The 141,528-nt window shown below is 32.8% G+C and overlaps 18 protein-coding genes, 1 long non-coding RNA gene and 1 pseudogene across 32 annotated transcripts in view; 7 read left to right on the top strand and 13 right to left on the bottom strand.

The window, feature by feature from the left end:
- Positions 1–3,715: 3,715 nt before the first annotated feature.
- LOC101267236 (late blight resistance protein R1-A-like) lies at positions 3,716–5,874 on the bottom strand. Its single transcript, XM_004239358.2, has one exon. The coding sequence runs from the start codon at positions 5,872–5,874 to the stop codon at positions 4,174–4,176; it is 1,701 nt and encodes a 566-aa protein (XP_004239406.1). The 3' UTR covers positions 3,716–4,173.
- Positions 5,875–6,850: 976 nt separating this feature from the next.
- Positions 6,851–8,107, bottom strand: LOC101266635 (24-methylenesterol C-methyltransferase 2-like). Its single transcript, XM_004238835.5, has one exon. It carries the CDS (start codon positions 8,065–8,067, stop codon positions 6,976–6,978), a length of 1,092 nt encoding a protein of 363 aa, XP_004238883.1. The 5' UTR covers positions 8,068–8,107; the 3' UTR covers positions 6,851–6,975.
- A 5,338-nt stretch (positions 8,108–13,445) lies between these two features.
- LOC101266331 (zinc finger CCCH domain-containing protein 15-like) lies at positions 13,446–16,307 on the top strand. The gene is made up of 3 exons (XM_004238834.5): positions 13,446–13,568; positions 14,190–14,937; positions 15,597–16,307. Exons 2-3 carry the CDS (start codon positions 14,245–14,247, stop codon positions 15,918–15,920), a joined length of 1,017 nt encoding a protein of 338 aa, XP_004238882.1. The 5' UTR covers positions 13,446–13,568; positions 14,190–14,244; the 3' UTR covers positions 15,921–16,307.
- A 7,384-nt stretch (positions 16,308–23,691) lies between these two features.
- Positions 23,692–24,207, bottom strand: LOC101266940 (E3 ubiquitin-protein ligase RHA2A). Its single transcript, XM_004239357.4, has one exon. The coding sequence runs from the start codon at positions 24,205–24,207 to the stop codon at positions 23,692–23,694; it is 516 nt and encodes a 171-aa protein (XP_004239405.1).
- A 7,172-nt stretch (positions 24,208–31,379) lies between these two features.
- LOC101266027 (nuclear poly(A) polymerase 1) lies at positions 31,380–40,456 on the bottom strand. Its single transcript, XM_004238833.5, has 13 exons — positions 40,296–40,456; positions 39,595–40,180; positions 38,489–38,566; positions 38,303–38,410; positions 37,127–37,189; positions 36,878–37,036; positions 35,650–35,763; positions 35,509–35,571; positions 35,058–35,387; positions 33,611–33,775; positions 32,747–33,511; positions 31,934–32,004; positions 31,380–31,849 (listed from the first exon to the last, which is right to left on the bottom strand). The coding sequence occupies exons 2-13, from the start codon at positions 39,682–39,684 to the stop codon at positions 31,807–31,809; spliced, it is 2,049 nt and encodes a 682-aa protein (XP_004238881.1). The 5' UTR covers positions 39,685–40,180; positions 40,296–40,456; the 3' UTR covers positions 31,380–31,806.
- A 2,177-nt stretch (positions 40,457–42,633) lies between these two features.
- On the top strand, positions 42,634–46,335 carry LOC101265731 (DNA replication complex GINS protein PSF3-like). The gene is made up of 7 exons (XM_004238832.4): positions 42,634–42,816; positions 43,015–43,107; positions 43,214–43,285; positions 43,370–43,470; positions 43,905–44,003; positions 45,403–45,542; positions 46,015–46,335. Exons 1-7 carry the CDS (start codon positions 42,649–42,651, stop codon positions 46,122–46,124), a joined length of 783 nt encoding a protein of 260 aa, XP_004238880.2. The 5' UTR covers positions 42,634–42,648; the 3' UTR covers positions 46,125–46,335.
- A 499-nt stretch (positions 46,336–46,834) lies between these two features.
- Positions 46,835–52,673, bottom strand: LOC101265129 (2-oxoglutarate and iron-dependent oxygenase domain-containing protein CP2). Its single transcript, XM_004238830.5, has 9 exons — positions 52,084–52,673; positions 50,016–50,063; positions 49,652–49,828; positions 49,407–49,557; positions 49,211–49,297; positions 48,976–49,100; positions 47,869–47,987; positions 47,249–47,360; positions 46,835–47,133 (listed from the first exon to the last, which is right to left on the bottom strand). Exons 1-9 carry the CDS (start codon positions 52,408–52,410, stop codon positions 47,101–47,103), a joined length of 1,179 nt encoding a protein of 392 aa, XP_004238878.1. The 5' UTR covers positions 52,411–52,673; the 3' UTR covers positions 46,835–47,100.
- A 1,112-nt stretch (positions 52,674–53,785) lies between these two features.
- LOC101264821 (fructose-bisphosphate aldolase 3, chloroplastic) lies at positions 53,786–57,163 on the top strand. Its single transcript, XM_004238829.5, has 6 exons — positions 53,786–54,205; positions 55,220–55,489; positions 55,631–55,740; positions 55,879–55,969; positions 56,188–56,457; positions 56,651–57,163. The coding sequence occupies exons 1-6, from the start codon at positions 54,038–54,040 to the stop codon at positions 56,927–56,929; spliced, it is 1,188 nt and encodes a 395-aa protein (XP_004238877.1). The 5' UTR covers positions 53,786–54,037; the 3' UTR covers positions 56,930–57,163.
- A 249-nt stretch (positions 57,164–57,412) lies between these two features.
- LOC101265436 (uncharacterized) lies at positions 57,413–61,560 on the bottom strand. Of its 2 annotated transcripts, none has more exons than XM_004238831.5 (2): positions 60,389–61,560; positions 57,413–57,702 (listed from the first exon to the last, which is right to left on the bottom strand). In XM_004238831.5, the coding sequence occupies exon 1, from the start codon at positions 61,301–61,303 to the stop codon at positions 60,404–60,406; it is 900 nt and encodes a 299-aa protein (XP_004238879.1). In that variant the 5' UTR covers positions 61,304–61,560; the 3' UTR covers positions 57,413–57,702; positions 60,389–60,403. The 2 variants fall into 2 exon arrangements, with proteins under 2 accessions (XP_004238879.1, XP_069153862.1); XM_069297761.1 differs by having other exon boundaries at positions 57,413–58,021; positions 60,389–61,419.
- A 12,515-nt stretch (positions 61,561–74,075) lies between these two features.
- On the top strand, positions 74,076–81,162 carry LOC101264518 (CDP-diacylglycerol--serine O-phosphatidyltransferase 1-like). 3 transcript variants are annotated; one of them, XM_004238828.5, is made up of 13 exons: positions 74,076–74,852; positions 76,354–76,557; positions 77,117–77,182; positions 77,560–77,619; positions 78,086–78,176; positions 78,338–78,392; positions 78,511–78,590; positions 78,713–78,829; positions 78,935–79,019; positions 79,761–79,852; positions 80,048–80,301; positions 80,412–80,500; positions 80,700–81,162. In XM_004238828.5, the coding sequence occupies exons 2-13, from the start codon at positions 76,394–76,396 to the stop codon at positions 80,825–80,827; spliced, it is 1,281 nt and encodes a 426-aa protein (XP_004238876.1). In that variant the 5' UTR covers positions 74,076–74,852; positions 76,354–76,393; the 3' UTR covers positions 80,828–81,162. The 3 variants fall into 3 exon arrangements, with proteins under 3 accessions (XP_004238876.1, XP_069153861.1, XP_069153860.1); XM_069297760.1 differs by lacking the exon at positions 74,076–74,852 and adding an exon at positions 74,952–75,047; XM_069297759.1 differs by lacking the exon at positions 74,076–74,852 and having other exon boundaries at positions 76,257–76,557.
- A 1,155-nt stretch (positions 81,163–82,317) lies between these two features.
- Positions 82,318–85,480, bottom strand: LOC101266636 (palmitoyl-acyl carrier protein thioesterase, chloroplastic-like). The gene is made up of 6 exons (XM_026031001.1): positions 85,235–85,480; positions 83,844–83,977; positions 83,274–83,420; positions 82,894–83,062; positions 82,757–82,825; positions 82,318–82,662 (listed from the first exon to the last, which is right to left on the bottom strand). The coding sequence occupies exons 1-6, from the start codon at positions 85,478–85,480 to the stop codon at positions 82,318–82,320; spliced, it is 1,110 nt and encodes a 369-aa protein (XP_025886786.1).
- A 2,683-nt stretch (positions 85,481–88,163) lies between these two features.
- On the bottom strand, positions 88,164–95,966 carry LOC101266332 (pentatricopeptide repeat-containing protein At1g22960, mitochondrial). 9 transcript variants are annotated; one of them, XM_019214074.3, is made up of 6 exons: positions 91,687–95,966; positions 91,533–91,593; positions 91,173–91,394; positions 90,825–90,932; positions 90,464–90,584; positions 88,164–88,696 (listed from the first exon to the last, which is right to left on the bottom strand). In XM_019214074.3, exon 1 carries the CDS (start codon positions 94,051–94,053, stop codon positions 91,789–91,791), a length of 2,265 nt encoding a protein of 754 aa, XP_019069619.1. In that variant the 5' UTR covers positions 94,054–95,966; the 3' UTR covers positions 88,164–88,696; positions 90,464–90,584; positions 90,825–90,932; positions 91,173–91,394; positions 91,533–91,593; positions 91,687–91,788. The 9 variants fall into 9 exon arrangements, with proteins under 9 accessions (XP_019069619.1, XP_069153858.1, XP_069153856.1 ...); XM_069297757.1 differs by having other exon boundaries at positions 90,762–90,902; XM_069297755.1 differs by having other exon boundaries at positions 90,825–90,902.
- Positions 95,967–101,218: 5,252 nt separating this feature from the next.
- On the top strand, positions 101,219–101,895 carry LOC138348487 (uncharacterized). Its single transcript, XR_011221070.1, has 2 exons — positions 101,219–101,314; positions 101,395–101,895. It is a non-coding gene; the product is annotated as an uncharacterized lncRNA (long non-coding RNA).
- A 263-nt stretch (positions 101,896–102,158) lies between these two features.
- LOC101264215 (origin of replication complex subunit 4) lies at positions 102,159–108,882 on the bottom strand. The gene is made up of 16 exons (XM_004238827.5): positions 108,695–108,882; positions 107,486–107,576; positions 107,331–107,387; positions 107,190–107,237; positions 105,973–106,023; positions 105,846–105,889; positions 105,649–105,712; positions 105,496–105,582; positions 105,234–105,325; positions 105,077–105,158; positions 104,414–104,499; positions 104,194–104,303; positions 103,499–103,591; positions 103,357–103,421; positions 103,123–103,266; positions 102,159–102,343 (listed from the first exon to the last, which is right to left on the bottom strand). The coding sequence occupies exons 1-16, from the start codon at positions 108,802–108,804 to the stop codon at positions 102,308–102,310; spliced, it is 1,260 nt and encodes a 419-aa protein (XP_004238875.1). The 5' UTR covers positions 108,805–108,882; the 3' UTR covers positions 102,159–102,307.
- A 1,482-nt stretch (positions 108,883–110,364) lies between these two features.
- On the top strand, positions 110,365–115,677 carry LOC101263905 (sec-independent protein translocase protein TATC, chloroplastic). The gene is made up of 4 exons (XM_004238826.5): positions 110,365–111,118; positions 112,786–113,093; positions 114,329–114,619; positions 115,213–115,677. The coding sequence occupies exons 1-4, from the start codon at positions 110,872–110,874 to the stop codon at positions 115,420–115,422; spliced, it is 1,056 nt and encodes a 351-aa protein (XP_004238874.1). The 5' UTR covers positions 110,365–110,871; the 3' UTR covers positions 115,423–115,677.
- A 310-nt stretch (positions 115,678–115,987) lies between these two features.
- On the bottom strand, positions 115,988–119,619 carry LOC101263608 (uncharacterized). The gene is made up of 4 exons (XM_004238825.4): positions 119,286–119,619; positions 119,077–119,170; positions 117,658–117,867; positions 115,988–116,854 (listed from the first exon to the last, which is right to left on the bottom strand). Exons 1-4 carry the CDS (start codon positions 119,358–119,360, stop codon positions 116,151–116,153), a joined length of 1,083 nt encoding a protein of 360 aa, XP_004238873.1. The 5' UTR covers positions 119,361–119,619; the 3' UTR covers positions 115,988–116,150.
- Positions 119,620–120,341: 722 nt separating this feature from the next.
- LOC101263312 (protein DETOXIFICATION 12) lies at positions 120,342–126,640 on the bottom strand. 3 transcript variants are annotated; one of them, XM_019214118.3, is made up of 7 exons: positions 124,234–126,640; positions 123,422–123,495; positions 122,455–122,999; positions 122,270–122,356; positions 121,987–122,043; positions 121,660–121,898; positions 120,342–121,008 (listed from the first exon to the last, which is right to left on the bottom strand). In XM_019214118.3, the coding sequence occupies exons 3-7, from the start codon at positions 122,991–122,993 to the stop codon at positions 120,737–120,739; spliced, it is 1,194 nt and encodes a 397-aa protein (XP_019069663.1). In that variant the 5' UTR covers positions 122,994–122,999; positions 123,422–123,495; positions 124,234–126,640; the 3' UTR covers positions 120,342–120,736. The 3 variants fall into 3 exon arrangements, with proteins under 3 accessions (XP_019069663.1, XP_019069662.1, XP_004238872.1); XM_019214117.3 differs by lacking the exon at positions 123,422–123,495 and having other exon boundaries at positions 122,455–122,833; positions 122,930–122,999; XM_004238824.5 differs by lacking the exon at positions 123,422–123,495.
- Positions 126,641–126,924: 284 nt separating this feature from the next.
- LOC101266028 (protein DETOXIFICATION 12-like) lies at positions 126,925–131,644 on the bottom strand (annotated as a pseudogene).
- A 4,992-nt stretch (positions 131,645–136,636) lies between these two features.
- Positions 136,637–137,448, bottom strand: LOC109120248 (uncharacterized). The gene is made up of 2 exons (XM_019213895.1): positions 137,341–137,448; positions 136,637–137,275 (listed from the first exon to the last, which is right to left on the bottom strand). Exons 1-2 carry the CDS (start codon positions 137,446–137,448, stop codon positions 136,637–136,639), a joined length of 747 nt encoding a protein of 248 aa, XP_019069440.1.
- Positions 137,449–139,380: 1,932 nt separating this feature from the next.
- LOC138348486 (uncharacterized) overlaps positions 139,381–141,528 on the top strand; it is a 3,694-nt gene continuing 1,546 nt past the window's right edge. Inside the window, exons 1-3 of the mRNA XM_069297754.1 lie at positions 139,381–139,518; positions 140,321–140,398; positions 140,489–141,528. The exon at positions 140,489–141,528 is cut by the window's right edge and continues 1,546 nt beyond it. Coding sequence (XP_069153855.1) covers positions 139,417–139,518; positions 140,321–140,398; positions 140,489–141,528 — 1,220 coding nt within the window. The 5' untranslated portion in view covers positions 139,381–139,416. The remainder of the gene's footprint in view (positions 139,519–140,320; positions 140,399–140,488) is intronic.

The raw sequence follows: 141,528 nt of genomic DNA, 5'->3' as shown, positions 1-141,528 counted from the left end.
TCGCTTGAACTTTAAAATGCATTATTTTTCCCACGGGACGAACTGGTTGCATTTCTAAGGTATTAATAGACGTCTATAAAAACATTTGGCCATTTTATTTTGGATTTCTATATCAAAAAAAATTCATGAGCTATTGCACACAAAAATCGAGATAATATGACTTTGCCTACTTTAAGGCTTGTTTGAGCTTGAAAATGCACAATTTTTCCTCACGGGAAGAACTAGTTCCATTTCTAAGGTCTGACCCGACGCCCATGAAAATTTTTGACCATTTTGTTTTGGAATTTTTGAATCAAAAAAATCATGGGCTAGCACACGAAAATTGAGAAAGTCTACCTTTGCTTGGTTTGGGCTTGCATAAACTTGAAAATGCATCATTTTCTTCGCGGGACGAACAAGTTCCATTTCTAATGTCTTAAGGGATGTCCATGAAATTTTTTGGCCATTTTGTTTTGGTATTTCCAGGTAAAAAAAACCATGATCTATAGCACAAGAAAATTGGTTAAATATGCCCAATTTGCATGCTTTGGGGCTTGTTTAAACTTGAAAATGCATCATTTTTTCCCGCAAGATGAACTTGTTCCATTTCTAAGGTCTTAACGGGTGTTAATGAAAAATTTTGACAATTTTTCATTCGAAATTTTCAGATATAAAAAAGTTCATTGGTTATAGCAAACGAAAATCCATAAAATCTGCTTGTGCTTGCTTTGGGTTCGTTTGAAGTTTAAAATGTACTAGTTTACTTCGCAGGATGAACTTGTTCTATATTTAAGATCTTAGTGGACGTCCATGAAAAATTTTAGTCATTTTATTTCGAAATTTACATATAAAAAAATCAATGGGCTATAACACACAGAAATCGATAAAATCTATCGTTGTCTGCTTTGGAGCTCGTTTGAACTTGAAAATTCACAATTTTAAACCGCGGTATGAACTGGTTCCATTTCTAAGATCTTAAAAGACGTTCATGAAAAATTTTGGTCATCTTTTTTCAGATTTCCAGATTAAAAAAATTCATGAGCTAGCACACGAAAATCGGCAAAATCTTTCTTTGCCTGCTCTAGGGCTTGTTTAAATTTGAAAATGCAGCAATTTTCCCCGCGAGGTGACTAGTTCCATTTCTAAGATCTTAAAGAACGTCCATGAAATATTTTGGCAATTTTATTTTGGGATTTTCGGAGCAAAAATAATTCATGGACTATAGCACAAAAATCGGTAAAATTTGCTTTTGCCTGTTTTAGGGCTCATTTGGACTTGAAAAAATATCATTTTCCCCGCGGAACGAATTCGTTCCATTTCTAAGGTATTAGTGGACATCTCTGAAAAATTTTGGTGATATTATTTCGAGTTTCCTGATTAAAAAAAACTCATGGGCTATAGCAAATGAAATTAATAAAATTTGTCTTTGCCTTCTTTGGAAATCGTTTGAACTTAAAAATGCACCATTTCCCCCCGCGGAACGAACTGATTTCATTTCTAAGGTCTTAACGAACATCCATGAAAAATTTTACTTATTTTTTTTTTGGATTTGTGAATACAAAAATCTATGGGCTATAGCACAGAAAAATCAATAAATCTGTCTTACAAATGCTTTGCAGCTCGTTTGAACTTGAATTTGGACCATTTTTTCCTACAAAAAGAACTGTTTCCATTTCTAAGGTCTTAACAGATGTAGATAAAAAAATTGTGCCATTTTATTTTAGGATTTTTGGATTTAAAAACATCATGTGCTATAACACACGAAAATCGATAAATTTGTCTTTGCCTGCTTTAGGACTCGTTTGAACTTTAAAATGCACCACTTTTCTCGCGGGACGAACCAGTTCCATTTCTAAGGTCTTAATGGACGTTGATAAATATTTCAGTCATTTCGCTTCAGGATTTTCGGATTAAAAAAATTATAGGCTATAGCACACAAAAATCAGTAAAATATGTCTTTGTCTGCTTTGTGAATCGTTTGAACTTGAAAATGCACCATTTTTCTCCACGGGATGAATTAGTTTTATTCCTAAGGTCTTAAAGGATGTCCGTGAAAAATTTTGGCCATTTTATTTTGGGATTTCTGAAATTAAAAATTCTATGGGCTATAGCACAGAAAATCAATAAATCTTCATTTTGGTCATTTTGTTTTGGAATTTACGGATCAAAAAAATTCATGGGTTATAGCATGTGAAAATCGGTATAATCTGCCTTTACTTGCTTTGGGGCTAGTTTGAACTTGAAAATGCACAATTTTTCCCCGCAAGACAACTGGTTCCATTTCTAAGGTCTTAACGGATATCAATGAAAAATTTCAACCATTTTTTTGGGATATTCAGATTAAAAAAATTCATGAGTTATTGGCACACGAAAATTGGTAAAATATGTCTTTGCCTGCTTTGAGGCCCGTTTAAACTTTAAAATACACCATTTTCCCCCGCAGAATGAACTGGTTCTATTTCTAAGATTCTAACGGACTTCGATCAAAACATTCGAGCATTTTGTTTCAGGATTTTTGGATTAAAAAAATTCATGGGCTATATAGCACATGAAATCGATAAAATCTGTCATTGCCTGCTTTAGGGCTCGTTTGAACTTGAAAATGCACCATTTTTTCTCGCGGAATGAACTGTTTCTATTTCTAAGGTCCTAACGGACGTTAATGAAAATTTTTGGCCATTTTATTTTGAGATTTTCGGATCAAAAAAATTCATGGGTTATAGCACACAAAAATTGATAAAATCTGGCTTTGCCTTCTTTGGGGCTCGTTTGAACTTGAAAATGCACAATTTTCCCCACAGGACGAACTTGCTCCATTTTAAGGTCTTAATGGACTTCCATGAAAAATTTCAACCATTTGTTTTTGAATTTTTGAATTAAAAAAAAAATTCATAGGCTATAACACACAAAAATCGGTAAAATATGTCTTTGTCTGCTTTGAGGCTCGTTTGAACTTCAAAATGCACAATTTTTTCCCGCTGGACGAACTGATTCCATTTCTAAGATCTTAACGTACGTCTATGATAAATTTCTGTCATTTTGCCCTAAATTTCTTACCATAAATAGGTTTTCCTTTTAGGAAATGGTTTTAGATTGACTAATCCTTTTTCTGGTAGGAAAAGGTTTAGGACTCTATAAATAGAGACATGTTCCTTCTAACTTAATTAGCATTCACAATGTAGTCTTAAGGGCTTTGAGAGTTTTGGTTATGGGGAGAATTTATGGGTCACAAGCTTGATATGATATCACTTGTGTGAACTTCCCATGTATTCTGAGTGAATTGGTTGAGGTTGTTTTCCTCTGTTATTTTGTACTCTCATATTTATAGTGGATTGCTCATCTCCTTTGTGGACGTAGGTCGATTGACCGAACCACATTAAATCTTTGTGTCTTTTGGTATATTTCTTGTTGTCTTCTTACTCGTTGTCTTTTGAGGTTTGCGTTGCTAGCTTCCGCGTTTACACCTGCTTATATCCGATCCTAACACAGAGTAACATCTGCATATAGCTCTTCAAGCAATAGAGTTATTACTTGGTCATGAGATTAATAACTTCTTCTCACATTGGTTTTAACTGTGGTTCACTTTTGCTTATAGAAGATTAGTGAAACAGTTGAAAATCATGTGCAACAGGTCGTGGTTTTACTCCCTTGAGCAAGGAGGTTTCCACGTAAATTTTTTTGTGTTGTGTTATTATTGCTAATTTCTTTTCGTTGTCTTTCTGGTTTAGTCAAGGGACTGGTCCGTTGACTGATAGTGGATGCACACATCTATCATCATGTCTCCTAAAACGGAGGTATCCTTTCCGGTGGCAGCTGTCTTGGTTCGTCTCCACTATCTCTTGCCTGAACGACAACCTAGCCTATTCTGGCTCCATCAACTCACACTTGATCATACCCAACCTGAATGTTGTTTTAGTACTAATTATTGATGCCACCAGTGATTAAGAGACAAACGGTGGAAGAATTGAGGGTACAAGAGGCATATCATTATCATGAAGACAATAGCAGCAAAGAAATTCAAGAATATGTGACAATGCAGACATGTTACTAATTCAACCTTTAGTAGAAAATTTCAAACTCTTGCAGGTTGCTTACTAAACTCGATATTTACAAGTGATTCAGGGAGTGCAACTTTGGCCAGTGCTATACAGCTCCATTTGCAGATCATCTCACAGTCCGGTTGCCCTTTGGTGTTTAGTGACCAGCTGTTCTTTCTTCTCCATGGATGATTGCATCATAAAGGGACAACTCTTCAAGATTGGGCAGTCTCGCTATTGTTGATAGTGAATCGGATGTCAGAGGAAAGTCATACAACAACAGTTGTTTCAAATTTGAAGGGAAGTGAAAATCCCACGGCCGATTTGTCGCTACAGAGGACCCAATGTGGTTTGTGTTTGAACTTTTAAAACTTGCACGGAGTTTTTCTAGTTCAGTTAGGCAATCCAATTTCGGGAACCAATGTTGCTCTGTTGAATAATCCCATGACTCCTTGAGTACAAACTGAAGCATCTGAAGATTGGGAAACCTTTTGAAAATATTCTTTGTATCTTTCGAATAGAAAATCAACAGTTCCCCTAATATTCTCAAGTTCTCTAACTTTGTGTCCTTTGCTATCAATATTGATTCATCTGCATCCATATCAAAGAAAGAACAATCATCCACGAACAGCACTCGCAGCTTTACAAGATCCCAAATTCTCGGTAATAGTATCAAGGTTGATTCTTTGTTATTTACCGACAAGAATTCTAGATTCCAGAGGTTTGAGAAAGACAAAGGCAGATATTTAACTTGTGTCCCAATGAATAAGTACCTCAAATGATTCAACATGCATATTTCATTCAGCAAAGAATCATTCACCATGATAAAAGAGGTATCCAGGTCCAACACTCTAAGAAGCCTCAAGTGTCTTAGATGAAATGTATAAACTCTGTCATCCAGCTCGTCTCCATTTATTTTCAAAGAATAGAGGTGTTTACCAGAATGCCTTTTCTTATTTGAATCGAACATGACAAAATTAAGCCCAAAGTGCTCCTCATCATCATCATAATCAATGATAAGTTGACGAGGCAACACATCTGATGGAGCACTTGATCTTATCCGATCAAACAAATTTTCCTTTCTTGCTTTTATCAAACAAAAGTCATGCACAAGATCATGAATTTGGAAACTCAGTGCATCGCCTATCTCATTGAAACAAATTACCAAGTTACTGGAAATTAAATCATCCATATAAATCTTCACCACTTCTTCCATAATCTTCATCTCCGTCTTCCCCACAAATCCTTTAGCACCCAAAAAAAAATTCAACTCATAGATACTCATTATAGTGTCCTTCGGCCAACTTGCAAAATACAGCAAGCATGGCTTGAGGTGATGTGGTAAATGGTCATAACTTAATTCTATAACTTTCATCACTTTCACTTCACTGTTTAAAATAAAAGAACTCGAACTACTTTGAACTTCAAGCCACACACTCCTTTTCTTTTCCCTCCCAGCAATGACTCCAACAATCAGATCAGCCACCAAAGGAAGCCCTTTACAATTTTTGGCTATTTCTTTATCGACATCTAATAGTTCATCAGGGAAACTCTCGTTCCCAAATGCCCTTTTCTCTAATAGTTCCCAACTTTCATCTGGTCTTAGCAATCGAAGGTCAAGAGGATCAGTGTTCAGCTTTCCATGCAAAGCCACTTCCTTTCCTCGAGTTGTCAAAATAATTCTACTTCCTTTCTTAGCTTCAGGAAAAGGTCTTGTCAACTCATCCCATGTAGTAGTCTCCCACGCGTCATCTAAGACAATAAGATACCTCTTTCCATACAGTTGTTTCCGTAGCTTATCAGGAACATCAATATTCTCACTCAAAAAGTGCGAGGAGCAACTTCCTCTTATAGACATTCAAAAAGTGGGAGAAGCCCAGTCGATGGAGTTGAATACAAATCCAAGTCGATCCATCCTGCAATTCCATAATGTCAAATAATATCTAGAGTGATGTCTTTGATGTTTAGTGACCAGCTGAAGAAATGAGACGCGCAATTCCTTGATCCCCAATGAGTACTCAATGGAATGTAACGAGGAACGATGTTTGATAATATTTCATTCATCTATTGTTATTTTTTTTTTGTGTGTGTGTTCTCTTTACTCAGAAGACATGAATCTCCTTCTTGGATCTATTTTCATTACGTTCCCATCATGCCTTCTTTTGCAAATGAAGAGTAACAATATCCCCACTTCAACGGTGTTCTAGTTTCTACGCGTCTTTCTACATGTGAATGTCTCAAAAGCTTGAATGCAGATTGCAATGGAACAACAATTTATCATCAAATGTTATACTATGAGTTAATTCGTGCTACGCTAATAAGTTTAGATATGTATAGAACAAACACAATAACAACCAATCGATCACTAATATAGCTACTCGAAAGATTAACAAAAACTCGAGAATGCAGTGAAACAATAAAGAAATAAGAAGAAACAGAGGATTTAATTTCCTTAGAAAAATATGCACATATATTTGTATTTGGCATAACATATATATTGAACCCTAAACTTGACTTCAAATTTTAACTTTGACCTCCAACATTCATAATGCACAAACTTACATGGCACAATAGACGTAAGACACCACGCAGGACAAAAAAATGTCATGTAGGATGACATGTAAGACATATGTGTTACAAGTTTAAGTGTCTACTTGTGCACATCCAAAGTTGAAGTGTATAAATGTGATTTAAAATCAAGTTAAAGAGCATATTTATATATTATGCCTTTGTATTTCATTGGACAAATCTTTATTAATCTCGTTATTTTTTTGTAATATCAATGAACGAAGTGGTTATAAAGAGGTTAGAAAGGGGAAAATTCTCCATTTTAAGGCCAAAAAACCATATGTAGATAGATATGTAGGTACTAATAATGCCACTACAAAAAAAAAATTAAAATGATATTAACTAATTAATATTCATTCATTGCGATTTATGGTTATAATCGTACAATTACTTATTCTGGCTTCCTGCATAGAATCATATGCATAGGAGTGAAAATGCCAATTTCACCTCCTTTAGTCAAATAATCAGCTGTCACTAACAACATGTCGTGGACATCAACGACGCCCTTAGGGGCGATCCCGAGCCAAGAAAGCATGGTTACCATGACATGGTTCCTCCAGTAAGCGATCCTCCCCATCTTGAGCCGTGTCCACCATGGCTCTGCGGGTGGTTTAGCTAAATCGCTCTCTTTAATCACCTCAAAACCTACTTTGGTTGCGATGTTAGCAATGTCCTTGTAGCTTCTCAACCCAGGCAATGCATCTCCTCTTTCAATCCCTCGAACTATCTCCACATGTTCAGGATCGTCAGGGTTGTATAATTCAGTTGTGACCCACTCATAGGAAACATAGAATGATCCGGGCTTTAATACCCGGTAGATTTCTCCATATACTTCTTCAAGCTTAGGTGCATGACATGTAGCTTCGATGGAGTATGCTCCCTCGAAACTATTGTCATCAAAGGGCATTTTTAGGAAATTACCACAAACAACCTCACACATAGAGTCAAGCCCGGCCTTTTTGTTGTGGGCCCGGGCCCGTTCCACTTGGTACTCATTAATAGTGATTCCAACAACATTAGCACCTGAGTGGGCCGCGATGGCCCGCATTGGGCCACCAACCCCACAACCAACATCAAGGACACGGGCTCCGGGCTCCACATTCAAGAGATTAACCGCCATTTCCTCATGAATACGCGTGGCATCGTTATGGGATTTCCCCCGTATACGAGGAGAGAAGTGGAAAGACTGGCCCCAACCCCACTCGTATATATCGGTGACGAGATCATAAAATGTGTCAACAAGGGCGGGGACTTTGTCGGAGGAGTCCATTTCTTTTCCGTTAGGGCCACTCTCAAAAAATGACGAATATCGATCATACCCTTCTTGAACTTTCTCTTTAGGTAAAGAACCACCAGAAAGTTGAACTGCCCTTTTACCCCTTTGCTCCCCAGAGCCTAAAAGGAAAGTACAATAACAAAATCCACCGCCAAAAAGAAGGGCGGTGGTAAAAAAAATAGTAAGTAATTCCTTAAAAAATTCCATTGGATTATAAAAGTGAATTTAGAAACAAAAATAAAAGTGTGAGCATAGAAGTAAGTGAGAAATGAAGTGTTTTTATGGTGAGATTTTACATAACAATAATAGCGTAACAAAAGGAACAATTTTAGTATTAAAAAAAAAAGACTTTTTCTCGTGTGATTTATTTTATTATTGAAAAGAATATTAATTTGAGTGCTAATTAATAGGGTTTTGACTAGGTTTCAGTACTTTTAAAGTTGGATTATTTTGTACCTAATTATCTAATAATAGTAGTTATGGGAATTTTCACCCTAGTAAAATATTTCGAGTTTTTAGTTATCTAAATGTGTATAAATTAATTAATTGTTTGTACATTTTTCATGTACATCTAATTAATAAGGGGAATTAAATGTGTATATACAAGTGTTACATAAATTTACAGGTCTAAAAATATGGCAGTACATAGCTAAAATTTTATAATCGCAAAATTGGAAATTTCAAATATATTTTTTCTAATTTTATGTTACTGGATATCCTAAAAATTGGGAACAAGTTATACTGTTCCACAAATTATATAGATCCAATTATTTTATATTATCCCATTTTATTAGATATTTAGTATAAGCAAAGACAAAATGAAGTGTTGTATAGTTACACAAAAAAAAAATGTGATATTTCCTCATTTAATAAAAGTTAAAAGTAACAATCAAAATACATAAATATTTTATCACTATATCAAATGAAGAAAAAATCACATTTTATTTCTGTGTAACTATATAACACTTCAATGTACATATCATAAGATCATGCGCTTCATTGTATAAATTATAACTGGAACTCTCTATAATAACATTTCACAATAATCGTCTAAGTTTTTTGTGGAATCGATTTTTCATGTAATGTTATATATCGTATGTTTTCTGTAACAAAATTTCAAAAAATATTCAGACAAATAAAGTTGTTATCGAGAGTATTGTGATAGTCCATCTGAAATGAAGGTTTGTTTGATTCTAAATCTTAACATTCATAGATATTGACCTTTTACCCATTATGATATGTTGGTTGTTGAGGTTACATAGTAGTAAGTATTTTTTTGCATAGTTGTATATTTTTTTTGTGGTAAAACATTATCCATTTACATGTAGACTTGTGTTAGTAATGAAATCAATATCTATCTACACTCTCCAACAAAATGAATAAGCAATTAATGTCTTATCATTTCAACATGACAAGATATGCATCACATTTTACAAAATGTTCTTGGCTAAATTGAGTTTTCAGGGACCCCATAGTTTGTTCAACCATTTAATTTGCTTAATGGCATAATAATGCCTTAAATTATCATTCATCATCAATAAAAATAAATGAAAGTATCAATATTCAATACCGTTATAGTAGTATTAACACATAAATTTTTATTCAATTGATTCTACGAGCCTAAAATGGATAGCATGAAAGCAACATACTTCTTTCGATTATTTTTTCATATATCAGCGGTGTTTGAGTCAGTTTGTGCGGAAAAAAATCCCTATCTACCTAAATTTATTGGTACCTATGTATGTTGATAGGAGGAAACATGTAATTAACTTGTGAAATAGTCAGGATGCACGTAATTAGTGATATCAAATATGATTTATTAAGAGTTAATAATCAAAAATATGTTTGAATTATCATATTTTTGTGAGTTTCGCGTTTTAACTATCAATTGTACATTTAGTTTTCCTACCTGAATTATGTTATACCATACATCTAGTTGAGTAGATAGTGATGGTAAAATTAGTAAAAGAAACCAATTATTTAACTTCGAGGTGTATTTTAGTAGATGGTGATATATAGTTTAGATAAAAAAAAATACAAATTATAATAGTTTCGGGATGAAACTAAAAGAAGTAAACAAATGGAATATATGTACACGAGTTGAAATTAGGCTTCATTGAGTAATATTTGTGCTTGTATGGTACGGCTTATGTGTGTGAATATTGCAAACTGTAATGAAAAGGAAGTTAAAACTATATTATAAAATATTATATGTGTGATAGCTAGCTTAACAACCTTGACAATTACTTAAAAAGAAAATATGTGTAAGTTGGAGGTTGAATAATCATATTGGCTTTATTTACACCAAACAACACATGATTCAAATTAAATTGTGATTGGAGGTATGAAAAAAATTAAAATAAAATAAATTGTTAGTTAGTTAAAAGTTGTGATAAAGAAGCAAACTTCTTTTTTCCCCTAAAGAAAATCATTGTTTCCTTCTTAAATAATTTTATATTAATAGGTCATTTTTATTTGTTATAGCAAATAATTTTAAAGATTTCAAATTATTATTTTTCTTGAAAGTTTATTTGTAAATATCATTTGAATATTATAATGATGTATAAAAGTTAAAATTATAAAGAAATAAGTTTAGCTATTATGCACGGATAGTGTAAAATATTTTTTTTTTGCATTATCAGGTCTCGTAAAACATAACTAAAGAAATTGTACTTAAAAAGTGAGATTAGTAACCTAAAATTAAATCGATTATAACAAGTTAAAATACAATTATAATATAATATCTTTAACCTAAATTAAAGTCCAAAAAAGAATTTGGAAAACTAAAATCATAAACACATCTTTGATGATCTTCTATAACAACCAAAAAAAAATATATACGAGTTTAAATGTCTTTAAAATTAAAGATAACGAAATGCAGTAACCTGAAAAATAAGATGGTGTAGTCTATTATGACAGGTTAAAATATATTGATAACATAAATAGTAATATACAATATTATTAGTATAAATTTTAAAAAAAAATTGGTAAAACAAAACCACCAAACAACAATCTTGATAATCTTCTATAACAAGCAATCAACATATAGTCTTCCCTAACAGCAAGCTATAATGAGAATTTTGTTGTAACCAAATCTAATTATTTTTAATTTTAAGAAAATAATGGAGAAAAATAAGTTAAATTGGATTTTGTGAAGTAAAAAGCATATAAATGATGGGACCCTACTAATTGTATTTCTAAAGTTTCTTAACTGTGAAATAATTTAGATAATAATTGAATGGAAGTGTTAAATCTACTTTTTTAATTTCCCTTTACAATGGATAATTAAGTTGATTATTAAGTAACAAGGCATTATAAGTGATAGTGAGGGGTGTGACATAATTAATCACCTAATTAAAGATTTAATTATTATTTACTACTATTGTTGCTTGTTAGTAAAATTTTATGATGGATTGTACTTTGCATAAATTGTGTAGTAATAATTTATTACTAAAAGATATGAATCTATAGTAATCTCTACTTAGCAATGAAAAATATGAGATTCTCTATGAAAAATTCGTTTGAAAAATTACGAATAATCAATTTTATAAGGAATTCACTGAAAATTATATTTTTACGAGTAGTATTCACACTTTGCACGATTAATTAATCGTATGAGTCATTTTATATTCTAAATCAATTTATTGTGTATAATTGACACTGAAAAAAATATTTACACGATTATTAGATAATTATGGGGTGGGGTTTTTTTAGGGGGGGGGGGGGCTAATTGAGAAGTATTAATTGGTAATGTGGTCAAAACAATATATATATATATATATAAAAGAAGGTATTTATTCTAAAAATATGTCAAAGTTTGATAACTAATTATCTACCTTAAAGTATTGAAGTATTGATTCAAAGAATCAAATGATCACATTTCAAATTCAGGAATGTAATGAACTATGTACTTGCACTAACTTGTAGCTTACACCTTTTTCATCAACCTCAATCATTATCTCTTTCAATTAAAAGATGTACTTTACTCATAACAATTTATAATTCTTGTAATGTATAATATCATTGTCACAAAGTAAGAATATAGATAAATTAATTTAGTTTTATACTCCCTCCGTCTGGAATAGTTTGTCATGTTGCGCTTATCGAAAGTCAATTTGACTAATTTTCAAAGGTAAATTAGATTACATTAATTCGATATTTTAAACAAAAAAATTAATGTTCTAAAACTGTATGAAAAGTACTATAAATTAAATTTTTTTACATATTAATATAATTAGAAAATTCATCTTAAAATGTTAGTCAAAGTTTTTATAATTTGACTCTAAAAATAGAAATCATGACAAACAATACTGGACGGAGGGAATACTCATGAGCCTCCCCCACCCCTACACTAAAAAAAAAATTACCCAAATTTAGAAGGGAAAAGAACACAAATTCATCAATTGGAACTTCATCTCTATCCAAAAATAGAGTTAGTAAACTTTTGAAACTCAATTTATTAGGCTAACTACTTGTAGATCCAATTACTAGGATATATAACTTTACAATAACTTAGTAAAATCAAACTAAACTACATAAAGTTCTTGAATTTGATCATTTCTAGAAAACAAAACATAGTATAAGTTGCTTTTTTTTTTTGACAGTTCAATGTCTAAAGCATTTCGCGTTAGCAAGTTGGAGGAAAGGATCGTAACTTAAAGTAGTGTAATGGAAAGAAAAATAGTAAGAACATAACATTGGTATGTACACTTATAGTATTTACATTTCTAACAAACGATATAATCAGCAGAATAAAAAGTAAACCAAATAAATATACGTATTTTGAAAATACTCAAAGAAATAAAGAAAAAAGATAATGATCGACGCTCGATCAAACATACTAATAGTCATCAAATTCGTATGAGATATTGAGGAGTAAATAATGATCTTCTTAAGATCCATCTATCTTAAAATGATCGAGCAAGTATATATTATAGCAATCGTACTTAAAATATATAAACAAAAGGAATGGAGTGGGATGGTTAATGCCCTCCTCCCTTAATTAACTAGAGATTTTGAGTTCAAATTCTCGAAAATAGAGAAATTTTATGTAGGGATCTATTTGACCTCTTTATCGGTCTACCCGATGCAAGTACAAATAAATCAAGCAAGTAGTAAACCTTTTATCCTTTATTAGTTTATCCGAATCAAGCAAGTAGTATACCTTTCGTCCTTTTTGTCCAGTACAAACTGCCAGATAAATCGAGCCAATAAGGAACGTTCTATCCTTATATTGGTCTACGTATATGAATTCAGATAAATCGAACATATATTGTGTATATATATAAGAGGGTATTTAAGTCTTGATATTATTCCCGCTATAAATCAACTTCATATCCCTGAGTTCATTAGAGTTAGCTTAGTTAAATGACGTTAATACCCTCAGAAATTTGCTATATGTAAACTGATTTCAAGGGCAAATAGTGTCAAATAACTAAATTACGATTCTGTTACAGTTACCAGAAACAGAGCTATACATACACAAAACGGTTACTATTTTCTTTTTTCCCAAATTACCCTTCCCTGTCTCTGATCAGTGATCACGAGAAATCTATCTTATATATATATGAAGCTCTTTCATCTTCCATTATAGCAGAGCTCATAATTTCTCTCTCTATGATTTTTACTCTTTCTCTCTCTAGAACAATTGGTGGAAGAGTAATCAGTATCCGCAGCTCACTTCTAGCTGCTTGTTGCTGTTTCATCAGGTATCTTCTTCAATTTGCTGCTTGAATTTCTGATTCTGAATGTGTGTAGATTTCAATTACGTATTTTCGTGCTCGATTCTGTGTACTTATTTGCTCCTGATTTCATTTTTTGCTAAGATGATAGATCCAGTTCTACGTAATTTCTGTTAATCGAACTAGCTAGGAAAGTGAGAACTTTTAGAGAGTGTGAGTAATAGAACGATCGTGAATTTTCATCCGTGTTCGCGTTTATATAGGAGGAAGAACTGTTTTAAATTGAAATGATTTGCTCTGTTTACATCAGAATAGGTGAAGTATTGTTAATTTTAAGTTTGAGTTTTTGTTTACTGTGTAATGAGAAGTAAAAGAGAAATTTCGAAGCGATAATGTTGAATCTCTGTTCGGATTGTTGTTAGAATTGATGGATTTTTAAAAAATTAGAATGAAAACAACCGGTTGAATTTGTTTCGATTAGTATGTAGAATGCGAATTGTGAAATCAGTTTTGCTCTGAGTTTCAGTAGGAAAAAGAGTGGATTTTTTTTTGCTGAATTTATCATATTCAAATGCTTGTATATAGAAAACGAATTGCTTATTTTGTAAGAGCTGAATTGAAAACGTTTTCTACGTGTTACATCTGCAGCAACTTGCACAGAATCAGCGTGTAACGAAACACGTTGATTTTAAAGCAGGAGACAATGCAGAGGGAAATTTCAACCGCCGGCCGCGGAGGCACATTCAGCTACGACAACGGACTGCCATCGCCGTCGGTACTCAGCCAGCCTACCGCCTTCGATCTAACCTCACTCTACTCATCAATGTTGTTTCCACCTGCCGGACTGTTACTCGACGACAGTCAACCGTCAACAGAGACTACAGTGACGCCGGTACTAACACCTCGATTCCGTCAAAATCACAGCTCTCAATTGCTTATCGACCAGCATTATCAACAAGATCTAATGGATCGTCACAACAGAGTGTTATCTCAGCTACTTGAAACAGAGAAGAAAACTCTAGCTCTTCGTCAAGAGAACATCAATTTGAAAATGGTGAATTTCAATTTGAACAATCGACTTTCACTGCTTCTGAAAGCTTCTTCGGACTATGGGCCTTCATCGAGTTTGGGCCTGGATAATGGGCTGAGAAGAATGCATGTTGGTGTTGGACATGAAGAGGAAACATCTAGTGATGGACATTCATGGGAAGACGTAGTTGCGGATCGTCATCTAAGCCCAACTAGCGTGATGGACTCGGGTCGGGCAGATGGTGTGGATCGGGTACTATTACCCAAGAGTATTTCAGTACGTTCTAATGGTTACTTGAAAACAAATCATGCAGCTGGTGGAAGTAGGCCACATAATCGGACCAAATCATCATCAGTCAACACAGCGGTACATATTTCTTCTATATATATTGCAACCTTATTTATGATACATATAGTGAGCAATATAGTCCAATAACAATAATACCAAATTCAAATCACGAGTGTAGTTGTGTACACAAATCTAAATAGAGTTTGTTTCTAGTAGACTCTCGACTCTAATAAAAGAAAGAACGGGAAAGTATTCAACGTATAGTACAAATACATTACGCCCATAGACAAAGATTCCACTTTTATTATAGTGATAAGATGTGTGTACATTCAACCTTTTCAGAAGACCCTACTTTGTAGGATTACACTAGGTTTGTTGTTGTAGATTTTCACATTGCATTGACAAAATTTGAATAAAAAGGAATGCTTACCTTCTATCTAGCTAATAAGTTTTCTATGCTATATCATAAAGATGGAATACCACAAAGTGCATTAATTTGTTTGGTTAAGATATCCTTTGAATGCAAATGTGATTGATTGTAATAAGATTAAGATCATCAAGACTGTCAAAAACCTCTGCTTATTATGCTTGTGAACTATAACAAACACCACATTGGTGTTCTTTTAACTTTTTACCCTGTTGAAATTGTTTAGAATCACATTTTCAGCTCAAGAAAATTGAATGGTGTTAATTTGTTCAAGGCCTAAATCACATGTTTTTTCATGATAATGATGCAGCAAAGGGTATACGTGAAAGGAGGAAGTAAGAAGGAAGAGGAACCACTTGAATTAGATGTTTACAATCAAGGCATGTTCAAGACTGAACTGTGCAACAAATGGCAAGAAACAGGGGCATGTCCATATGGAGAAAACTGCCAATTTGCTCATGGAATTGAAGAGCTTCGTCCTGTCCTACGCCACCCACGTTACAAGACTGAGGTATGCCGTATGGTCCTTAATGGTGATCCTTGTCCTTACGGCCATCGCTGCCATTTTCGCCACAGTCTTACTGACAAGGAGAAACTCATGAGATCACTCAACAGTAAAATGAGATCAAACTAATAGTAATAATTTGAAGCCTAAATTGAAAGATGTGTTTATAGTAACAAAGTAAAATAATTGAATGAATGCACATTGAGGATTAAATTGACTCTGTAAGTAAAAGAATAATTTGCATCACAAGTACTCAAGAGAGGAGGAGGATGGGTTGTGATCATAAAGAGAGTGGATTGATTGCATAAAAGGGCAAACTGGATTCTCATTGTCTTTCTTGTAATTCTGTTTACGTTAATGTGGTACATTTGTTGATACACAATTCTGTCTTTGTTTTGTCTAGGAATAAAGACTTCTTTAGTGATGATTAATTTTCAACTGTATGTCTTTGATTGTAATTCAAATATTGAATATAGACTCCATAAGAAGTTACTCATTCTTTTTCTTTTGAGAAAATGTAATCAATAAATTGCATCTCTCCCTCCCTTCACCCCCACCCAAATTATGTCATGGAGTCAAAACTTTTAACTATTCATACAAAAACAAAAAAAAATCAGATATATGGAGTAACATAGGTTTTGTATTTTTCCATTGATTTCTAATGCATATTCGAGAACCAAGATACATTGACTGTTATTTTGCCATTACTATCATTACATGAATAAATATACACATATGACATATATAGTCGAATATGCATATACATAAATCAATATTCGTTTGATTTGATTTATAGATTCAAACTCAACACATTTGATGGTATTTGAAAAATCCAAATCAAGCCAGCCTATGTACATGGATAGATATGTCCCTATGAGCCGATTACCCCGATCTTTATATGTTTTAACTACGTCTCTTTCAGCTCCGAAGAAGGTTTGGATCTTTCAATCTTATGTCATGAGGTATGTAACCTATATTAGGTCCATAAGATACCACAACTTTTGGAGTTTTATCATTCACCTCCGAATAATGATTAGGTAGTTCGATCCATTTTATTTTGATCTTTTTAATAAATTGATAAGGCTGCAGACCCCCTACTCCTAGTCGACAGTTGTTTCTCTTTTTCTTTATTATTTCTTAGCTCGTATTCAAAGGTAGAACTAAGAGTTTACGGTCAAGGATAGACCTACCTAATAGGAGGGAGTACACGGGCACATGTTAATCTAAAAAAATTATTAAACTCCCTCCATTCCATAATAATTTAAGCTTTAAGAAAAGTAGGTTAGAACATAAATTGAACATATTTTCATCTTTACCCTTATTAATTCTTGTTAAAAATAACTAAATATTAATTATAATAACTAATTTTAATACTAACTTAAAGGGTAAATTGGAAGAATATTTTAACATAGTCTTGAAAATTGAAAACTTAAGTTACTTTTGAAAAATGAAAAAGGGCTCAAAGATTAAGTTATTATGAAATTGTGGGAGTATATATTTTTAAAAAATCCCAAGAAAGGAATCAGAAACACACACGCAAAGAAAAAAATCCTAATAAATTAGTCGTTTAGCTATTAAAATTTTTATTAAAATTTTCACCTTGTTCGCGAGAATGCAATCTCCAACATAGTAATTTTCTCCCCTACCCCAAATCCTCAAACATGTAGTACTCTGTAGATCTCAGCATATAGTATTACTTTATTTGTAAATGAAATGTTATGTCTTTTGTTAAATTTGGCACATGGATTAAGCATAGAGTTAGTACTAATATTATGATAAGGAAACAGCTTTAATTATAATTTAGTGTGCAGAGATCAAATTGTCCTGAGAATGAGATAAAAAAAATTCTAAATTAATAAAATAAGTTGAAATATTCTATAATTAAACATTAAAGCTGCATTTGATTGACAGTATTAATTTATCCTAAAATAAATTTATGCCGTCGATCAAATTCATTACAAAAATTTTCTTGCGCATTTCACGTTATCTTTGATTAATATTTTACATTAAAATAAGATTTTTGATTAATATTTTACATTATATTTTTTCATCATATTAATATGCAAATAATTGTAATTCATAGTACTTCTTGCATCATTTTTTAATTATCTAAATTTTTTATTTAAAACATCGAATTAATGTTATCTAATTTTACTTTGAAAATTAGTCAAATTGACTTTCCAAAATCGAAACATGACAAATAAAAGTGGACGGATGTAGCAGTATATTTGGAACAACTTTAAACTTAAATTGCTGACTCAATAACTTCTCAATGTCCCACCAACTTTTTCGAAAGGGATGGGGTTGTTTACAAATCTTCCAGCTTTCGAAAGTGAGTTAAAGTTATGTCATATCGTGTCTAATTATCTTTCTTCGATTGTTATTCAGCCTACCTTTACCTCTCTTAACTCTCGTTAGAGCCAACCTCTCACAACTCCTTATTGATGCATGTCCCAATCATATTAATCTCGTTCCTCTCATTTTGTCCACTAGAAAGGGTACTTTCACCTTTCCCTGTATAACTTCTTTTCTTATCATATATCTCCTAGTACGCCTATACATTATATGAGCATCTACGTTACATTCATCTTCTCATCTTGGCATTCTTGATTGGTCAAAGCTCTGTCTCATACAATAATGTTGGACTAAGCACCACTCTGTATAACATATGTTTAAGACTCCGTTACCCAACCCGCTCCAATACAGTGTGCGACATCACCATTAATTTCTCTGTCTCCTTGGATTATGGACCCAAGATACTTGAAACTTCCTCTCGTGGATATGACTTGTGCATTGATCTTCACTTACACCTCCATATTATGTGTTATTACATTGTTGAAGTTGAACAAAGATTAATTATGTTTAAATTCTGAATCCGTCAGTACTAGTCAATTGATTGGTTAACTCAGATGAGAATTTCAGATTGAAGTTATGGTAATATTGTATCGAGGGATGGTTTTTGAAAACCGGCTATTTGAGCCGTTAATAGAAGCACAAATGTGCAGTTTTGGTCATGGCAATGGCATAAGTAAGTCCAGCTATTAACAGATGGCATGACTGAGCCATTTGTGAAAGTTCGATGGCATAAGTAAGCCCAACTATTAACGGATGGCATGGCTGAGCCATACTCAATAACCAAGAGTACTATCGGTTGCCAACCTTTGCAAAATAGGAGGAACACAGAAGTAACTTTTTAAATGAAAATTCTACCATCATGAGTCGATTATGCACTCCTGATGCAATGGATGGTGTGATGGAATGCTACTTATTACCATTTGTTGTAAGTTAACGACGAATGCTATTAAATTGTTAATCGTTCTTCTTTTGACAGGTTATTGAAGAGTTAGATTCTCATTATGTAAGGGGAAAGCAGAAGCTGATGACAGATCCTTTCAAGTGTATGAAGTGGTTGGAGAGGCAGAGTAACAATAATGTAATCCCTTTACATTATGTGCTCAGAGAGCTTAATATGAGACTTGAATATCTACAATTTATCATGAAGAGATGGCCAAATCGTTACGACGAGTTCAGTAATGTCCATGACACCATAAAAAGGATAGGAATTGACATTGCTAGAATCTGCTTCGTCAATCCTGGAGTTAGTGCTGAGCTCCGGCCTGAATGGTACGGCTCTTCAAAGAGAAGTAGAAGATGCTCACAAACGCCTGAACTATATCCAATATTTGGTTTGAGGCTGAAGATGCAGAAAACAATCCTCCTTACTACTTGGGAATGTCATTTATTCCGCGGGATGTAAAGGATACTAACCTTGTAGCGGAATTTGTGGACACTCTTCTTCAGAAGCTAACATATTTATTGAGTTTTAAGACTCAATGATATGTTTAGTCGGAGAGAAGTAGTAAAATCTTTTAAAGTGAAGTTGAAGTTCCTCAGAGGGTTCTTCTGGTTTACATGGACATGTTGCATCAAATTTCATGGATTGGAGGATCTCTTTGCTCGCGTTAGAGTGCTACTCGATCAGGCAGCATGTATTTTTTACTGGTGTTATGTTGGAAAATTGACTCCTAATGTGGAATATGATATGATCCGAACAATTACTTGTTATCTGACACAGATGAAACCTTATGAGGTAGAGGTGAGGGAAATGTATCTCAAGAGTCTTGAAGGCTTCACAGTCGCCATCTTTGGATACTCATTTTCCACACACCAGAGAGCTTGTTCTATCCATTACAGATTCTCTTCGAGACAATTGCATGGAGCTAGCTGATAAAGAGTCTGAATCGAAAGTTCCTACAACTCTTCGAATTGAAACCATTAGTCAAGACTTCAGCCTCTTGATAACATTACTAAGCAGTTGGCGAAGAGAGTGTGCTGACAACATTATAGAGTTGGAACATCCCTTATCATATGTCATGGATCTATCTGATGAGATAAGTGTAAACAGTGCCTCAGTTTTTTCCGGGTGGATGGACAAAGACCTGTTGAGGGAAGTTACTTGTTTGTTCCATCAAGTGAGGGGAATGATCAAAATCATGAAGATAGAATTCTCTTTGATACATCTACACAATTCCATTTCCAACAACTCAATGGTTTATTGGAAAGGTGATATCCAAATCCTTTATGAGGAGGTGAAATCCTTCACAACACTTGTATTTGATCTTCCAATACAGTGGAAATGGGATAGTCACTCAAGGCATATTGAAGCTTTGTCTCATATTTTATAAACTGTCGTAAGATCCTATAACATGCAACTTTTGAATGAAGACGCGGACAACAAATCTAGTAGTCATGGCCTGTTTGAATTATCAGTGAAGGTCAAGCTCATCAAGGCCGAGATCAATTTGAGGAAGCTGATGAAGAATCAGCTCATTCAAGTAGATCTTGTGAAGGATAAAATTGAAAACCTTGTAGGTGATCTTGAATTTTTGGGGAATCTTCTGTTGGATTTTCCCGAGCAGTATGATGAGCATGAAAGAAGGAATGATCTCATAAGTAGGGTCAATGCGGTGGCTGGAGAAACAGATTCCATTGTTGAGTCTCTTTGCGGGAAGAGAAGTGATGAAGAGGTGACAGCAAAAATAAACATTCAACTCTCTGATGTGCTACAAAAGATAAAGTTAATCAAGATATTGGATAAGGAAATATGTCCTAAGTTTCCAAAATTGTCTAAGACTAATGTCCCCAAAACTGACGGTCTAGGCTTTCTCGACATCCTCAATGGATATTTTGTGGAGACCTTAGAATCTAACAGTGATGAGACTTTTCTCTTAAAGCATGACATTGAGATTGTTCAAAGGGAAGTAGCATTTCTGAGAGAATTTCATGAAAAGTTCAAAGAACAACAAAATGAGTACGAGGAGCTGAGAAGTCTATGGGTACAAATAGTAGGTGTGGCATATGAAGTGGAATATGTTGTCGACTCATATGTTTCTGATGGTGGTGGCACGATTTGTTACCGTATGCTGTCGGATGTCTTAGAAGAGATATGTCGTATCAAAGAAAATGTGACAAAGTTCTCTGAATATGGATATGAATGTACAACACATTTTGTTGGTGATATTGTTTCCTATAATAGTATGTCACAGCAAACTGAAAAGCCAAAAGTGAATGAAGTGGTAGTTGGTTTTGAGGATGTGTTAGGAAAACTAAAAGGTAGAGTCATTGGAGGAACATCTAACTTAGACGTTATCTCGATTGTTGGAATGCCTGGACTTGGCAAAACTACTGTGGCCAAGAAACTATACTTAAGAGTGCAAAGCTACCAATCACTTTGATGTTTGTTCTTGGTGATGTATTTCTCAACTCTATGATCGGAAACAAGTGTCGATAAGTGGTTACAAGTGGCGAAGAGTCTAAGCTCGTACAGAATTGGTGATTCAAACAGTAGAGACATAATAGAGCTGAGTTACAAGCACTTACCTGAATATCTTAAACCTTGTTTTCTTTACTTGGGTAGATTTATGGAAGATGAAGAAATCTTAGCCTCAAAGTTAATATGGTTATGGATTGACATATAACAAAGAGCTTAGAGGATGTGGCTCAAGAGTACTTGGTGGATCTCATAAGTCGAAGCCAAAAAGAGACATACAGGCATGGTTAAAACATGTCAACTTCATGATCTTTTGTAGGATCAAAGCAAAAGAAGAGCAGTTTTGGCAGGATTTAAACAGGTACTACTCTAAATATCCTTGTTTTCTTTTTAACTATTTGATATCATTTCCTTACTCATCAGTGATCCCAATTCTGGTTTCCAAGATCTGGAGCAACGTCGGATATCTTTATGTTCTAATGAAACATTTGCCTCATTGAAGCCGCCACTTAGCTTCCCTGTTCGCTCTCTACTACTCAACACAGCCAGTAAGACAGTTGATGGGACCATCTGTCTCATTCGTTTTATGCTTCGGACTTCTTAAGGTGTTGGATTTGGAGCGCGCTGACCTTTGGTCTAACTTTCCAAGACCAAGAATCATGTCCTCAAAAGTTTGCCTATCACCCAAGTATGATCAAACGCATTCTAATACACATATAAATCGTTTTCTCTAGCCTCTCTTCTTCTGTGTCAATACAGAGGAAATGAATACATTTACATACATAGAAATCAAGATTACGTTTTATGTAGTTCACTTACACTTGATCTTATCGAGTCTACTCATGTACTACACACCCTTGGCCAACATTTTTACTTTTGAACCAAAGTTTCATATGCTATAATTTTAATTTTTTTGATGATAGATGTTGCTTGCAGTTGGGGTCATGTGAACGTGGTACATCGAGCTATCCATCACACAAGCTAGTCATTTGTAGACAACTATCATACAATCTTCAATTATTATTTTTTTCTTCTATTTGCTTGATCGATTACAAAAGAAACATTTCTAACTTCTTCAACCACCCTTTGTGTCTCATTATTTGTTATTGTTGTTGGTAATTAATGCAAAACAACAAAACATTGTTTTTTTGCTATATTTAAGATAATCAAAAACACATTTCAATTATCATTTTTTTACGAGTTTTATATCTTAAACTAGGGGTGTCAAAAATAAACCCAAACATAGATAATCTGTCCGGTTGGGCTCAAGATTATCAAAATCCATTTGATAATGTTGTGTACCAAAAACATGCAACTTGACTCTTAGGATAACCACATAGAATCAATTTGTTTGTCTATAGCACCAACTCTCGATCTCCTCATCATTGAATAAGAAAATGGTGTTTCAAATTAAATTCTTTATTTATCTTAATTAAAGAAAGAGTTCATTACCAAAAGGTTTCAACAATTTAATAACTCAATTGAATTAGCAAAATTAACTACTTCTATTTACTTCCTCTATTCACTTATTTACTTCTTCGCTATATCAAATTTTTAATAAGATTGTTCAAAAGATAAATATTTTTTTTCATGTCATAGCTCTAACATTAATTACTTTTTCTTCAAATTATTTTTTCAACGCCTAATACTAAAATTCAATTAGTAGAGATTTTATGGTAAATAAGAATATCAATAGTTATTTCTTAATGAGCACGTCTATCTTCGAAAATATTAAGTAAAAATAAATGAAGAAAGTAATTACCAAAAAGAGAAATAGCCTATTTTTTAGGACATGGCCTTTTAGAAATAAGAGGCTCGAGATCATTCTATCGAGGAAGCTTAGATAGTGAAGATTATCTTCTCTAAAAAAAACGATGAAAACTATGCAAAATCACAAAATTGATTGATTAAGTGAGTAAAACTCGAACACGAAAGTTAAATGAAAAATCATATTAAGATGCGGTAATACAAAAAAAAAAAAGAAATTTTTTTTACATCATTATCACAAGTGGGTAGAAAAGAGCTTCTTATCAATGCCCTTCAAAAACAAAATAAAAACAAAAAGGAAAAAAATATTAATTTCCTAAAAAAAAAAAAAAAAGTCTAATATTCATCGTCCACCATTAACACTCAGCTCAACGAGAACCAAGCTAGTAAATCACCAGCCACGCGCCGCCGCTCTCTCACCACGCGCTCGCCGGCGACTGAAGTCGACCGGCAAAGGGGACAGTTGAAATTAAGCGTATTAAACCACCCATCTAAACACTCCGTGTGAAACACGTGCCGGCATGCTAACTTGCGCACCCGGTCACCATCACCCAACCGGTTCAAACAAACCACACAGGTAGTACTTGAACCGGCACCGGTTTTTTCGTCATTTTTCTGTTGATGATTATAGGACAACATCCGGTTCAGATTGAGCTGATCGGAGAGGAAAATAACTCCGGTTAAACCGGACCCGACCGCTTCGGAGAACAACGAATCGTCGATCTGATGAGGGGTAAATCGGGAAGAAGAGATGCCAAAATATTGAAGGGAAGTGTAGATTAAGGAACGGAGATAATTAAGAGAATTAGCAAAAAGGGTTATAATTAATATTGGAATTGATTCACTAGAAATGTCATTAAGCTGGTTTTGTAATCCCATTTTTTTGGATAATACTAAATATTATTATGATTTTACAATTTGCTTCAACACTTATTTTTCTCTCTTTCAAATGAAAAAGGATGAGTGGATACATATAATATATATATATATATAGTGTTATTTTGTGGGACTTGATTGGTTGGGGGGTTGGGGTGAAGGTTGGTGGTGGGGTGAGAGGGGGTGGTTGGTTAAGTCCGTTTACTTATTTACATTGAATTTTACGGATTTCATAAGATTTAATGATTAATATGAATAGTTTACGACGATTTGCATATAAATTGATATATAGTTTTAGGTAATAATAACTTGAGGAATAAGTGATTGAAGTTGAAGGTAAAATAGAAAAAAAATTTATATGTTAAAAATAAAAAGAAAAATTAAAAATCTATTTTTAGTGTAATAAACAATTAGTTAAACTAAGCGGAGAAAGTATATAACATTAGTATATGAGTTAGTTTGTGGTGAATTCAAATATTTTATTTAGCATTTATCACTATAAATATTGAGAAATTTTTTCTATCAAGATTTTACTAGGTGATACACGTTCTGTCTCTATTAAGTCTTAGATAATATAGATATTTTCTTTGTTTTAATTTAAGTGTATTGTTTTTTATTCATATGTCCTAAAAGAATATCACTATTTATTATATTTTGTAAATTTTGAAATTTTAATGTTTATATTTAACAAGTTTAAGATTACAAGATTTAAAAGATTATACATATATTTGATTTAAAATTATAAGATTCAAACGAAAAGTTTTTTATTTCTCAAAATTTATATCAATCAAAGCACAACAGTTAAATTAAGACAGATAAAATACTTTCCATCAAAATTTAAGCAATATATATTATTTCTCATTCATATAACTATCAAATGACTTTATTTATATAAATATCGAATACTTTATTTTTTTTTATTTTTAAGATTCTTAACCAAATATCACAAAGTCTGTATTCTCTTATTCCAAACAAACGTATCTTAGTTTTCGCTTTTTACTTTTTACAAAGATTTGATTTTTGGTCTGTCCGCACATAAATGAGAAAAAAAATACTTTATATTATAATATTTAATTGTATCCAATAGAAATATCCCAAACCTAATATTCCATCAATTAAATGTGATGAAATTAACATGTAAAGAGAACAATTCTTGAGTCAACTACCTTTACGAAATATTGCTTTATGTGTTTTAATTTATCTAATATAATTTTAATATTTATAAATTTTTAAAAAATAATCAAAACACTTTTAATGTTAGTGATTTAAAATATAACGTAATTTTCACAAATATCTCTTTTTCAAAGTTTCTGTTTAGAGATTGTCTATATTTTAACAATTATGCAAATATAACTCTTAGTAATTATTCTTTTGTATAACGTTAGCCCCGAACTAATGTTTGTATATATATTCTTAAAAATAAAATATCAAATTTTTATCTACGATAATAATATTATATAAACTGAGTCAATATTTATCGAAATATGATATTGAGTCAATATTTCTAGAATTACTATAATTTTATGTGGCATGTTTTATGCATGTGTTATTATCGAGCGTTTGAACATAAAAAAAATTATAATTTAAAAAAAAAAATATATATATATATACATACATATATATAATTTCATTTTATTTTTGGCCAAGGCAAAAGCATGTTGTTTTGTGGGTGACAATTAATATTCTATTTATTTATTTATTTATTTCACAGACAAAAAGGTGAATAAAAATGTCCCATTAAATTTATTTATTTATTTATTTATTGATAGTCAAAAAAATGTCCCATTAATTATTTATTAATTAAACAAAAGACTAAGTCGACTGTTTTCTGATCAACCACACAATACTCTATAAAAATAAATTAAAATAATTGATGAATTTAAACTGAGTAAAGAGAACCAAGAGAACTAATTAATTAATTATAATTAATTAATGTCATGGTATTATTTATTAGGGAGAAGAATATTAATTGTCAAACTTCTATGAAGATTTGCATATCCACCGACTGCATTATTAATCACCTTTTAAAAAAAACCACTTGATACACAAAAATATAAATAAATAATTTATGGAGTATAATAATTCATAAACATTATTTTTCACATTTTCAAAATGCATATATTAACCTATTATATATTATTGTTTGCCTTTAATTTATCACACTTGGGTAAAGTGATAAGTACTCTTATATCCTTTACAGAATTTTCGGGTTTGAATTTCTGTTCCAGCGTGAATTTGAATTTAGTCAAACTTCAATAAGAATATCAAACACCAGATAAAAAACTAACATAGAAATTATTCTTTTATTGATCTTAGTCTTCGATTTATAATAACCTATCATTTTCTTTCTTCGAATCCTTTTATTTCGATTATCGAATTATTTGTTATTTGTTCTCCTTCTCTTTCATATTTAGTATGATATTATATTTCCCTTCAATACTTAATTAAATTAGATTTTAATGTGTTTTATTTGAGTGGAGAGTTTATATATATATATATATATATATATATATATATCATCGAATAAGAATATGGTGGTGTATAACCCCACCTTCCCTAAATTAAACCCTTTTAAAAGACTATACTAAATGTTATATTATCTTTAATTTAAGATTAAGGAAGTTCACAATCTCATTCAAAAGGTGAAATAATTAAATAGCTAAATAATTAAACTCAAAAAGTTAACCATGTTTGTATTAAAAAAAATTATAATGTTAATACTTCTTTAAAACCTTTAGATATATCGTGTTTGAATTAAGTTTGACAGATCCTAGCTTCAGTTAAAATATTTATGAAAGAAGTTCATTAAAAATGATTGAACTTTAGCGTTTATAGAAGAAGTTTGCGGAAATCACTTAACTTCATTTAACGAATGAGTTTGTCTCAACCTATGCCTAAAATCTCGAAAACACATTTATACTATATTAAGATTTTATTATTCCCCTGAACTTATTTTATTAATAATTTTCTACTCCTTTTCGACCTACGTGACACTATCTTGTGGGCCAAACGCTGGTTGACTTTTTTTTTTCAAACTAGTGCCACGTAGACCAAAAAGGGGCAGAAAATTACTTTTAAAATAAGTCAGAGGGTAATAGGACCTTAGTATAGTATAAGTGTGTCTCTGATATTTCAAGCATAGATTGAGAGGATACTTGTGTATCTTCCCATAAAAAAAAACTTTAAACATTATGAATTATATTATTTCAAATACCTAAATAGACTTTAATATATTTTACGCGCAATCGATATGACTTAAATAATAATCTCAAAGATTAGGTCATCATCTATGCAGTTTATCCTCATATTGGTGGTCCTTAATTAGCAAGTTAAACTTTATTTTAATGAGTCTAGTACAAGTTCTAACATGCTAAAATTATACTAAAATAATAATGGTTGTTCAAAGTTAGGCATAAGTACAGCAGAATAATATCAAGATTCAACAACTATTATTATCTCTAGAAACTCCTAAAACAGGTAAAGAAGTCATAATAGTTAATTAAGCAAAAAGTGTACATGAATATTTAATTTCACTTTTTTTCATAATCATGAGATTAAATTTAGATTATATGTGTTAATAGTGTTAAAAAATTATGCTATTGTTGCAATTTAATCTATTATAGAGGATTAAATCTGGTTAGAATTATGTCCTCGAAAAAACTAAAATCTCGTTACACTAAAAATAATAAAAAAGTTATTAAGACAATCTGTTTGTGATAATCTTTCGAATTATCATATTAAGTTTACAGTAATAACTATATTATTTTCGATATAATAAATATTTTTTATAATTACAGTATGCTCTTGGGAGGGGAAAGCCTATTCCAACTTTGAATGTTCAAGAATGTTCTTAATTAGAAATTACTTGAAAATATGACAGCATAACACTCTAATATAGTATTTTAGTAATTGTAAATGCCTAATCACTTCTTGTTCCACTTAATCTTTTGAATAATAGGAATTTGATTTGTTAATTGCAATTGTTTAAGTTGGAACATGTGGAGGTCAATGACACTCTTGATAGAATTCAATTAGAGTTGATAATGATAATTATTTTAAAGATAATTGTAAATGATTTATTTATTTTATATCAGTGAAACTTTTTATAATGATATTGTTTATCTAAATATTTTGTTGATGTAGTAAATATTACTATATTATCATATAATATAATATAGCATGAAAAAAATGATCTACAAAACCAGTTACTAATTAAATTAGGAATCATTTATATATATATATATATATATATATATATATATATATAAATTAAATTCAAAATAAAAAATTGTTGACATCTATACACTTGTATGATGATCCACATATTGTGTTGTGATTAAGGTCAACTTTTTTAATAAAAGATAAAAAATAAAATTACACCATAATGGCAATTTGATTCTAAAAATACCTTTTTTTTTTTAGAAATGAAGATAGTGGTAGGTAGGCATATATAGCTAATATATTTATTTATCTATGGAAAAGCACATGAAACAACAAATTAATCAAAATTTATAGAGAATTCACACTTTCTTGGGAATTAAAAACGAATATTTCTTTCGTTTCAAATTAGTTATCATGTTTTCTTTATTTAAAGTTAATTAGATTTTTTTAAAAATTAAAATTAAAATATTAAAAAATTATGTAAAAATATAATAAATTATAATTTTTTTCATGTTAAGTTAAATAAAAGATATATTTTAAATTATTAATAAAATTTTTTTATATAATTTAACTCTGAAGACGTGAAACATAACAACTAATATAAACAGAGAGTAACAATAATTTAAGATGGTAACCACAACATCATTAAGAATATTATAAGTCAAAGATTAAGCCCAATAATCAAATTTGACCTTGAAAAAGTACAAAAATGTCAAATCAATTTCAATGATATGTGTGAGATTTAAATCAAATAAAAACAAAAAGACACTAGTCATATTATCACATGGGATTGCATATTGAACTAGAATTCCTTGTTGCCTTCGACAAGGATAATTACCTCAAAAACATTTGAAAATTTAGTGTTTAAAGTATTTCGTATATATATATAATTTTTAAAAAATTATATCTTAAGAAATATGATATAGACGGTCTATTTTAATATTAATATTTATGGTCATTTTTATTATTCAAATTTATGACCTATAAGTTATCGCGAAAATATATTTGTCTTAAGAGATTCACCAAGATTTTCAATCTGATTATGAAAACTAACTTTTGAAAATTTGTTTGACAAAATGTCTATAGCATGTTCGGTTAAGCTTTTCAAATATACTACCTCTGTTTCTATTTACTTGTCCATATTTTCTTTTATATTTGTCCCTATTTACTTGTCCATTTTAACAAATCAATAAAAGAAAACAATTTTTTTCCTAATATGCCAGTATTTAATTCTAGAAAATTTTCAGTACTACTAAGTTGTAATGCATGCTTTTTGGAACTAGAAAATAAATTTATTATACTTCGAGAGTTGCATAATCTTTTAAGTTATGGATAAATTTGTAACTAACCTATGATAATAATTGGTGCCTTAATATGTGTGTCACTTCTGAAGTGGACAGCTAAATAGGAACAAAGAGAGTACTTATTTTGAGAAATAATCCCTTTTTCAAGAACGCTTTTCGAACAAATACTTTTGAAGAATAACAATTTATTATCATATTTAACTAATTAATTTAATAAACAGTCAAACAATCTCTCCATATCAAAGAGAAGAAAGGAGAAAGGATGGAGCACCAAATTAAATGAATGTCTTTTGACTAATGAGGTAAGAGTGCAATAATATTTTTAGAAACTCCGAGTAATTTAGAATCGTTTAGACATTTTACATTTAAAAAAGAATGAGAGAAAATGATTGATGAGTTTGAGCATTGGGAAAGTTGATTGATTGTTGCTATTTTGCTCATGACAAAATTTAAAGATGAGTAATCAAAACAAATCTCCCCTAATAATTGTGGTACGTGAATTAAATTTCTTCTATGAAAAAATATATATACACAAAAGCTTAAAGAAGTTTAACATCTACTGATATATACATCATTACTAATTTTAACTATTGATATATAGTATAATTTTCTGCTTAAAAGAATTCGACCATACTCGAGTCTCCTTCCATCCTAACTTAGGCTTCAAATAAGTATTTAGTAATGAAAAAATTCTGATCATCACCTTAACTGACGCTAATTTAAATTAATCGAGACTTCAATACTGATATTTCGAAAACCAATACAAAGACGAGAAAAAAAAGAAAGCTAAGAGTGTGAAATACCAATAAGTGCAAAATTGACAGGTCCATTGAACACAAATACCTAAATTTACCAACCTATATTGGACATATTCCATTTAAGACAAGAATGAATATGTTTGAATTTCAACCCTCAATGGATGACTTTTCACCCATTTTTGTGTGTCATAATTATTCTTTCAAAGACAAAAAAAGAAGTAAGTAAACCAAAATTACTTAATTCTATTCCTTCCAAGAGTTCAATAATTCTCTCACTCCCAAAATATTTGTCAGGTATTGAAGAGCCAAATTACATGTATTTTGACCAATATGATTGAGATGTACTTTTAATCGTATTGATCATATGAAAAAAATTGCAAACTTATAATAATTTTTGGTTGGCATAATCAAAATGAGATCTAAAAATGAAACGTATCTAGACTTTATCCTTATCTTGTGAGAGGTAGAGCTTATTTTCGATAAACCATCAACTCAGTTGGTTGGCATAGTCAAAATGAGATCTAAAAATGAAACGTATCTAGACCTTACCCTTTACCTTGTGAGAGGTAGAGAGCTTATTTTCGATAAACCATCGACTCAAAAGAATCGATATACAAACTCGACATCAATCTAAATCAATTAAAACAAACAAAGCAACATACTTACATCCATATTTTAAAAAAAACATAGAAGAGAAGGTTGTCTGTGACAAGATTAGTGGCATCAATAGGCTGCAAGATGCACACAATGAGCCTATCTAATACTTCCAACATCAATCATACCTGTGAAGTCCCACTAAATGGAGTCGGAGAGGGTGGAGTGTACACAAACTTTACCACTACTACCTTATAGAGGTAGAGAGACTGTTTCCGAAACCCTATAAAATACTTCCAAATCCCACATATTAATCATGCAAATGATCATTTTTTACTTAAATTTTTCGAAAAATGAATTACACAAACCATAACATTCAAGTACATATTATTTAGATAAGATATTATCCATGTAATTTACAATAAGCACCCAAAAGGCACTTGAGGATGAGTCTCTTGTCCAAATGAAAGATAGGTATTGAGTATTAAACAACTGATATAATTTACAAGAAATCCAATTTCAGTCAAAATTGGATTCAGTTCTTTCTTTTTTTTCTTCTTTTTTTGCTTTAAAAACATTCATGGCTTAGCTTAAGAAATTGCAAGATGTACTTGCACCTCCAGCCAAAATTGGATTCCAGCTCTCTTTTTTCTTTATTCCATTTTTTTTGTCCTGCATCTTTTACATAGCTCCAATGCTCTTCATGTAAAGGAGTATTTGATGTCTTTCGAGCTCCAGCAATCTGGTTCTTTCGAGCTCCAGCAATCTGGTCACTGCACATTTCTTCATGTGCTCTCAGTTGTTTTCCGCAAAGAAGTAAAATTGAACCTGCAAAGAAGTGCATAGATCACGAATCTAAATGCGCCTCTAGAAACGTTCACTCATTCCATTTGGTAGAAGTAGGTACAATACCTAATGAGCGGCTTCTGAGGAACCTCAAATGCAGCAGATGCAATGCTGGAGGATGGTGCTGGCTCAATTGGCTTTAAGGGGCAAGGGGAAAGAGGCAAAAAGATTAGAAGTTCGAATACAACATTTACTCATTTGAAGTAGCAGGCAAACTTATTATAGCATACAATCGAGTCACAGAGAAATAGAGTGGTCTAACAAGAGCTCTTTATTAAAGCTCCTGAAGTATTCTTCAGTGCGAAGACTAATTGAAAAAGGGAAACAAAAGAGGTGGAGGAGAAAATGAGCTAAAAGACTTGTACAGGAAAGCAACTTTGAACATATCAAGCTTCTAAATATAACCAAATTTATGTCTTTGAATCCCAAAAAGACTAACAGTACTGATAATTTAGTCTGAGACACTTATTGATTTCAACAAACTACAGCAACAAAATGCTGCCAATTTGTACAATCAATTCCAAGAAGACAAACAGAACTAATAATTTATGGCCAAGACGAATAAAATACTTTTTCCTAATATGACAGCTTGAGTAAGAGTGCAATAGAGGGACAAAAGTCGCATCAAAGACATCAAAGAAAAGTACAATCAACTGCTTATCAAAATTCTAAAAGGTTCACTATGTTGGTCTCTATAAGAGACATTATCCATACAAAAAATAGTCTAGGTATGATGCAGCAAAAAAGTTGGAAAGTGAGAATATTTGTATAATGCAACTGTGTATGGAGAGACTGAGGGTGCACAAAATCAGGATCTCAAAAGACAAGTAGTCGATATGTTTGGGATTAAAATTGCAGTAAAAGAAATTAGAAAACAACCTCAAGTTCTTCCAAGCCCTCGCTTTGCAGGACATTATTGCTAGAACCACCAATTCTGTCCTTTTCCTCTGATGTTGCTGCCCCAACAAATTGCTCTGGTGTAGGGGGCTCTGTCTGCAGCCCATTAGCCCCATCAAAATGCTTAGCTCCATTTGTCAACTCCAGGTCATACCCAAGATCTTCAACACCATGGGGTTCACTTTGCTGGCCCACAGTCAGTTTGGCAGATTGCATGACTGTTAACTCCGTTACAGCTGCACCAGATGCAGCCACAGGCAATGTACTCGAGGTATCACCAGTATCGGCTTCAAAGTGTTTCAACTCCCTAATTTCACCTGGTGAGCTGGCATCACTGCCTTTTGGGCTAAGACCTGCAACAACTTCGTCATGTTTTCTCTTTCTGCTAGAAGCAGCATCTGGAGAAGTTGTTTTAGCAGAACCAAGCGATCTTGAGCCTGAACGGCTTTCACTTTTTGCAGGCTGAGCAGGACGTACTCCTCCCGGGAAGACAAAGTCGGGAAGATCCTTTCGTCTTACATGACACACATTAATCCACATGCTAGATTTCCAAAAAGAATATGCATATACATCTCGCTTAAAATCCTCAACTGTCGACCTTATATCAAATTGTTCGCCTTGTTGATAACTTGCACCTTCTTTTTTGCGCAATCCCATAAAATAAGAATGGTGAAATGGCTTAGATTTATCTGAGAATTCCCCCGGATGTGGATGGCACTGAAGTACACCGACTGTATCTCTCTCAATCTATATGAATAGGAGCAAGAAAGCTTGAACAATCAGTTCCTTTGGCGAAGCAATAGCGGTGAAGCCATCAAAATGTGAAGCAGAAGAAAGAAACATCACCTTTAGAGTAAGCAGGCGTATCCTAGATTCAACCCATCCTTTCCATTGCCTCATGTCATCGTCACTTTCTGTAGCTATGTCTATTCGCAAGTAGTTTTTATAGGCTTCAAAGAAAGGGAAAGGCTCAAATAGACTTCCCCAGCTAGCTTTGTTAGCTTCTATTGCCTGTATACACACAAAACTAAGTGAGTGAATGAAAACCTCAAAATTGATTAAATAGGAATAATGATTGGAAGATAACAGCAATAGGATAAGAATAGAAGTCAACTGTGGAGCATCGATGCCACAAAAACCAAATGAACAGTCTAAAAAGACGTTAGGAGATCAAGTATTAAAACCATGAGCACCAAATTCATTCTTTAAAAAGAATGGTAACAATAACCATGAACACCAATATACATGCTTGAGCCTCCTAAGCAAACATTTAAGCCTTAATTATGGAAAAAGCCAACATCAATTGAGCAAAGACTGAATGAAATTCAGTAAAGAGCAGAGATGAAGTAATCTTTATGACAGCAGAACTTCTAACCTTCATATGACACGAATTCTTATTTCACTTATATGTATAGGAAGGGCTGTTCAAAATTTTCTAGGGGGTTAAGCACGTCCGTTCCTAGTTTGCAGCATGCACTAAACACTACAGTTGAAGGCTTTCAATTCAACTGTGGTATGAATCAAGACTGAAATATTAAGACTAAACAACTGTAGACTGTCTCAATAGCAGAGCTTAGTTCTCCCAAGGTTTATTAGAATCAGGCATACTCACCAAGTTAAATTCTGCTGCTACTATCTCTGGTTTTATGGTTAAGACTTACGATTTAGCATTCCATAGGCATCACACATTTGGGATATTATGCCTACTTTGAATTTTTTATTTTTTGGTTCTTTTTTGAAACTGGTCATTTTATTCTGTAATATTGAAAAAAATAGGTATTTTGTATATTAAATAAAAATAGAGAGAGAGTGGAGGACATATATAGCTCTAATTTGTGCCACTCTTGTTGCCCGGGATGTAAGAGATGTAAGGTAAATATAGTCATTAAGGAAAACTCTGAATCTTATGGAGCTACTTAATTGCATGCAACTTCAGTTAGACGCTACCAAACTACAACAATTATGACATGCATTACGCAACGAAAACATGGAACACTGAAACTAAAGTAAGCAGCATGTGATTTATCATGTTATAAAGACAGTTTGAGCAAAATGCCTCTACTAAACCAACGATGGTACTCCCACAGGACGCCACACCTCAATTCAAAAAAGCATGATTCAGAAACATTCTTAAATCATAGTTTTGTTCTTAATGTGTATTAGATAAATAATATAAGCTAAATGGGTTTAATTAATAGAACCAATAAGAAGATAAAACCTGCAGATCAAAATGATTGTATTCAGTAGAATAGAAATAGCAGTAATCCCCAAATAACTGAGCACACATAAATACCTCACAAATTTCATTCCCTCTAAGGAATTCTTCCATCATGACACGCAAGGTACTCGTTGAAACATTGTAACTCGAATTCATGCAGGGGTATGCTGGAGTTATTATCGGCATTAGATGCTGCCTATCTTTGAAATTCCTCCGAGGATCCCAATAGGCCAGCCCTAGAGATCCTTCATTTATTGGACACAGTAAAACTGGGTTTGGCCAGCGCCACAAACTGTAGACTCTGAAAAAACGAGAAACCAACATGCTAGGAGCTGCATTAGGATAAAGCTGGCAAATCCTAGCAACAAGCAGTGCCCAATTTATACCGCCTAGAAATCCTGTAACCTGGTCAAAATAGAAGTGACACAAGTTTAAGAGAGGTGAACAATCTTTCACTAAGATGGCAGGTTCTGCACTTTTAAAGGACGAATAAAAGATTATACAAGCGGCCATGTCTGATTCTTACGTTTGAGTAAACTCCACGCCTTTTTGCCCACAATCTCATGCATCTCAGTGCGGTGCGGAAACTCTACAGGAACCAAAGGGGAGGGGGGATTAAGCATAAAGTTTCAAATCATATATATTTACACAATTGTAAGGCAAAAACCTGAATATTCGGTACTAAATGCAAAACTTGATCTGTTACTCTGCATCCATTAAGACTACGAACAGTCTGATCATCCACATTCTGTAGTATAGACTCCTGAGAAACATCCAAGTCCTGCGACAGAAAATAGAATTAAAATGTAATACAGTGCACCTCAAGAAGTTCAAACATTATAATATTTATGCAACAGCATACCAAAATTAAATGAATAATATGACAATAACACTAGTAAGAATTATGATCTTACAAATACAAGGAAAACAGTATAGCCATCAGCAAACGACAGGACAGAAGATAACTGAAAAATACTGATCACGTATAACATTGATGACTATAAAGATAAGTAGGAATGAGCAAGTATATATTTCAGATTTATAAAAAGTAAACAAGAAACTAATAGACCTCTTATTTGAGGGGATACAAAACTTTTTCGATACTTTGAAGAGTCGAATTCCAGAAGTCCTCGTGCAATTGCAGAAAAAACATACTAATTTGCATTTTACAACCAAGATCCAGGAGAAGATGCACAAATTAGATAGCATAGTAACAAGATTTCACTCCCCCGCCCCCTTTTAGATGTTCAATTAGTATTAAGAACCTAAAGCAGCATATATCCTCATAAGATAACAAGTGCAGTTTTCAATACCTATCCATTGTTATTTAATAAGCATCAAGTGAATTCTTAAAGATACAGCATAACTATAGTAGTTTTCCCTTGACCAGCTACTACTTGCATCCAAACCGAAAATAAAGGGAGCTAATAAAATCTATCGAGCCATCCACATGTCATTTGCAAGTAACATTCTACACCAAAAAGGCGAATAACCCCCAGTTTCTAAGTAGGAGACAAATTCCCTTCAAAACATCCTCTCTCCAAAAAAATCCACAAACTGCATCAAGGCTGTAATTCTATTTTTCTGTTTCCACTTTTGTCACTGCCCATACCACAGCAATAAGCATAGTTAAGGATATGCCACACGACTACTTCATCCCAACTAAGTTGTAAAACATATCGCGCATTTATTTAATCAGGAAAATGAAAAAGTAAACACACCAAAGTGAGGTGCTGAACCCACCATGAAAGGTTCACCAATTCAACCAATTATGAAGACAATATGTAGAAGTGTATAACAAAGTCAAATGCTCATCAGAAGACAGATTTTCTAGCTACCAAGGATGGTGCATCTCAAAGCAAGAGTATAATGAATCACAAACAAGAGAATCATACCTCAGGAATAACCCAGAGTGCTACATTCGCATACAGAAGGTCTATAGAAACGCCATTGAGCTTGAATTTCATAACAGGAACGCGCGCATCAGGAACAGGATGAAGTTCTTGTATTTCAGGCATCTCTTCAAGCATTCTATGAAGTTCACCAAAGAAGTCCTGCAATGTAAAGAGGAATATTACATGCATCAACCTTCAGCACAGAATCCTAAAATTGAAGGATGTAAACTGAAAAGGTTATCATCCTACCTCACGCATCGCATGTCTAGGTCCTACACATAGTGTGTCTATATCAGCACCAGGACCATGTACCTGTTAAAAAAGATCAAAAAGAAGTTAACTTGATAAAGTAAAAGGGTAAAAAAGTACCCGACAAGCAAGATAAGCCAACTAATGTAATATACTAAATAGACAAGCAAGATAAGCCAAGCAATATAGATGTAAAAAATACTCCGTTTGTCTTTATTGACTTAAGTCACCTTCTGTGTAAAGTCATATTATCACAATACTTGAATGTAATATGTTTACTATCTGAAGTTTGTCCTTCCAATTTTCAGTCCCGCCTCAAAAAAGGGTGACAACTACAGAAAGTATCACTCCATAATTCTTCCCCATAACTTCCCAAATTTGAAAACCTAAGCATCACAATGATGAGAAAAAAGACCGAGGAACCCAAAGGGTGAGGCCTAGTGGTTAATTGAACAGACTGAGAACCATAAGGCGTTATGTTCAAATCCCAGCGGAGGCAAAAACACTAGGGTGATTTCTCCTCATTTTTCCACAATGTTGGTAGTCAGAGTTACATGATTCCTGATACCTGATACCTGCTAGTAGGAGATAGCAAATACCACATGAAATTGGTCGAGTTGCGTGCAAGTTGGCCCAAAACACTATGGTTATAAAAAAGAATGATGAAAAAGGACCAAGTTGCAAAACCAACTCATAAATAACACAACATACTTGACAGGACAACAACAATATACCCAGTGTAGTCCCACTTTGTGGGATTCGGGAAAGGTAGAATGTACACAGACTTTACCCCTACCTCGGGGGAAGAGAGGTTGTATCCAATTGATGGGAGAAGTAAAACACCTAATTGTTCTTGCTTACTGAAGTTGTCACAAGATCGCTATAAATTAAAAAATCTGCAAGGGCTTGACGACAAGTTTTAGACCATATGCCCACTCCTCAATCAGGTACTAAATAAGATTTAACAAATTTATTATATATACAACTGCCTTTAACCTAAGGAAAGCTTGTACTCACTAAATATCTAATCAAGCAAATAACCCCCAACCCACCCAAAAAGTTCTTCAATTTAAGTTGTTACAGTGTTGAGCCATAGACAAACAAACAGAAGTGTCAGTCTATATGCTACAAGTTGAATCTAACAAAGTGAATAAACAAGACAAAAGAGAGACATACACCAAGCCGATATGAGCCAAATGTGAAGATTTTTGCATTTGCCTCATGCACCAGATCATCATTGAAGCCTTTAGCACGACAGACATTTTTCACCCACGTCTTCACAATCTGTTCCACTCCAAAATTAGAAATTAATGACTTTGTTAAAGAAGACTAGGAATTGTTAATTTCAAAAATATGAAAAACCTGGTCTAATCTTCCTAGCACTTCTTCCCTTTTAATGGCCTCTTCATGACTTTCATATAAGCCTGCATCTGCAAGAAACTGAAAAAGTGCAGTCCTCAGCAGATATTTTTAAGAAATACAAACTCTCTCTCTCTCTCTCTCACACACACACAAATATGTGGACGCATGTGTGTGTGTGTGTATATATATATATATATAAACTGGTATCTCGGAAATCATATTTAGGTTCAAACATTGTTCTCTCTTGAATCAGACATCATTTCCTTGGGAACTAGTTTCTGTTAGTTTAATCATTCAATGGAAAAACAAAACATAGTTGAGAAGGAAAACATAGCTTGATTTTAAATCACAGCTTAGATTGATTTTTAAAGCACCCTCTCAATGTGAATGTTTGATTAACTTCAAAATTGAATATCCTACCTTATTAATCAAGCAAATACAAAACATTTCTACTAAAAACTAGTTTAGGCACGGTATAGGCTTGTAGTTGACAAGCCTTCTGAAGGGTATTTATGTGAAGTATTACAAGTACTCAGGTAAGACCTTAGCTTAATTTGCTCAGCTTAACAGCAACTTTGATGACAATGAACCTGCAGTGCACAAGGTAAACCCCGCTCTAGTGTGATAGCCCGCAAACCACACAGGAGAGTTGAACCACACTAGGCAAGCCATGTGCGACGAGCTCGACCAAAAAGGCATGCTGGGTTTCAAACCAGAGACCCCCCATCTGGGAGATCCCTGATTCAACCAACTCAGCCAGATTTGCAGGTTACTTAAAAACAGTATTTATAATTACTCATACTCACAGATATACGGGTTTGGCCTTTCTGGAGTTGAACAGCAAATCTCTTTGAAGATCCATATGTTCTAACTACTATACTGAAGTATTTAACAAGTATACAATGGAACTTTTTAACTTACAAATCAGCTCAACACAAAGTGACCAACGCACAACCTCACAGTTTATAACCTTTGAATTATGCAAAATCAACTCTACCATAAATTCAAATTCAGATTCTTTATACATAATCTGAAAATCCATCACATACACAGCAGAAAAAAATATTTTTTTCTAATCAAAAGTATAAGGTAAATCAAGAACAAACCTTTTCCAGTTCCCGGTTTCTAACAACATCCAATTCAGAGGGTCCACCAGTTGAAATTGGCTCAGATATTCCATATCCAGTGTTACTCATCCTCTCCAGAAAACACAAATAACTATTTCTCTTTTTTTTCTTTTATACTCAATTGAAAAAAAACACAGCAAAACTCTTAAAGCTCTTATCTTTTTTGCATATAATAACAAAATAAACCTTGAATCACAAATTGTTTTCTCTTTTTTTCATAAATCCACTTACAACAGTTGATTGAATGTAACTGGAGAAACAAAAAAAGGCAAAATCAAAACTGAAAAAGGAAAAAAGAAAATTTATGAGTATTATACTTCAGACAAATTCTCATTAAATTGAGAGAAGCTACAATCAAACGAAATACAATAAAACAACACCAAAAACTACAAACCCTAATTTTCTCGATTTTTTTTCTTTTTTTCTCTAATACAACTTCACACCACCAACAAAGCTACCGTAGCTGCTCAAATTTTGCAAAATAAAGCCTTAGAAACTGTAATATTCTCTCAATTGGCGCCGATTTTTGCTCGATTAAAGCTTCGTTCTTCGCAGGATCGAAACCCTAGGATTTAACCCAAAAAAAATCAGAAAAAATTAAACCGATTGAACTTGAGATTGTATATGCAAACATACATATATACAAAAAAAATAAAAGAGAAATCAAAGATGAAGCTTACCGGAGAGAGACGAGGCGGAGCCAACTGGTCGACGAATGAGGAACACAGAGGAACAGGGCACTGAAAAGCAATAAATAATGGAGAAATATTTTTAATTAATTTATTTTTTGTGTAAAAATATAAAATACTTAATAAATAGACGGAGTAGATTAGAACGTTACAAGTTTGAGTCGTGAAAAATATATAATACTTAATAAACGACGAAGTGGAATAGAGCGTTACGAGTTTGAGTCGTGAAAAGCATGTTACAAGAACACGTGTTCAGACTAATTACAATTAGAATATTGTGGTACAAACTTTTTGATTTCGAGTTACAAAAATAATATCATAAAACTGTTTATAATAAACGTTTATAATGCTTATTATTTGACTATTTCTTAAATAAAAAGTCTTAAATTCAAATATTGGTTATAAAAAAACTTTAGTAAAGAGCGTTGTCCCCCACGAAAGTTACACCATGCGATATGAATCTAAACTAATCGAACACAAATATGTATACCATATACATAACAAAAAATCAAAAAGGCCTATAAGTAAATGAGATTTAAACTTGAGACGAGATTAAAATTAGAATACTTTGTTTAAATAATTATTCTATTCTCGTTGCTTGAACTTGTGACCTATAGGCTATAGCATATAGATATGTGCAAATACATTTCATTTATATCGTCACAATATTTATGAGATAAAATTTTAATTACGAAAATATACATTATCAAATATAATTTCTCTTTTTACAAGAATTTAAAATTTTGTCAGAAATAAAATAAAACCTACTTTATATGGCTTAATTTTGCTAGTTACAAACAAAAATACCCAAAAAGCGTATAGTTATAAAGGAAATTGTATAATAAGTAATAACTATGAAAATTAAGAACAAGATAAAAAAAATATATTTTATGGGAATATAATGAATTTTATTTTAAAAGTGTCACACAAAATTAAAAAGAAAATTAACAAGTGAGACTTTCTTGGAAAGCAAAATAATTTAGAATAAAAAAAATTTGACAAAAAGAGAGAAAAACAAAAAACCTATTTGAATAGACATAATTTCTCTTCAAGAATACTGTGGTTTCCTTTTTATATCAACAATAATAAAATAATATAATATAAACACAATTTAGAAACTATATAAAATGTACATTATATAGTTTAGTTTTGGACTTTTGGTAGCTTTTATATATATATATATATATATATATATATATATATATGAAAATAATAATTAATTTAGGTTTACATACCTATCAATTACAAAAAAAAAAGATTTGTTCTTGTGCTACAAACTTTATCAAATTCTTGTACGATCACAATTTTATTAGTAAATAGTGTACAATGATTTGCATAAATATAAGTTAGAATAAAAAAAATATAATAATAAATTATCACAATAAATTAAATTAAAAAAATAATAATACATAAATTAATACAAGTATAATATAATAAATAAGAAAATATAATCAACGTAAATTACATAAAAAAGTGGAAGATTATGCTTTCCAACTCACTAATTAGTTAAAGTTTTAAGTCCTTAATATTTGAAAACTTAATTAAAGCTTATAATAGTGGAATATGGTGATATCACACTTATGTTACTTTTAAAATTTATAATTGAGTAGGTGACAAGTATTTTATGAATTTTGTAAAAATATGTATAAGGGCCCGTTTGGATGAGCTTGATAAAGCAGTTTTAAAAAAGTACTTTTGAAAGTGCTGAAACTTATTTTTAAAATAAGCAGTTATGCGTTTGGATAAAAGTGCTGAAGTTGTTATGTCAAATGTGAAAAGGGAAAAATAGAAGAAAGACATGTTATGGTTTATATGGGTAATTTGGAGATTGCATAAAAATATTAAGGGAAAAAACATATAAAAATGAGGTCAATTTAAAACAGCTTATAAGTTAAAAAAAAAACACCCCTACCCCAGCTTTTAACTTTTGGCTTAAAATAAGTTTTTTTTTAACTTAAAATAAGTTATTTTGAGTATTGTCAAACAGTGAAATAAGTCAAAAACCAGCTTTTAAGCTGAGCCAAACAGGCTCTAAGTTGATTTGGATACTATAATTTGAGTATGATAATTATATTAAATCTTTTGAGATTTATATGTAAAAAGAATTTATTATTAAGTTATCGAGTTTATATAAATTCAGTACTTTGGATACTGAATATAACTATTTGTTGATATCAAGTTTATGAATTTTATCGAGATTTAAATACAAGGGCACTCCTTCTTCTATCAAGAAGCAAGATTAAAACATAAGTACAAGCTTTACGCGACACAAGTATGAATTAATTGATACCCCAAAAATGGATGTCGAATTTGGGAAACCAATTTTAATATTTTCCCAAAACACATGGGCATGAATGAAATAAGGGTAAAACTAAAGGGCTCCTTGTACAAATTCCACTACTTTAATATTAGCGCCATTTTTATCTCAATTTTTTTAAAATTATATATTTCGCGCAAAAATGGCGGGTTAGGGTTTGATCTCATTCTCTCTTCGTCCACTCTGAGCATTTGGGTGAGTGTTTGTATGCTAATTTTGTGTATAATTTACTCTATTTTTGTCAAATCTCGAATAAATAGAGTAACTTTTAGTTATTATTTTCTGGTTTCTTTATTTTTTCTGAATCAGTGAACTCAATATGGTTGCATTTCTGAAAGAATCAGAAAGATTTGAAATGTTCGTAATTTGTTGCTTCTGGGTTTTTGATTTCAGCGAGTTGTAGCGAAGATTGTGGTGAAGTTCACTTTTTTAGCATTGAAAATGACAAGTTATTATGATATTGATGATATATTAGCTGAGGAAGAGGTAATTTCTAGTTCATGATTTTATTTTTTGGGTTGAAAATGTTTCTAATTAGGTATTTGGTGTATATATATATATATATGGGTTTGATACTAGTTTTGTAATTCAGATGGTTCCAGCTGTGTTCTTGCAAACAGCTAATGAAGTTGGGATATTTGATTGTGCTGATGACACTAACAAGGTGAAATTCCGAGGGTTAATTTATGTCGAATCTGTTTTGTTTTTTGATGGGAAAACTGATGGTTATTTACTTTTTGAAATCCAGGTTGAAGCTGGTACACATGTAGAAATGCCCTTTTGGCTTGCTCAGGAGCTATATGTGAGACAAGTGGTATCGATCAAAGTTCCTCCATATTTTGATACCAAGTAAGTAAAGATCCTAGCGTTTCTCCTTTAAGTTTCACGCTTTCATCTATTTTAAACATGAGTGGAATTAGTTTACGCAAAAATGCAGTTATTGGAAGAGATGTTGGATATGCAGGGTTACTTGGTCTTACTTGTGCCAACATCAAGTTATTATAGTATAAGGATTGTAAGTCACTTGTTGTTGTTTTGGCCTGATGAAAATCTGCCATGCTGGGACTCTTTCCTGCTTTGTACAGAACATGTCGTATCTCATTTGACAATTCGCATCTCAGTTCTAACTTTTCTCTCTCTGGGTGGGATGGTGTTTGGGTGGGGGGTGGTTGCAGAAGTATGAGTGTCTTATCTCAGTATTAAAGTTCTTGGTATTCAAGTGGTACTTGTTTTGTAGATCTGAGAGTAAAAACCTGGTTGTTTCTTGTATTTTAATTTACCAGAGCCAAGACGAGGAATGAAATAGGAGCTGATGCAGCACATGTTGATCTAAGGAGTTTATGTCCATACTTTTATGATTTTGGATGCAAGATAGCACGCCTGTGAGTTCTTCTTGACTATGTTCCCTTCTGCCTGCAACTTGTCATTCTTTTTATCACTTTATAGCTGTTTCCTCTTTTGCATGAATCCCCAGTGCCCAGGTAAGGGAACTGATATAATATGATTGATTTTATTTTGCAATAGTCGCCAAGTAATGTGAGACAAAACCTTTGTACTTCAACTTTTAGCTGGTTATTTACTTCTAAGCATCAGTAGATTCATTTGCTATCTTGATGATAAAAAAATAATCACTTGTACTTGCAGTTGTCATTTCTAGTGTAGCATTATACTTCTAATTGGTCTAAATCATCTATGATTTGATAAAAAATCTTCAGTGTATTATCATGCTGTCAGCGTCTTTAAATTATTCGAGAGGTATAATTTATCTCATTCGGTGGTCTGGTTTGATGGGCTAATAAGTTTTTTTGAAGTTCAACTGTTTTACAGCAACTAATGTGGAGATAGTGCCACCCATCTTTTGAAGTTCTATTTTACAGCAATGCACCCATCACCAAAGAAATGCAAAACCCATTTTGTTGCTATCTTGGAGGGGTTTGCCTTTCTTTGGTTATTGGTGCATTGCTGAGATTAGGAGATTGGAAGCTTTTCTAGAAAAATCGATTTTATTGTTCCTTCTTCACCTATAAGCTATTCGTATCTGAGTTGCTATATTAAATGTGTACAATTGGGAAGCGAAGGGGATAAGAAAGGGAAGAGATTATGCATATATCAGCTCATCATTGAACATGAGGATGAGTTTGGTTTATACTCATACCTTGTTGCATCCTGCACTCAAAATGATTTAAGCACATTAAATTCTTGAATCTTCTGTTTGCTATCCTATGTTTTCCCTTCAAGGGAAAAAATTAAAGGAAATTTAAATGCATGCATGTAACTGGTGGCTCCTTTATTTTTGTTGTGGAGAGGCTCTTACTCTGTTTCTCAGTGTAGTGATATAGTTCTTATTATTAAGCTGTTCATGCAATTATAAATTCATACAACAATCTTTGTGTTTTTAATATATCAATTTTAACTGCTTTGAAAACCTATTAAGTGATAATTCACGAAGGACCAACATGGGTACCCTTAGGCCTTAACTAGAGGTCTCGGGTTCGATCCCCTGGGTATGGAGAAAATCCTGTAGGGAGCGCCACCTCCGAGTGGGCCTTGTAGAGCGCAATCCGGGTTTAGTCGGAGCTCCAATGTGGGCTCCGGACACAGGGTAGAAAATTAAAAAAAAAAAACTCACAAGGGAGGAATGATGATTTTATTCATATAACGATCCTGATTTTCTTGTCCTTTCTGTTGCACATTAGTCAATTGATACAAACATAGATGCTTAATTTGGTTTTTCTTTAGGTCAGCGTTATCTCATGTTCAACATCTTTCTTTTTGGAACAGGATTGGTGAAAAAACCATTGGACCTCTACTTCTGGTTGCATTTCGAACAAGATATAGAGAAGTCCTCATCAAGGCTCATACTGCAGCATCAATTGTGGCACCCAAGCACTTTTCTCTTCTTACAAAAGAAGAGACTAAATGTGAGAAAATTCTGCCAAACTATTGATTCTCTTCCATAATTACGCCCCTGCCCTTCCAAAAATATGTTGCTCAGACTCCTCACAAATGCTAAAAAGGTGCGTGTTGGATCCTTTCAAATCAAGTGCACTTTTTGGCGATCCGATATGGGCGCAACAACATTTTTAGAAATTCTGAGCAACATAGTTCCAAGGGAATATAAAAAAGCAAAAGAAACCCTCTTCTGAGTAGCAGCTTTTGGGCAGTTTCCTGAAAATGCTTCTTTGGAGAAGTTTTAGTAACACAATGAACTGTTTTTCGTTAGGTGTTTTTAGAAGTTTCATTCCCAAAAATATGTTTCCACAAGTAGCATCCCATGTTCATTGTGTCCTTCACACACACCCAACGTTCAAAAGTATTTGTCTAGATTATAGTGAAATGTTGTTATAACGAGGTTTGACTGTGTTAACATTTTGTTTCCTTTCAATGCTGAAGTGTATGAAGCTGGTCAATCCTCAACAGCTGCATTTAAGAAGTGGAGAATGGGAGGTCCTAGACTGCAGAAAGCTTCTGTACTTGGGAGAAAGAGGAAGCCTGTTGAATGAGTTTTTGTACTTGAAACATATGATCAATGTGAAGATGTGTTTGTAGTATCTATTTGGCTATTCAATGAGATTTACATCTCCTTTCAACTAAAACAGATTGTTTGGTACGGCGTACAAAAATAGTATTAAATAAAATGTATTAGTAATGTTGACATTACTATCGACTGTTTGATTTGTGTATTAAATGAATAGAGACAGTGTATTAGAATAATGAATAGTATCCCATATTATTAATGCCATGAATTACTATGTATAAGAATAATATTAAATACGGTATATAACTATAACATGAGATTAAATAGTATCAAAGCTAATACATGTATTGTTTGCGTCAAAACCTAAGGAGCAAGGAAAAACTATTGAGCAAGCAAGGAAGGATCAAAACAATCATTTTACTAGCAATATAGTTCAACTCAACTACTTTTGCCTTAATTCAAAATCAATCATTTTCTTTATTTCTTAAAAGTAGAATGAAAGTTCAATGAAAAATAGTTTTATCACATGATTCAATTAATACATAATCTTTCATAAACTTTTTGTTGAGAAAAAAAATAATTAATCACATATAAAGGGACGGGAAATGTACACACCAACAAAGTGAAAATTCAAATAACCAGAACTTCTCAATCTATTCAATTGGCCAACTAAGAAACTATCTATTCAATAAAGAAGAGAGGAAATATTGACAAACACAATTGTGTAGTCTATCCTGAGAAAGAAATTGCCTCCATTAACAAACATGACTGCGAAACACTGTTTACAAGATCGCTCCTTTTGTACTGATACCATCTCAGTTACACAAATAGGAGGTACCTACTCGATTTACATGTATAGCTATTTCAGTAACACGAACAACACCCTTTAATATTATATCGAACAAGAAAGTGCATCTGCCTTGAATATGAGGGTTTCAGCTATATATTACATGGGGGCAAAGTCGAGAAGAGGATATATAAAAGTAAAACAGTACGCATAGTTATATAGCAGACGATCCTCTTTTCAGCAGCTCCTGAAAAACATACAGGACAAAATAATTTAGATTTCAGCTTTTTATTTCGTGTTGCATTAAGTAGAGCTTGTCAACTACTCGATGCCTATCATGAGGGAAACGAGTGGCTGCATACCAATTTAGTAGCAGCAACAGCCTGCCGTTGCCTTTCCTTCTTATTGCGCTGGCACTCTGCACACCAGCTGGAGGTGTCCTTCTGGTGCTTCCTTATCTCCCTAAAGACAGAACTGGAAGGGAAAGATAACAATCATTTAGGTATTCAAGAATTCTAGTAGACGAAAATGAAAAGTTTGTTACTCTGCTATAATTGAATTACAGCAGAATATCGACGTTTTTTATTGTGACAAGTTAAACAAATTTATCAGTTGGAACATGAAAGAGCAATCAAAGTATAATGTATGAATGACCAGCTACTAGCAATGGCTGATGAAAAGTTCAGAGATTTAGATAATGGAAGCCTAATTAAACAATGTCTCTGTAAAAATGCTAAACCAAAGCACAGATGCCAAAAATTAAATGGAAGACATCTGAATGTCTGTATAGATGAAAAGGTCATAATCAAGCATCAATATTGCATACTTAAAACAATCAAAAAGCACTATGTCGGCTTAACTCTTCCAACAGATGGTACATGCAGCAATTACAGGATATTCCAACAACAAGAATTTCAACGATCAAATTTGGAAAGGATTGTCAAGTGCATGACCAAAATTGGAAGGCAAGAGTATCTAATACCTTCTGCACCACAACAACAAGTTGATCCTCTGCCCTGATGTTGTTGCCCTAGCACCATGGCGATGACGACCACGATGCAGCACTGCACGCCCCACGGTATGGGCATAATCGAAGATCTCCTGTTATAATATTAAAGACAGATAAAATAGTGAATGTCCATACAGTTGACATGATTAAGCTGTATTCTGAATTTGATGATTGCTACTAACACACATCTAAGGTGGAGTTGGCAACTTTCTTCATTATTTACACCATAGTAGACAACAAGTATCAGCTGATAGCCTGATACACTTGGTGAGCAAGCAAACACAGTGTGTATTCGTTATCCTTTGCTATTAATGGAAAGATAATTACAAGGCAAATTTTCCCTTCAAAATGAAGTGTCAATAAAGGTCCACAAACTGGATGCCAGTCCAAGGGAGTACAGGTAGTTTTCCCTCTTTTAGTTGGCTAATTGGAGGAACAGAAGAATGCTTGAAGGAGCTGAGGGTCCATTGTCAGAGAGTTAAAAGCTACAATATGTGTCATTTGTATTTTTGGTGTATACATATCATATACTCAAGGTTGGAAGGTCCCTTTTTATGCTGAAGTATATCGTTACTGTATGTTAGACACTAACTTGGTGGATATCAATGGAGTTATTATTTTGACTTGTAAAAGAAAGGATCCCCTTTCCATTCTGAACCATGAACAGATGGTCATAGATCCAACTTTGAGTTAGTTATCAAAAAAGAAAGAAAAGGGAAGGTCCAGTTTTGAGAATCATGACTTCATATAATCAAAATGAACAGTAAGCCTCTTTTTTGGTAAATACCATCAACAGTAATTTTTTTTAATCAGAGAAAGTTGTTTCATTACTTAGTTATCAGAAAAAGATGCTAAACATTACTTGCTTACGAAGTTGTTGATAAGCTACTAACTTTTTATTGTAATGGAGAATGGGCTACTACTTTCAACAACACAATAACCACCGCGTGAAAGAAGCGGAAGTATGAAAGAATGGAACTTCTTTTTATAAATAAAAAATAATGGAAACATGACTTCCTATCAGAGTATAGAGATTCCACATGCACAATAACTGAACTCATACAATGGACAAATAATTACCTCTGGTTGTGTTTCAACATTCACATGCTTCTCACACCGCACTCCACGGAAGAACAGCTCTCCACCCGAGAATTGCTTACCCAAGCACACATTTAAAGTCACTTCTGAATCATCGACATGGAAACCTGAAAAATAAGTTGTTTAGAAGCAAGGCAGTAACTCAAACAACCAAATAAGTTTTGCGGCACTGGAGCAATAGTTTGCACCATATAATTACTAAATAGAAACAACTCACCCAAGTCAACATCTCTGTCCATTCCATACTCAACAACAAAGCCATGATGGGAATCAAGTGTGGATCCACCAACTTCAGTAAAGAAAACTGCACACAAAATTCAAAGTAGAATATCAAAAGAGATCCAGGTAATCTTCTCACTAAGCTCCTCTTTGTTTTCTTTGCTGCATCCTAATAAAAATATACAAGTTCTTACCTCTCGAAATGGGACGAATGAAATCTTCCATCAACTTCTCCAGCATGGCGTCAAGGCCAAAGTCATCAAGAACGGCACCAAATCTGTTCATCGTATTGGGACGCATTATTCTGAATTTCGTCTCACGGACCCACCTCTCAAAGTTTTCTACCTAATCAATTAGAGCCTGATAAGAAAACAGAAAAGATAAACTACAAAAAAGGAAGTAGATTGCCTGCAAATACAAGCAGCAAGGCAGCTAATACCTCAGCCAACAACATCTCACAAAATCGTGGTTGAAGCATTTCGAACGTAAAAACTCCAGGAGAGGGTTCAGACATTATGTTCCTGAAACTTTCCTCTGAGTTCTCACTAATTGCCTTGAGAAATGATGGCACAAAGAAATTTTGAGCATGCATCGTATATAATTCCCTGTGTAGAGGCTAGAATAGAAGGCAAGCAAATTAGAAAAAGAAGGCGATCAACCCTGCAAGTATATTTTTGAGCCGAAATATAGTTTAAGGGTATATAAGCTATTTCGTATAGTTTAACGGTAGTTTTGACCTTTTTCTGTATTTACAATTATCATTAAAATATTAACCCCAAATCCCTTCAGCAAAATGTAAATACCTGATAGTTTGATATAATCTTCTGTCTGTATTCTCTATGCTTCTGGACCTGTTAAAGCAGAGGAGATGAAACAATATAATATTGATAGAGTTACGAAAGAGAGAGTGTGAATTTCACAAATAGCAGGGAAATTTTTTGGAAACCAAGAACAGTCAGAGAAGACTTTATCAGCAGACAGCATTCCAAATAATTCGCATGTAAACAAGGCTTTCACTAGGAGACTGGGATGGTTTGCTCAACTATTCCACCACATTATAAACAATAACCAGGTAGGTTTAACTTACATTATCAGTTCTTTTAAACCAAAATTTTGGTTGTTCATATATTCATCTATACTGGGGTCACATCTCCCCTGAATTATTCAAAAGAAAAAAGCAAAATGCTGTGTCCAACAAGAAAAAAGCTTAGTATGTAGAACACGACAAAAGGGACACAACATTATAGTCATCATAAGATAGAAATTATATATCTAGTCACTGCATTTTTAATCAGGATCCAATCCATCTGAAAAGCCTTCAAATCATTAGCAACTGGCTTATATATGTTTCAAAAAAAAAATCTACTCTCATTATATGCCCACAAAAAAAATAGAGAACTTCTTTTTTTATTTTTTATGGTGTAATATTGGTCAGAGATAAGCTTGAATTGAAAGATATAGTAAGGATTCATCTTGTCAAACCCAACTTCTTGCCTTCTTGGGGTTGAAGATAGTAGTAGTTGTTGAAGTAAACAGCTACTCAGTTTTGCAATAAAATTGTAACCCTTTCAAAATGTTCATTGTACTCAAATTCAAAGTAGATTGGACCTTAAGCTTACAAATCTCTTTTCCCTTTGAAAAAGTAATAATTGCATTGAATTTGTGGAAAATATTTTTGTGATCCTAGTGTGTATTTAGAAAAAAGTAAAGAACTACACCAAAGAAAGGTTCTCTACAAATAACAGCAATCGTCTACGCTAACTATCAATGGTGAGTGCTTCAAAACTTCATGAGAAACAAACAACATCCCATATTTGTACAGAAATATTTCCCATCCAGTTAAAAGATTTACTATTTTTTTAATTCACTTCAGATAGTCTTTTAAATTTTTACTTCTCAAACTATACAAAAGATAAATCAAAATCCAAAAAATAGCATAAACACTTCTGCAGAACACAAGATCAACTGATAGTTAAAGGCGGACACTATGTTTTCCAAGTTATTCACTACTAATCCTGAGTATCTAACAGCAACTTGCATAAGGCAGTTACAAGCAATACAACGCCTGAAAAATTTCCAGTAATAACCAACCAAAAGTCCCAGAAATTTTCATCTTTTTAACTTCTTTTCGTTATTGTTAGCATAACAGCATTCTATCACATCTCAATTCACAACTCTGCACATAATTGAGCTCAAAAAACTCCCTTTGCCATTTTTCTAGCACTAACTAACAAAGGATTTTCATGTACTCAAATTAGAAACAAGCACTAGAAAACCGGAATCCACATTGAAAATAACTGTACCTAGAGGGTACAGCAAACTCAAATAAAGGAAAAATACATGCTAAATCTTATAATGCAAAGCCCACAATTTTCCAGCTTCTCAACAGTCTATCACAGGTCAATTCACAGCCTCACATTCTAACCTAATCAAAATAATCAAACAGTGCAGAAAAAAACAATGAAGCCTAATACATAGAAAAAATTGCAATCCAAAGCACAAAAAAAATCTATCTTCTAATTTATTTCCATTTTCAGCTTCAGTGTTCTATCACAGCTCAATTCATATGATATGTACACTAATCAAACTGTGCTAAACTACATGCAACATTTTGCAATACACCTCCCAAATGTTTTACATTTTCAGCTTCTTAGCATTCTATCTCAGCTCAGTGCCCAGAAAACTAGGATGCTAAATACATTGCAGTACAAATCCCCACTTTTATTTCATTTCCAGCTTCTTAGCATTCTATCATAGCTCAATTCACACACAAGCTTACATCGTATATACACACTCATCAAAATGCACATAAAAATAAGGACTCGACACATGCAAAACTCAAAATGCAGAAATGAAAATTCGATAACTTACACGAGTGCGTTCGCCTTCAGGAAAGTAACGGAGGAGAATTTCACGCATGAAATGAACCTTCTGGTCACGTGATGAGTTGAGAAGAGCAGGCGGAAGATAACGTTCAAGGGAACTAAACAACAACGGACTGAAATCCAATTGAAGGTCATCATAGTTATCCGGTTTGTGATCAACACTAGGGTTCAATCGCAGCCGGTGAGAAGCGTACGGTGGGTAAACAACACCGTTTGATCCATTCCGAACACAATTCCCCATGCCATTTCCGGTAGAGTTTGTTGATTGACCATCCTTCTTCCAATCCATAGCTGTTGCTCCATCTTGAGACATTGATTCAGTTCAACAATTTTTGATTCAGATTCTGAATTTTGGGATTTGCAGGAAGAATTTTGAATGTTATAGGATCATTCTATCAAATGGAGATTAGGGTTTTTTTTTTCAGCTGAGATTTTGCTGAGGGTGATGAAGATCTTTTTAGGGTTTAGATTTGTCAATTCTTAAACATTTTTTATTTTGTTAATTTATTTTATCTGTTTTTCTAATTTTATTTTTTAGATAATTAGAATATGTAACTTTAAGGCCAGTTCAAAACCGATAATTCGAATAGAAAATAGGTTATATAGTTAATGATTTTAATAACGATTTTAATGATTTGAGATATTTTCTTAAAAAGTTACTTAAGTGAACTCAATCGTAAATTAAAAAATTATTATTATACTCTATATATTTTCAAACGAATAACTCACTTTCCTTTTTCGTTTGTTTAAAAAAAACGATATTTTTTTTAGTAATATTTTAATTTCAGTTTTCCACGTGACATGTTTAAAGTCACGGGATTAAAAAGTTGTAATTTTGTATATTTGACATGACTTTTATTTAAGATCACAAGATTTAAAAGTTTTAATATATATTTCTAAACTCCGTGTTAAGTCAAACTAAATCACTCTTTTTGAAACGGAAGGAGTATCATTTTTCACATATATAGCGTGGACTTAGGGTTTAGTTTCATACTCCTTCCATTCCATATTTATTGAATTGTCGAGGTGTTTCATATCCTTTTAAGAAAAATATATTAAAATATAAATTGGACATAGTTTTTCGTTTTTACCCTTATTAGTTATTTGTCAAATATATTGAAGTCATCAAATTAAAAATTCAAATGAAGGGTAAAATTAGAACATTCTAAAAGTAGTTTTGTAAACTTAATAATTTTGGAAAATGAAAAATGTCTCAAAAATTCACTGAATATGGAATGGGTGTAGTTTATTTCGTTGTGTCAAACTCTTAATTATTCTATAAATGTGATAACCTTTGCTTTTGAACAAAAATGCAATGCACGATCCATTTGGTTTGTCCCCTTCTTCTAACATTTTATATATAAAAAAATGTCAAATCTTAACATTTAAATTGTTAATGATCAATAACCGATAAAACAGTAATTAATAAATCAATTAATTTAATTTATAAACCTACCAATAAATCAATTCGATATTTTAAAATCAAACCGAACCAATCAATATTCATCCATTCACAAAATATATTTGGGTTAAGTAACATTTTTCATCTACACCAAAACCTTTCAAATCATAAAAACATACAAAATAAATTCCACATTCATTTTATTGCGTAAAAAATTTAATCTAATTATTTCATTTTCATTTTAATCTAATTATAAAAATATATATTACCTAATAACATAAGGCTCGAATTCGAAATCTCGAGTTTTCTTATTATTCATTTGGTATCTCCGTAGCTTGAATTGTCCATACTGTTTACTAGCGGACTCTTCGAGGACACCAAATAACAAAAAAATAAGCACACACACTGTTAGCCGTCGCTACCAACCCACCAAACTTTCATTTTCTATATATTGTTTCAACAGCGACGTTTTATACTCAAAAAGCTCAATTTCTTTTGTAGAGAGAGAGAAAAAAGAGGCGATTTTCAGGAGAAAAAAATGGCGAGTTCTAGTTTGGTGAAGCTCAACGCATCGTCATCTTCATGGATCGGTCAACAATCGTTCAATCAACGGTCTGGATCTTCCTGCCGGTTGCCTGTTTCGAATCGCCGTGTTTCAGTCATCCGTGCTGCTGGATCTTACACCGATGAGCTCATCAAAACCGCTGTAACACTCTCTCTCTCTCTGTTTATCTATATATGTATATATGTATGTGTGTTTGCGTTTCTCACTTTTATGTGTTTGCATGGTTTATGATCGGATCTATAAGTTTTCTTTTCCGGTGTAACTTGATTTGTTTTATATTTTTCGTTTGGATAATGTATTTTTTGTATTGAATTCCGCTGTAATACTGGAATTTTTTGCAACTGCGCTGCCTTGGTTCGTTGGATTGGTTGAAATTGGAAAGGTTTAGTTTGGTCAACTTTTTGTTTATTTAGATTTTTATGCTGATGTTGATATGTTTGGCTGTAGTATCAGTTGGATCTAGTAGCTTCTTTTTAGTTTAGATCATGCATTTTAAGTTGAATTTTTGGTTAGAAAATGTGTGCTAATTTACTGAATTTTGAAAGTTTGCTGCTGTTGGTTCAGTAGGTTGATGGAAGTTTAAGAGGTTTGCTTTTTGGTCAGAATTGTTGTGTTGGTATTGTTTATAGTGATGCTGATAAAGTTGGCTGTAGTTATAAACAGCTAAAACAGCTACATGGTTCATTCTAATTTTACAACAACTACAACATGTTAACATACCAGTGTAGTCCTGCAAGTGGGGCATGGGGAGGGTAGTGTGTACAGTGACCTTACCCCCTAATTTAAGAAGGACTTCAAAATCTTAAATTTAGGTTGATGACTTGAAAATTTGTTTCCCAGAGCTACATGAAAGTGATATCTCTCCCAGGCACACACACTTCATTTGTTTGCATGTTTTCTGATTGGATTTAATATCTTGGATTCGCTGGATTAGGAAAATGTTTAGTTGGTAAACTTTGTTTTTATATGTTGATGTTGATATGTTCAGCTGTATCTATAAATTGGTTCTCTTGCATGAAGTAACAACTACATTGTATCCACCCGCTTATAACTCACCTTTGCTTAACATTCTTGTAAACTTGGAGAATGCAGGGTAAAAGATGTTCTGCAAAATGTAATAATGCTGAACATTTGTCTATTGCTTACTTGATGTAGAAAACTATTGCTTCTCCTGGAAGGGGCATCCTTGCCATTGATGAATCGAATGCAACTGCCGGAAAGAGACTGGCGTCAATTGGTCTGGACAACACAGAAGCAAACAGACAAGCTTACCGTCAACTCTTGTTGACCACTCCTGGCCTAGGTGATTACATCTCTGGATCCATTCTATTCGAAGAGACACTTTTCCAGTCCACTACCGATGGGAAGAAGTTTGTTGATGTCTTGCGCGATCAGAAGATTGTACCTGGAATCAAAGTTGACAAGGTGTCCTTTTTAACTTGTTTCTATGCCTTGTGTAACTTCTTCTGTGCTTTAGGATTTTGCTGCTACCTTTCTTAAACTTTTGTTGCAAATATTTTTGTTGGTGAACTTCGTGCAATTTAACAGTTCTTTTTTTACTTACAGGGTTTGGTTCCCCTACCAGGATCCAACAATGAATCCTGGTGCCAAGGATTGGATGGATTGGCTTCTAGGTCTGCTGAATACTACAAGCAAGGGGCACGTTTTGCCAAGTGGTATGTTGTGACCTTGCACTTTTCTACTGCTATTCCTCTCTCATGTTTTCTCTTATTCTTTCCTCGGAAGATCAAAGTGCATTTAACTTTTCTGAAGAGTTATGGAACATAAATGGCATGCGGCTTCAAAATTTTCAGGAGAACAGTTGTTAGCATTCCTTGCGGTCCTTCTGCTTTGGCTGTAAAAGAAGCAGCTTGGGGTCTTGCTCGATATGCTGCTATATCTCAGGTAACTTTTAGGACTTTTTCTATCTTTCCGAAGTTGTACTAGAAAATGTGAGATAATTAAGTCAACAGACCCACCCCCTTAGTTGGTTGAACTTGTTTTTGGATATCCTCCGATCTTCAGAATTGGAGGATAATTTTTAAGAATCTGCATGATCTGGGGAACAATGGAAGTTTGTCTTTCTATTTATGGATGGTTAAAGATCATTTTTTTTCCTACAGGACAATGGTTTAGTGCCAATAGTAGAGCCTGAGATTCTTTTGGATGGTGACCACCCAATAGAACGAACCCTTGAAGTTGCGGAACGTGTTTGGGCAGAAGTCTTCTACTACCTAGCAGAAAACAATGTCGTTTTTGAAGGTATTTTGCTCAAACCTAGCATGGTTACTCCTGGTGCTGAACACAAAGAGAAGGCTACCCCAGAAACCATTGCTAAATACACACTTACCATGTTGAGGAGAAGAGTTCCTCCTGCAGTTCCTGGAATCATGGTACGACTTACTTTCTTCAATTCGCTCATTTGTTTCTCATTTGATCAAAATTATCCATAGAAAGATTAGACTTTATAGAAACTACACTCTTGGACCTTATTTCTTTGAAAAACTATAGTTAAGTTGCTACTTTCTTTCTCTTTCTCTTTTTCTTGTTCAACTGTGCTAAAAATCGTGTTTTTCTACTTATCAGTTTCTGTCCGGAGGACAATCTGAAGTGGAAGCGACACTCAACCTCCACGAAATGAACCAGAGCCCCAACCCATGGCATGTATCTTTCTCATATGCAAGAGCACTCCAGAACACAGTGCTCAAGACATGGCAAGGACGTCCTGAGAATGTGGATGCTGCACAGAGGGCACTCTTGATTCGTGCAAAAGCAAACTCCTTGGCTCAGCTCGGAAAATACTCCGCAGAAGGTGAAAGTGAGGAAGCCAAGAAGGGAATGTTTGTCAAGGGCTACACCTACTAAGCACACTTTGCTTTGATGCGACTTTCTTTTTGTGTATTTTTCAGTTTTTGTTGTTTGCTAGATTCGAATGCTGAAGAGAGAACTAATTGCTCTTTCTTCTTTTTTGATCTTACATTAGTACTGTACTTCACTAATAAGCTATGAGGGGTGATTCGTCGAAATACAATCCCAGAAAATGCTCGGTTGTGTAGAAAATCTTGTATAATTATATTGAGAACTTCTTAAAACGGGTAATATTTTCCATGTCTCCATTTGCTCTTCATAGTTTAAATTCCTCTTTGTTAGCCAGAATCTTTTTTCAGAACAAAACTAATTTGCTTTGAGAATTTGCAATGAGTATGATTATTTGTTGCGTTCTTATCTTAGTTCTGGGGGTACGACTTGTGAAAGCATAGTTTTAGTATGAATTTGAGGTGTTATGGGGATACTTCATTTGGTACAGCAACCATGGCTGAACTTTAAATTACAAATATTTAAACCATATTGTGGTTAACCAGTGTGTATTATACCCCCTTTGACATTTCATACAACATTTGTCCAAATAAAAATACAGTCTAATGTAAAGTATTGGGTCCATACAAAAGAAACTGCCTCTACTCCATCAACAAGATTGAACTCTGCAAAAACAAAACCGAACTTAGCTATATATATCTGCTTTGGGAAGCCTTCTTGGCGGGCTTAGCTCGTTTTTAGATTGTTGTTTTTCTTGATTGAGATATGACAGCTGAGAATGATGGACTAATCTGAATGTAATGCCGCCCCCTTCCTATAACCTGATCAACAAAAGAGAGTTGATTAGAAATAAACCAAATACATAAAGTCAATAAGTTTAGTAAGACACAGAAAAAGCTTTGGCAATATTGTAGGAATTGAGATCACACGGGACTCAAGTTTCTGATGATAAGAACTAAGAATAGTTTTTCGATAACCACTTCTTGTGAGGCTAAAAGGATGCTGCCATGTAAGAAACTATGGTCAATGTTGCTCGGACTCTCCAAAAGGATCCAACACTCACTCTTGCATTTTTGGAGAGTGTGAGCATATAGGCTGTAGTAGTTTCCTGGCTTCAATCATATTCTTGACCATCATCTCCTGAAAGGCTTCTTAACTATTAGCTACTGTTAAAAACTGTGAATCGCTGGAACAGAACTACATTCCATGTTTCCAAATACTTAATGGAAGAATAGAAAGAGTAATTGAGTAATGAGTAAGGACCATGGTCTATACACTTTAGAGAAGAGGCTTTAAGAACACTAAATAGGATAACTCCAAAGAATAGGTGGAAAGAAGGTGAATCTAAGTGAAGGCAAATTCAAGAATAGATTGCGTACAGTTTCTATCTCATAATCCTAAAAAAGGCACTCCTTATTACTTAAGCCAAGGTCTCTCGGAAACAACTCTCTACCTCCACAAGATAGGGGTAAGTCTGCGTACACTCAATCCTCCCATACCCCACCTGTGGGATTACACTGAGAATTCCAGTTTTCAGCATAAACAATTTCTACTCTAATAAATTATATATATGACATGTGGGCCATGAGCCAACAAGAAATTAACAGAAGTTCTCTTACCTAACCCAGCTTTGGGAGGAAGTCTGTTAAAAAACTTCCAAGTGAACAAAAGCTTAAGAGAGGCGAAGGAATTTTCTAAGCAACCCTATAAACTTAAAATTTAACAGCTGAGGGAGGAGTGTAGATGTTGGAGTAAATATCTTTAAACTCTTGTTGGAAAGAATGGGATCAGTTAGACTCACAAAATCCAAATAACACGCACAATTATATGATAATCCATAGCAAAATGGCAAAGTGGGAATGGTTAGGATCTCAGGAGCAATGTTTCAAAGGAAAATGGAGGAAATGGATCACTTCAGTTGTAAATGGGATAGAGTTACCGAAGACCTTAATTGTTTTCACATGACCCATTTTCCATTTAAGACACTTATGGAAACCTTCTCTACCAACTAAGATGCAATTTCCAGGTAGAAAGGACTTAAATTTATGATATTTTCCATTTACTGCTAGAAAGAAGAGAGCCATCTCTAGAAAAGAAGAGAGCCATCTCTAGACCAGATACTCAACTTAATTTTTTAAAGATGAGTAAAATTAAAGAGACCTTTTCTTTGTTTATCCTCTCCCCGGTTGAGTTGGTTTACAGGTCAAGAAAAAGAATAATCTTCATATCAACTTTGTGGAAAATGTAGCTCAGAAGAATATGAACCAAGACGGTAAATGAGAGTGGGAAGTAAATAGACTCAATGAAAGCAAATTTATGTTCTTCGGATACTGCAACCAAGATCAGGTCCCTCTTATACATGTTCTATATAGTACTTATATATGGACCCTAGAAAGGGCATCTCAACAAAGAATGAACAAGCATGGGATAGAGGATCCCTTTCAAAGACCACAGTAAGTATAAAAATGAGTTCAACACGTTAATCATTCAAAAGGATAGATGGAGATGAAGTTATGATACATGATAAGCCAGAATGGTACAGAAGAGGAGCTTGTATTGAGAAGGACGCTGTAAGAAGTCCTAGTTAATTCTATCAGAGGGCTTTCCGCTTTGCAAGTATCAATTCCAAAAGAAAAGAGGGATAAATATGGATAATCACCAGTGACTCCCATGCTTTTAATAATTCTTGGGTAAGAATGACACCGTCTTGGATAATCCAGGTCAGACCAAGACATTTTCAAAGCAGAAACAATTGTAAAAATCACGGACTTAAGGCTTAAGCAAATTAGTTAATACTATCCAAATTTTTTAATAAAATCACATAAAAAACAATCATAGGTTTATTCAGCATGCGTCCAGGGAGCACAATAGCAGCAAAATAATAACCAAGTATGTGACGCCGTGATAATAGAGCTTATAATACATATCTAGGAAGCTCTCTGGACTAGGGGATTTGATAATGCACTTACCCAGAGAATGAACAGAGACTTCCTTTCCTCCTTATTGATCTCTGCTATTGGTTTTGAGTATGTTTTGGTTATTATTGGGGCACACTACTATCACCTCCAATTCTGAAGGTGATTTAGGTACTATATTGTAAAGAACAAACCAACTGATATTAACACCCACCCAGCTTCTTTTTGATATTTTGATTAGACATGTGGTTGTTTTCTTTCATCTCTTGTTATATTATTAGTATGTTGTGTCATCACATCGAGCAATGTGCTTAATGCCTTTGCTCTGAGACTCATTTTCTGCCAAGTGCAAGAGCTTCTGTCTACTGATAACACAGAAATTAATAATGCATGTACCAAGTGAATGATCAGTAACAATACTTGCACAACAATCTCAGAGGACAAAACAGAAAGTAGACAATGGATTTGGTAGATATATTGCGTTACAAGGCATTATATACTAAGAATGCATCTCTTTACATTTCACCATTTCAATTCTTCTGCTTAAGAGCTAAACATATCCTTCATTGAGTAGTTAAGGGGAGAATGATACCTAATGCGACGATAATCAAGCTTGAGTTCCCGTCATAGCCTTCATTTGGATATGACTCGAGTCAGCATTGGAAAGAGCCTCATAAGAACCAAATCTCCTGATACCAATAGTTTTAGCAACGGCAGCATAAGTGACACTAACAATGAGCAATACAAACATCACATGAACTACAAAAGCCAAATCAAGTATAGCAATAGCCCTGAGCTTAGAGTCCTCCAAATCGCATTTGGTTGAGCCTTCTACCCCAGTAACAACATCCAACAACTTATGACAACCCTCAGGTATGAACGCATCAACATAAAGCGAAAGTCCCGTCTGTAGAACCCATAATCCCTGGAGACAGATAGAAGCAGCTAACGCAACATCAGCCAGAAAAAGCCTAGGTTGAACAGCAATCACGAGACAAAGTAACGCGGAGAGTGCAGAAATGCGAGCTGAAACGGAATCACATTTAGCCTGGAGATCGGAGGTTTGAACAGAAGCAGAAGAATCGGATACCGAATACTGTAGGTAGAAAAGTGCAGCAGCTAAAGCGAAGAACAGATCGGGAGGAAGCGGGAGAAGAGAAGTTGACTCAGAGATAAGGAGAAAAACAACGAGTATTAGAAACGAGAAAACAACAGCAGCGGCTTGGAGAGAGGTGAAACGATGCACCGGAGTATGACCTTTGAGGAGAGGATCGGCATCCAAAGAGACGAGTGATTGATGGATCAGAGAAATGAGGAGGCAGAGAAGGAGGAGATAAAGAGGTAGACGGCGGAGATGCGGTTGAGATATGAAGGAGAGAGGGTGGTAGGGTTTGGCGACGTAGTCTCCGGCGGATTTGAGGCGGTTCCGGGTGGTGCAGATGAGGTGGTAGAATCCCAGAGATAACAGTGAAGACGATGAAAACATGTGATACATTAGGGTCGCCATTGCAAATTAAATTTTTAGAGGGAGAGGCAAAGTATAAAGACTACTTCCTTTTCTTTTCTTTTCTTTTTTTCTTGGTAAACTATGGATCACGATTCGATACGTGAAAGCAATTAATAAAAAATTTTGAAATCAAAATAGATTCGATACATGAAAGCAGTTAATAGTTATAGTGTGTAGATGTTTGTGATCATTAGTAGGCTGTTATTGAGATTAGCCTAGGTTTAGGCTAGTGATCGTTAGATTGTCGTTTTAGAGTTAGAATTGTTATAACGTCACTCAAACGAATTAAACAGTAAAATTGCAACAATTGGAGATAATCATTCGTCTATCTCCAATTGTTGCGATTGGAATAAATCATGACATGTGAAATCGATCGATAAATTTGAATCCGAATAGACGTCTATGCGGTCCTTCCTCAATTTTGTACAAGTACAAGATTTTTAAACTTAAGTAAATATAATCTTCGTAAATTGTCACTATTTTGCAAGTTTAGATTTAAAAAATATGTTATTCTTGCATTTTAAATTTTGAAGGTAAGGAATATTCAAAGTGCTTTTGCTCAATGCGCCTGGTGACACTACATGTGACAAATTATTTTTAGCCAAGTTGAAAAAAGGTCTATTGAAATGAATACAAAATAATGATAAAGTTTAAAAAAATTTATGTATTAATTTATTTAAATGACACGTTTTATAATGTTTTATAAATTTTTAAATATTTTAAGAATTTGAAATACAAATACCAATCACTATCGCGTCGGAGAATTTTAACTCTTGAAGTTATAGATCAAGACGGTAAAGAACATGGAACATAACTTAAGTACAACCTCATAATTTAAGTACATATTAGTGTGTTATAATATAATAATAACGTACGATACTAATATATACAATGTAATTTCATAAAGAAGAGTCTAAAAAAAGATAGATGATGCACTGTTATCATTTCTACTTTAAAAGTATTTTTGATAGACCCTCGATCAAAAGAATATAAATGTCATATTTTAAAAATTTTATCTCCAAAACTATCTAATTTTCAATTACAAATTTCTCTGTCTTTCCATGTGAGCCTGCATGCATTCCTCTCAGCCCAAATTTGATAGACAACAGTTGCAAATAAGAAGCCCAAGATTTGAGGCCCATTGTACTTCATATATATATTCGAGGAAATTACATAAATTCTGCTAATTTAGGAGTTAATTATTTAGATATATTCTAGCTTGCAATATTATGAATTTTATCAGATTTTGGTGTGTCCGTATACATGTATCTTGAGATACATGAGGTCAAAATTATGTATAATTTGTTCTAGATACATTGTATCCAAGTAGATTCACATGTATCTGAGCTACATAACAAATCTTATTTGCCTCCTTACCTATCTGGCTCGCCTCTCTCCCAGCTCTCGTCACTCTCCTATGTATCTTATATCTCATATATATGTGAATTACATCAGATACATGCATCTAGTGTCATTCTCTTATATCTGGAATCCATAACGAATCTCGCTCACCTTCCTCCCTATCTCACTCGTCTCTCTCTTTATTTTAGTGTATCTAGTAGCAAAAATTCATCTTTATAGGCATATATTTCTCAATATATGATAAAAGTTCTTAATTTGTGGTAAGATATGTAATATTTGAAAACATGAATAATAATAGTACATATCTGATAATATTTGAATTATTTCTATATTAACCATACAATGTTCATTCTTTCACATATCCACGTTACCAGAGACCCTCAAAAGCTACGTCGTTTGGAATCTTCAATAATTTATGAGTAGTACACATATTGTATTTTTTTTTAAAAAGTAACTTTTTTATCGATGAGTCAGATACACACCGATTAATATTTTAAAAGTTGAATCCACTTTTAAAATGCTAAATGATTTCTTTTTGAAAGTCAAAAAAACCCAAAAAAGTTCTTTTCATAATTTTCAATTCGAATCATTTATAAAAATTTTAAAAACAACTTCAGTTTGTATTCATGTCCAAACACTGTCAATTTTCTTTTTTTAATAAAAAGACAAAATATATTTCTTTTTAGATAGATTTTTTCCCTAAGTTGATCTTATACATTTATATATGTATAAATAGTATTTTTCCCTAAGTTGATCTTATACATTTATATATGTATATATAGTGAAGTTAAATTGATCCCTTTTTCTTTAACCTCATAATCTTAATCTTTATCATTAATACAATCTTTTTAAAAAATGATCATAGAGTCAACTTCAATGTAAACACAAGAAGAAATGTAAATACCTAATTGAAAAGAAAATAAATACAAGATTAAGAAAAGAGGGGACCAATAATTTTTAGACTTTCTCCTATTTCTAGTCTTTGTGGTCCAAAAATAACATTTTGTCCAAAGCAAGTCCCCTTGTAAATATCAAACACTAACTAAACACACTTTTAATATAGGACATTGATAGGATACAAGTAGGGCACCAATACCTATCTTAATGTTTATATGGTGTCTATTTTTTTTTCTTTTTCGTCCGGTGTTCGGAATCTACATTCGAGTTTCGATTAAATTCGAATCGCGCTCTACAGGACCCATTCAGGAGTGACGCTCCAAACAAAATTTTCTCCATATCCAAAGCTCAAACCTCGAAATCTCTAGTTAAGGGTGAAATACTCTCCACCAGTGCACCACAACCCATGTTGATATACGGTGTCTATTAACACAACATAGGATGTTAACACTCGCATAAAATTTTAGACTAGAAGGCATTCAATTTATAAGCCTTTTTACCTATGCTTGGGGGGAAAACAAACTCGTTACTACTCACATTTGAATTTATGTTAGATCGTTTAAGATTATTATTTTTTTACACTCCGCGCTCGAGATAGTCTATTATAGTTAACTTGTTCCAAGATCGATGAACTTGTTATTCACGATTCGATTACATTTTGATTCTAAGTTACCACTCGTCACACTCTAGCTCAAAATGGGCCATATATTACATTATGTTTGGATCATTGTTATATATTGTATTGTATTGTTACTATACCTATAATGTTTGTTTTGATTGTTACTTAAAATGTGTAGTATTGTTAAATTTCGTTGTTACGTAACAATGGAAACCCCCATTTTATGGAACAACCAATTTGGTGTGTTCCAATTGTTACTTAATTTTTTTTTCCAATTATATCTTTACATAATATCTCAAAATATTATTTTACCTTTTACTTTAATAATTTAAATCTAGTCAAACCTCCTACCCTAGAATAATTAAGAATATTTAAGCAAAATTTATAAATTACAATACAGTACGATACAATCAAACCAAACAATTAAAATGTTACTAAACAACAACAAACAATACAATCTACCATACAATACAGTACAATAGAGTATAATACGATACAATACATTATGAAACAATGGGTAACAATGATCCAAACAAAGTGTAAGTCACATCAGATAAATATAATTAAGTTACAACAAACAATACAATCTACCATACAATACAGTACAATAGAGTATAATACAATACAATACATTATGAAACAATGGGTAACAATGATCCAAACAAAGTGTAAGTCACATCAGATAAATATAATTATGTTACTATAATTGTTACAGATTGAATAAAGAGAGTTCAATCTAAAAGACTAACTTATTAGGTCGGATTTTGATAGTTGAGAGTGGTCCATTTATTTTATGGATTATCATACTATACCCTTTTTTTTTTTCTAGAAAAATTCATGTGTGACTCAATTGGTTTATTATTATTACAAAAAAAAAAAAAAAAAGGATTTTTGGACCACTTTTTTTTTTTTTTAATGTTAGTTTTTTTTTTAATTAAGAAAAAAAAAATAGTACCTCGAAATGCGACATTGATCTGGCTGTCGGAATCATGCAATTAAATTAGGTGAATAATGTTGAGAGAAATGGAATCTTGACCATATAAATTTGAGACAACAAGTGAAGTCTATGCTCTTTCTTGTCTTCTATATTTTTTTTTAAAAAAAATATTTAATAAAATCTTGTTTTTGTCTATTAGATCATAGCTTTTGTCATTGTTGTTGTTAAGGCATTTGAAAACAACCCCTTTTAATTTCCCTACTCTTAGTTTAGCCTTTCGATGTAAACGCGAATTCATCATTTAATGTTCAACAAGTTTACAATGCATAAATAGTTCGAATCGCTTTGTGTTATTTGAAATTGAGCAACTTTTCTTTCCTTTGAATTTTTTTAGTCTAATATTGATTCAGGACGGAGCTTCAATAATCTAAGGGCTAAGTTTAACCAAAGTGAGAAACCGAGGGATAAAATTGAACCCTTGTTCATTAATTTTAGGCTAGTGATCTCTTAATGACATACATAAGGTGATGTGTGAATAAATCAAAAGTGTATGAAGATCAGAATTGAGCAATTTCAAAGTCAATAAGCAAGTTTAGACTCATCCCTTTATTATAAGCATAGATTTAATTTAGATATTATATTAGTATAATCTACAAATGCATAGGCAATGTGAAAATAACATATGTATCTAATATAAGTTCGAGATTCTAGAACACGACCTCAAGTACTAATAACCTGTTTTGAACCTTTTTTAGTGATTTTTGTAACACGATATAAGTTGTGTCTGCAGAATTCACATGTTATGTACTGCCTTAGTCCTGATATAGATAATTGGAGTAGAAAATAATGTGTTCAGTTGAATCTACGAAACTAAACCCTAAATCCACTTCTGGTCACCTGCAATTCTCACATCAAAATCAAGTGTTAAAAACATGTAGGTATGTTTTGCCTTATGACCTAAAGGACCAACAACATATTGTCTGAGAAGACACCATTATCTTAGCTTTGTCAAATTGGCTGTAATGTTTTACTTCTTGGCTCTGTATGTGTGTCTTTGTGGTGTGTATGTGGGGGTGGGGTGGGGGTGGGGGTGGGGGTGGGGTGGGGGTAAGGGGTTAGTAGAATATTGTGGTCACAAAAGAATAGTGTCACATTCATATATATTCACAAATCACAAGTTCCAAAATTATCTCTAAAAGTTAGTGTCACATTTTCATTTGAGTTTGACACTTGAAAAGTTGAGCCAAAGAAGAACCTTTGACAATCTATGGGTTGATCCATGTATCAGTTACGAATTTGTCTGAACTCGATAATTTTAACTTTAAATTTTCAGAAATATAATAAATCTAGAACCCTATAAGTTAAATAGTTTATAATAAAATTTCTTATTCAAATTAATATACCGTTTAAATTTTAAATTTAATATTTCTTGCTTAAATTGATATTTCTTCTTTCTTCCTCTTATTGAAACTATAATTTGTGAATCATTTCTAATAGATCTTGTCTCTCTTTTTACACTACACAAGGTAATACTCACTCACTAAAAAAGTTCTGTATTTTACGATAATTAGTATCTTGATTCGTTTCGAAATACTAATCATGAAAAATACTATATTTAACGTTTTGATATCATTCTTATTAATTTCATGACATAATTCATTTTTTTAGTGTTACTTAGAGATAAATTCGTAAAACTTCGATATTTTTCCACCTTAACCAAAAATAAAAATATTGTAAAATACTTAAATGGTTCAAATTGTCAATTGGAGAGGATATTATTGTGTGTGGGGTGGGGTGGGGTGAGGGGGGGGGTGATTCAATCTTTTTTTTAGTTGTTCTAAATCTGATCCATATTTGATTTGGATCTCAAATTTGAGATTCCCTTTTAAAATAATATTTTTGACAAAAATAAAATAAAATAAGTGGACAAGATATTTTGGTCAAAATCTCAAACAAACATATGGTGATGGAGGAGTTGTCAGTCTGAAAAAAAAATTATGTATTGATTATTTTATTTGGTAGATCCAACAAATAAATGAAGATTAATATGATTATTAACACTATTGACAACCTGTTTATTTTTGGCCAATCATTTGTAATCAGTAGATTAATAAATTAAAAGTCCATATTCTTAATGGATTAGTTATTAAAGCTAACAACTTTTTATTGTCTTGATGACTAATCCAACAATTATTGTCTAATTTATTTATACTACAATAATATTTAATTTTAATTTGTATATTCTTTATTGTTTTGTTTTAAAAAATGAGCAAAATTAGAAGGTAAAATTGTATAAGTATAAGGAATATTCAGTTTAATTAAACTAAGATACCTTTTATTTAAACTTTTTTTTTTATTTTTGTCTGGTTCTAATAAGGTTTGTTTTACCAAAGATTTTAATTTTTAAATAATATTAGTTATAGTATAATCATAGTTCCTTTGTTATTCATTTCTATTACTATTCTTATTGGTTATCATGTTATTTTCTAAATTTGTGACATAGACAATCATCGAAATAAAGAAATTACAACAAATTAAAATATATTTATTATAATGTGTTTATTCCAACATCTATTTGTTAAATAAAATATACAAGGAGATAAAATTAAGCTAGAAGATATAGAGCTATATATCATGAACCAATTTGCAAATGAAACCCACACAAAAAATTATAAAACATTTTACTTGAATCGAAGATATATCAAAAATTATTATTTTTTATTTCAAAAAGATAAATTAGATGACGTCTTATTTCAACAAAACGAAGATATATCAAAAATTATTATTTTTTATTTCAAAAAGATAAATTAGATGACGTCTTATTTCAATGAAAGGCTTTCTCTTTCATGACTAACTATTTTGATTGCGATCAAAAAATAATTCAATCAAAATTAAAAAACATCTGGATTGAAATATGCTATACTTATTAAAAATTGTATTTGTGTGATAAAATAATTCTTTTACTTTCTCAATTATGAAAAAATAGAAATAATATTTGTGTACATTTTTTTTCCTTCTAAATTCCCCTCGAAACTATATTGGATATATCATTTGTAACGACCTGTTTAGTCGTTTAGAGCAGCAGAGTTAATTTCTGAAAATCACTGTCTGAGTCGACGGATCCCACGACGGACCGTCATGGGCACGACGAATCATCGAGGGTGTCTCGTTCCAAAACACGTAGAATTCTGAAAAATTGGGTACTGAGAACAACTCTCTGAACTTCGCGACGACATGGCAGGACGGACCGTCGTGGGCACGACGGACCGTCACAGACCCTTTAGTAAAATTGAGTCTCTGAACTCTGTGACGACTCAGCAGGACCGACCGTCGCAGGCACGACGGCCCGTCACATACTGCGTAACCCTAACTGGGTCGGATTTCTGTTAAAAGTTTTAAGGGGCGTTTTGGACTATTCTTACTTATAATTATAAAGTTAGTGGATGAATGTTAATAATTCAATTACTTGGGGGTTAAAGGAGATAACCATGAATTAATTAGTGGGTTACTTTGGTCATCTTTTATACTTAATTATATGGTAATTAGGGTATGAGAAAAAGAGTTTGAATAAGGAAAAATCAGAAGAAAAAAAAAGAGAAAGAGAGGGACGAACGAGCGAGAGAGAGAGAGGAACGAAGAGGGACGAACGAGCGAGAGAGAGAGAGGAACGAAGAGGAAAGCAAAGCTTTGGAGAAGTAGATTGCTTGATCGCGAATTCTTCGGTGGAGGTAGGTTATGGTTTTTACACTATTCGTAGTAAACTTTTAATAGCGAATGATATGTATTGGATAGTGTTGTAAACCCTTCTACATGCTTAATTGTGTGTTTACATGTTGTGATTATATAATTGTGATGAGATAAGCATGATGAAGCTATTGAATTCTAAATCTTGAAAAAGAAACCCTAATCTACTTTGTTAATGATGATGCCTTAGTATAAAAGAAGGCTTGATGAACGAAAGTAGTGAGATTAGGGGATCGGGTGCCACGTTCCGGTACCAGGATAGTATATGAGGATCGGACTGTCACGTTCCGACACCAGGATAGTATATGGATCGGGTGCCACGTTCCGGTACCAGGATAGAATATGGATCGGGTGTCACGTTCCGACACCAGGATAGAATGAGGATCGGAGTGTCACGTTCCGACACCAGGATAGTATATTGAGGAGCGGAGTGTCACGTACCGACACGAGAGGAATAAAGATAATGAATCTTGAAAGATGTTAATATATTCAATCTAATGAACCTAATTCCCAAATGAGTATGATGGGGAGGCGTGAGTCCTCATTGATGAGCTTGGTGTTATGACCAAGGGTTATGGTAATTGTAAATGCCGCATGTTGAGTATTGTAGTTGATTTTATGATATTATCTGATATATATTGTCTTCTATTTTGAGTTGGCCGATGATATCTACTCAGTACCTGTGTTTTGTACTGACCCCTACTTGTATGTTTTCTTTTTGATTATTTGTGGAGTGCAGCAAACGTGCCGTCATCTTCAACTCAACCGCAACTCTAGCCAGTCTTCATTACACTGGATTTCAGGGTGAGCTAACGCTTCTAGTTTGGACTGGATCTTCCTCTTCATGTCTTGATGCCTTGAAGTTCCGGCATGGACTAGCTTTTTATGTATTTTAGCTTCTAGATACTCTTAGCTTTAGTAAATTGAAGTAGATGTTCTTGTGATGATGACTTCCAGATTTTGGGGATAATAATAGTTGTTGAGTTTTTAGAAGTTATTGAATTGGTTTTTATTAATGAGTTTAAGTCTTCCGCATTACTTTCTGTTGATATTATATTGAAATGTTAAGGTTTAGATTGGTTGGTTCGCTCACATAGGAGGGTAAGTGTGGGTGCCAGTCGCGACCCGATTTGGATCCTGACATCATTGCATGAATTTAAATATTTTTGTTATAATTTAATGTGTTCCCCATTTCATCAAATAAAAATTGAAAACAATTCCACCATATGGATACTGTTCCCTAGGATTTTTTCCCCATTATTTTTTACAATTTTGGAAAATTTTTAAATATTTATTATTTTGTCTTCACTTCTACCCCTTCCCAAGAGAAACCAGGATGGGGTGGGGTTGGGTGTGGTGGGGGTGGGGTTGCACCCATGTTATGTAAAATTCAAGAATATGGACATTGATACGCATTCAATAAAATACTATATTCTTTTTAGTTCAAATTATGTAATTGTTTCGAAAAATAAATTTATTTTTAAGTATTGGATATTTATAAATGCAAGAATATTATAATTGCCTTTTGTCTTCAAAATTTCTTTAATGTTTCAATTAATTGTGTGTTAATTTAGTAAGACATCAACTAGAAAATATAAATGAGATTGTGTAGTGAATGTTATTATGATTAAAGTTGTTACAATGTTTTCTTTAGGAATATTTAAAGCTTCCAATAGATAATAAGAATCAAATATAATTATTGAAAAACTGAATTTATAGTCGAATAAATTTTATAATTAAATAACAAAATTTATTCTACTTAGCAATAAATTAGCAATAGATTTTTATCAGCTATAAGCAAAATAGTAACAGATCAACGATGAAATTCGTTGATATTCTAATTTCTAATATATTTGTATTTTCACTATTTGAAAAGTCAATTTTTTTCTTTTAGATTGCTATTATCATCATCATCTTTCTTTTTTTTTTCTTTTTTTTTTTTGGGAGAAAAAGTAATCTAAGTTAAAAAATGTAATATATACTTATTTTTATCTACTAGTTTAACAATATATATGTATGTTATTCAAAATAAAAATCCGTAAAATTTTGATTGATGTTTTAAATCTAATATATTAGTTTCATTTTTAAGTTTATAATCCGATATTTGATACACACATGAACTTCAATTTTTACGTCATTAATTTTTCATTCAACATCCCATGCTCATATTACGCCTTGTTTAATACGATCCATATTGTGTAAAGTCAATTAAAAACGACGTTTTAAAGCATAATTTTATCATTCTAAGAGCTCAAATTAAAATGTCTAATAAATAATAAAGATATATTTTTTCTTTTTTCATTGTTCGATAACCACATTAAAATTTAATTAAATTTAAATTTACGCCTAAAAATTTTATATTTAAAAATTAAGTACTCTCTAAGAAAAATCTTATTCATCTCGATTTAACGTTAACGGTGAATGGTGATACATGAAAAGATAAATAAAGGTGAAAAGGACTTGTGCAAAGAGTTGACGAATAATAAATTGTCTCTTTCTATTTGGGTTGTTCTGTACTTTTACAGATGTTAAAGGGCTTTAATAGTTCAATAAATGAAGTTTTGGGCCCCATTGCAATTAAAAGGTTATAAGCCTACTAGCACTATGACTTCTCCTATATTTGTTTTTGTCCCCCCTATTTTAAGCCACAATTACCAAATTTCCCCTATTCATAAATCAACTAATTGGTCCAATTCCCCCATTTTAGTACTCATTTTTTTTTTAAAAAAATATCTTTTCTTCCCAATAAGAAAAAAGAAATAATTTTTTTACTATAATAAAATGAAATAGGGAAGTAATAACAAAAATTAGATCAAGTGGAGAAGACATTTTCTTTAGACGATCATGTGTCAGAAACAGTCTTTTTACCTTTTTAAATTAGGAATATAATTGTTAATACATCATTCTTCTCTGACTCCACGTGAGATTACAACTAAACATTCTATCTGAAACAGTTTGTCATGCCTTCTCAAAGTAGAGGTAAAACTATTTACATGCAAATATCCTTCAATTCCACTTGTGAATTACAATTAAGGACCTACTCGAAACAGTCTCTATACCTTATTTAATTAGGAGTAAGATTGTTTATACACAACCAACACCATCTTCGATTTCACTTGTGAAACTATATCGATTATATTGTTGTAAATAGAGAAAGCATATGAAAAGTAGGTTTAGTACATATTTTATAAATAATTGAGGGTAGATAATTGTTTAAACGATATGTTTTCTTTTACACAAAAAGGTATGTATTTGAAATGTATATATATTTATTAGGAATAATGTATGGTATAGAAATTTTATCGTTTTATCTATATTAATGGATAAGATTCTATATATTTACTTAATACTTTTTTAATAATATTAATTCAATATTTTTAAACTCAAAGAGTGTGATAAAAAAAAAGAAACTTTGTTAATGAATAAGTAAAAAAGAAAATTAAATTAAGAAATATTTAAGAAAGTAAAAAGAAATTGAAAAAAGTATTTACTATCCTTTTATCATAATCATATATGCTTCTATAACCAAAATCAAATTGGGATAATATCACGGTGATGAAAAAAAGTATAATCTTTTATTAAAAAAGAATATTCCAAAATGATAGAGATACTAATAGTATAAGATTTTTCTCTATCCTTACCATTAGAGACTCAAATAACATTTAATTTAATATAAATCACTCTTAATTTTCTCAAAATCATTCGTGTAATTCATGTATGAAAATTATGTAAATATTTTATCGCTTCAATATAAATTAAATTATAATTAAAATATTTCAATATCTTTCATCGCATAATAATAACTTATATATAACGATTCATTTGTTCAACACATCTAATCAACTCACTAATTTTACTAAAAAATAAGTGTTGAAATGGTGATAAAACCTAAAGCATTTAATTAATTCTTTTAGATCATAGTACTACAAATGCTTAAGAAAACATTTATTTGATTAAATAAAAAAAATATCCAAATATATTTTATTATTATTATTTTATTTAAGAAAGCAGAAGACAAACGTTACCAAAACTTATTTTCCCAATGTAAAGGGTATTTTTGTCATTTCCTAAGCACAGTACAAGTACCAAACTGTGAAGCATATATGATATACCTGAAGTACAATGAATAATACCTAAAAAAAAAGGTATTTTATAAAATATCAATTAAAAAAAAGTTTTCAATAACACGTTTGATCCCTCAATTATTAGTAGTAAATTATAATTTTGATTGTGTCTAATAAAATATACTTAATTTAATTAATTGACATATGCATATTTGATCTTTTTATTGAGAATATTCATAAATTCAGCATGCCAAATATCAATCTATGAATTTACTCTGTCTATTACGTTTATATTATTTCGAATATTTAAGAGTATTGAAAATATTCTTAAATTTGATATAAATTAGTAATTTCATTTTCGAATTATCGATAATTAAGAATATTTATCTAATTTACTAACTAAATTTAGATATGTCCAAAATCTGTCACATAACATAACAAGTAGTTTAAAACTTTTTTAGTAGAATTGAGCTCTTAATAAAACGGGAGAAATATTGAAAGCACTTTTAATTTGATAATAATTTTGGTATGTATTTCATTCATATTGCAAGATTGGATTTATATTTAATTTCAATAAGCCAGGTTAAAAAGTATTTTTAAAACTATCAATAATCTGAGAACGAAACTAATAATTCAAGGTGTTTTTCATATTTTTTTCTCTTCATTTAATTATGATGGAATTTTCAAAGTAGTTCAAATACAATATTGTAACTGTTTTTTTTCTCTTCAAATTAAATGCATATTTTATTTTCTTTCAAATATCATGTTTTCCCTGCTAAAATCATATATTTGAGGCTAAAATATATTTCAACATATATTAAAAATTTAAATTTATTGATAATCGAGACATTATAAAGACTATTATTATAATAAAATAGTAAGTATTTTATTTTTAATATGCAGTTTTTTTTACATTTAATCAGACTTCATAAATATAAAATTTAAAATATCAACTAAGGTAAAAATAAAAATACCTTTAAATAAAATTTATATAGTGTAATTTGTGTATTTAAATCAATTAAAATTCTATATAAATATCGAACACGAATCAAAAATCAAAAAAATATTCCTCCGACCTGTAATTTTCCAAAAAAAAAAAAAAACGTACCTTAAATTTTTAATGATAAGAATAAGCAATAAATACTCATCTTTATAAAATCTCTTCAAACCAAATCTCTCTTTGACCAAAAAAAAAAGAAAAAAAGAAAAACCGAACTCTCTCTCTCTACTTTCTCCTCTTCTTCTTCCTCTTTCTCTCTCTAAAACTCACTCGCCGCCGTGTGAACTTTCAGTTACCACCGTTTTCTTCTCTCAAAAGAGGCAAAAAGAAGTTCAAATTTTCATTTTCTTTTTTCTCCAAAAAAATCTATCTTTTTTGTCTACTTTTTAAACTCTCTTTTTGCTTTTGTGTTGAAATCTCCATGAATTTGCTCTGTTTTAGTTAAACAGTTGAATATCTACAATACCCATTTCTCCATTTTTGAATTCATTGTTTTTTCCTCCAAAAATTCGATCTTTTTTTTTCTTTTCTTTTGTGTTCATTCTAATCTCCATGAATTTGCTCTGTTTTAGTTAAACTGTTAATTATCTACAATACCCATTTCTCCATTTTTGAAAATTCGATCTTTTTATGCTTTTATGTTCATTCAAATCTTCATGAATTTGCTCTGTTTTAGTAAACAGCTACAATACCCATTTCTCCATTTTTGAAAAATTTGATCTTTTTTTGCTTCTGTGTTTATTGAAATCTCTATAAATTTGCTCTGTTTTTGCTAAATAGTTGATTATCTACATTACCCATTTCTCCATTTTCGAAGATTTATTCATTTTTTTTATCCAACGGCCAGGATTCGTTGTTCTCTGTTACTACTAGGTCTCTCTCTGTGATTGTCAGCTTTTTAATTTTAGTTCTTTTGTCTTCTCTACGTAAGTTTTTTTCCCCTCTCTGACTTTACTTTTTCCAGTTCTTCTTTCTATAAATAGATTTTGTGTATGTATTTATGTATATATTTTTAGGTGAGAGAGTATATTACTCTTAACTTTAAAACTGGGATTTTTTTCTTGTAGCGTTTACTTAATGGAGTGGTAGGGACGATATGTTCGTACGTTGTTTGTATATGGGTAAAATTGTTTTTTAAAAATGTATATGTACTATTAGTAAATATTGAATCTCATTTGGCTTCTTGTTGGGTTTAGTTCTTCGTATTTTGAATTTCTTAGTGAAAATCTTAGCTTTGCGAATAGTTGATTGGCATGCATTATGTATGTTACATTTGGGATATTTTTGAATTTTGGGTTGTTTTTGTTCTCTTCAAATTTGTTTGCTTTTTGCTTTGCTAGTTAGACTCCAAGGTCCATTTTGTTTCTGGTGAACACCTTGTAGCTTTTTGGTGTGTTGGCTTCTTTGAATTTTGAATTTTCTTAGTAAAATTTTTGGCTCCACCAATATTCTTGGTAGTTACATGCGTTGGAAATGATCAATTTCGATTGGATTTGTGTGATTATGTGGATTTTAGTTGTAAAGAATTAGCTGGTTTTTGGTTAATTGGCATGACTGGTATGATAGTAGTTGATGTTCTTATTGTGCTAACAACCAACACTAAATTGTTCAAATTTGTTTCATTTCGCGTTGGTAGTTACAGTCTAGTTTGTTTCCGGGTATTGGAAAAAAGATTTGTTTTTGTTTTTGTTCATCTTTCTGTTATCTCCTTGTTTTTTTGTAAGTCACATGCATTAGTAATGATCAATTTCGATTGTATTTGTGTGGTTATTCAGACAGATTTTTGGTTAATTGGCATCACGGGTATGATTATTCTCCAATTAAAGAGGCTATATTGTGTGTGCATGATGTATTGCATTAGTTTATTCGAAGTTAGTCTTTAATCCGTATGCTTATGTATCTTTTAAGATTAGTTTTAATAGCGAGCTAAAACCTTGAACGAGTAAGAGCTACCCGTTGGTAATTTCCCTTTTCTTTTGGGGGAGGTGACAGATTTCAAGTATATTCTTTACTGAGGGTCTGTAGATTAAAATGTTGAGCAGACATGAGATTATTTGGATCCCTTTCTTTACTTATTTCTTGGATTCCTATCTTTACTTTGAATTTTCCTTTAGATCATGTTTCCTTTTAGTTTACTATTCTCAAAAAAAGGATTGTGTTTGCTTTTCCTACATTTCCTGTTTCCATAGGAAGTCTACTTACTCTTTAGGATATGCAGTAATGATTAAGTTATTATAAGTTTGTTGTATTTCTGAAGGTACCTTTGAAAAAATATATCGTCATTTGTATGTCATATAGTAGCTTGAGCCCAATAGGGAACATCCTGCTATGATTTTTTAATGGCCTCTTTGAAATATTTTCATTATTTTACACGCCTAGAATCACTATGTATTGGTAGTTGAAGTTACATTTATCTTGTTTCTGCAGCGAAAAGGCGGAAGAGTTTGAATTCTTATAGGCTAGGGCTATGGAGCCTAATGGACATAGAAAGGGTAACAAAAAGAATACGGTTTCCCTTCAAAACGGTGATCTTAGCACATTGAATATTGATGATGAGTTGGATCCATGGACTTCCTGGGCGAACAAACCTCACACTATTACGTTGTTGCTTATCGGTGCATGTTTACTCATGTAAGTTTTTTAATGTACATGCTCTATATTCAGAGGTAAAATAATTGCTATGGACAGGAATAGTTGTTCTCTTCTTGGAGTACGGGGGTATTTTTTTTTTTTGGATAAGTGTCTTGGACTGTGAGGGAATTTGTAGAAGAAATTTTAGTTCTTGTGCGATTTCTTCTGTTCTTTCAGATGTTCGTACAATATTCTGTGTCATCAATGAATTAGATTTTCAGTCAGATGCATAGATTGTTGTAGCTTTTTTTTTCTTTTTCTTTTTCCTTTTGGTGATAATTATATAAAAGCTCTTCTTTTTGAGGATATGTAAAATTGTTTTATTAAAATTGGCTATTTTGTGAAATGAAATCCTTTTGCTGTACGTATGACACATCAAGTCGTTGCATTTTTAATTGAATTTTGTATTAATCAAAAGTTGGTTTTGGTATACAAAAGCACATGTGATCTTCAATTAGGATGCCTTACTGATTGCTTGCAAATTATTGGTTCCTTTCTTTTAGTTTTGCTTGCTAATGACAATACATTTTTTTACTTGCTTATTTTATTATGGTTGCAGTTGGGCTAGTGGAGCTCTCGACTCACAAAACACTTCTTCCGGTGATATTGTGGCATCTGTGAAAAGGTGTGCACTTTTTATTTCTCTCTCTATCCCATTTCATGTGGTATTGTTGCTATTTGGGAGTCTAAATAGGTTATTCTTCTACTACAAGTTTCTTAATTATATTAAAGTATTTTGAATGATTAATTATTGTGACTTATAGACCTGTCGTGTAGCTTCTAAGTATCTTCTAAGTATGTAAATTTTATTTTACAAAAAAACTTGAATTTAATGTCCCTTTTTACACTAAAATTAACTTGTTGACTCTTGTTCCCTGAACCCCACCACTTGAAATGAAACAGGATGAGTATCATGGTTTTGTCTTATATTCTTATCTTATAAAAAAATATCTTTTCCTTTTTAATGTTCATGACAGTGAATGTTGTTTTTGCCTCTGTTAGGGGTGTTTGGGCTATGATTGCTGTGTATCTTGCTTACTCTTTGCTGCAAGCCCCCTCCACGTAAGTTGCTACTATACTCCTTTCTCTCTCTGGTCTTATTGAGTTGTATTTTGCATATTTTTGGTTTGACTAGTAAAATATAGCTAAAAATAGGAGTTGGTGGTTATTTATTATTTATTAGTGTTATCTATTTTTACTTTTTGGCTGTGAACGTGCTAGAATGATTATCTTTTCAACTCCTCTTTGGTTAGTCAACTACAACTACAACAACATATCCCGTGTAAATTCCACAAGTGGGGTATGGGTAGGGTGGTGTGTATTCAGCCTGACCCCTATCTTGTGAAGGTAGAGAGGTTATTTGTAGTAGACCCGCAGCTCAAGTCTTTTTTTCTTTTAGACTTCAAATGTGAGCTTTAGAGTTCGCCTTCTTTTCTCCCCTGATTTGAAATTTGCTTAGTACAGATGTATTTGCAATTTTTGGTCTATGGTCTTTTACCATATTAATCTGTGAGATTCTTCATTACAGCGTGCTCATTAGGCCACATCCTGCCATTTGGCGCCTAGTTCATGGAATGGCTGTCATTTACCTTGTTGCTTTGACGTTTTTGCTTTTTCAGGTAAGTTGGTTAGCAGAATTCATGTTTTCTAATTGTATAAATGAATAAATGATTCAGTAATTATGTTTCATACTTCAGTTTCCCTTCTGATATCTAATCAAGTTATAATTCAGCCAATTCAGTTGTTGTGAGATATTAATACTTTGTCGTCTCTTCCCTAGAAGCGGGATGATGCTCAGCAATTTATGAGATATCTACATCCTGATCTTGGTATTGGTAAGGATTTTGGCATGTTCTTCATAACAGTTTTGGGTGAATTATTTATAACATCTATGCTGTTTATCGGCTTTGCCATGTGAGTTGCAACTTATACCTATTTTAACTTACTATGCAGAGCTACCTGAAAGATCCTATGGTGCTGATTGCAGAATCTACGTACCTGAAAATCCCACAAACAGGTTTAAGAATCTTTATGTATGATATCTTCTTTCACAATCCTTTTACCTTTTGTATTTGTTTTTTTCAAAATCCTGTATTGCTTTCTTGGACAAGCTGCAGGAAAATGCAGCCTCTCTGATGGCGTATTTGCTTTGTAGGACACACTGTTTGATGAGTTTGTTTTGGCTCATATCATAGGGTGGTGGGGAAAGGCCATCATGATTCGTAATCAACCTCTTTTGTGGGTTTTGTCCATTGGATTCGAGTTTATGGAGGTCAGAGCCTTACTCGGCTTCTTTTGAATGTTTATTCAGCAAATTTTCATTTTCCAAATGAGAGTTGTTCAGTATTTTCCGTCCTCATTGAACTTATGTTATCAGCTTACCTTCCGCCACATGTTACCAAACTTCAACGAGTGTTGGTGGGACAGCATTATTCTTGACATATTGATCTGCAATTGGTTCGGTGAGTATCTTGAAGCCGACTACCTTGTGCTCTTCTGAACTTTACATTCTTGACATGGTTACAACAAATTTGTATCATATTCACAATTTGCATCCATTTCTAGTTAATCAAGGGGTTAATGTTCCATCTCTTGCCTGTTGAAGTTCTTGTTCTTTTGAGTTCTGAAAAACAGTTCCAGATTGAGTGAAGTTTATCAAATGTATCGTCGAATTTGCTTGTTTTGATTTAGTTTGCTGTGAAATTACATTGTATTGAGATACAATATTGCCTTTCATACAGTAAAAAGTGGTTGTCCAGGTAAATAAAGACTACCACTGAAAGGAGAGTTAATCGCGAGAATGAAGTACTTGATTTTGTGTTCTGTTTGTGACACCCCATCCCCTCTAAATCATTCAGAGCAAAATTTTGATAACGACATGAATAACTAGGCTATGGGTTTATGGCGATCATCGAGCTCCATTTCACCAAAAATATTCTTATTACAGATGATGTGGAATTTAAGCCTTTGTATAGAGATTGTTAGATATAATGGATCTTCATGGGTGAAGTTTTTGAGGTTCGACATTCGTTGATGTGATTGTTTTTGTTTTTTTATTACAACGAATAGTTATTCTAACATTAAATCCATATTTTCTGCATATTTTGCTTACCTGTGGCTCAAGTCTGTTCATGGTCTTACAGATATGCTTTGTTCTCCTGGATTATTTTGCACTAAAATTACCTATTTGATTTCTTATGCAGGCATATGGGCTGGAATGCGCACCGTCCGGTATTTTGACGGGAAAACATACGAGTGGGTTGGCATTAGCAGGCAACCAAATATCATGGGCAAGGTATATCCCGTTAATTGCTACATTGGTCGTATATGGTTTCGAGGAATATCAGATATACTAAGTTGCGTTATACAAGTCCCATACAGTTAAAGTGGAAATATTAGGACGTTTATTCTGTACTAAAGTACTACAAACGGGGTTCCCAGCGAGAGATAGTTTTATTATTAAACACACAGCTTATTCTTTTTTTAATAGGTCAAGCGAACTCTTGGACAATTTACGCCAGCTCATTGGGATAAAGATGAATGGCGTCCTCTTCTAGGTCCATGGCGGTTTATTCAAGTCCTCAGTCTTTGTGTCATATTCTTGACTGTGGAGTTAAATACATTCTTTTTGAAGTTCTGTCTTTGGATTCCTCCAAGAAATCCTTTGATAGTGTATAGATTGGTTTTCTGGTGGTTAATTGCGTTACCAACAATCCGTGAATATAACTCGTATCTACAGGACAGGTATGCCCAACCACTCGCATTATGAAGTGAAATGTGTACTACTCCCATAAGCTCTTGTTCCTTTTCTTTATCTCTCACTTTACTTTTCCGTTTACTACCGTCATATTCAGAAAACCAGCGAAGAAGGTAGGAGCATTTTGCTGGCTTTCAGTGGCGATCTGCATTGTTGAGCTCCTAATCTGTATCAAGTTTGGACATGGTGAGCACTACATCTTGTTTTCTCTTTTTACGAGTATTTCAGCAAAGTTTATTTTATTTTGTAACCGAGAAATCCTGAGGACAAGCTATTAGCATTGTTCAAAACTCGGTGGACAATTAACATGTCCCTTGTGGCAAGACCAGATCCCCAGTGGCTTATGTATTCTCCGCTTTATGTTCTTCTTTGCTTCGTCTTTCAGGATCATTTCCAAACCCAATGCCCAAATGGGTGGTAATTTTATGGTCATGTATCGGTACTGGCCTTTTGATGTCGTTGGCTGCATGGTCGTGGCATTTACATAGAATGATGAGGAGAAAGCACGATTGAGTTTACGTTTGCAGTTCCCCAGCCATTCTTTATTCCTTTGCTTTCATTTGGGTAGAGTTCAACCATGTTGTAAATACCCATTACCTCGCAACTGTATATGGTTTGCATTTTTTTTTAGGTTAAATCTTAGTACATTTTAAACATGTAGTGAACCTCAATTCTTTTTCAATAGGCTAAAAAGTTCTTGTTTGTTGAGCTGCAATATTGTTGCCTCAAATAAAGAGGAAGTGCTCTTTACTAGGAGCGCTCGTATGTATCATATGTGAAACTTCTGATGAAGGATGAATGAGTCGTATTCATTCTATCATAATCCGAGACTTTTGATTAAGGATGAATGAATTGAATCCATCCCACCATAATTCGAGACCTTTGGTCTAAATGGGAATAAACCTAGTTATACTATAATTATATAGTCTATTTCAATAAGATATATTTCTTGAAAATTTCAGAAGGATATATAGGCCAATATACAGCATTTTGGTATAATTGTGACAATTACATTTCAACCACAAAAAATGACAGGTTATTTTAATTGATTGTTAATGTCTAAGTGAGAATTACATATTTTAAATGTGTGTATTATGTGTAAAAGACAAGAATATCTATACTTTAATAAGATGACATATAACATTAGCCTAGGCTAATATGGTGAATTATAAAGAATATTCACACACACTAAGATACCCTTCAATCGCCACTTGGACACATGTGAATGAACTAGTTTTAAGCAAGCTTTTGTAGATCATAGATAAAATAAGAGAATCAGATCAGTGAAAACAACGGATAAGTCGATAACAATTGTTGTATCCGCAGTACTTTAAGTTCAACGACATGACACGATATTCAGCCTCAGTAGTGGAGCGAGAAACAAATAAGTTGCTTCTTGAAAGATCAAGAAACAAGATTTGGGCCTAAGAAAATTAGGATCCAATGATAGAACGACGAGTATCGGGACAACTAGCCCAATCAACATTATAAATGCAAAATAAGAAAACACAAAAATGTACCTCAGAAAAGAAGAAAAAAAAAACATATTTGACAACATTTTTCTACAAAATCATACATATTTCTAGGAAGACCTATACACTATACAAAAGTTTTTTTTTTTTCTTTTTGATATGTGAATATGCTTCTTTCCTAAAAAATGCTGCTTTTGCAAATCCATTGTATTTGAATCTTCAGTTTATGCTGCAATGCTGCTTCAACTATGACTTTTGTACTTCAACATTAAACATATTTATTTGTATCTTCACTTTTATATTATTGTTTTGCCCCCATCAATCAAAGTCCTTTTCTTAGTTTCAAGAACCTTTTTTCTCCTTCGGGATCGGCGAACCGTATTTATGGTTCGTTAGCAAATTACGTTGTTGTTCAGACCCTTCAAAAATGCGACTGTACCCATGTTAGATCCTATGGAAACACAGGTTTTGGAGAATCCGACACACGTCTAAGTGACATTTTTGAAGAGTCTGAACAACATCGCTTGTATGTTAGGTAGGAAATGGCATGGAAGATATCTTTCTCTTCCAAGTAGTCCTTCCTCTAACAATTTCTTCATTCTTGATCTGTTCTTTTATCTTAAGCAAATGTGTATAGCTAAATGGCCTTTGACTAAATGACTCAAGAAGTCCATTTGCTTCAAGAAGCCCTGATGCCAATGAAAATCCATGAAGTACACTAATTCTTCTCTTATGTTGGTGATCAACATCGTCGAAAAGTACCTCTTCATCAGGTTCACAAAGGGATTGAACGATATCTGTGCTTCCACATTCTCTCCTGTATTCGAGCACGATGCTAGACAGTTGATAACTCTCCAAAAACTGGTCAGGAATGGTCTGCAACAACATGAAACAGAACAAAAAAACTGATGTTTTTCATCATAAGTTGATGTCGAGATCAAGAATCAATGTTATTAGATGTTCGTTTTACCTCTAGCATCCAACGAACGTATTTCACATTATTTACATGATGATTCATGTCCAGATCACTTCTCTTTGGCTGCAAAAAGTTGAAAAAAGATCAGTATCTACGAGTCTTGACATATCGATGAAATTGCTGAAGATCACCTTCAAATTTGAAAGGACATATTTAGCGGTGTCATCCAACTTCTGTATCTTAGTAGGATTTTCCTCTTTGATGGCTTGCTTACTGATGAACCATGGTGAGATTTCAGCCCTCACTTCTTCCGGCATCTTTGACAGACGCCTCGTTTGCTGGTTCATCATCACCCATGTACTGTCCACACAAAAACTCAGTTACAACTTACAACATTATGTTGGTTTTACGAGTAGATTTCTCAGGTGGTCACTCAACTAACAATAAGTATCAATAAAAACGACTTTCTGAGATAATTATCATTAGTTGATTTGAGAAAATCGTCTCTCGGTTTTACTTGGACAAAAAAAAAAAACAGATTCTTGAAAATTATCTGTAAGTGTAACTGAACCTGGTTGCTCTGGCAAATACAAGGCCTGTGGCTTGACTTCTAATTTGCCAGTCGCGTCTCATCCCATTTTTCCCCGAAGCTCCAACCCATGTATCAATCTCTATTACTTCACCCCTGTTCAAGTTTTTTTGAGTCTTTTTGTTAGTCCTAGTACCAAAAACCAAGAGAGCGATGCATCGGGAGAATCAGGCATCAATTGTAAGTTAACATGTATCAGGTGAGGCGTTAAAAAGAGAATTCAGTTGATAGAGACGTTACAATATGGAGAAAGCATCTGTCCATGTATCTAAGGGCTATAGAACAAAAGCTTATCCGAGTTTACTGATCTCGCAGAACAGAACGTGATGCCATGAGATAGAATGCAATAGAAACAAAGACGGGGTACAGATTACCTACTCTTAACAGTTTGTAACAAGAGTGGCACAAGTAAACTCCAACTACTACTATTACTACTACTAATATTACTACACCTCGATCTTAAGTTAGTTGAGGTCGTCTGTATGAATCTTCAGTATCATAAACGTTAGTTCGTTAACTCCAACTTCGCTAAAAGGATCAAATATCACTTACCATATTGGATAATGGTCTATTTGAACTTGCATTCTTGAAACAACCCATATGAGGTTATTTTTCATCATTCCATGTGTAGCACCAAATCCATCACTAAGTAGTCCTGACATCCACACATGATTCAATGCTGTTTCCTGCAAAAAATACAACACAAATCCAAATTAGTCGGACTGGTATGCTCCGAACTCCAGATACGTAAACCAGAAAAAGCTCTTAGTGTAGTTAGTTGGAAGTGAAGATAGGAAGAGATGTAAGTGCTAAGTAGCAACATGTACGATGCTTCAATTTCAAACAAGTCGAAATCAACCATATGAATCCTTATTGTACATGTCATTCCATTTAGTACTGCAACAATGTCAAACAACTATGCCTTAATCTCAAACAAGTCGAAACTAACCATATGAATCCTTATTGTTTCCATTTAGCAACAACGTCAAATAACTATGCCTAAATCACAAACAAGTGTGAGTCAGCTATACGAACCCTCACTGAACATGTCATTCCATTTAATACAACAACAACGTCAAACTACTTTGCCACAATCACAAACAAGTCCGAGTCAGCTATATGAATCCTCACAGTATATCTCATTCCATTTAATAGTAGAACAACGTCAGACTCCTATGCCACAATCACAAACAAGTCGGAGTCAGGTATATGAACCCTCACTATACTTGTCATTCCTTTTAATACTACAACTACAACATCAAACTACTATGCTAAAATCACAAACAAGTCGGAATCAACTATATGAATCCTCACTATACATGTCATTCCATTTAATAGTACAACAACAACGTCAAACTACTCCGCCTCAATCACAAAAAGTGTGAGTCAACTATATGAATCGTCATTATACATGTCATGCCATTTAATACTACAACAACAGCGTCAGACTACTACGCCTCAATCACAAACAAGTCAGAGTCAGCTATATGAATCCTCATTATTCATGTCATTTAATACTACAACAACAGCGTCAGACTACTACGCCTCAATCACAAACAAGTCAGAGTCGGCTATATGAATCCTCATTATTCATGTCATTTCATTAATACAACAACGACGTCAGACTACTATGCCTCAATCACAAACAAGTCAGAGTCAGCTATATGAATCCTCATTATTCATGTCATTTCATTAATACAACAACGACGTCAGACTACTATGCCTCAATCAAAAACAAGTCAGAGTCAGCTATATGAATCTTCATTATTCATGTCATTTCATTAATACAACAACGACGTCAGACTACTATGCCTCAATCAAAAACAAGTCAGAGTCAGCTATACGAATCCTCACCTCACTATTCATGTTTTATCCTCGCGATTCGAGGTGAACAACAAACTAATCATAACTCAATAAAATGACAAAAGAAAATATGATCTCACCTGAAGTAAATTAAGTAAACTTTCAATAGTAGCAACTTTATCAGGACCAACTTCATAAGACCTTATAACAACTGTTTGTCTATATGCACCTTCAACAATAATTCCCTGTCTATAAGTATCCACAAGTTGTTTCTTTGTTGGTATATTTTGCCTAATTTGTGACATTGGAATATTGTACAAAGTTTCATCACAAGGAGAAAATGAAGTTTTTGTTGCAACATTATTATTGGATTTTGACAAATCCATTTTCACAACATTTCCATTAATTGGATTCTTGAATTCTTGATTATCACTTGGGATTGAACACTTAATTATAGTAAAATGTGATGTTGGAGAAAAAAGGGAACACCACATTTTTTGTTTATTTTTTTTAATTTAATCTTTTTGTGGGGGTTTAATCTTTGGTTTTGACATAGTTTATATAGGAGATATCAAGAAAAAGTGACAAAAAAAAATTGGTCATCATTTTTTTTAGGAACAGAAGTGGGAACTTTGTTGTATAGTTTGAGAATCTCAAAGTGATACTCTATGTTGCTTGACGTTAATTAGTATTTTTTTTCTTAGCAGAAATCGACAGATTGAAAAAGTACAATTTAGTATACAAATGCTAATTTTTTTGTTTTTTTACTAACTACTTTTGGTGTACTAAAGTTAATTCAAGCTCCTAGACTCAGCGGCGGAGTCAAAAATATTCATAGTCATGAGATTTAAATACACTCCTAGATTCAGTGGCGAAGCCAGAAATACTACGAACAAAGGTTGAAAAATTGTCGTTCGTGAGATTCAAAACACACAAGCGCTTTAAGCCTTAGCTTGGCCCTTTCAATGAACCTAAATCCATTGGGCTACAATACTCTATCGTGTAATCAATGTTCGAAATATGTTATTTAATCAATTTGTATATCATTTTACTTGTATATGCGGTGTTATTATGTAGCTACACCCCTGCGGCTAGATTTCGTTCTTCAAGGAGATCCTATGTGCATTGCTCAGACGCTTTAAAAATGTTGTCTTATGCTTATTGGATCCTTCAAATAGTAATTTTTGAAAAATCTGACACATATTACAATATTTCTGCAGCATCCGAACAATATATAACTTAAAATGTCAAACTTGGAAAAAGAGTATAAGTACTGTAAAAAAAACTTACTCACATGCAGCGATTATAACAATTCAATAAGTATAAGTTATTATTTATTGCATTCACTCGATTATATCAATTCAATAAATATAAATATAAGTTATTATTTGTTACATTCACTCTCGTATTAATAAAATGTTATACGCTTAACTTTTATTATATATTATCCCTTTTGAATAGTGTAATTTTTGGCAAGGAAAAATTCAATAAGGTAAATGTTTAGTACAGTTTTACTGTAGAAGTTTAAAATTAAAGTAAATATATAATTATAATTATAAGTAAGAAATATGAGTATAAATGGCATGGCACATGTCTTGCTAATGGAAAAAAGATAAAACATAATTTATTTCTTTATTTAATCACTGAGAATCTGAGACACTATAACTTTGGAACTTACTCTGGGAGTAGATTTTTTTTGGAATTATTTGCTGATTTTTGCAGATATATATTTGTCTTATTCTGCATTTTTAAAATTATACAGAAAACAAAACAAAACCTTTCTAAAAGAGCATTTATTCTAAAATGATATTCACTATGAATTTAAATGAGTCGAATAAGTAAATTTTAAATATTAAATGATTAAAAGAAAATTATAAATATTTATATTCGAAAGTATTTTTAACTTTATCGGTGTGAGTTTATAATAAATACTTATACGTATTAGATATTTATATCAAATTATGTAAACTTTATCATAATTATATAAGTTAATAAGATGAGAATAAATATTAATTAGCCATGAGCGTTAGATGAGTATGTGCAAACATAATATATATATATATATATATATATATATATATATATATATATATTAATTTGATATTAACACCAAATTTATTCATATTGTCTGTGCTAAACTCGAATAAAGTGAGGCGTTTGTCATTTTCAAGAATAATAACTATGTAGTACGTACTAAGGGTAAAATGTAAAAAAATAATTAATTTTATCGTGAATTTTTAATACGACAAATAATTTGAGACGGTAAAAGTTATTCTTATGGTGTATTTTTAGTCTTTGAGGGTTGGTCAGAATTCCCTAGTTAAGAAGTTTACGTCTTTGCTTCAATTTCCTTAATATTCTTCCTTTTGTTTAACTTAGGGTTTGAACAATGTAGTTCATAGAAAAACAAGAAAAGGAATAGACATTTATTTGGATGCCAAACTTTAACCATAATAATAGTCGTTATTCAAAATTTACTGATTCGACTAATTTGTATTTTGAAATCTGAAATTCATTAACTTGACTAATTCAAATACAAACGATAAATCACAAGCTATTACCTTATGAGATTTTCGTAAAGTTGATCATTATGAATCTTATGACAAATTTAATTGGCAATTTCAATGACATTTAGGTGTTTAAAATCCATTAATATGACATTTTTAAATGTAATGCATGATCCCTATGAAGTACATTTTACGAGCTATAACCTATGAAATCTTTGTAAAGTTAATCATTATGAATCTTTCGACAAATTTAATTGGTTGGTTCAATAATAACAAGAAAGGGGATTCATTAGCTCATTACTTATAGACCAAATTAACAAAATGACAAAAACCATAAAGATTATTTAATAACCAAGATAGCTCCTCTATTTATAAGTTCAATTTTCAAATTATCAGTTACTAGTAACCATTATTCATGTAAAAAATATTTCAAATGACATACATTTTAATTTGCTGGTTGTTTATTTTCTCAGTAATGGGAAGTATTTACAAGTTACATTGACACTAATCAATTAATAAAAGAATTGAGTTTCTTCTTTCAGTGAGCAATATAGACAATATGTATGATAAACTAGTTGATCTTATTCATTCAGTGGAATCAACTTTAGCTCTTTTGAGTAAGTAAAACAAATGCAATTACAAGTATTTAACAAACACATAAAAAAAAACTTGGTAATTTGGTTGATGAAAAACTTGGAGAACTTCACAAACTGCAATTCTTCACACTTTGCCTCGCGACTTATATAGTGTTGCATCTATACAATGAATTCATCCACCTCCACCATTCAAGGTTTCGTACACATTCGTGTAGTGAAGTTCACATACCCCTTATCACAGTGTCAACTCTCAAATGTATTTGCTCTTGTGAATTCCTTTGTGAAAGCACTGGTGGTGTCTAGGCCAACTTGCACACCTCGACTATTCCACAAAACCTGTCACCTCCACCAGCAAAGGTATCGATAATTCTTCTCACCAGGGGTTAGGCGGATAGGAAATAACCCCTTTTTTTGCCTTTGCTTCTGTCTACAATCTAAGAACTTGCATTTGACCGTTTGCACATCAGGCATAACACATGGAACAGAATCAACCTGGTATCTGTAAACCAAAAATCAGTGTAGATGTCAGGTCTTGTGTTCTCAACAGGCACGTAAATACTTATAGAGCGTGGAGAGTCATGAGAAAGCAGGAAAGGTGTACACAAGGCAAAGTGCTCAACCGACTAATTGAATCATAGAGATACCAGTTCACTATAGGCTATCCAGAAACACATGTCAACACATTTTATGATTTATGGGTTCATTTATAATCGGATACCTGTTTCCTCTCGTCTAAGTAAGGCGGAAGGATCTCGGTGATATCATCTACAAGAATCACCTATATCCATCACTAGGGAGAGAACACTAACCATATATAGAGAAATACAATTACATCATATATGAGTAGTCCAAATTGCATCCCTACGTAAAAACTATAGTTATTCCAAACGAGAAAATCTTAACTAAAAAGTTAGTTAAACACTCCAGTCCAACATTCATCACACTCACAGTAGAGGTGCATCTATTGTTAGATTGCTTGTATTCCAAATTCTTCTCATTTTCAACTTATTTTCCCCCAAGAGAATTAAGCAAGTTTGAAATATTCCCGCTCCCAGTAATTAATGCTTATTAACTTAACAAGAAAAATGTCTTCATCCTTCCAGAAAAATATTTCAAGAGAAACAGGCAACGAGGAGTGAACAAAGTTTAATACTCGATAAGTGTAACAGTTTGGAATTAGGTCCAGCATGCATATGAATCCTCATTGTCCATGTCGCTCCATTTTAACTTATTTTGATCCATGTTGTAAAATAAATTATTTACATTTTTTTTATGAATATAAATCTTTGGGAGGACTAACAGATTTCTGGAAAATATTGGACCTAGAGTATACTTCTATACAGATTTCAATATTCCATTGTGCTCCATTTTTCATCAAGTTTGCATGGATTCCACAAGAGTGGTTTTTTTCAAGACAATTTCCTTCTAAATTTTGAAGTCCCTTTTAGCAGTTCCACTCACCTTGGTTTCCCACTTATGAACCGGTACACCTAGAGGTCAACGTACAATATGACCAAACCATCTTACCAACTTTCTCACAATTTATCCTCAATTTCTGTAACTTGTGTCTTCTCTGTAATGTGGACATCTATTGTCTTATCTAAACTTTGTATAATCACACATCCATTTTTGAATCCACATATTTGCGACACAAGTTTGCGTGTATCCTCAAACTAGTAGCTATCACCTACATGGATTTTTTCCCTCCATTGTGCCTCAACTAAAGATAGGGCACAATGGAGGAAAAAGATCCTTACAAGAATATAGCCTCTATTGTCGATCTACCAGGCATAAATCTAAACTGGATATGTTACTCATTCAGAGTCCCTAAGTTCACGCACCATCACTTTTTTCCACAGCTCCATTATATGTCTCATAAGTTTAGTGCCACGATAGATTGCACAACTTTGAAACTATATGCTAAATTGGGATTAAATATTCAAGAATAACCAATAACTGCTAAAGTAGTGGAGGACACATCTACTTTTAGTTTGGCCAACAGGAAACATTTGAAAATAGAAAAAGAACAAAAAAAGATAAGAGTAAGAACATATCCTTAGAATTTTAGACAGCAGCTCCCAACACTATCAGTTAATGGATTAAGCTTAGCATTTGTCAGCAGCTGAAAACATATCCATATAGAATAGTTCACTCAGAAGGCATGTATATCACCAAGTAGTGAGAAGCATGTAAACCAACATAGACTACATGAAAAGGGTGAAACTGTACTGCAGAATGTTAGACTTTAAATAGCTTCAAAAAGTACCTATTAGCATGCTTTAAGGGATTGAATTTGCATGGAGATTCAACCAGATTGGCATCCTTCGCTTTACTGCTTTAGGTTTGCATAGAAATATTCAGGAACGGCAGCTCCATGTGCCACTAACCTGACAAATTATCGATATCTGGTCAGATAGGTCTCAAAAGTTACATGCTAGTACTAGAACTAAACAGGAAATTAACCTTAAATGAAGAAGAATACAGGAAAATGTTTCTCAAAATTCATTAATTTTTCAAGAATCCCTTAAAAATCAAAGGGTACTTTTCAAGAAAATGCAAGTCACCAGTCTTAAGAATGTCCATAGGTTCAGAGCAGACAGAAGAAGGCATAAATCACTCTCATACACCTCTATGCAGCTCGGTTGGGAGTGAAAATTTTGAAGTATCTCAGGAGCACCAAGACCTTGCATGTCAATCCCAGCTTTCTGCACCAAACAGACAGCAACAATGTTGACCTGAAGTAAATAAAATGGTTCTACTTAACCAGAGAGAGTGGTAAAGCGAACATGGATAGATGCTACCTAAACAGATTGACTGTAGTACTTTTACAAGTCCTACCAGATATCTTAGTGTTTCCAAAAGCTAGAATTGTAACATGAAGATAGACTATAACTGAACACAAATGTGAGGGAAGACCCAAAACGTGAAAACTTTATATAATTAGAGACCCTCAACTAAAATTAAATACCACTAACCTGCAAAAGAATTTCATGTTATCTGGTAGACTGCATAGACTTTTGTGTTTACCCTGCAAAGTTAAAACAGAACATGAGGTGAATTACAAGAAAAAGTGAAATTACTTGCCTCCAATATCTTCATTATTTTATCTCCTTCAAAAGAATGTTTAAGAGCAGATACTCATCCATTAAAATGTAGCAATTATAAGGCTTGTATGCATGTGAAATTGCGTCAAAATTCTGGGAAAGGAATCAGAGGGAACAAAAATGAGAAAAGGAAAATGAAGAGCCACTTAGTAGAGGAGAGAGACAAGAATTTTTATTTAGAGATCCATGCATGAATTTGAAAAGAAGGTAAAGTAGGTTCAAAAATCTTACCCCAAATACAGGAAGTAAGTCCATATAAAAATTGGACCATGAAAGGCTCTATATGCTCCACCTAATGAAAGTCATATTAAAGTTGTAAATGCATGGTGGAGAACAATGATAAAAAATAATTATCCCGTTATGAACACACATAACTGACACATACCAGCAGCTATTATGGACAAGCTCATGGTGTGGAGCCTTTAGAACAAAGACCAAGAACAGAAAGCTAGTCACCCAAGAATATCAGTGGCTATTCACGGATTTTTCAACTTTTTGCTTCGGCAGTGCCTTCATCGCTTTCATCACCCAAAAGTATAAAGTCAAGGTATTCTATGGCATGTGATTTATAATCTCTTCCGAGATTTTTCAACATCGCACTGTATGTAAAAGAATCAGGCTGGATTCCGTCATCCAACATTTCTTTGAACAGTCTCAAAACCTCTTGCCAGTTACCCAAATCACAGTTCTCATTTATCAAAATGGTGTAGGTATATTTATTAGGGATAATTCCTCTTGTTTTCATTTCAGCAAAGTAACTGTAAGCCTCGTTTATTCTTCTGTACTTGCAAAGGCCATTTATTAGCGCATTGTAGGTAATCACATTTGGCAGAATGCTCTTCTGTTGCATCTCTGAAAAATACATATGTGCAAGTTCAAGCCTCCCTTTACCGGCATGCGCATGAATCAGCACTGTGTATGTTACAACTGTCGGAGATATGTCTTTACTTATCATCTCATCAAACAACTCTCTGGCTTTCTTAAGGTTCCCAAATTCGAGGTAGGCATGAATTATACTGGTATATGTTACGTGATCAGGCATAAGGCCATCCCCAACCATCTTCTGTAACAACTCAGTTGCTTCTTCAAGATTACCCAGCTTCGCAATACCATCCACAAATACATTGTAGATTATTATATTTGGTGGGAATCCCTTTGTTGACATTTCCTCTTGTAGTTTGCATGCGTTCAATATGTCACCCAGGCTCAGTACACCTGCTATTAGAGTTGTGTAAGCAATGCAGTCAGGCTCCAAACCCCTCTGTAACATCTCATCAAATAGTTCTTTTGCCATTGGTAAATTTCCTGCCTTGCAGGAACCATGAACCAGAATAGTATAAGTAAATACATCAGGAGATATACCATGTCTCATCATTTCTTCTTTCATCTGCTTAGCATCCTCTAAATTACCTTTTTTACAGAGTCCATCCATAATTGTATTGTAGGTGATCACTGTAGGAAAAAGTCCCCTGCTCCTTAAATCATGTAATAAGGAAAAGGCCTCATCAATATCCCCCAACCGACAGTATCCGTAAATCAAAGGGTTGTATGACATTATGTCCGGCACCAAATTCTTCTTCAGCATGACAGAAAACCAGTATCTTGCTTCACTAGCTTGCCCCTGCCGGCAAAGAGCATAAATAAATGTATTATATGTTGAGACAGTAGGTGAAACTCCTCTTACTTCCATCTCTTCTCCGAGACTCAATGCCTCCACAACCATTCCCTTAATACAGTAACCATAAATTAGAGGATTATATGTATGAGCTGAAACCCTCAGTCCTTTATTCAACATCTCTCCAATCAAACCTCTAGCATGGTTAAACTCCCCTTTCTTTGATAACCCATTAATCAAGATATTGTATGTTACATCATTTGGATAGCACTCCCTTCTCTCCATTTCTGATAAAAGATCCAAAGCCTGTTCTACTTCACCTTCTCTACAAAACAAATCCAACATTGTATTATAAGTAATAATAGTAGACATAATCCCAAATTCACCCATCATCTTATACACTTCTCTCGCCTTGGCAACTAAATTTCTATCTCTTAAGTTCCTTAGAATCCTATTACAATTCTTCACATCAGGCATCATCTCATTCCTCAGCATCTTCTGGAAAACTAACAAGCACTGGTCCACATTTGCGTTCTTCGTGTATATTCTCAAAAAAAGATTAAGTATCTCAACAGAAACCTTCAAATTCAAATACCCATCAACCAATAAATCAACAACTTTATGCATATTACTACTAATCACCCTTTCTACCACCCAATAAGCAGACTTTACCCAACCATTCTGTATTAAAATATCAAGAATAGTACAAAAAGTAAACTCTGAATACTTGAATCCCTTTTGCCCTTCAGCCCACCTAAACAATCTCAATGCAACCCTTGGTCGACAACGAATTGAGCTAAGAATCTTAACCAACAAATCAGAATCATAAATTAAAGAATGAAAACAATCTGGAACAACCCAAAATTCCTCCCCAGTAACCCAGCCCCTTTCTTCAATCTTATTCAAAATTAATCTCTGAATATCAGAATCTGTAAAGGGATTCTCTCGAATGCCATTGCCACCATTATTACTACCAGTCCTTGTAATATTATTGATTTTTATCTTAGATGGGCATTGAAACTGATGTAATGATGAATAAAAAATCAATCTTTTAAGAGAAGAAAATACGAAAAAACTGAAATGATTGAGATTTGATTTAGGTATGATGAATTTAGAAGCTCTAACATAAAGGGTCATTCTGTAGAAGAGAAATAGTATATGCAATACATGAATGTGAAGAAGATGAAAATGGGGGGAAATCTAAATGGTTTTTTAGGGGAATTGAAGAGAAAACTGGTACCTCAAGCTGAAGGCGCAGTTACCTAAAATGGGTAATTGGATTTCGCTGGCAACAATACGCTCATCAGAAGAAGAAGTACAGGGAGAAGGAAGAAGAAGAAGCGAGCGGCGGAGGAGGCAGCTGCGTGTTTACTGGAGAAAATTTGCATCTTTAGACCGGAGCCCCGGATAGTTTCTTGGAAACAAAATGTGGGTCGGACTTAGATCCATCTTTTTTACTAGGTTCAAACTATAAGGGGTCGGGCCGGACCGGTATGATTTGGCACAAGATAATTCTAGAAAGCATTTTTTTTTTTTGTAAAAATTTAAGGAATCCTATAGTGTAATTTAATAATTACATTTTGTCCCGACAAAATTAGTATTTACAAAAAATCCCTTAAATTTGTTATTCTGTGATACTTTAGACTCTAGTGGTACATGGTAAATGATACATGGTAAGTTTAAACTGTTGAGAAAAAAATGGGGAAAAAATGATACAATTAATGTTGTTACTAAAACAATTTAATTTAAGATAACAAATCATTAATCACCATAAAATCAGCACGTAATTGGATAACATTCTCCTCTATGTATAAGGTAACAAATCATTAAACATTTGGATAACATTCTTCCCTATATATTTTTCAAAGTCCTTTAGGAAATTGTTGTTAAAATTGACAACAAACCTTATGGGATGTGTTGATATCTTTTTAATCTTGTACTTCAGTGGCTGCAATTTGAAAATAAAACAGCAAATTATAACGATATTGAAATATAAATACCAAATAAAACAACTAATAACTTACTGATACATGGTTTCAGTTTTCAGAAATTCATACTACATGAAAAACATGGGATACATGTCTACTACATGTATCAATGAATTAACTAAAACATTATAACATGTGATATATATCAAATACATGTATTAGAAACATCGACTAAACAATATACACCCTGATTCTATATGTATCATCAAGTACAGTGGATGAAACATTTATTAAACTTAGTGAATGATACATTATAACAATTTTCAAAACATGTATCAGTACATCAACTAAACAACTAATACCTTACTGATTTATGAAAGTGAATATCATATATATATATATATATACACACACACACATCATCATTTGAACCTTTTGTAAGGTGACCGTTCATTTTCATCTGCTTGCCTCCAAGAACAAGAAGATTACCAAATTCATCTACTTTTTGGTTGTTCGTTTAATCTTTCCTCTGATTGGAATTTGTTTCTTCAGTAACTGAACTTGGGGGTTTAGGGTTTTTATTTTTGGGAGTTGTTAAGCATGTGGGTTTACGTTGAAGTTGGAATGGCGGAGTAAGTAATCTTTAAGAGAAGGAAGATGATTATGGAAAAAAAAAGAACTGAAACTTGATGGAGTAAGAACAAAATGGGAGAAGTTAAGAGAAGTTGTTCTGATTTTTGAAATTTCAAAATTTTTTGAATTTTGAAATTTAAAATTTCAAAATTGGGTCTTTTATTTAAAATTAATTAAAATTAATAATTCAAAATAAAAAAATTGATTTAAAAGGTTGAGTGTTTAAATGGAGAAAATTCAAAATCCAAAAATTGATTTAAAAGGTTGAGTGTTTTAATGGAGAAAAAATAGGCATTAAAATGGATAATTGTGTATTATAGGAGAGAAAATGTAATGTATCTATAAACTTAAAAGTAAAATTAAAAAAAAGGGAATTATTGATTTAAAAGGTTGAGTGTTTTAATGGAGAAAAAATAGGCATTAAAATGGATAATTGTGTATTATAGGAGAGAAAATGTAATGTATCTATATACTTAAAAGTAAAATTAAAAAAAAAGGAATTATGTAATATTTAAAAAAAGAAGGAAAAATTAGAGAATATAAAACTTATAGTTGTGTATTTAAGTTATTTTTCCTTTTTTTTTTTGTAGGTCATCTAGAGGTTTTCAAATGCATCCAAGCAATTGGTATCCGATTGAATGATAGAAACCATAGCTTGCTGAAAGCGAAAATGGAATGACCGATAATGAATTCTATGACTTTTTAAGACCTCACTAATCATTCAATTCGATCGACTTTTTGAGATCTGGTTGGTTATTGAGTTGAAAAGATGGGTTCTAATTGAGTTGGGTTAATGGATTTGTTTAGGTTTGTGTGAGGTTGGATTTTATTGGATAAGGTCGAGACGACTCGATCAATATGTTTTGTATTCGTTGAGACTTTACTGGATACATCAGTATCCTCAAATGAACTTGTATGAATCTAGTTTATACGTAATCTAGTTTATCTTATAACTTATCCCAACCTTGTTTTCTTTGTGTGGGCGGTATGATTTAGACGAAAATCAAATTCAATATGATTTGATTATACGTCATTGTTAGATACCCTTAAACTAAATTACATCTTTTTTGAAATGTTTTTCTTATTGTAATCTCTCACTAACATAAATATAAAATAACTTTATTTAATAGAATTGAGTATATGAATAGATTAATTCATTACATATCAACTATTTTTATTAATACAAATACAACATTATTATCTACACAAAGACTTCACTATATATTATATTGAATATTTATACCTAATGAACTTATTTTATTATAAAACTTTTTTTCATGTGAAATACAGGCTCAAACATAACTAATATCCAAATGTTGTATCTAACAACAAGTAACAAATCAAATAAATAATTGATTTTTCATTTACAATTTCCAAATTTTAATAGGGAAGCAAGTTCAAATTGTGTAAATTAGGTATATAGCATTTTTTATAGTAATATTCTCAAGTTATAGCACTAGAGTTTGAATTTCATTGTATAACATTTAATATCTCAAGTTATAGCATTTTAAAAAAATAAATATAATGTGAATTTTAAATTATTAAAAAGAGTTCTTAAAATAAAAAATAAATTAAAAAAACGGACAAATTAATAATGGATAATGGGATCTTTCATTAAATAAATTAAATATAATTATTAATTACTGTTAATAAATTAGCACGTTTTAAGGGATTTTAAATTTTTTTAGATTAGTTAGTTGCCTTAATTCTCTCAAATTAGTTTAAATGATATTAATTTTTGATTTAATTCCTTGAAAGGCTCTACCAATTTGGCATGAACGTACATGTCATTTTGTTTTCCAAAATTTCACAATCTTTTTGAGATTTGCAGATTTTACTTTCATTTTTTATTAGTAGTTGAATAAATTTTGGCGTTGAAAACAATTTGATTTGATTTGATGGAGAACAATGTGTCGATATTAATAAAACATGGTGGAAAGTGAAATTCATCATATTGATTTTTGTTATGATTTGTTGTTTTAATTATGAATTGTTGGTTTTAATTATATTTATTGTTTTGTACATGTATAAAAGTGTTCAATTTTTTTTTATTATTGTTAGATCTAAAATATAGTTTGTATGTTCTTTTTTTTTTGATAAACAATCAAGTTACGTATGTCATTTTGAAAAACGATAAGTAAATATAAATGTGTTTGAGTTGTAATTAAATTGAAGATTCGCGTGTTAGTTGATTTCTGAAGAAAATAGAAAAACGTACATTTATTAACTAGACAAATAATAATTAGATATAATTCTTTGTACAGGTGAAATATTACAAATGTATGAATAATGTCTGAAAATTATATAAAATTTGTATTTAATGGTAAAACATGCTCAGATAATATTCAAAAAGTAAAAAGATATAATTCTGTGTACTGGTGAAGTATGAAAATTGTATTAATTGTGTATGAAATTTATAAGAAAATTGTATTAATTGTGTATGAAAATCTATATTTTGTTAAACTTACAATATATGTTTCTGTTGAAATTATAATATATATTTTGTATTAATTTTGTATAGAAACTATATTCTTTTTGTTTAATTGAAATAGTGTATATGTCAGTGAATGATATATTAAATGTGTATGAAGTTTGTATGAATTATTTTGATAGGTACAGATACAAAATCAGAGATTGGTCCACATTTTAGACCGGTTACAGCAACAAATTGTTTCAACCCAAGATGTAATTTTGTACCATTTACATTCATAACAAACATGTTATCCCTGTCATTTTTAGTTTCAAGAATAAATATATGTCGTAACATCTGACATTGGATTTTTATGTCATGCAAATCATAAAAAAATTCACAACGGTGTTTCTTGTAAGAATTGTTGAAACTTGTCTTGACCTAGGAAGGTCAACAGATCCGCAAACACATTCATGTTAATACATGAAGACAAATGTATTTGTATCTTCTTCTCCTATAAAATTGGTAAATTAAATTAATACATTTATCAAACTATATAATGTCATATAAAATCATATATATACTGGTATGTTAAATGGACATTCAATTCAATTCATACACAAAGCATACAAAAATTGTACATCAGTTCATACACAATGCATACAATATTAATACACATTTAATTTTTAAAAAAATAACAATTTATGACTTTTAAACTATAAACTACTACTCAAACAGTACCACTACATTAATTCATACATCAAAATCAGAACATAAAAAACATACAGCTTTAATACTTTTAATAATAGTAAAAAATATGCGACATACAATACTAATACATTATTCGTATACTGATATTGTAATAGACAATATAGCATTTCATACACATAGCATACAAAGTTAATACATTAATGCATACATTCCTATAGTGAAATATAGTAATTATTTTATACACAAAATCATACAACATTAATACATTATTATTTATCAAAAATCATACTTTGTTGTAATCCAATTATATATTCACAAATCATACAATATTCGTATATAATTATAATATACAATACTAAAAACTCAACTCATATATAAATCATACAAATTCATACAGTGAATCATACATAAAAAATACATTATTTATTTACACAAAAATTTCATACAGTGAATCATACACAATTCATACATTATTTATTTACACAAAATTTATATTTTAATTATTTTATATCCAAATAACAGAAAATAAAAATAACAGAACATAAAAAAGTTTTAAAAAATTAACTTTTACTAACCTTTGAACTTTTATTGGGTTTAACTGTTTCTTCTTCTTCTTGTAAATGTGAAGTACCGATTTCAGATGCTCTTGATTTTTTGGATTTTGATTTTATCAACTCTTCCACAAAATCAGATTCAGAATCTGATGATTTCTCGATTTCTTTTCCTTTCCTTTTCTTTCCTCTTTCTTTTGTCCTTTTCTCAGATTCATCTACTTTTTTCTTTTCTTTCCCTTTTCTCTTCTTCTCGTTTTCCTTCGGATGTTTGTTTGTTTTTTTTATATTGTTGATTTCTCTGATCTATATTTAACTTTAACAGATGAAGATTGAGATTGTGTTTGTGATAAAATTTTGAAAGATGGAGCATGAAAATCGTCTGAGCTTGCTTCTTCATTCAATCTTCTACTTTTTCTCGGGGTTTCGTTGCCTATTTTCGACACTGTACGGTTTGTTTATCGCAAGAGTTGAAGATTTGAGTGCTAAAAATGAAGATTTGAATGCAAATATTTGAGAATTCTTGAAGAAGACTGTTAAGAGAGAAGTTATTTTGAGAGAAAATTTGGTGAAAGTAACAATTTAGGCGTGCGAATTTGGTGAAATTACATATAATATTTAATTTAAATTAACTACATAGAATTTATAGTTATCTTAAAAAAGGTAACTATATAATATTTAATTTAAATTACATTAATTAAGAGTTTTGTTTAAAAAAGGTAACTTAAAATAATAAATTTAATTAACTACATTGGTTTAAATATGGTAATTGAATTATTTAAATAAGTTAATTATTATTTTAAAAAATTAATGAGAATAATATATTATTTCTTGATAGAGTACTCTTCTTGATATGCTATAACTTGATAATAATATGCTATAAGTAGTTTATTATTAAAAAGTTTGTTTATAACTTGATATTTAACATCTTAAATGTGTGAGTAGTGTTATTTTTATGTTCAGTGTAAATTAGGTATATAGCATTTTTTATAGTAATATTCTCAAGTTATAGCACTAGAGTTTGAATTTCATTGTATAACATTTAATATCTCAAGTTATAGCATTTTAAAAAAATATATAATGTTAATTTTAAATTATTAAAAAGAGTTGTTAAAATAAAAAATAAATTAAAAAAACCAGACAAATTAATAATGAAAAATGAGATCTTTTATTAAATAAATTAAAAAATGATATTTAACATCTTAAATGTGTGTGTAGTGTTATTTTTATGTTCAAATTCACATACAATTTCAACAGATGTATCAAAATGAGTTGCCTCAGCCCAATCCAAACATTCCTAATTGGGCTATACATTTTAGCCCAATTCACCATTTAAATGGCCTTTAAAGTTTTAAATGAAGAAAATTTTCATATATAATTAACATATATAAGACTATTTATTAGTAGTTATGACATTATTATTTATATCTTTAAGTTTTAATCGTAAAAAAATTATCAGAGAAAATATCACAAATTTCACTAATTTAGGACGTAATTAAGTTTGTCTTTATTCGCTGCTTCTGCTCGTCATGTAGGCGCTTTATGCTCTGCTCTTCTAGTTAAAGTCAAGCTCCGGGTTCAGGATTTATATTTTTTGAAATTATAGTTGGTATGAATATTTGTGTAATCATATAGATTTTACATGTTATTTGATTATTGCATAATTTGCATTTTTATTCCTATTGTTAAGACTCGATGTGTTTAATTCAAACATAATTTAGTTTAAATATTCAAATAGAATATCTAAACAAGTTTAAAATATTACCATGTATATATTAAGTCAAAAGAAATAAATTATATTATTTTAATAATAATTAATTATGATTTGATATATATATAAAATAATTATTACGTGTTACGCCTTTATCTCTCACATGAAACTATGACAAGTCACATGTACTTTGAATAATTTTTTTTATAAACGTGCATCTAAGTTGTGAATTAAGTAATATCATGAAGTAGCATGTTCATTTATATTATCAAAATATATCAATTATATGCAAATTGAAAAAAAATAAAATATTATAAGTATATTCAACTTATAAGGTCTATAAATAACACCATCTCAAAAGCATAAAATCACTTGCATAAAAAGTTCTTCAAAATTATCATGGCATTGTTTAAGATGAGTTTCATTTTTGCTGTCCTTCTCATAGTAACTACAGGTTAGTATTTATCTCATCTTTTAACTTTATGTTATATCATTAATACATATTTTGATGTGAATATTTACATTTTTTTTCAGTTAATATGGAGTGGTTTTTGAAAACGAAACATGTTATGGCTATACGAAACATTGATCGTGAACTTTCAGGTCTTGAGGAAAATTTAGTTCCACAAGATGATTTTGCGACATGTATTAGATCTTGTACAGATAATAGTGATTGTGATAGTGGTTGGAAATGTCGTATTTGCAATCTTCCCACGGATGCCCCACGTCCATTCAAGTGGGACGCCCCAGGGGGACTTAAGAGATGTAGAAGAGGCTAAAAGTACATTGGTGATCAATAATAATAACATATCTGATATTATTTTTACGAGATAGAGATGAAGAAGGATACAATATACGCGAATCTTACTTTTAGCTCCAGATGTGGAGAGGTTGATTGTGGCCAATTATATTACTTCGAATCCAAATTAATGTGCATTTGTACTTTTGTGTTGTTTTTCTAATTAGTCTTTTACTTTGTCAGAAAATATAAAAATATAAAAATAGTCAATAGAATAACTATCAGACTGTTATTTAGTTGTTTTTGAAACTTTTTTTTTTTGGTGATTCGAATTAATGACCTTCGACATTAAAGTAAAGAATGTTTATCATCTCAAATATTCTTGCTAAAATTTTGAAGTGTTTGTTATAAATTTATCAGATTAATTTTTTGTGATATATTACTCATGTAATATATGTAATAAAAATGCTTTCTAGCTTAATGTTGATTAACTAATTTGTAGCCTGTTGAAATATACATGATATAAAATTGAAGTATTGAACAGTAATATTACTAGAGATTCAATGAAAAAATTTAAATTAATAACTAATTTATTGCAATTTTTGGCACATTATGGAAATTGTATAATTCTTTTATATTGAAATTACTCTAATTTCACAACAAAATAAAAAAATCTGATAAAATAATACAACATATGGGGCTTTGATTTCACACTGTAAGGCCAAGTAGTTTATGAAGAATTGCCTGCAAAATGAGCATACACTAATTAGTATTGGAACTCAATGTTTAAATAAACACTGAGTTTTGAAGTTAGTTTTTGTACATATTTAGTCGATTTCTTAGTATAAATTAGAAGAGAAATATTAAAGACACCCCTAAACTCCGAGCAAATTATTAGTTTCATCTTCAAACTATTGACAGTCTTAAAAATACCCCTTAACTTGACCAACTTAACTTAAACACACCCCGATCTTGCAACACGAGTGAAATACACTCCAACATTCTTGTCAGGTGTTTTCAACACTTCTCTTGGTTTTTTATTAAGAACTCAATCCTCTGTTTAAGACTATTTGCTATGTCATGTGGCAGATCGGAGTGTATCGAAATTTAGTTAGTCAAGTCGAGGGGTGTTTTTAAGTCGTCAATAGTTTAAGAAAGAAACTAATAATTTGTGTCAAGTTCAACCAAATAGGTACGTAGTCTTGAACCAATAGATCTTTTTATGCATATGCAATAAAAGTTGAAAAGATTCATGCAACACTAGATAATTTCTCTGCTTGCTTATACTGACTGACTGAAAAGTGTGCTTATTGCTATCAACAACACAGACAGCGTAATTCCATAACTGGGATTTACGGAGGGTAAATATACATAGACTCCACCCCTACCTTTGTGGGATAAGAGGTTGTTTCCGATAGACCCAGGTTGTGTCTATTACTATCAGTTATCATGATATAGATATCCACAACCACCCCAGAATATTTCAGATTAAAAGAATATAAATGTTCCTGAAAGTAACTTACTGGACAGGAACGGTATGCTTTCAGTCCCTGATGTAATTCATGTGATGAGATCAAAAGCTTCACCGGACGAAACTCAAGAGATTGGCTGTGCCCTCTGTTGTCAACCAAGGAGATCAATTGGCGTTGTAAAAGATGTTCAAATGCCTGAAAGAACAGTAAATATTTGTCAGTATACCTTTAAAGATCCAAAGTTAGATGCTAGATGGATAATTTGCATTTAAGTGTCATACACACCCGGAGGCATACATTCCGTGCATAATAGTCTGATGTTTGGAACGAATTATGTACGTCTTTGTACTCTGAAAGGCAGGATAGCATGGTCAGTCACACAGGATTCACATTATTAACATAAGAAGGGATCATGTAGCAGTCAAACCTTTCATTACTGAATTGAAGTTAGTAGTCTCTTGCTCTTTGCCTTCCAACCTCCTCAAGCAGACAAGTATATATAGCTCTAAAATGGTGCAATCTGCATCAACAATTTAAAATCATGTGGTTTTCAATTTGATTCATCTCGGTGGTGGCCTAGGTGTGCAGAATAGAACATCTTTTTGAGTGCCTCACACCGTATATAAAATGGTTTGTGAGTGACTCACACCATGTCTCCAAATATCTCCAGTCAGTTGGGGTTTAAGTGTAAATAAAGTGCTGGTTTTAGTGAAGAAAGGCGTAAATGCAGAACAAATACAAATATGCTGTGTAGCCCAAGACTAAATCATAAGCATGACTAACAAATACATGGCCAAAGAAATTGAACAATTACGATAAAGTGAAATATCAATTGTTTAGTGTCGCCATTTCAGGATTATGCTCATTGAAAGGAGCAGTATGCATTAGAGTGGCAGTGCCTGCTAAGCAAGATGAAATGCTCAGACATGTTTTGCGCCTCATCTCAGGGCTAAGGCATGCCTTGAGTGCCTTTGACAACAGTGGTCACAATGTCTAAGACTACTGTGTTAAAAAAGAGAAGAGAGAGGATATGGAAATAGCTGAAAAAGCTAGTCAACAAATCATAGCTCTACCCATAAAATTTTCCAGAAGCTAGTCAACAAGGAATACAAAATGTCATACCTTGCAAGGCTTCCAACTTGGGTTGCCGTTGAATACTTGATAGGGATGTTTTAAAGTTATCAAGTGACAAAAATCCAGATTTTGTATCCATATGGCTCACAGACGCAAACCTAATGGAAATTACCATATCATGAGTTCTATTTTATTTTAAACCGAACAGATGTTGGATACAACTACTGTGAATGCATCAATTTGGTAGTTCAAGGATAGGTAGACTTACAGAAATCTCAATAGATGGTTAAAGGTTGCATCAAAATTGCATAATGAATCAATGATGTCTTTGAATTTGTCATCCGACAAAGTATTCTAATAAATGTTAAGGATAAACTGATGTTTGCAAGCAAAAAAATGAGCACAATTCGTCAAATCATTGGAACTTTGATGTTTGTTTTGTTGTCTAACCAAAAGGAGAGGTTTCCAGAAGAAAACAAACTATTTTAAACCTTGGTTGACAAGAGAAAGACAAGTACTTGGAGACCCTCATTTAGGCCTAGCACAAATGAGTAGTTACCACTTACCACTGTCATAAAGGATACTCCATACCTTTTTTTAAAAAATAATTGTGGTGTCTGGGGCCAACTTTAGCACACCTCGACTAATTCCATGGCTACCTGCTAGGCGGCTACCTCCCACCAACACAAGTACTAGATAACTATATCCACCAAGACTTAGACATACAGGAAAAAATTACCCAGTGTTTTTGCCTCCGCTCGAATTAGAACCTGCTTCATTGACCATTACTTAATTGAGTCTTTCTGAGCCTCACTCTAATTATTCTTGTATATTCCTCTGTCACTCTCTTTACAACTTTTGTGGTCTTCTGGGATCATGTCACTTATATTCGTTCATTGACAATGAAAAGAGTAATGAGAGAAAAGGATACAAGAAGCTTTTTGTTATAAGCAGCCACGTATTGAGGAGAAAGGCTTGATTCTGTTGGCAGTAGTAAAGCATGCTGCAAAATTCTGATATACAGATTGTAAATAAAGATAATTCATGCAGGCAGTAAATCAGGAACCAAGGATGCAATGAGAAGTTACTTTTGCAAGTCTTCCTGTGAAGGGGGTAGGAACAACAGCTTTCTATGCGAGAAACGAGACCTTACTCTCTTCTCTAAGAGTTGATCAGCATCCTGCACAACACAATTTAAGATTCTCCAATGTGTCTAACTATATGTAGTCAATGTGTATTAATGATGAGGCAACTGTCTCAGAAATTTAGGGAATCTCCTGAAGTTAATCTTGTTCACCAGCAACTCAAACGAGATACTCAATTAAGAAAATGAAATATTAAGGAACATACCAATCTGCAACTCACACCAACGACAACAGCTTGCGAAGTTACAGACTGCATTGCATCTAGCAAGCTATAGAGTAATCGTTGTTTACCCTGCATAATGCAGATACATCAAATCCTGAAAACTTGACATATTTTCTTCATATATGAGAATCTCACCTGGGTAAAAAGGTCAAATTCATCCAACACAAAGATAATTGTTTTATGTGCCAATCCACACTCCCTGATGAGAAGTTTCAGTATAATGAGCACATGCACTGGGAGAAGAAAAAACAAGTAATAAATGTTCTCTATGAAGATCATCTAATTTAAACACTCCAGACAATTTAAGGACATTACAAGACATATACACTCACCTTAACATGGCTATCACAAACTGGGAGTTATCATCAAATGATGCCTGTTATAGAAAATGCATGAGGACTGTTTGATGCCTTTGGTTAAAATGTGAAATGGAAATCATAACCAGAATAAACACAGTACCATCTTTGAGAAAACCAATTGATTTTCTATACATAATTGCCTTGCAATTTCCTACAAGATAAAATAACTATATCAAACAAAGGATACAGAGATCAAGGACAACATTATGGACAAATACCTAACAAGAACAAATAATAGTAACACCCTTTGTTCGAAGAGGCACATATTTTAAATTTTCCAAGAAGATAAAATAGTTAAACCAAAACTAGAAAAAGATGCAGGTGAAACTGGTATCAAGTGCACTTATATTTAAAGATTTTGACAATGTTAACGAAATTTGCTGGGAATAACCTAAATATTCTATTGGAAATTGAACTCTTGCTTAATCAAGTTCCAGTTATCAATCTGTAAGAAAAGCAAAGGAAGTGATAATTTAAGCACAAACATTTCAATTGACTATGGTCTCTCTTCTCTTGATGGTTGACTGTTTTAATTGAAACCTTCTAAATAGCTGTCTTATAAACTCTGCCATCTGGCTCAACGATTCTGCTACAACTTTTTTTGTTTTTGACGACAGAAAAATCTGTTTGCGACAACCTATCTTGATTTCAATATTCAGGATTTCACACTACTCTTGTATAGCCTATCTTGATTTCTGAATTTCTGTTTTCTCTATAAATAACTCTACCAGAACAAAGAGCTGTTTCTTCAGAGTCAAAGCAAGTTCAAACACAGATATAAAACTACCAAGTGAAAAATCTATAAATTAATCGACAAAACAAAACAAAAGTATTTCTCTAGTTGATCTCTTTCTTGCTTAGATGGAAACACAAACCATCACTTTTTCCTAATGTCGGATGGTTCAGTTAAAAATCATGAAGTCTTAGCAAAAACCTCTTGAAAGTGGATAAGTATGAATAACATGATACATGAATTAACTGATTGAAACTAGGTAACAACATATCAAAAGGCGTAAATGCTTTAGATATTAAACAGAAGTGCGTTCATACGTAAAAATCGTTTGGTTGGAAACAAGTTATCCCGGAATTAATTATCACCGGATAAGTTACTCCATCATGTATATGTGATAACTTATCCCATCACTAAGGCATAAATGGTGGATAAATAAACCCATGACTGCCTAATACCTCCAACCAAACATAGGAAAAAAATAGTCCTGCATTTTATCCTGAGAATATTATACCTAATACCTCACACCAAATGACTCCTTAGTGAACAGAATTCCAACCTAAAAGAAGGGACATTGTATTCCGTACCTTCAACGCACAATTGTCCTCGCTATGCAATAGTCCATTCAGTTTAATCTGTAATTGACATAGCGTTTACGATTAATAAATTAGTGACATTTATTTTTGTCCAGAAATATGTCACTGCCAAATCATATACTAAATCAATACCACACAGATAGTGTCTGGATATTCTTGCAGTAAATCCTTGATAACCATCTCTAAAATCTGGCATAAACAATATATTACAAATCAATTATCAATCAAGTTGACTTATTTTGCCTACTAATGAAATAAAAAGACAAACATATAAAACTCTAACTGACCGCAACTTTTCCGCAACCACGAGGGCCAAGAAGTAGAGCTGAGTTGTTACATGCTTCAGTTACTGAACTTGACATTATGTACTTCAATTTGCTGGAAAAAAGAACTAAAAGCAATTACACAAAAAGGATCATGAAGAAATTCTCTAAAAATTACCTGGCTATTTGGATTACGATAAAAGGAAAAAAAGAAGGAACAACATTCAATTTGGAGTGGAAAAATAAAGAAAATGAGAGTAAAAATGGGTCTTTTTTTAACCTGTAGTTGCTATTTGAGGAATCAGAGAAAATGCTGAAGATGCTAAACAACAACAACATACCTTGTGTAATCACATAACTGGTGTCTGGGGAGGATAGAGTGTAGAGTGTACATAGACCTTACCTTACTTCAAAGAGACAGGAAGGTTGTTTCTAATAGTAGTCTCGGTCCACAGTGGAAGGCTCCGCACCTGAGCCTCATCAGACTCAGCTGAAGTGTAAGGTGTAAATGAAGATGAAGTCCGTCCCTTAGCCTAATCTATATCCACAGCTGATGCAACTCCATACAAACGCCTTACTACTACTTCCGTTTTTCAATTATTAAACAGCTAATCAATTTCATAACCTGACCTTTCCTTAACCAGCTAACCTTACTAAGTAGCTTCACCTCCCTTTTATAATTTTCTTGTTCGACTAAGTGATGTCCTAACCTCAACCTACTTTTTGCTTACTCTAGTAGCATAGGCCTTACCATCAGCTTACCTAAAGCATGCCATACAATTTGAGATTGGGGACACAATTATGGGAGCGATAACAACAACGAAATAATGCGAAATGGAAAGCATTACACAATAGAAAAAAGAAAGAACACTAACAACAACGAAATAATACAATAATCAAAGCACAAAAAACTGACAGCCGAAATTGATGAACAAGAAACTATAAGAACAGTACTAATCACCAAGCCTATCCTGCATACTCAACTATCAACTAAAAACTTCATCCTAATCCACGACCTCCAAATTCTTCTATCTATGTTCATGTACTCCATAAGTACAAGATGTTTCATCTACTGTCTAATCACTTTCACCAATACTTATTCGACCTACCTATACCTTAACTGACACCAAAAACTACTTTGTCCATGTGGGTTTACAAAAACATGAAACAACATTCAATTTTGAAGAGAATCTTTGAAAAATGAGGATAAAAATAGGAGCTTTTTCTTCTTACCTGTAATTGCTATCTGGGGAATCAGAAAAAATGGTGTAAATAAAATTGGGATTACAAAGCCTTGTTCTGAGCAGAATCTGAGCTTGTTCTGCTGGATTCTCGACACCCATATTTGCTATCACAGAGGGAATTTTGGGAGAGAAAAATGGCGGAGGAGAAAATTTTGGCGGGAAAAAAGTGAATTGTGAGAGTGAAGGATCATTTTGTGCTGTGGCAAGAGATGCCCCTTGGATTGGGCCTGGGCCTGGGCCTGTTTTGAGAAGAGAAGGCCTGCTACTCAAAAAGAGGTTTTGGGCTGATTTAGCAAAAAATTTCACTGCTTTCCTTGATCTTTTATAGGGAACCTTTCACGTATAGCCACTAAAAAATAGTTTAATTACTCTTCATAGCTATAGTTTGATGATTATAATTCGTAACTATATTTTATATGGAGGATAGAGGAGATCGAGATAAGAAGAGAGATGATAGAGGCAAGAGAGAGAGAAAAAAGTGGGAGAGAGATGAATTGTATATGTATATTTGTTAGAAATTGTATATTATACATATGTATTTGTATAAATGGCAAGCGAGATTGGGAGAGAGAGGAGAGAGGCAAGTATATTGGGAGAGGGAGGAGAGAGGCAAACGAGAGAGGGCAGAGAGTGAGAGAGAGGTGAATTGTGTGTGTGTGTGTATATATATATATATATATTCATTAGGCAATTGTATATTACACATGTGCATTTGTATAAAAAGCAAGCGAGATTGGGAGAAAGAGGAAAAGGATAGCCAGATACAGAGTAATGGAGAGTGATGAATGAATTGAATGCATCGACACAACTATATATAAAGAGTAAGAGCATAAACAAACGTGAGTTAGACAAGCCCTTTTAGCGTAACAAAAAAAACTTAAATAAAGTGTGTGCTTTGAGAGAGCTTGGTGGTCTTGAAAAATGGTTTGAGTAGGGAATTCTCTTAAGAATAAAGATTTCGAATAGAGTCTAATTCATGTTCATGTTAACAGAAGAGCAGATTCAATACCAAGATGCTTGAGAGAAAGGGCTAGCCTTGTATATACACTAATATTGTTTATGTCAGAGGTGTCCAAAGCTAGAAGCAAGAGAGGCGAGCGAGAGAAGGCAGAAAGTGTGAGAGAGGTGACTGTATATGAATATTGATTAGATAATTGTATAATATACATATGTATTTGTATATTCTAAAATTATACATAAACAAATATGACTAATTATACAAACTCAAAGTCAGTCCACATAATTAATGTATAATGTTAGTTGTGAGTGATAACTATAGCAAACTATAACTATGATGAGTAATTACGTAGTATAAGTTTGCTTAACCGCAAATTTTTTCCACCATTTATTGCGATAATACTTGTTTAAATAAATGATTTTTTGTGAATTATAAAATATTAGATCACCATCTAGAGATTATTTTGAGAAAACTAAAAGTATCTTGAAAACCGTTAGACAATAGATTATAATTTTATAAGTTATTGCAAATATTAGATGATAGTCAGAATTTGAGTGCATCTCGTATTGCATAACTACCTATTACCTTATTTTACGATTTAAATAACTCTCTATATAAGTCATATTTTCAGAATTGGGGGACGAGACATGTTACGCAATGAAACCTACTATATATTTGAGGGGCGTCGATCATATCCTCTCGATAAAAAATTATACTATGTAATTAGGTGACAATATTTTTATGTGTATATATTATGTATTGATACTTCTTGAGTTTTACACGATTTTAGTTCTTCATATTTTAACAATCCTTGATCGAAATTCTGAATCCACTAATATTGTTATAACTATACGACTTCAACCAAATACTTCCTTGTCTTGCTTAAATCCAACCACAATTAATCTCTCTCACCATTTCCGTGGACATCTAGACCCTCTCATCTTCTTTTTCACATATTCGAATCATCTCCAATCTCATTCATTTTTTATTTTATACCAAAGAATATGTGAACATTATTTTTCTTCAAATTAAAATACTATGCAATTTATTAGCAAAGACTTTAGTTTATTTACATTTTTAGGTTACACCAGGTTCTGAAGATATTTTTTGGCAAAGACCAGTGAGGACCAATCATCCCTTCAACGCCAAATTCAGACAACAAAACCAAATCAAAGAGGAAAAGAACCCAAAAAACAGAAAGAAAAGAGATGGGAAGTTCAAGTGCTCTCATCTCAAATCTTCACCTGACTCAAACTAACTGTTTCAAATGCTTGAATTCAAGAACTTCTCTGAATATCAACCCCACAAGGCCAAAATTGAATCTTTCTAGCAGAAAATGCATCAAAAAGTTCAGCAGACTTGTTTGTTCTGCTGTTGAAGATTCCATGGAGAAACAGAGAGAAATTAGTGGAGCAAATGCTAGCAGTCTTGGTTCAGCTGTTGAAGATAGACCTGGTAAGATTTAAACACAAAAGAGAAATACCCAAATGATTATTGTGTAAAAGATTGAGCTTTTAATGGTTTTCTGATATGGGAGTTTTGTATAAAGGTGTAGCAGTTGACTGGGTTGTTCCATTAGCTATTTATGGATCTTTATTGCTGGTTTTCTTGAGTTTCTGATATGGGTGTTTTGCATAAAGGTGTAATAGTTTATTTGATTGGTTCTTTAGCTAATTATGTTTCTTTATTTTGCTGAAAGTGTTTTGAATGGGTTTGTTTTATGATTTATTATGTAAAAGATTGAGCTTTTAATGGTCTTCTTGAGTTTTCTGATATGGATAGTTTGTATAAAGGTGTGATGTTTAACTAGATTGGTCCTTTAGCTAATTATGTTTCTTCATTAGCTGCAAATGTTCTGAAAGGGCTTGTTTTTCTGTTGTCATATCTAATTATTCTTATGTATCATAGAAATGATTGCTCTGATTGGTAAGACTATCAAATGGAGATCTAGGGAAGATTTGGGTTTTGGGGTATTTTGAGCAAGAGTCATTTAATAATTATGGCTATTAAACTTCAGACTTGTTATCCTTCCTATAACTTCACTAGTTATCTGTTGTTGTTGGTTGTCACTTGTTTGTTCTTTCATCTAAGTTTAAGGTTTGTGTTTGAAAAGAAATTGCTCCCCTTGTCCCAAGTCAATAATGTGAGTATGCATATCTTTTTCTATGAAAATGTGAGAAAATGCACACGTTCTTCACTTTTTAGTCATTTTATATAAACACTTTTTTTGAAATTGTTTTGGAGAAGTAAATTTCCCTAATGTAGTACTCCCTCTGTCCCAATTTGCGCGACACCCTTTCCTTTTTGGTCTGGCCCTAAAAGAATGCACCTTTTTATAATTTGAAACAACTTAACTTTAAAATTGCCTTTACCCTTACTAAAATGATTTATAGCCACATATGAAGATTGAAGCCTATTAGCTCTGTATTATTTTTGGTGTAAACAAGTAGTCTTAAATAGCTCAGAAGTAATCAGCACAACTATAGACTGGCTGTAACTTGGTCATTATAGGATGCTATGTAATTACAACACTTTTGGAGGGGAACTACACTTTTGAGGTAGTATACCTGTGGATAAATATAGACTAACTGTTACTTTTCTCAAAAATAAAAAATGATTTATAGCCACACAGATGTCTAAGGTTTATTTTAGATCACAAGCTGCAAAAGTCTTCCTTTTATTCTTAAACTATGCGCCAATCTAATGGTTCACATGAGTTGGGATGCAGGGAATATATGTATATATGTTTGTTAACGCATTTTGGCAAGAGCAAATTGTTATGCCGTGCCAAAGTGAGAGTGTTACACAGGGGGAGAACTAATTGAACTGTCTAATATCTGCTGGAAATGACTACCCATTCTGCTTTTAAGGAAAGAATGTGCACAAAATGTTAGTTTACTAGTTCCCTTTCTTATACATACTCTGCTTATTTTGTGGGCGTACAGTTGTCTGAGCACTATTCAACACTTGTATGATGCAAGTCTCCAGAACAGTACCTTTATTATACATAAAATTGTTCTTTTTTTATCCTCTTTCTCAGTGTGCATATTGGTAATTGTCCATGACAGCAAAAAAAAATCATGCATTTAGATTGTAATAATGCATTTGTTTTTGAAATCCAGATGTCGGTGATGGCTCAAGCAAGAGTTTATTTAAGAACGGTGGATCAGATAGTGAAGGGAATGTTGTTTATGATTTCCTTTACCCTAATAAAGAGCTGCTACCAGATGATAAAGAAATGACTCTATTTGATCATTTGGAGGAGTTGCGCCAGAGACTCTTTGTGTCTGTTTTGGCCGTTGGTGCTGCTATAGTGGGATGTTTTGCCTTCTCAAAAGAACTTATCTTGATTCTTGAAGCCCCTGTTCTAGCACAAGGTGTTCGATTTTTGCAACTAGGTCCAGGAGAGTTCTTTTTCACTACTTTAAAAGTAAGAATGCATCTTTAATTAAATCTCCTTTGCCACTCATTTCCTTAACCATTTGACCACAATAACCTTTTTCCGTGAACTAGTTAGATATATCTCATGTTCAAGTCCTTTTTAAGGATTAAAAGTTGTTCGCTGTGCCTGATATCTGGCTTGTATGCTGAAATATCAAATATGTACTTCCTTTTGATTGAATGTCATAATTTCTGTTCGGAATATTTATAATGAGTATCTTACCCCTTATAGTTTGTAAAATTTCAACTGCTCTCTTTTAACACATCTTGATTTCTAAAGAAACCTACAAGTAATCTATCCACGTACATTAAACTAATCCTCACTTAAAGTGCATGCTATTGTAATGTCAATATACTTATCTTCAAAATCATGTATGAGTCAAACTGTTTATTACATATAAATGCAAGTAGTAGTTAATGTACCTATACATAGATGCGGGTGTTCAGATAGCGCATGCTGAATATGTCTAAAAAATGGAAGTTATGTAACACAGTGTTTTGCTATTTTTGGTATCGGAAAGTTGGGACCAGTTGGCATACTTTTTTTTTTGAGACAGTAACAACTTGTATTCTATTCCAAAACAAAAACCAGAACCTGCCACAACAAGTTACAGATTCCTAATTACAATTGTGGAGAGTACCAGGAAGATCTAATCCTATAGAAAAATTTACAAGGAATCTAAAACATCTTTAATTGATTCTAGATCTACCATGTACTCCTGTTTACATCAAAAAAGAAACAAAAGTAAGCAGTTCATCTTAATCTTCCAGATGGAATTGCTCTTGTTTTGGAAGTAATAATAGTAAATGAGTGCTGGTGATGTTTGAAAAAGGAATCCAACAGGCTAGACTGTCTAATTGAATGCTTCAACTCAGGGCACTTGTGGTACTGAAGTGCTCTTTTTCTCTCTCTCACGCATTAATCTTCTATTACTGAAGTATTGAGTTGGCATCTTCTGATTATTAATTCTATTATGTGTTTATTAATGGCTTAGCAATATGTTTATAATAGCTATATTCATTCATGGAACTTCTGAATGCTTACTTAAAATTATTTCTCTAATATATTAAGGAAGCTAATGATTAATAAAAAGTTCAAACCTCAGATTAGAGTTGGTCACAACAACATGATTTTCGTGTCGTTGGGATTAACTTTAAAGTTGGAATTCTTACTACCGTGGCATGTTCATTTGAGTAACTATACTATTCACACTTTTGGTGTAGGTCTCAGGATATAGTGGCCTTCTCTTAGGAGCTCCTGTGATTCTCTACGAGATCATAGCCTTCGTTCTTCCTGGTTTGACAATGTCAGAAAGAAGATTCCTGGCACCAATTGTCCTTGGATCCTCTGTTCTTTTCTATGCCGGCATTGTTTTCTCACACTTGGTCCTCACTCCAGCAGCCTTGAATTTCTTTGTTAATTATGCAGAAGGGGCTGTGGAATCTTTTTGGTCCATTGATCAATACTTCGAATTTGTGCTCGTACTCATGTTCAGTACAGGGTTGTCTTTCCAGGTTTGGCTTGTGCTGTTTTCTTTTCTGCTTGAGTATATAAGAACATGCTGCATGATAAACAGTTTAGTGGTAGGAAATTTTGTTTTTCAATCTAGAGCTTCTCAAATCTTTGGCCATACTTCACTTTTGTGTTCTAGGTTGGCTCGACTTGTAACTAATGCTTGCTTAAAAGCATCTTGGCCATAATTGAGCAATGTTTTGCGATAAAAATAGAAGCGAGTATAAGAAATATTAAGCACCCAAGGGTGTGGCCTAGCGGGCAAATGAAGTGACTGGAATTCATAAATCAAAATTCCAATCCGGTAGAAAGAAAAAATGTTAGGCAATTTCTTCTCATCTACCTAAGCTTTGATGGACAGAGTTACCTAGTACATGTGTTGGTCGGAGGTAATATGTACCTGGTGGAATAGAGGTACGCTTAAACAAGTGAGAATGATGATTTTCAGTGGTGAAGCTTTCAAGATTCTAGCATGGTCTTCATCGTAGTGAAAATATTTGTGAATTCACACTATTGTATGATGTTGATCGGCATCCTCTTTATATCCAAATTGCTTTAATCCAATAAGCAACTCTATAATTACTCTCTTTTACAGGTTCCTGTCATTCAACTGCTTCTGGGACAAACTGGTCTTGTGTCAGGAGATCAAATGCTGTCGATTTGGAGATACGTGGTGGTAGGTGCTGTCGTTGCTGCTGCAGTGCTCACACCATCAACTGATCCCCTTACTCAAATGCTTCTAGCTGGCCCACTTTTAGGTCTTTACTTGGGTGGAGCATGGATGGTTAAGCTTTCTGGGCGATAAGCGATTAAGCCTCTGTTCTTTGCATCAATATACCAAGTAGTATAATATGATCATGCATACAGCATAGGGATCCAAGATTCATGTAGCATATAAAGGACATCTGAGTAGAGGATATATGATCTGTTTTTTGAATCATTTGCTATTGTCACTGTTCAATGTGTATAATTAGGAGGTTAGCTGACACTCCATTCCCAAAGTCATTATGTTGGATCTCTTCACTAATATATGAAAGAAAATAGTCATGAGTATGCATTATATTTTCTTTCTGGCCTCAGATATGAAGTTAAAAAAAGTAAAAACATTTCAGAGACCAAAAAATAAAAAAGAATTTGTATAATGTAACTATTCTTTTAAATACAATGAATGAACATTTCTGTGAAATTCAGTTGTGACATCAGACCTCTATAAAGCAGTGTCGTTGGCAAAATTATTACAAAAAACATGTAAAATCACATCACAAGAAAAATTGTCAATGAAGAAAAAATGGCCATTACAGCCAAATATTGCTATATATAGATGATTGTTATAGAAATATTTGCACAGTATTACTCCAATATGCAGCTGGTTTGACAACACACTATATTCATTTGATGGCATAAGGTCACAAAAAAGAACAATAACATATCCAAATAAATGTAAGAACTTTCAATTCGATGCCCATAGCTACAATCAAAGAAGCTCATTCAAAAGCATATTTTTCCTCCCTTAACCTTTCCCCTTTACTATAATTACGCGATCGCGAGGTTTTCTATCTTGGGCATTGTATCAGTTGCATCTGAGTGATCTAATTCTGCTTCCAGTTGTTTCAATGAGCTCCGCAAACCATTGCATGTTTTAACAAAATCTTCAGAACATCCTTTAAGTTTTTCCAGCTCCACCAATATTTCATCAGTAGCACATGATATCTTCTCTATAGCAGTCTTCAATGAAGAAATTTCTTGTGGAGGATACAGAGAAGCTCCAAGTTCATCAATTTGCAGTCCGATTTCTTGAGAAAGTTTCAGCAGTGTCTCTAGAGAGGGTACAAAAGTAGCAGTATCCGCAGTACTTTCCTGCTTAAGCAAGCTTGTAATGGAGCGAATAAGTTCTTTAATGACCACAAGTGTTGCAGACACCACGTCAGTAGTCAAACGAGCAATTTCCATTTCCTCCGCAGAAAGATCATTGCCTAGATCACCTGCAAATGAATCATCACTATCCTGATCTCCTTCAGCAGAATCTTGAACAGAAGATTCATCTCCAACATCAGATGACGCTGGCTTCAGTTCATTCATTTCACGAAGTACATCCTTCATGGAAACAGCAAGTTGTGTCATTGCTCGACCTATAGCAGTAATATTTGTGGCTGGAGTCTTCTTAAGAGCAGAACAAGCTTCCCAGACAGTGCCCACCAACTGCGGGATTGATAATTTCTGAGTTTTGTTGTTAGATCCTGCACAACCATTTTGGGCAGCAAACATAGTTGGTCCATATCACTATTAAAAGAAAATCAATACACGAGGAGTAGATGCAGCAGATACGAGTGATGAATGAAACTGAAAAGCAATATGCCACAACTAGAAGCAGAACAAAAGTGAGATGAATGACTTTTTACACCCAAGCAAATGGAGCTATCTACCATTAACTGATTTCTTCTGCCTCCATTTTTTTTTTGTGGGATAGATGGTTCAACATGTACTGTATATGCGCTTTTGAGATTTTGATGAAAGCACATCAGCCAAACATGGACACTAATTTGGATGTTCAACTGTTAGGTAACTGCCACTAGCTTTGGGGTAATAAGCTCTTTGGCTGAACTCAAATAATTTGTCTCATAATTTTCAACATGCTATCCAAGTAAGGCAAGACCATTATGACTTCATTTAGAAATTACCAAAAAAATTTAAAAATAACACAAGCAGTAACTAATAGGTCTAGTAGCTCAGTCATTAGGTAAAACTAGCTAAGTCCTGTCTTTGATGCTCTTTCTATTTTCTTTATGAAACTATAACATATGATAGAAAAGAGGGATTACACTGGTGAATCCCCATATACTAAAAAGGATTGAAGTGGGTAAACGCTGATGTGTGAAAGATGCATAACTTGAGAAAAGATAAACACTATATGTAAAACAATATGATGACCTTTTTCCATTTCGGATACACTATACTTCCTAGCATTTTGTATATGTAAGCTTTTCATATGTTCATGGACTTGGGCTGAGCAGAGAATACATACAGATAGATAGATACATACCATATGAAGACACGGACTCTTTCATTAACATGAAACTGCTATCAACAACTTGTTTAATGGATGCATGAATGCAGGAACACAGGGTAGGTCCTCCGCCAACTGTACTTGAGTGGGAAAGCAAAAGGAGCCCTTGCAGCATATTAAAATATGAAGCCATGTTCTCCTCCAGTGCTTTAACCTCTGGAGCTTCTCCAGTCCAAAGCATTCCAACTGCACCAGAATGAAAAGAAACTGTCAATTACCAACACTATCTGGTAGGTGAACGCCTGAGACTTACAAAGTACGACTGCTCAGTTAGTCAGCAATTGGAACCCTCCCTTGATCCTCCCGAAAAATCAAAAGAAAAACAAAGGAAAGAACAGAAGGCAAGGACACACAAAGCCGTTTCTACGCTCAACCTTTTCACTAGTATAACAAGTATTATTTCACGCTCAACCTTTTCACTAGTATAACAAGTATATTTCTAAACATTCAGAAGAAATGAATCAGCTCCTTCTGTTTGTATTTTGCAATGGACCTCTAGATATTAATACTTGGAATTGCATATACATATACATAGTCGAAGATCAAAAAACACTATAACGATCTCAGTTTTCAATGCAAAATATATGCTCGGACTGCTTTCTTCTTTTTAAACAAATGACGATGCAATTTGCCCTTGATCTCTAAAAGTTTTAACATCTTTAGGCTTCCTTCTGTAGTGATAATCTCTTCTGTCTCCCTTCTTATTTAAAAAAAAAGGTAATATATGTATTCATTAGCTGATATCAATATTTACATTAAAAAAAGGCCTCGTTCATCTCACAAGGATTCAAAAACTTCAAATAAGTTTTGAAAGGTAATATATGTAATCATCAGCTGATTTAAATATTTACACTTTTGCGTAATTAAAGAAGGCCTCATTCATCTTCTTTTAGGATAGGTTTCTGATAATCAAATCTATATTTACTTCCTCTTTTATGGATAGTCTCTACTAGCTTACCTACAACATATAAGTACTTATACCTCACCATCAAACATATATAGACAATATTAAATTGACGATGACTGAAATAAATTCTCTAATGTGGAAACAGATACTGTTAATGCCTAAAACTGTCAACAAAGACATCAATAGTACAAAGATGCCATAGATAATGTATCCCCTCCGTCCCAAATTATTCATCATGTTTTGCTTCACGAAAGTCACACTATTTAAACTTTAACCCACATTTTAAAAAATGATTTTTTCATCAAAATTAACACGAGAAAAGTTGCAACATCTAATTGTAAGAAATCAAGTTAATCTAATCCAATTTAGCTTCAAATATCAGTCGAGTTAACTCCCGAATAAAACATGACAAATAAATTTGGGGCAAAGGGGTATAAAAATTGGAACTTTTGAAAAGTAAAACTACATAAGAGAAAAAAGAAATTGACCCATAGTGGCTTGTTTATAAAGCTGTTCACCCATCTGAATAACCTCTTTCCAGCTGACTTTTTCAAGAGATGAAGATGGTGTTTGACACAATGCCTGCAAAAACAAAAGAAAAACTCAATTTTCATAAATCAAATCATACAAATATAATAGAAAACTGCAAAAATAATAATTAAAACCTAAAAAAAAAAAATTAAAAAAAATACTAAACCTCAAGAGTTTCATAAATGGTGTTTAGATGCTCACTCAGAGCTCTATTCAATTGCTCCTTCGCTGCTTTTCCCATTATTTTCTCTCTTTCTAAAACCCTTCACTCTTTTGACAGACAGAATAGTGGAGAAGATGAAGAGGGTTGGGGTTTTTGAAGTACAACATATAAACGGCGTCGTTTTTGTTAGTTTCTATAGGAAGCCTAGTTTTATTTTGGGAAAAGAGACGGGTTTACACTCAAACTATCGTAAATGGCAGACACATATCCTCCATCATACTTTCGACATTGGTGCTCTTGTCATCCAAAAACTAGAGCATATATGTCCTTCATTCTCACGAAAAACTAAATAGGGACACGTGACACAATCTTATCTGTCGATCCAATATTTAATAAATGTTGATTGGTGGATAAGATTATGACACATATATGTCCGTTAGTATAAAGGATATATATGCTATAAATTTTGAACGGAAGGGGCACCAATGTCCCAAAGACGATAATTTGCGATAGTTCAAGGGTATATTTGTCATTTTCCTTTTTTTTTTTTCTGAAATGAATCTGAAATGGATGGGGCGGATATGGGTGGTTTTTTAAATTTTGGGTTTAAATAATTAGTTAAATCGGATCCCTCCGTAGGATTACACTACGTGTTCTTATTTGGTTTTCGTTAGAGTGAAAAATATATATGCTCCTATTTTTGGATGATAGAATCACCAATGTTTCAAAAATATGACGAAAAATATTACATATCATTTACGATACTTCAGAAAGTTTTATTGAAAATAGTTGTCAACTTTAATTTAGTCTTGAGTTTCTCAAAGAAATAATTGTTTTAGGATAACTTTTGAGTTAAAGTAACTATTAATTTGAAACGAGATCAGACTAATATCACTTGACATCATTATAATTGTTCACAAAATTCATCAATAGGAATGTATTTTTGTACACGAACCTTTGAACGACATAGAGATTATTTCCGATAGAATCCCAAGCTCAAATGAAATCGAACTAACGCAGGATAGAAGAAATAAAAACGAGATAACAAAATAGCAACGCTCAAAACAAATGTAGCAACATATATTAATACAAATTGGAAACAAGAAATACATAGTACCTAAATCGTACAACTAGAAGTACAATAACCTTCGATATCTACTAACCTTTTACTGTGATCGTCGACCTCAACAATACGTGTAGCACATATATGGTACCTAAAGCGTACAACTAGAAGTACAATAACCCTCAACTACCTACTAACCTTTTATTGTAATCCTCGACCTCAACAATAAGTGTAGCACATATCTCGAGGTCATCTCAATGGTTGTCGTGGCTCCGCTAACAACTCGGAAATGACACTTGGCCTCTTGTTATTCAGGTTTCACGGAGCAAAGATGCCTCAATAAACCAATTAACATTACTCGAGTATTTCGAAGAGAATTTTCTGCATTTTTTTACGATAGTACGTTATCTACTGATGATTTTTCATCAGCATGAAGCCTCTCCCTTGCCATTGCAGCTTGTTTTTCCCAGTTTGTGCAGCATGTTATCACAGAAAGTAGAATAGTTTGCAGAGCTGCACCAGAAAGTATGCCCATCCACAGGCCTTTTCCTCGAAAGTTGAGCCAAAACGCTAATGAAGCAGCGATAGGAATGCCACAAAGGTAAAATGAAGCAAGATTCACATAGGCTCCGATATGCTGCCAACCACATCCCCTCGCGACACCTACAATGTGCATAATGCCACAATTAGTCATACGTTCGTTCTTGTCATATATCTGTCAGTGGCAGAGTCAACAATTTATATATACGCATGTTAGAAAAGAATTCACCAATATACATAGTACAATTTTCCAGTAAAGGATTCAGATGAACCCCCCAAGTAAATGAGGCTTCGCCAAAGGTATTTGTTGTAGTAAATTGGCGTGAAAGAGTCTTAACCTCTATATGTTAGTATAATTTTCTGGCAAAGGATACTCAGTTGACCCTCCTTTGGTAAATGTGTCTGTTACCTTTTCTTGTAGTATCTTACTGTGTCCAATTTATGAGATATTTTTCGTTTTTTCAAGATTCAAACTACGTTAACTTTGATGATTACTTTAAAGGGTATTTTTTAATCATATTGACATGAGAGGAATTGCACTTATAGTACTTTAGTATAGTCTTTGAATATCCAAATTTTAATTTTAAGAGTTGATCTAATTTAATGTTAGCTTCAAAGATGAGTCAAACCGAATCTCGTAAAACAAAAAATACCACACAAATTGGGACACAGGGAGTATAGTTTACCGGCAAAAGGAGGCTCGGTTGAAAACGTGGTTCACCACTAGTAGTAGTTACATATTCTTGTAGTAACTTGATGTAAAGAAAGTCTAACCTGAAAGGGTTCCTTGAAGACTGTCAGTAATGACTGATAGACATAGAAGAGGAGCCATCTTTGCTACATAGTCCACGACTTCCTTCTCGTTGCTGAAAATGTAGCCAAATACGTTCCGACTAGCAAATACAGCTGCGCTAACTAGTATCGTCTCTGTGGCTGCAAGGAGCATTACAGAAATCACAGATACACGAGCTCCTAGAGGATTTCCAGCTCCTAATTGATTAGAAACTCGAGTGCTGAAAGTAAACAGGAGTTCAATAACCACATATTTCAAGAAAAAAAACTACGTGGAAACGGAAGGTTCTATTAGATATTCAAACATACCTTACAGCGCCAGAGAGACCAAATGGAATTGCATAAAGCGTAGAAATAGTATTCAGGCTGCACCATGGAATGTCACAAGAAATTAGCAATTTTAGACCTTATAGATAATATGACTAATTGAATCAATCATTAACGAGCGAGATCTATGTTTGCTAGGACTTTTCAAAAATATTGTCGGATGTGTGTCAGATCCTCCAAAAGCAGTGTATTTTTGGAGGATTGAACACGGGCGAGGCAACATTTTGGAGAGTCTAAGTAACATAGAACGAGATTCTGAACATACCATATAGATAGTACTGAAGTTTCAAGTTGGGGATTCGGCAATAGTCCAGATAGTAAGATGAGCAGCTCAAATGACCACCATTCAAGACTGGTAAATACAAAACGTAGCATGAGTTTTGTAGAATGACATGTAAAGGGAAAGTGTATTAAATTATTAAAAGAGGCAGAGCGAGGTCGTTGAAGTACCAAATCATGACAGCAGAAGGTATAGCAAACTGAAAGAACTCTCTCATTCCGTTGACGACCTCCCATGACACTGGTGCACGGGTTTTTGCACAAGCAGGAGACAACTTCATGTATGAAGCAAGGATTATGACATTCAACCACATCGATAAACCAAAAGCCACTGCTGCACCAATATTACCTAAACCAGAGCTAAACACTAGCACCCAAGACAGCGGTATGTGGAAGCATATGGTAATGCAAGAGCTTATGAGCATTGGAACAATCATACTTTGCATTAGAAAGTACCGAATAAGTGGTTGAAGATTTGCGTAAGCAAAGAGAGCAGGAATCATCCACTTAATGAACTTGCCGGCTTCATGAGAAATCTGAGGATCTTGCCCTATGAAAGTAAGCAATTTCCCCACATATAGCCATAAAACTGCAATGGGAATGCAAACAATGAAGAGAGACAAAATGGCTGTGTATGTTTGAGTACCAAGTCTTTGATATTGTTTCGCTCCGAAAGCCTGTCCACAAAGAGTTTCTAGTGCAGTGCCCATTCCCAGCTACACGACACATTCAGATTTTAGTCGGTGGAGAGGCACAAAAAAAGGGTAAAAATCAATACTTGTTACTAGACAATTTGTTCATTTATAAGCAATGCTTTGCTAATCACACAAGAGTTTATAACTTATAACTGTGCCCTCTAATAAGTTGAAAATGACAAAAAAAATCTGCTCTTTAACTCTAAATTAGAACACATTCTCTTTATTCTATCTGTTTCCCCTTAATATTTACAAGCTATGTTGCTCGGCTCTTCAAAAATACTGCTAAGTGTGTCAGATCCTTTAAAAAGGACAGTGACTTTCTTTTCAAAACAAACTAAAAAGGATAGTAAAACAAACAAATTGAAACGGACAGATTAGCAAGTCCCCGAAAATCGTAAACATAACATATTACAAGTTAACATATAGAAGAGAGAGTTCACCTAAAATATGTATACAAGTAAAACTGAGCTTAACTTATATATATCGACATCCATAGAGTAGTAAGGCGCGCTACCTGTTATAAAAGTAAATTAAAGGTGAACCAATAGTAAGCATATGTAAGTTAAAACCTTATGTAACTCTTCATGTTAAGCCTACTATAATTACCTAAAAAAATAGAGTGAACCTACTATAACCAACTAACCTGCCTATACTGAAACATCTTAAAAGTAAGGACTCTGCGCTATATATGTTAAACTCTATGTAACTCTTCATGTAAAGCCTACTATGGTTACTGAAAAATAGAGTCAGAACCTACTATAATTGGTGCAACTAAACTAACGACGTAAATTCAAATCCAAGAAATAACACTCCCTACATTCCAATACATGTTGCACCGTCTGATCGGTAAGACTTTTGAAACTTGTGATCTAAAACAAACCTTACACATTTGTGTAACTATAAAGAGTGGTAAAGATAAAGATATGACACATGTACCTAACACAACTCCAAAAGATAACTCGTGAAGAAGTATATAAGTAAACCATCAATCAACTATCCAACTACTCTAACAACTTCTTCACACCCAAGCCCAACTGAGGTGTAGACCGGGAGCCCAAATAGGAATGAACCTAGTTCCAACACATGAACCTCAAAAGCTAAGGGTGTATGTCCATTTTCTAATCGATGTGGAACTCTAAACCACTCTAACAAGAGATAAGTTTATTTCTAATAACAAAAAACTCACATTCTTTTCAAATGAACTAAAAAGGGAAGTGTGTAATGTAAATTAAGATAATAAATATGTACTCACAAGTAAGCTGAGACCAGTGACTCCAGCAATAGAAATAGCAATAGAAGTACTTGAGAGGGCAAGTTCACCCAAATGACCAACCATCATCAATGATATTGTTTGCAAAAAATACTGTGAAAGTGTCACAATTATCATAGGACCAGCCAAATAACCAATTTCCTTCACTTCCTCCCAAATTACTCCCCATTTAACTAACTCCCTTTCTTTCAATAACAATCCTTCTTCTACACTCTCCATATTTTTATTTTTTTTATTTTACAAGTCTTTGAACTTGTAAAAAAAAAAAGAACTTTTTGAGAAAACCTTGTAAAAATTTAAAAAAAGATTCTTGAACTTTCAAAAAAGACACCTTTTTGTAAATACCTTGTAAGAACTCAAGATTTCTTTACAAGATTTATAAGGGGAGAACAAGGCCACCCCTTTTGAATATACTATGTAAAAGGGATCTTAAATTAATAAAAAAGAACTCCCTTTTTGAAAAAGATTGTATTTTTATGAGAGATTGAGACAAAGATACCTCTTATGAGAAAACCTGAGTATAAAAATCTTGTTTTTTGAAACCCCCAAAAAAAAAAAAGGAAAAAAGTGTAGCCAGGGAAAGTTTTGAGAAATTTGTTATACCATAATGTCTAATGGTTTGTTTCAAGAGGTGTTTGTTTGTCTTTTGTTGACTACTTCTTGGATTGTACTTTGGTTTAGTTTTTATTTTTATTTTTATTTTTTTAAAAAAAGATTGTATTTTAGTTTAGATTTTATTTTTTATTTTTTTTTTAAAAAAATTGTACTTTGGTTGACTAAAGTGTTAAACTAGTCTCTCTTTCCTTGCTTTCCAAGAAGAGAGGTATTAGTCATTAGCTCCATTTTTAGTTGTAGTGGTTGCTTGTGTTAAGTTTTATTTGACCTAAATTTCTTATCATAAATAGGTTTTTCTTTTAGGAAAAAGTTTTGGATTGACTAATCTTTTTTTTTGGTAGGAAAAGATTTAGGACTCTATAAATAGATGTATGTTCCTTCTAACTTAATCAGCATTCACAATGTAGTCTTAAGGGCTTTGAGAGTTTTGGTTAGAGGGAGAATTTGTGGGTCACATGCTTGATACGTTATCACTTGTGTGAACCTCCCAAGTATTCTGAGTGAATTGGTTGAGGTTGTTTCCCTCTGTATTTTGTACTCTCATATTTATAGTGAATTGCTCATCTCCTTTGTGGACGTAGGTCGAATGACCGAATCACGTTAAATTTTTGTGTCTTTTGGTATATTTCTCGTTGTCTTCTTACTCGTGATTTTTCCAGGTTTGCTTTGCTAGCTTCCGCATTTACACCTGCTTATTTCCGGTCCTAACAGCTTGACACCTTGTTTGGATGGTTGTTGATTGTTATCTAGAAGTATCATATTGTTAGTTTAAATATAATGTTTGTTGTGAGTGTTACTTAAATTTTATTATATCGTATCGTTTGATTATATAGATAGTAACAATGAAGAGTCTCATTTTATGTAATGATTGATTTGATGTAATCACATAGTTATTTTAATAGTTTCTTTTTAATATGTCCTTGTACTATTAAATAATCACATTTTATCATTTATTTTACCTTTTCATAATAGCTCTAGTTTGTAGCTTATTTTTCTTGTAGATGTGTCATTTTAATTGTTAATGTGGATATTAGTGGCGATAGAACGTGATATAATCTATCTAATGTTATATACATTAAAACTATAAAATACGATATATTATGAAATAATTTGTTAATATAAGCTTAATGCGATCTTTTTCGTGAATTAATCTCTTTTCATATTTATTGAATAAGGTAAAAATTGAAATAGATAATTAATTATATTTTAATCTTTTAAAATAACAATTCTATAAACACTATAACAAATGTAATTTACTTTTTTAATTAAAGGGTTACTATTTCAAGAATAATTAGGAGTTATTTGGTCATCTAACTAACTCACCTTTTTAGCCTAATTATCAATTTCTTATCTAATTTAGCACAAGTGGTATAAAATCAGAAATCAATCTTGAATTTCTTAAACAATAATTATTTTGAAATAACTTCATAAATTAAGTAAACTCATCAATATGAGTAGGAGGGCATACCTTTTTAGGAAAGATACCGAAAACAAAAACAAATTTTAGCGGCATAAGTCTTAACTAAGGGCCCGTTTGGATGGGCTTAATAAAAGCAGCTTTAAAAAAGTACTTTTGAAAGTGCTGAAACTTATTTTTAAAATAAGCAGTTATACGTTTGGATAAAAGTGCTGAAGTTGTTATGCCAAACGTGAAAAGGTAAAAATAGAAGAAAGAAATGTTAGGATTATATGGGTAATTTGGAGATTGTATAAAAATATTAAGGAAAAAACATAAAAACGTGGTCAACTTAAAACAGCTTATAAGCTAAAAAAAAAAAAGCACCCCTACCCCAGCTTTTAACTTTTGGCTTAAAATAAGTTTTTTTAACTTAAAATAAGCTATTTTGAGTATTGCCAAACAGTTAAATAAGTCAAAAACCAGCTTTTAAGTCAGTTTGACCAGCTTTTAAGCTGAGCCAAACAGGCTCTAACATTAGTTGAGTGTCATTAGAAAAAATATCGTAAAAGGCTTTATAGATACATACAAAAAGTATAAGTGATGAATTGTTTCTAATAGAACCACAACTACGAAATGTAACTGAAGCATAAAAGAAACGATGACAGAAATACGAGATCATAAAATAGCAGTGCACAAAACAAGTGTAACAGTAGATATTAATTCATAAAGAAACACAACTACGTGATACCTAAATCATACTACCAGAAGTATGACAGTGCTTAAGTACCTAGTAACCTTATACCATAGTCCTCGACCTCAATGAGGTTATCTCGATGACACTTGGCCTCTTGTTATTCGTGCTTCACGGAGCAAAGATGCCTCAATAAACCAATCAACAATATTCGAGTATTTCGAAGAGAATTTTCCACATATTTTTAGGACAACATGTTATCTGCTGATGGATTTTCATCAGCATGAAGCCTCTTCCTTGCCATTGCAGCTTGTTTTTCCCAATTTGTGCAGCATGTTATAACAGAGAGTAGTATAGTTTGTAGAGTTGCACCAGAAAGTATGCCGATCCACAGGCCTTTTCCTCAAAAGTTGAGCCAAAACGCTAATGAAGCAGCGATAGGAATTCCACAAAGGTAAAACGAAGCAAGATTGACATAGGCACCGATATGCTGCCAACCACATCCCCTCGCGACACCTACAATGTGCATAGTACCACAATTAATCATACGTTCGTTCTTGTCATGTATCTGTATGTACATGGCAGATTCAACAACATATATATATATGCACGTTAAGACGAAAAATCAACAATGTATATACATAGTACAATTTTCCAGCAAATGTAGCTCTGCCGCTGTTATTTGTTACTTGTAGCGTCTCACATTGGTTGAAGAATGGACTGAGGATCTGCTTACATGGATTTCGACAATCCTCCTTTTACAAACTAGCTTTCCAGATTGAGTCAGACCAAATGTCATATTTTTACCGTTACCTTTTTTGTACTAACATAGTGTGGAAAAAGTTTTCGGACCTTCCTAGGTAAATGTGGCTCTCCCACTGATATTTGTTACATTTTCTTGTAGTAAACCTGTATATGTTGTACAATTTTCCGACAAAGGGGACTCTGTTAAACCGCTAGGTAAATGTGGCTCCACCACCGGTATACGTTACCTTTTCTTGTAATGACTTGACGTGTAAAGAGTCTAACCTATATACGTTTTCTCTGGCAAAGGGGATTTAGTTGAATACCCTTTGGTAGACGTGACTCCGCCTTACAATTTTCTTGTAATAACTTGACATGGAAATAGTCTAACCTATATACGTAGTACAATTTTCCAACAAAGGGGATTCAGTTGAAAACAAGACTCACCACTCGTAGTAGTTACATTTTACTGTAGTAACTTGATGTAAAGAAAGGCTAACCTGAAAGGTTTCCTTGAAAGCTGTCGATAATGACTGATAAACATAGAAGAGGAGCAATGTTTGCGACATAGTTCACCACTTCCTTCTCGTTGCTGAAAATGTAGCCGAATACATTTCGACAAGCAAATACAGTTGTGCTTACTAGTATTGACGTTGCCGCTGCAATGAGCATTACAGAAATCGCAGATGCGCGAGCTCCTTGAGGATTTCCAGCTCCTAATTGATTAGAAACTCGAGTGCTGAAAGTAAACAGGAGTTCAGTAACCACATATTTGAGATAAAACCACGTGGAGAGGGAATGTTCGATTAGATATTTAAAAATACCTTACAGCGCCAGAGAGACCAAACGGAATTGCATAAAGGGTATAAGTAGTATTCAGGCTGCACCATGGAATATATCACAAGAAACTAGCAATTTTAGGACAATGCAAATCATATTACTGATTGAATCAATCATTTTACAAGTGAGATCTATCTTTGCTTGGACTCTTTAAAAATGTTGTCCATTACGTGTCAAATACTTCGAAAGTAGTGTATTTTTGGAGGATCCGACATGGGTGCGGCAACATTTTTGGAGAGTCTTAGAAACATAGAACAAGATTTAGAACATACCATATAGATAGTACAGAAGTTTCAAGTTGGGGATTCGGCAATAGTCCAGATAGTAAGATGAGCAGCTCAAATGACCACCATTCAAGACTACAAATACAAAACGTAGCATGAGTTACGTAGAATGACATGTGAAGGTTTAAGTGTATGTAAATTACTAAAATAGGCTGAGCGAGGCTGTTGAAGTACCAAATCATGACAGCAGAAGGGATAGCAAACTGAAAGAACTCTCATTCCGTTGACGATTTCCCATGACACTGGTGCACGGGTTTTTGCACAAGCAGGAGACAACCTCATGTATGAAGCAAGAATTATGACATTCAACCATAACGATATACCAACAGCCACTGCTGCGCCAATATTACCTAAGCCAGAGCTAAACACTAGCATCCAAGACAGCGGTATGTGGAAGCATATCGTAAGGCAAGAGCTTATGAGCATTGGAACAATCATACTTTGCATTTGAAAGAACCGAACAAGTGACTGAAGATTCGCGTAAGCAAAGAGAGCAGGAATCATCCACTTAATGAACTTGCCGGCTTCATGAGAAATCTGAGGATCTTGCCCCATAAAAGTTAGCAATTTCCCCACATATAACCATAAAACTGCTATAGGAATGCAAACAATGACGAGAGAGAAAATGGCTGTGTATGTTTGAGTACCAAGTCTTCGATACTGCCTAGCTCCAAAAGCCTGTCCGCAAAGAGTTTCTAGTGCAGTGGCCATTCCCAACTACACGACACTTTCAGATATTAGTCAGTGGAAAGGCGCAAAAAAAAATGGTAAAATGCAATACTTGTTAACTGTACTAAACAGTTCATTCATTTAGAATCAACGTTTTGTTAATCATACAAAAGTTATAACTTATAACTACGCCCTCTAAGTTGAAACTAGAAAATGAAAAGAAAAAAAAAGTTCTGCTCTTTAACTCTAGTTAGAACACATTCTTATTCTTCTATCTGTTTCCCCTGCATTTACACGTTATGTTCCTCGGTTCTTCATAAATACTGTCAAGTGTGTGTCGGATCCTCCACAAGCTATGTATTTTTGAAAAAGTCCGAGCAACATAGTTTATAGGTCACTCTGTTTGACTTAGCACGTAGTTTAGTAAGTTCCCAAAATTGTTAACTATAACACATTACAAGTTATTACATATAGAAGAAAGAGTTCCAATTCTATCCACTAACGTTGTATAGGTATTGAGTATGAGTTTGACACCCTAAAATATATAACTAGCTTATTTCATCTATAGCTTAAAAATTGATCTACGAACGACTATAAGTATCTGAGATTAACATACATCGACATAGACAGAGCATTAATTTTTAACTTCTATCAGGTCAGCTAAAGCATACATACTGCTAAACCGAGTTTAACTTATATACATCAACATCCAATCATCCATAGTGTAATGACTTTAGCACTACAAGGTCACCCCAAATATATATACAAGTAAAACGGAGCTTACTTATATACATCGACATACATTGTGTAATAACTCTTGCATCCCAATTCATGTGACACTGTTTGATTAGGCGTGATCTAAAATATATCTTAGATATTTCATGTGACTATAAATCATTTTTAGAAAGAGTTGTAAAGATACGACAAATGTATCTAACACAACTCCAAAAGCTAACTAGACGGAGGATTACTCAAATCCATATAAGTAGACCATCCGTCAATTCCCCCAACCTATGTAACCATTCTACCAAGTAACACCCCCTTCACACCCAACCCAACTGAATCGTGGATCGAGAGCCCAAACAGGGATGGACTTAGTACTTAGTACTGACACATGATCGTAATTAACCTCAAAAGCTAGCTATTGAGGACGTATTATCCAAGTCCATATAATAAGCTTACAACAGTAAAAACGAGACATTCTTTTAGACGAAGTATATAAAACGAAAAGTGCGTCGGATAAAGTTAGAATATTAATAGATATGTACTCACAAGAAAGCTGAAACCAGTGACTCCAGCAATAGAAATAGCAATTGAAGTACTTGAGAGGGCAAGTTCACCCAAATGACCAACCATCATCAATGATATTGTTTGCAAAAAATATTGTGAAAGTGTCACAATTATCATAGGACCAGCCAAATAACAAATTTCTTTTACTTCATCCCAAATTACTCCACATTTCAATTTAATTAATTCCTTTTCTTTCAATAACAATCCTTCTTCTACATTCTCCATGAAAAAAAGAGGAGTTTAAAACTTATAAAAAAGACCCCTTTTGAAAATACTTTGTAAAAAAAAAAAAGTTAGTCTTGAATTTATAGAATTCTTGTAATAAACTTGAATTTTTATAAGAGATTTTTTTTTTATAAAAAAATGAAAGTCTTAGATCTTGTTAATAAAACCCTATTTGAAAAGTACCATGTGAGAATTCAAGATTTATATAAAAGTGAGAATTGAGCAAAGCCACACTTATGAAAATATATTTGTAAAAAGAGTTGAAATACTAGAAAAAGATTGTATTTTTTTTTAATTGAGAGATGGAAAAAGTCAAGTCTTGTTCTTGAAAAGCTAAAAATATTGTGAGATTTTTTTTTATTTTTATTAAATATTGTGAGATTGGACTTGTGGATTGAGGAAGTCTGAGAATTGGTTATATTTTTTTTGTTTTAGATATTAGTACCGTGATATTAGTTATTGTGATTTACAGTATTTTTAATATAATTTTTTTTCAATTTTAATTTATATGACATATTTCAAATTATGAGAGCAAATAAAAATATCTTTGATCATGAACTTTTCATTTATCTTTTAAATATTTTAGATTTTCAATTATTATGACTAATATGAGTAGTACTTTTTATATAGTTTATAAATATTTTATTTTAAAAAAATTAAAGATTTTATACGCAAAATTTTAATCAAATTTAAACTATATAACTTTAAAAAATGTAATAAATATATATTATTTTATTTATTTCAATTTATATCTAAAAAGTCAACTAAATCTTTTATATATGCCGTTATCTATGTGATTTTATGTGTTACTTCAGAACTTTTTAATTGTGTAAACTAATAAGTTTTAAAGGTTAATCAAATTTTTTATATATACAATATAAGTTATGATTTTTTAAAAAAAAATTTATGTCATTATTTTGGACTCATGAATAAAATAGCAAAAAGTTGAAATATAAAATAATTTCATAAATTAATAAAATAAAATAGTATTAATTGATATTGTGGACCTAGGTTATAGCATACCTTCTAAATTTGAGGAAATTACAAAAACATGACACAAAGAAGGTTTCCACCTAATATGCCAAAATTTGAATCATGATATAGGTGAAGCAGCAAAATCGCTGCCTCTTTATTACTATAATAAAAATAATTATTAGTGATATTTAATTTTTAATTATTGTTAAATATATAATTTTTAGCAGTAATTGTCACTCTTTGTATACGTTTTTAAAGTTTTTAGCGACATTAATTCTAATGACATTTAACTAATATAGGTAAAGACTAACACCCTTTACTAATGTCAATATTTAATACCGCTAAAAATTATTTTTGTTATAGTGATATTGAGTAAATTTTCTAAACAATTATCTATGTTATAAGAAACAGGCTGGACCATCTTTGGTTAACGAGTGTCAAGCAATATCACTTTGTTGAAAAATTATATCATATCATATATAAAAGTATATATATATATATATGTATTAACATATCTAGACATAAATTTAAAGTTTAGTAGTTATTGTGAAAAAATTTACGTTCTAGCAACCATTGATATCCCTTAGTAACTTAGATGACTTGTCTATCTAAGTTATGTGTTTGTATTAGGGCTTTTTCAATATTTTTTATGTTTTACTATATTTTAATCTTATTATATATTTAAAAATTATATTAAAAGTATTATAATTTATAATAATTAATATTAACAACTTGAAATATTTGATTAAATATCTTAAAACTATGGTAAAAAAAAAACTATAAATTATAGTATAATAATTTAAAATATTTTTAAAATATATAGAAATTTTGGTTGACCTTCGAAATTTTATTAGTATCGCATAATTTGAGGCATGGGTGTGTTAAATTCAGAATAATTGCTCAATCTAAAACTCCATTAATGAGCACCTTGAGAAGAAGAAGAGGAAGAAGAATCTGTTTTCAATACAATGAGAAAAATGCTTCTCAACAGAATACAATGGAACAGTGATATATATGCACTGTTCATCTCTAACCAACTTAACTACTTTGCCTAAAATTCCTTAACTACTTTACTAACTTTATATTATCAAGTAATCCCTATTTCATTACTCCCCCTCAAGCTGGTGGGTGTAAATACATTCAGCACACCAAGCTTGCTTACTAAACATTCATGTTGTAATCTAGACAGCCCCTTAGTTAGGATATCTGCAAGTTGTTCCTTAGAAGCCACATGTTCTGTCTTCGTAACACCTTCTTGAATTTTCTGTCTTATAAAATGGCAATCGATTTCAATATACTTTGTTCTTTCATGGAACACTGGGTTGGCTGCTATTTGCAATGCTGCTTTACTGTCACTATACACCATAGCTGGTTGTTCCATCTCTTTTCCCAGTTCCTTTAATAAAGCAATTATCCATACTAGTTCTGAAACTGCATTTGCCATAATTCTATATTCAGCCTCTGCTGAGCTTTTGAAACTACATTTTGCTTCTTTGATTTCCATGATAACAATGTCTCACCATGTTTAATTATGAATCCTGATACTGATCTTCTTGTATTTGGACATGATGCCCAGTCTGCATCACAATACACACTTATTTTGTTTGAGCTTTTGCTGCTCAATAAAATTCCAAGTCCTGGTTCTCTTTTAATGTATCTCATCACTCTCAAAGCTGCTTCCCAAGGTGACTTCTTTGGATTTTGTAAAAATTGGCTGAGTGTTTGAACTGAATAAGCAATATCCAGCATTGTCATTGTCAAATATAACATCTTTCCCACCAACCTTTGATACAATTCTCTATCTTCAAAAGGTTCATCATTCTGCTCTCCTGTGACACAATCTAATTCTTGAGTTGTCAGTTTCACATTGGCTTCAAGAGGAGTCCAAGCTGGTTTAGCTCCTCCTAATCCTAAATCTGAAATGATCTCCAAAGCATACTTTCTCTGATTCATCAATATACCTTTTGCTGATCTGCTGAATTCCATTCCAAGGAAAAATTTTAATTCACCAAGATCCTTGATCTTGAATGCCTTATGCAAAACAGCTTTTGTATGTTCTATAAGACTCAGACTGCTTGCTGTTACTAACATATCATCAACATACACTAGGATCACCACTATGTCTGAACCTATCCTTTTAATGAATAATGAATGGTCTAAACTGCTTTGAATAAAACCAGATTCTAACAGTGCTTCACTTAGATTCAAGTTCCACTGTCTGCTTGCTTGTTTAAGTCCATAGAGGGATTTGACAAGTCTGCATACAAGTCCAGACTCCCCCTGACTGTCGAAACCCTCTGGTAGTTGCATGTATACTTCATCATGAAGATCACCTTGCAAGAAGGCATTATAAACATCCAAGTGATGGACAGACCAATTGCATTGTGCAGCTAAAGAAAGAACAGTTCGAACAGTAGCTATTTTAACCACTGGAGAAAAGGTTTCATGAAAATCAAGCCCCTCCTTTTGAGTATATTCTTTTGCAACCAGTCTAGCTTTAAACCTTTCAACATCACCATTAGCTTTTAGCTTGACTTTATATATCCACTTACACCCAATAGGAATTTTACCCTTGGGAAGAGGTACCAAATCCCAAGTGTGATTATCATGGAGAGCCTGCAGTTCAGCTTGCATGGCTTCCAACCATCTATTATCAAGAATAGCCTCATTGTAAGAGGTTGGCTCAACAACTGCAGAAAAAGCCTGCAAATATGTTTGATAAGTAGGAGATAGATGATCATAGGAAATAGATGCAGCAAGAGGATACAAAGCATTTCCAACAGAATGATTGGAGACATAGTCTGTCAGCCAAAGTGGTTGTTTGGAGAGTCTAGAAGACCTTCTGAGAGGTTGAGAAACAGAAGGAACTGAAACTGGAGCATTAGTATCTATATGAGATGGAGCAGGAGTAATATGAAGTAAACTTGGAGAAGAAGTAGGAGGTAAATCAGGAGATTGGATTGAAACATCATTAAAGTATTCATTATGTAAAGATGTTGAAGGAGAAAATATATGAGAAGAAGGATCAGATACTTGTGGAAATTGTTGGAATGGGAATCGGTCCTCATGAAACACCACATCTCTATTAATGAAAAACCTGTGTCGTTGCATATCATAACAAATATAACCCTTGGTAACATTGGAATAACCCATAAACACTGCCTTGATTGCTCTTGGGGCAAATTTATCAGCTCGAGGTAGTACACTAGCAAAACAAAGATAACCAAAGGCTCGTAAATGAGTAATGCAAGGCTGTTTCCCAAAAAACAATTCATAAGGTGACTTTCCTTCCAGATTAGTTGAAGGCAATCTGTTGATTATATAAGCTGCAGTGAGGATACAATGACCCCAAAATTTAATAGGAATATGTCCTTGGAATCTTAATGCTCGAGCAACCTCAAGAAGGTGCCTATGCTTCCTCTCAGCAACCCCATTTTGTTGAGGTGTGTGAGCACATGTCTTGTAATGAATAATCCCCAACTCTTTAAACAGATCGTGCAGAGCATTATTAATAAACTCCCCTCCATTATTTGTCCTCACACCTTTAATAGATGTATGGAATTGAGTATCAACCATTTTAAAGAAATGTCTAAGAGTCTGCAATACATCACTCTTGAATTTCAATAGAAATACCCATACAATTCTGGAGAAATCATCAACAATAGTAAGGAAAAACTTATTTCCATCAAAGGTTGGAGTGTTATAGGGACCCCATACATCCAAATGTAACAAAGTAAACCTCTCAGTAGATCTGTTACTACTATTATTAAAAAGAAGTCTAGTATGTTTTGCAAGATGACATATTTCACAATGACTCAGAACTGTTTTACAATCATCAAATGTATATCCTAGCAAATTCTTTATAGATCCTATAGAAGCATGTGCAAGTCTTTTATGCCACAACATTATGTTTTCCTTGTCATCATGCGCAGCAAAGCTTTTAATAGTGTCATGAACTCCAGATTTAGAAAAACTTTGTTGTTGAACCAGAAAATAAAGGCCATCCTTCTCTTTACCAATCCCCTTCAGTTTCCCAGTTGTAAGATCCTGGAATAAACAGAATCCAGGATAGAATGACACAAAACAGTTGAGTTCTTTTGTAACCTTTGATATAGACATAAGATTATAATGAAACTCTGGCACAAACAAAACATCATGTAACTCTTCTGTTTCTGTGATTTTGCAAGCACCAGTATGAGTTACCAAAGTCACACCTCCATTTGGTAAATGTACTTTGCTATTCTGATTTGTCTTAACAGTATGCACATTATGTAATAAATCCAGATTAGAGATCATGTGATTTGTTGCTCCGCTATCTATGATCCATTTCAAACCTGTAGTTGTAGACATAAGATTTTGGACCATACCTGCCATGTTAGCTATTGCATTAGCAGTAGAAACATTCCCATCCAGCATCTTCATGATATGTCCATGCTGATCTGCAGTCATTTGAGGTGCTCTTTGCAGATTTTCATTAACTGAAGAATCCATGCTTTTACCTTTAGTACTAGCACCGTCAATTTGAACATTGTAGGCATTAATAATATTTCCAGTTCCCTTCTTTTTGAATTTCCAATCAGGTGGATATCCATGAAGTCTGAAACAATTACTCTCCACATGACCTTGCATATTGCAGTAATCACACTTCAGATCTCAATTTTTCTTCCCCTTATTATAGTATGTAGGTTGTGATGCAGAATCCTTGTTGTAATTTTGTGGAACTGTTCCCCTATTGTATTTATGAAATGACCCTTTCCCTGCCATGAGAGCTGCCAGATCTGTTCCTTCACCATTTAAAGATGAAGATGCCATAAATCTCTGACTCTCTCGTTCAACAAGCATGGCATATGCCTTGTTTATGTTAGGAGTGGGTTCAATCATTAAGATCTGACTGCGCGATTGATCATAGTTCTCATTTAAACCCATTAAGAACTGCATTAGCTTTTGTCTTTCCAAATGCATATAAAATTCCTTTGAATTAGAGCATTGACAAGAAGGTGGTATAATGCTTGCAAACTCATCCCATAAATTCCTTAGCTTAGAAAAGTATGTAGGAATAGAATCATTACCTTGTATAGTCATAGTTATAGCTTTATGCAATTGATAAATTCGAGATGCATTTACCTTGTCAAAACGATCCCTGAGATCCTCCCAGACTGCTCTTGCACTAGTTGCATAGACTATTCCTGTGTGTAATTCCTGAGTTACAGAACTCATAATCCATCCTTGAACAACTGCATTACATCGATCCCATTGATGCCCTAACTCAGCCCCGAAATTCTCTTTTTTCAGCTGCCATCAACAATTCCTAGCTTGTTTTTCCCAAGCAATTGAATTCTCATAGCCCTGCTCCATACAGAGTAGTTATCGGATCCTGTTAGCTGCATTGGAATGATAGAAACACCAGTGGTGTCGGAAGGGTGCAAAAACAGTGCGTGATTATGAACAAACTTAGTCGTCGCCATTGATGAAGCTAGACGAAGCTTGAGTTCACACAATCAACTTCAATAAACCTCACAATCGTAGGTGTAAGGCTCTGATACCATGTTAATTCAGAATAATTGCTCAATCTAAAACTCCATTAATGAGCACCTAGAGAAGAAGAAGAGGAAGAAGAATCTGTTTTCAATACAATGAGAAAAATGCTTCTCAACAGAATACAATGGAACAGTGATATATATGCACTGTTCATCTCTAACCAACTTAACTACTTTGCCTAAAATTCCTTAACTACCCTTAACTAACTTTACATTATCAAGTTATCCCTATTTCATTAGGGTGTGTGTGTGTGTATATATATATATATATATATATGTTTTTTTTTTAAAACTACGTTAAAAATACTATAAATCATAATTATTAACACTTTAAAATATTTAAAAATCATACAAAATGTTTGATTGGCTCTTCGAATACATTTGTGCCACATAGGAACACATATTAGTTGAAATAGCATAAAGTATAATTACTATAGCTTACAACAATTTAGTACTTCAAATATTTCAAAAAAAAAATAAAATTAATCGACTTTTCAAATTTTATTTATATAAACTAAATTAGAACAATTAAAATAACTTATATTAGGCTCATATAATACCATACTAATTTTTCTTCACTATCGTATTTATAATAATTTAAATATCATTTTGAATTGTAGCATATAATTAGGATCTTTATTCTAATTAAAAATTCAAATTCAAGTCTTAGAATATTTAAGACACACTCTTAAAATGATCATACAAAGAGTGTAATTAAATTATGCCCCATTGGACCTAAGTTCTTTAGGAATAATTTATGCCTCTTTTTAAAATTATATTTATGAGTTCTGAAATTGAATTTTTGTCTCATTCAATACAATACTTACATGAACTAAGTTAAGTTTTTTTTCTTTTAATGATTTTATGATATATTTTTTATTGGAATTATAAAACATATTTTATGATATATTATGATACAAAAATATAAATACGTATGAAATAAAAATTATTTGTTATTTTAATATTAGTAAATATCATTGCACATATTTTTTTATTCAAAAAAAAATTAATATATTTTTTTTAAATAACATAAAGTTGAAGCGGTTATAAATAGCCAGCAAACAAACCGCTTTGTCAATTATATTTAGGAGTAGGCGCGAACACCAAAATTTTACAGATTTTTTTTTTTTGGTATGATCTGTTTAAATTCATGGAGAATAAGGTATTTATTTATTTATTGTTCCATTTTTTTGTCAACAATTTGAACAGAAAACAAATTGGAATTTGTTCAAATGTATGTATTTGAAAAATTAATTTGCCTAAATTGTGTGTTTTGGGTGATTTAAAATCATGAAATTTTAGGGATTTTTGAGTTTGTAATATGATTTTTTCAGTCATTGAGTATCACAAAGTTATGTTATCACTTGATAGTCTCAACATTTGGCTATTTGTGTGGTCGTAGATTTTGAAGTTGAAACTTGAACCTGAGTTTTTAAAGTTGCAATTTTGTAATTTTGAAGTTGTTTTGGGAATTTTTTATTGAAGTTTTGTAAGTGGAAGTATCAAAACTCACAAAAGTTGTGATTTTTGGGGGGAAATATTGAAGTTTTGTGGGTTGAAGTCCAAAAATATTTGGCAAAGTTTGTGATTTTTTGAATTTGAAGTTATTTTGAGAAAACGATTTGATGTTTTGTGAGGGAAAGTCGAGAAAATCTAAAAGTTTGTTTGAGTTTGTTTTGGGGAATTTGAAGATCAAATTTCATGGTTACACAGATATTTAAAGATAAATTTTCAAAATCTATAATCAAACGCTAGCTTGAAGTTGGTGAATAACTCAATGTATTGTGCAGAAAAATGTCTCGTGAAGTTATTTTCAATCTTTTTAGGTAGTTGTAGCAGTGTAGTTGTATAATTTCACACTGATTTTACTCACTTTTCTTGTTTGTTAACCAGGATATGGACCTTGAGAACATAAAATCAAACCTTCTTGCTTTAAGGCAATTGTATGGTCTATTGCGAAATGACAGAGATGGTGTTTCGAACTTGAACTCTGATGGTGTAAGTTTCTTTTTTGTGCTTATTTGTATGATCATACTCGTAATAGGCTTAAGTCGACAAGGGTCTACTGGACCTATGAGGTAGAGGTAAAGTCTGCATACATTCTCTAGACGCACTTTGAGGGACTATACTGACTATGTTATTGTTGTACTCGTGATAGGCTTTAGTTTGTGTGAGGGGTAATGGTGGAAGTTACGAGTCAAATGGACGTTCAATAATTTAAATTCCAACCATAGCTTTGTTTTTTTGTTTGCTTTGTGGATTTCAATTTCTTGGTTTGGGGGGAGAAGGGGTTGAGATGAAAAAAGTTTGATGTTATGAACTTCGTGTGGCCTTAAGCTTTTATTGCTGTTAAAAAGTAAGTACTTTTACCTCGTCTTTGGCTTCACTAATGTCGTGGAGCAACAGTAAAAGTAAAATTGTCTCTGTGTGACCTAAATATCATATGTTCGAGCACTGGAATCAGTTATTGATGCTTGTGTTAGGGTTTGGTTGCGTACATCATACTCTTGAGTTGCGGCCTTTCCCCGTAGCCTGCATGAACGCAGGCTGTTTTGTGCACCGGGCTGTTCTTTTTTAGAAGAAGCTTAACAGGGTGGTTGGGATTATATTTAATTGGTAGACTGGCCAAATTTTCGTTTATAAATTTAGGTGGTGTTGTGTTCTATGTCTGGTATCTGGCCTGTTTGATGGTCGGGATAGCAATCTTGGAGTAATATATCTCCTTTATTTCATCTTATATACGCCTGTCTAGACTCTAAACGCCTATTTCCGACAGTATTTGTTTTTTTTCTTCAAACAGTTGGACCATGAAGCGCGAGTCATGTTAAAGAATCTACTCGATACAACAACGAATGATCTACTTAAGGCTCATTCTGAGGTACCTGTCTGGTTCTCTGCTTACTGAGGGGAACCTTTATTGTTAGATCTTCGTTATTCAGACTTATCGTGTCATTCCTATTTCCCACAGATCATAGCACATCAGGCGCACGTGCACAACTTACCTCAGCCTCAGCATCTGGTTGACATGGTGAAGCAACGTCCTCTTGCTTTATTAGACATGCCAAAATCTTCAGCTGTTATTCAAAGTTGTGGAAATGAGCCAGTTGTCGTGGAGGAATCCACCTTATCGAAAGAGAAGCAGGAATCTATCGTTCCAGTTACTCAGACGGCTAGCGTGCAGCGTCCAAAATTTAGCTTTAGTGCAAGTGAAACTGGAAATAAAAGAAAGTTTTGCAGAATCTGTCAGCGCCCAAAATTTGAAAAGGCGTTTGTTCCTTGTATAAACACTAAATCTTCTGAAATAGAAGCTTCACATTCTACAAAGGTCGTGGCGTTGCAAGAACAGCAGAATAGTCTATTCGGCAGTTTTTCTCGGGATATTCAACAAGAAGCATTGCAATCATTAAGCACTGAAAGTAGAAAGCCGAAAGAAGTGCTCGATCTCCATCGCATATCAAGTGGTGCAGAAACTGTGGCTTCCATATCAGACAGACCAGCTAATGATCTTACACAAGCCGCATATAACTTTTCTGGTTTGATAAGATCGGTAACTGATCAGAACCATGATCATCTATCAACCGATGATGTCATTAAACAACTCGAATTGCACATTTCAGCTATGCAGATGGATGCTGAGGACCTTGTTCTTGCTGATAGACATGCAGCTGACCATAACTTCAAACCGATAACTAACTTTGTGCCACAAGTAGAGTTAGCTAGTCCCATCAACAAGATAGAGGGAGCTGTCGTGAATGATAAACTTGACTCACTACAGCTAGTGATTACTCAATACAGTCAAGAACCTAAAGGCACATCAAGTTCACTGTATCCGGGATATACTATTCCATCTATCAGAATATCAAATATTTCAGCAGATCAGTCACCGCCTCCTGAGTCAAGTAGTTGCCAGTCAAATCAGTTGAGACAACAACAGATTGTAGCAAACATCGTCCCTGCTGAGCATCGTGATACGTCTACAGAGCTAGACTTAGTTGAAGAGCATCCGTG

The sequence above is a fragment of the Solanum lycopersicum genome, chromosome 5 (genome assembly GCF_036512215.1).
Source record: "Solanum lycopersicum chromosome 5, SLM_r2.1".
Taxonomy (NCBI): domain Eukaryota; kingdom Viridiplantae; phylum Streptophyta; class Magnoliopsida; order Solanales; family Solanaceae; genus Solanum; species Solanum lycopersicum.
Note: the sequence above shows the minus strand (reverse complement) of the source record. Positions and strands in the feature narration are given on the sequence as shown.

Excerpts from the sequence above, each read along its gene's own strand:
- LOC101267236 (XM_004239358.2), bottom strand. The coding sequence starts at position 5,874 with ATGTCTATAAGAGGAAGTTGCTCCTCGCACTTTTTGAGTGAGAATATT.
- LOC101266635 (XM_004238835.5), bottom strand. The coding sequence starts at position 8,067 with ATGGAATTTTTTAAGGAATTACTTACTATTTTTTTTACCACCGCCCTT.
- LOC101266331 (XM_004238834.5), top strand. The coding sequence starts at position 14,245 with ATGCAGAGGGAAATTTCAACCGCCGGCCGCGGAGGCACATTCAGCTAC. Across the intron at positions 14,938-15,596 it reads CATCATCAGTCAACACAGCG|CAAAGGGTATACGTGAAAGG; the intron begins GTACATATTTCT and ends ATAATGATGCAG.
- LOC101266940 (XM_004239357.4), bottom strand. The coding sequence starts at position 24,207 with ATGGGATTACAAAACCAGCTTAATGACATTTCTAGTGAATCAATTCCA.
- LOC101266027 (XM_004238833.5), bottom strand. The coding sequence starts at position 39,684 with ATGAGTAACACTGGATATGGAATATCTGAGCCAATTTCAACTGGTGGA. Across the intron at positions 35,764-36,877 it reads CACTCTGGGTTATTCCTGAG|GACTTGGATGTTTCTCAGGA; the intron begins GTATGATTCTCT and ends TTTCTGTCGCAG. Across the intron at positions 33,776-35,057 it reads GAGGGAATGAAATTTGTGAG|GCAATAGAAGCTAACAAAGC; the intron begins GTATTTATGTGT and ends GTGTGTATACAG.
- LOC101265731 (XM_004238832.4), top strand. The coding sequence starts at position 42,649 with ATGGGCATGAATGAAATAAGGGTAAAACTAAAGGGCTCCTTGTACAAA. Across the intron at positions 42,817-43,014 it reads CGTCCACTCTGAGCATTTGG|CGAGTTGTAGCGAAGATTGT; the intron begins GTGAGTGTTTGT and ends TTTTGATTTCAG. Across the intron at positions 44,004-45,402 it reads GGATGCAAGATAGCACGCCT|GATTGGTGAAAAAACCATTG; the intron begins GTGAGTTCTTCT and ends TTTTTGGAACAG.
- LOC101265129 (XM_004238830.5), bottom strand. The coding sequence starts at position 52,410 with ATGTCTCAAGATGGAGCAACAGCTATGGATTGGAAGAAGGATGGTCAA. Across the intron at positions 49,298-49,406 it reads CATTCGTCCCATTTCGAGAG|TTTTCTTTACTGAAGTTGGT; the intron begins GTAAGAACTTGT and ends TTTTGTGTGCAG. Across the intron at positions 47,988-48,975 it reads ATGTTGAAACACAACCAGAG|GAGATCTTCGATTATGCCCA; the intron begins GTAATTATTTGT and ends ATATTATAACAG.
- LOC101264821 (XM_004238829.5), top strand. The coding sequence starts at position 54,038 with ATGGCGAGTTCTAGTTTGGTGAAGCTCAACGCATCGTCATCTTCATGG. Across the intron at positions 55,490-55,630 it reads CTGGAATCAAAGTTGACAAG|GGTTTGGTTCCCCTACCAGG; the intron begins GTGTCCTTTTTA and ends TTTTACTTACAG. Across the intron at positions 56,458-56,650 it reads CTGCAGTTCCTGGAATCATG|TTTCTGTCCGGAGGACAATC; the intron begins GTACGACTTACT and ends TCTACTTATCAG.
- LOC101265436 (XM_004238831.5), bottom strand. The coding sequence starts at position 61,303 with ATGGCGACCCTAATGTATCACATGTTTTCATCGTCTTCACTGTTATCT.
- LOC101264518 (XM_004238828.5), top strand. The coding sequence starts at position 76,394 with ATGGAGCCTAATGGACATAGAAAGGGTAACAAAAAGAATACGGTTTCC. Across the intron at positions 78,177-78,337 it reads TGACGTTTTTGCTTTTTCAG|AAGCGGGATGATGCTCAGCA; the intron begins GTAAGTTGGTTA and ends TCTCTTCCCTAG. Across the intron at positions 80,302-80,411 it reads AACTCGTATCTACAGGACAG|AAAACCAGCGAAGAAGGTAG; the intron begins GTATGCCCAACC and ends CGTCATATTCAG.
- LOC101266636 (XM_026031001.1), bottom strand. The coding sequence starts at position 85,480 with ATGGATTTGTCAAAATCCAATAATAATGTTGCAACAAAAACTTCATTT. Across the intron at positions 83,421-83,843 it reads ATAGACCATTATCCAATATG|GACTAACAAAAAGACTCAAA; the intron begins GTAAGTGATATT and ends TTTTGGTACTAG. Across the intron at positions 82,826-82,893 it reads ATGTCCTTTCAAATTTGAAG|CCAAAGAGAAGTGATCTGGA; the intron begins GTGATCTTCAGC and ends AACTTTTTGCAG.
- LOC101266332 (XM_019214074.3), bottom strand. The coding sequence starts at position 94,053 with ATGACCCTTTATGTTAGAGCTTCTAAATTCATCATACCTAAATCAAAT.
- LOC101264215 (XM_004238827.5), bottom strand. The coding sequence starts at position 108,804 with ATGGGTGTCGAGAATCCAGCAGAACAAGCTCAGATTCTGCTCAGAACA. Across the intron at positions 103,592-104,193 it reads CAAGTTGGAAGCCTTGCAAG|ATTGCACCATTTTAGAGCTA; the intron begins GTATGACATTTT and ends TTGTTGATGCAG. Across the intron at positions 103,267-103,356 it reads CACGGAATGTATGCCTCCGG|GCATTTGAACATCTTTTACA; the intron begins GTGTGTATGACA and ends CTGTTCTTTCAG.
- LOC101263905 (XM_004238826.5), top strand. The coding sequence starts at position 110,872 with ATGGGAAGTTCAAGTGCTCTCATCTCAAATCTTCACCTGACTCAAACT. Across the intron at positions 111,119-112,785 it reads AGCTGTTGAAGATAGACCTG|ATGTCGGTGATGGCTCAAGC; the intron begins GTAAGATTTAAA and ends TTTGAAATCCAG. Across the intron at positions 114,620-115,212 it reads GTACAGGGTTGTCTTTCCAG|GTTCCTGTCATTCAACTGCT; the intron begins GTTTGGCTTGTG and ends TCTCTTTTACAG.
- LOC101263608 (XM_004238825.4), bottom strand. The coding sequence starts at position 119,360 with ATGGGAAAAGCAGCGAAGGAGCAATTGAATAGAGCTCTGAGTGAGCAT. Across the intron at positions 117,868-119,076 it reads TTATAAACAAGCCACTATGG|TTGGAATGCTTTGGACTGGA; the intron begins GTCAATTTCTTT and ends ATTCTGGTGCAG. Across the intron at positions 116,855-117,657 it reads AGAGTCCGTGTCTTCATATG|GATCTAACAACAAAACTCAG; the intron begins GTATGTATCTAT and ends ATGGTTGTGCAG.
- LOC101263312 (XM_004238824.5), bottom strand. The coding sequence starts at position 124,470 with ATGGAGAGTGTAGAAGAAGGATTGTTATTGAAAGAAAGGGAGTTAGTT. Across the intron at positions 122,044-122,269 it reads ACTTCAGTACTATCTATATG|CCTGAATACTATTTCTACGC; the intron begins GTATGTTCAGAA and ends TCCATGGTGCAG. Across the intron at positions 121,899-121,986 it reads GGTCTCTCTGGCGCTGTAAG|CACTCGAGTTTCTAATCAAT; the intron begins GTATGTTTGAAT and ends GTTTACTTTCAG.
- LOC109120248 (XM_019213895.1), bottom strand. The coding sequence starts at position 137,448 with ATGGCGACGACTAAGTTTGTTCATAATCACGCACTGTTTTTGCACCCT. Across the intron at positions 137,276-137,340 it reads CAGGATCCGATAACTACTCT|CTGAAAAAAGAGAATTTCGG; the intron begins GTATGGAGCAGG and ends TGTTGATGGCAG.